This window comes from Salmo salar, chromosome ssa01 (assembly GCF_905237065.1).
Source record: "Salmo salar chromosome ssa01, Ssal_v3.1, whole genome shotgun sequence".
NCBI classification, from domain to species: domain Eukaryota; kingdom Metazoa; phylum Chordata; class Actinopteri; order Salmoniformes; family Salmonidae; genus Salmo; species Salmo salar.
Window position 1 is genome coordinate 150,292,563 of NC_059442.1, and position 143,428 is coordinate 150,435,990.

The following is a 143,428-nucleotide window of genomic DNA, read 5'->3' on the forward strand; positions in this document are numbered from 1 at the left end:
CTGCGCCCAGAAAAATATGCTTTGCTATACAGACAAACGGCCATGTTGGAGAGATCTAAAATCGAAAATACTATGTAAATAATCCATTACCTTTGATTCTCTTCATCAGATGTCACTTCCCGGAATTCCCAGGTCCATAACGAATGTAGTTTTGTTCAAAAAAGCTCATCATTTATATCCAAAAAGATCCGTGTTGTTAGCACATGATCTAAGCCAGCCGGACTTCTCGTCATGAACGAGGGGAAAAAATATATTTACGTTCGTTCAAACATGTCAAACGTTGTATAGCATAAATCATTAGTGCCTTTTTTAACCAGAACATGAATAATATTCAAGGTGGACGAATGCATTCTCTTTTATAACGTATTGGAACGAGGGTACCCAACATGAACTCGCGCGCCAGAGTCTAATCGGCCATCACCGTTCCATGGCTCTTGTTCGGTCAGATCTCACAGTAAAAGACTCAAAACACTTTGTAAAGGCTGGTGACATCTAGTGGAAGCAATAGGAAGTGCCAAAACATTAATCAACCCCTGTGTGTTTCAATGGCATAGGCTTAAAGGTAATTCAACACATCAGGTATCCACTTCCTGTCAGAAAATGTCTCAGGGTTTTGCCTGCCAAATGAGTTCTGTTATACTCACAGACACCATTCAAACAGTTTTAGAAACTTTAGGGTGTTTTCTATCCATATATAATAAGTATATGCATATTCTAGTTACTGGGTAGGATTAGTAACCAGATTAAATCGGGTACGTTTTTTTATCCAGCCGTGAAAATACTGCCCCCTAGCCCCAACAGGTTAATACATGTTTGTAAATGCCTACAAAGACTGGACTTCAGTTTGAAATTTTCACTGAGAGACTCAAGAGACTGTGCCCTCCTTGGATCTTCGATCAGTCGGCCAAGTGGGAGGTGTTGAGATTTCTAGCTCACTCAGGAAAAGAAAAAATATATATATATATAAATAGATAAAAGAAAAGCAAATGGGTCTGATGTGTTCAATTAAATGGGGAACGAGTGATTTATTTAAGTTTCTTAGATGCTCAAATATGTTACGTTATGTGCGCATGTGCAGCTTCACTAGAGACTTAAATTACAGCACCTGGTAATCACTTCCCCATAGACAATCATCAGGAGCACACAGCCCGTTGGTATGTAACTGCGAACTACTCAGTCTAGCATTGATGTTTAAGTCACTTATATGTTTGTGCACTGAACGTTTACCTCACTGTGTTGGTGTTAGTTGGCCGGGAGTAACTTGTAGCTCGCTGGGTGCGGTAGCTCAGCGACCCAGATGCTATATAGCATTAGGCTATTATTATCAGCCATTTGCATTGTGCTGATTGTTCGGAGCACTCTGCTGGTTTCTGGTGGCGGTGGTGATAGCGGTGGTTTGGTTCGGTGACCCATGGTGGAGTGCCGCATTATGTTGCGTTTGTGTGTAAATCCTTTGGACGAGGCATGTGGTGGCATGGGTTCTGTGTCCTGTGACAGCGTCCATAGCAACCTGTGACGGCAGAGTCACTGTGCGCATGCTCCTCTGGCGCTGGGCATTCTGGGTGATGTAGTCGGTGCTGTTTTAAGCCAGATTCGCCACATCTTTGATGGTGTTGCAGGCTTATTTGATTTTTTATTATTATTATTATTATTATATTACTTGAATAATATACTAAATAATATATCTGAATAATATATTGTCATTACCTGTTTGTTGTATTTCAGGTTTATGACCTGTGGTCATTTGATTTAAAATAAAATTAAGGACAAAACACGAGTCATGACATTGTGTCCTTCCTGGTGAGCCTTTTCGGAGGGCTAAATAACGAAAATCCGAACACACACTAACATACTCACACACTAACACACTAACACTTGCACACTAACACACTAACACACTCACACACTCACACTAACACTTGCACACTAACACACTCACACTAACATTTGCACACTAACACACTAACACTTACACACTAACACACTAACACTTGCACACTAACACACTAACACTTGCACACTAACACACTCACACTCACACTAACACACTCACACACTAACACACTAACACTTGCACACTAACACACTCACACTCACACACTAACAGACTAACACACTCACACTAACACACTAACACTCACACTCACACTAACACTTACACACTAACACACTAACACACTCACATTCACACACTAACACACTAACACACTAACACTTACACATTAACACTAACACACTAACACTTACCAATTAACACACTCACACACTAACACGTACATACACACCCAGCCACCACTTCTGCTGCTGCTACACCATTTCCTGTTATTATTATTATTACTATTATTATTATTATTATTACTATTATTACTATTATTATTATTATTATTATTATTACTATTATTATTATTATTACTATTATTATTATTACTATTATTATTATTATTATTATTATTACTATTACTATTATTATTATTATTATTATTACTATTATTATTATTATTACTATTATTACTATTATTATTATTATTATTATTATTACTATTATTATTATTATTACTATTATTATTATTATTATTATTACTATTATTATTATTATTATTACTATTATTATTATTATTATTACTATTACTATTATTATTATTATTATTACTATTATTATTATTATTATTACTATTATTATTACTAGTATTACTATTATTATTATCTTTATTACTATTATTATTATTATTATTACTATTATTACTATTATTATTATTACTATTATTATTACTAGTATTACTATTATTATTATCTTTATTACTATTATTATTATTATTATTACTATTATTATTATTTTTATTATTTATCCTGCCACCGGTCACTGCTCCTAATCTCTACCTACAGTACATACACATATCTAACTCATACACTCCATTATCCCTGCATATTGTACCTGTGGTACTGGCACTGACCTTGTAAATAGCTTCTTCTCTTATTCCTTATGTCTCTTTATTCTTTATTCATTACACTATATTTAGTATACTGCACTGTTGGGTAGGGCTTACAAGTTAAGTATTTCACTGTACTTGTGAGTGTGTCAAATAAAATGCAAACAGACACACAAACACGCACGCACACGCACACGTACATGCACGCGCATGCACACACACACACACGTACACACAAGCACACATGCACACACACACACAGAGAGCAGCTATAAACAGCGCTGTGTTCTAAGGTAAGACAATAAGATAACAATATGTGGAGATTTTTACCTGCTCTGTGTGTCTCTGAACCAGGTGCTGCACTCAGGTGTTGTGACCAGGCCTGTTGCACTGAGGGAAGTTATAGCCGGTGTTGTGACACCTTCCGTTCAGCTGATAATTTCAGTGTCGAGCTGGTGGTTAATTACCATCAGGTTTAAATCCAGCAGCTGTGATTACAGCCGCATGCATGCACACACAAATACACACACAAAGAGAGAGAGATAGAGAGAGGGGGGGGGGGAAGAGAGATAGAGGGAGAGAAAGAGGGGGAGACAGAAAGCTATGATTAGAGTCAGGTAAGAGTTCAGACAGGTTAAACAGCTCCACTGATTAGAGTCTTTAAACTGTCTCTTTACCTTGTCAGGGGTTAGACCTGCTGAGGTGGGTGTGAATGTGAATATGCCGTGTGTGTGTCTCTGAACTTAGCTCCAACTTGAGAAAATGTTGGCAAAAATTCAGTAAACTTAAATTGATATATTTGTCTCATATGTTCATTCAACTACAAATTAATATTTGGCATCTAACCTAAAAATGACTGTAGAACTAGTTACACACACAGTGCTGTTAACATACAATGTTTTCAACTTACATATTTGACACATACATTGCTGAAATACATTATTACAGTAATTCATATTCAACATGTCCTCACCTCAGATTTGAACTCACAACCTCTTGGTTCACAGCAGTCCAATCAGTCCAATCTTCCTGCTATACCACCTTGTTGGTGTTAAAGACTGATTTTTCATGTATTGCTACAATTTGCACTTCAAAGTAAATCTCAGCTCCGTTAAAAGTACACTCAAGAAAAAAGTTTGTATATATCATAGTGATTCAGGAGTACCATTAAAACAGAGTAACATGCCCCACCAACATTAGACTACTATAGAGAAAAAATACAATTGCTGAAATATGTCAATCAAATCAATGATTGAGAGAATAGTCAGATGAACTGATAATTGGCACAGACATGGTTGTCCTCTCCCTAGGAATTCATATCCAAGGTGAGGACATGTTGAATAATGATGAATAATGATGAATGTATTCATTAACATGCACAACGTAATCACAACACGGTAGCTGCAAAGACCACTCAAACTGGACAGTTTTATCTTCATCTTCATTCAAAGACTCAGCCATGGACACTCTTACTGACAGTTGCTGGCTGCTTCACGTGATGTATTGTTGTCTCTACCTTCTTGCCCTTTGTGCTACTGTCTGTGCCCAATAATGTTTGTACCATATTTTTAGCTGCTACCATGTTCTGCTGCTGCCATGTTGTGTTGCTACCATGTTGTTGTCATGTTGTGTTGCTACCATGCTGTGTTGTCATGTGTTGCTGCCATGCTATGTTGTTGTCTTAGGTCTCTCTTTATGTAGTGTTGTGGTGTCTCTCTTGTCGTGATGTGTGTTTTGTCCTATATTTTTATTTATTTTTAATCCCAGCCCCGTTGGTAGGCTGTCATTAATTTGTTCTTAACTGACCTGCCTAGTTAAATAAAGGTTAAATAAAAAAATAAAGAAATGTATGTCAACATGTGTCAAATATATAAATGGAAAACATTTCATGTTAAAACCACTGTGTGTGTGTGTGTGTGTGTGTGTGTGTGTGTGTGTGTGTGTGTGTGTGTGTGTGTGTGTGTGTGTGTGTGTGTGTGTGTGTGTGTGTGTGTGTGTGTGTGTGTAACTACATCGTTCCACAGCCTTTTTTACGTAAGACGCCAAAGTATGAATTTCTAGTTGAATGAACATTTGAGACATGTTGAGCAAACACATCATTTTAGGTTGACTAAATTGTTTCTCAAGTTAAACTAATTTGTTTAAAACCTGTTAGGGCTAGGGGGCAGTATTGACACGGCTGGATAAAAAACATACCCGATTTAATCTGGTTACCACTCCTACCCAGTAACTAGAATATGCATATACTTATTACATATGGATAGAAAACACCCTAAAGTTTCTAAAACTGATTGAATGGTGTCTGTGAGTATAACAGAACTCAAATGGCAGGTCAAAACCTGAGAGATTCCTTTACAGGAAGTGGCCTGTCTGACCATTTCTTGAACTTCTTTTCCATCTCTATCTTTTACTAAGGATCTCTGCTCTAACGTGACACTTCCCACGTCTTCCATAGGCTCTCAGAGCCCGGGAAAAAACAGAATGTCGTCATTCCAGCCCCAGGCTGAAACACATTATCGCCTTTCTCAAGTGGCCGATCAAGGGACTCTGGGCTTATGCGCGTGACCCGACCGCCCCCGCCTTTGTGATTTTTTTCCTCTGTTTGCCGAAAAAGAGATTCCCTGTCGGAATATTATCGCTTTTCTACGAGAAAAATGGCGTAAAAAATGATTTTAAACAGCGGTTGACATGCTTCGAAGTACGGTAATGGAATATTTAGAATTTTATTGTCACGAATTGCGCCATGCGCGCGACACTTCTTTACCATTTCGGATAGTGTCTGGAACGCACGAACAAAACGCCGCTATTCGGATATAACGATGGATTATTTTGGACCAAACCAACATTTGTTATTGAAGTAGCAGTCCTGGGAGTGCATTCTGACGAAGACAACAAAAGGTAATCAAACTTTTATAATAGTAAATATGATTATGGTGAGTGCTAAACTTGCCGGGTGTCTAAATAGCGAGCCCGTGATGCCTGGGCTATGTACTTAGAATATTGCAAAATGTGCTTTCACCAAAAAGCTATTTTAAAATCGGACATATTCGAGTGCATAGAGGAGGTCTGTATCTATAATTCTTAAAATAATTGTTATGCTTTTTGTGAACGTTTATCGTGAGTAATTTAGTAAAATGTTAGCGAATTCCCCGGAAGTTTGCGGGGGGTATGCTAGTTCTGAACGTCACATGCTAATGTAAAAAGCTGGTTTTTGATATAAATATGAACTTGATTGAACAAAACATGCATGTATTGTATAACATAATGTCCTAGGGTTGTCATCTGATGAAGATCATCAAAGGTGAGTGCTGCATTTAGCTGTCTTCTGGATTTTGGTGACATTATATGCTGGCTTGAAAAATGGGTGTCTGATTATTTCTGGCTTGGTACTCTGCTGACATAATCTAATGTTTTGCTTTCGTTGTAAAGCCTTTTTGAAATCGGACAGTGTGGTTAGATTAACGAGAGTCTTGTCTTTAAATAGCTGTAAAATAGTCATATGTTTGAGAAATTGAAGTAATAGGATTTTTAAGGTTTTGAAAATCGCGCCACAGGCTTAAAGTGGCTGTTGAGTAGGTGGGACGCAAGCGTCCCACCTAGCCCATAGAGGCTAAGTTCAGGTAACTCTTGTACTGAAAAGTTGCGTAAACAAAACAAGGTCTCTGGAACCAGTTACTTAATAATAATTAGCTGAAATATATATTTTTTACAGCATGTGATGGCCACACACAAGTGCAAACGTGACACAGGCGTGTGCACACACACACACACACACACACGCACACACACACACACACACACACACACACACACACACACACACACACACACACACACACACACACACACACACACACACACACACACACACACACACACACATGCACACCAGTCCTCCTCTGTTGTCTTTGAGAAGGTCTTCATGCAGATATAGAGAGCCAGCCTAAGGACAGATGGAAGGAAGGTCGTTCAAACAGAATCCACTCTGGAAGACAGAACTGTCAAAACCACCTAAAATAACCAGACACAGACAAGGTGACACACAGAATCTGGTCTACTGCTATGTTATGTTCCGGACAGTCAGAAAAGGCCTGCATCTCTTTCCCTCACCAAACATTGTGTATGTAAACGTGTTTTTGTGTGTGTATTTGAACTAGGACCTGCAGACTCCAGACAAGACAACACCTGAGGGAAACCTGGGTTGGGTTCAGTCGAGCACACTGTAGCAGAGCAACACAGAACAAAAACAATTCTGTTCTTATTGATCAACTTCATGTATTTGCTTCTTTTTCTAAATGTTTTATGCCGTTTTGTGCCTACTGAACATGATGACTGAGTAATCTGGCCAATCAGTAGCATTTATTAACAGTAATAAACAAGAATTGATTGGTAAATTGGCAGAGTGAGAAGAGAACACAAGCTTCAAATCAATACAAGTGTTTACATTTCTTCACCAGTTACTTTCAATCAATGTTTCTTTATTTAAAAATAAAGAATTTGAATGTGCAATTCAAATGTTTTGCAGCAATCAAATCAAATATGTTAGGCACTGTAGCAGCCAGATCGCTCAAGATCCACTGCGAAATTTGACGTCTGTCCAGGTGTCCAGGTAAGCAGGAATGTCGGGAGATGACTTCCAAACCAGCCACTAGGGGCAACAGCGAGCGTTAATACCAAGTAGGCTTGGGGTTTGCTAGGGTAAGGTGGACAGGGATGGCGGATGGGCGTAAGCTGTGTGCCCCAGCTTTGAGGGTTGCGTGTTCAAACCTAGTGCTAGAAAGTCATTTTTTTATACATATTTTAACCCATCCCAAACCTTAACCCTTACCTTAACCGGGGGGGGGGGTGTCATACCAACAATTAAGATAGTCATACCAAGGATCATTTACCTATTTGATTTAGAGTTTTAGGATCTCTTAAGGTATACAAAATATTTCTTTTTTTCTTTGATGAAACATTGAATTTGAATGTACTGCTATTAGCCTAGAGAAACACACTGAATAACAGCTTCATACATGGATAAACAGATAGTCCCCCAAAAAATCTAAAGGAAGTTTGTTCTGAAGTGTCTGTCCTATATTTGAGAGGTATAAGAAATATCAGGAAACTATATACACTGCATATATATATATATTTCTTTTACAGGTATTTAATGTCACGAGCGGGTAGAACTGTTTTAGGGTGAGTCAAGCGCAGGAGACTGAGGTCCGTTGGAACAAACTTGATTTAATAAATCCAAAGGCAAAATCCATATACTGCTGGGAGCAGAACAGTCAAAAAGACTAAAAGAAGCTCGGCTCAAAAAGGCAGACGGGGCGCAGCCCGGCAACCCTACTGCCTATACAATAAGTCGTAACCCAAACAATATAACACCACACGTAACAAAGAACAATCCCGCATGAATCCTAACTAAACACAGACAGACTAAATACTCCTCCACTAATGACAAACACGAAACAGATGCAATCAAAAAACAGACATAACTAACAGACACTGAAACATAGATCGGTGGCAGCTAGTAGGCCGGCGACGACGAACGCCGAGCACCGCCCGACCGAGGAGAGGCACCACCTTCTGTGGACGTTGTGACAGTACCCCTCCCCTGACGCGCGGGTCTCGCAGCGCGCCGACTCCGGCCTCGGGGACGACCCGGAGGGCGAGGTGCCGGGCAATCCGGGCGGAGGCTGTGGAAATTCCGCAACATGGCTGGATCCAGAATGTCCCTCGCCGGGACCCAGCACCTAACCTCCGGACTGTACCCCTCCCAGTCCACGAGGTACTGCAGGCCCCCCACCCGACGTCGGGAGTCCAAGATGGCCTGGACTGTATACGCCGAGGCCCCTCCGACGTCCAGGGGGGCCTCCCGCACCTCAGCGTCCTGCAGTGGACCAGCTACCACCGGCCTGAGGAGAGACACATGAAACGAGGGGTTAATACGGTAATATGTAGGAAGTTGTAACCTATAACACACCTCGTTTATTCTCCTCAGGACTTTGAATGGCCCCACAAATCGCGGACCCAGCTTCCGGCAGGGCAGGCAGAGGGGCAGGTTCCGGGTCGAGAGCCAGACTCTATCCCCTGGGTTAAACACAGGGGCCTCACTGCGGTGGCGGTCAGCGCTCTCCTTGTGTCGTTCTCCAGCCCTCTTTATACACTCCTGGACAGCATTCCAGGTCTCCCTAGAGCGCTGAACCCATTCCTCCACCGCAGGAGCCTCTGTCTGGCTCTGTTGCCATGGCACCAGGACCGGCTGATAACCCAACACGACCTGGAAGGGTGACAGGTTAGTAGAGGAGTGGCGCTGAGAGTTCTGGGCCATCTTGGCCCAGGGCACGAACCGCGCCCACTCCCCTGGACCGCAGAAACCTGCCTACATCCTGGTTAATGCGCTCTACCTGGCCATTACTCTCGGGGTGGAAACCCGAGCTCAGGCTGACCGAGACCCCCAGCCTCTCCATAAACGACCTCCATACCCTGGACATAAACTGGGGACCCCGATCAGATACGATGTCCTCGGGCACCCCGTAGTGCCGGAAGACGTGGGTGAATAGGGCCTCCGCGGTCCATAGGGCCGTAGGAAGACCGGGCAACAGAAGCAGACGGCAGGACTTTGAGAACCGATCCACAACAACCAGGATCGTCGTGTTCCCCTGAGATGGCGGGAGATCCATTAGGAAATCCACCGAGAGGTGAGACCAAGGCCGCCGTGGAACGGGGAGGGGCTGTAATTTCCCTCGAGGCAGGTGCCTAGGAGCCTTGCACTGGGCGCACACCGAACAGGAAGAGACATAGTGTCTTACATCCTCAACCAAGGTGGGCCACCAGTACTTCCCCTTCAGGCCTCGCACTGTCCGTTCCACCGCAGGGTGACCCGAGGAGGGTAGAGTGTGGGCCCATTGGATCAAGCGATCGTGAACACCCAGCGGAACGAACTTCAGACCCGCGGGACATTGAGGTGGAGTGGGTTCTGACCGACTCACCCGCTCGATGTCCGCATCCACCTCCCATACCACCGGTGCCACCAGACAGGAAGCAGGGAGTATGGGAGTGGGATCGATGGTCCGCTCCTCGGTGACGTAGAGACGCGACAGTGCGTCGGCCTTCCGGTTCCGAGAACCCGGAATGTACGAAAGGGTAAACTGAAACCTCATAAAGAACATGGCCCACCTGGCTTGACGAAGATTAAGTCTCCTCGCTGCCCGGATGTACTCCAGGTTACGGTGGTCGGTCCAGATGAGAAAAGGGTGACGTGCCCCCTCAAGCCAATGTCTCCACACTGTCAAAGCCTTGACCACGGCTAACAACTCCCTGTGCCCCACATCATAGTTGCGCTCCGCCGGGCTCAGCTTCTTAAAAAAGAATGCGCAGGGGCGGAGCTTCGGAGGAACGCCCGAACGCTGCGAAAGAACAGCTCCTACCCCAGCCTCGGACGCGTCCACCTCCACTATGAACGGCAAAGAGGGATCTGGATGCGCCAGCACCGGAGCGTCGGTAAACAGAACCTTCAGACGATGGAAGGCTCTGTCCGCCTCTGCCGACCACCGCAATCGCACCGGACCCCCCTTCATCAGTGAGGTAATGGGAGCTGCCACCTGACCAAAACCCCGGATAAACCTCCGGGTAATAATTTGCGAACCCCAAGAACCGCTGCACCTCCTTCACCGTGGTAGGGGTCGGCCAATTACGCACAGACGTAACGCGGTCATCTTCCATCACCACCCCTGTGGTGGAAATGCGATATCCCAGAAAAGAGACGGCTTGTTTGGAGAACTCACATTTCTCAGCCTTGACGTATAGGTTATGCTCCAGCAGCCGCCCAAGCACTTTACGCGCCAGAGCTACATGTGCGGCGCGTGTGGCGGAGTAGATCAAGATGTCATCGATGTACACCACCACACCCTGTCCGAGCATGTCTCTGAGAACCTCGTCCACAAAGGATTGGAAGACGGCGGGAGCATTTTTTAACCCATACGGCATGACGAGGTACTCATAATGGCCAGATGTGGTACTAAATGTGGTTTTCCACTCGTCTCCATCTCGGATACGCACCAGGTTATACGCTCTCCTGAGATCTAGTTTGGTGAAGAAGCGCGCCCCGTGAAATGACTCCACGGCCATAGCAATGAGAGGTAGTGGGTAACTGAACCCCACTGTGATAGAATTTAGACCTCTATAGTCAATGCACGGGCGCAGGCCTCCTCCCTTCTTCTTCACAAAAAAGAAACTCGAGGAGACGGGTGATTTAGATGGCCGAATGTATCCCTGTCTCAAGGACTCAGTGACGTATGTCTCCATAGCCACTGTCTCCTCCTGCGACAGAGGATACACGTGACTTTTAGGAAGGGCCGCGCCAGCCTGGAGGTTTATCACACAATCCCCCTGTCGATGGGGTGGTAATTGAGTCACCTTCGTTTTACTGAAGGCGATAGCCAAATCGGCATATTCAGAGGGAATGTGTACAGTAGAGACTTGGTCTGGACTCTCCACCGTGGTTGCACCGATGGAAACTCCTATACACCTACCTGAGCACTCCCTCGACCACCCCTTAAGAGCCCTCTGCCCCCATGAAATCTGAGGATTGTGAGAGGCTAGCCAGGGAAGTCCCAGCACCACCGGAAATGCCGGGGAATCAATAAGGAACAGGCTGACACGTTCCTCATGACCCCCCTGCGTCACCATGACCAGTGGCACTGTTACCTCCCTCACTTGGCCAGACCCTAGTGGTCGACTATCTAAAGCGTGCACGGAGATGGGTTGGTCCAGTTTAACCAGGGGAATCCCTAACTTATCAGCAACCCCACGGTCCATAAAACTCCCAGCTGCGCCTGAATCGACTAGTGCCTTATACTGGGAGTGAGGGGAAAACTCAGGAAAAAAAACAGAGACGTACATGTGGTCGACAGGGGGCTCTGGGTGTGTCTGGTGTTGACTCACCTGGGGGGTCGAAGTGGTGCTATGCCTGCCATCTGAATTCCCGGGAGAACCTCTCCAGCACCGGTCCGCAGTGTGTCCTCTACGGCCACAGTGGGTGCAGGAGAGCCCCCCCCCCCCCCTCCGGTCCTCCTAGCAGCAGTCCCTCCTAGCTCCATGGGCGTTGGAGCAGGAGGGATGGGAGGTGGAATGAGTAGGCCCCGATCGGAACGTCCCCGGGCAGCCAGCAGGTTGTCCAGCCTGATGGACAAATCAATCAACTGGTCCAGGGTGGTGGTATGGTCCCGGCAAGCCAGCTCCCGGCGGACGTCCTCACGTAAACTACACCTGTAGTGGTCAATCAGGGCTGTAAAATGCGTTTTTTGGCAGAAATGCCTTCTGGAACATGTGAACTTTCATGTGCCTTAATTACAAACTTGTATGCCATCTGTAAATATGAATAAAACTGTTAAATTATGAGTCTAGTTGATTTAGCCACGGAAAAAGTCAGGAACCTTCATGCTAGCCATGATTGACTGGGATAATTGGTTCAGATTGTTTTGTTTTGTTCAACTGCACACCAAAGACACATACAGTACCAGTCAAAAGTTTGAACACACCTACTAATTTCAGGATTTTGCTTTATTTTGGCTATTTTCTACATTGTAGAATAATAGTGAGGACATCAAAACTATGAAATAACACTTAATATGGAATCATGAAGTAACCAAAAAAGTGTTAAACAAATCAAAATATACACTGCTCAAAAAAATAAAGGGAACACTTAAACAACACAATGTAACTCCAAGTCAATCACACTTCTGTGAAATCAAACTGTCCACTTAGGAAGCAACACTGATTGACAACAAATTTCACATGCTGTTGTGCAAATGGTATAGACAACAGGTGGAAATTATAGGCAATTAGCAAGACACCCCCAATAAAGGAGTGGTTCTGCAGGTGGGGACCACAGACCACTTCTCAGTTCCTATGCTTCCTGGCTGATGTTTTGGTCACTTTTGAATGCTGGCGGTGCTTTCACTCTAGTGGTAGCATGAGACGGAGTCTACAACCCACACAAGTGGCTCAGGTAGTGCAGCTCATCCAGGATGGCACATCAATGCGAGCTGTGGCAAGAAGGTTTGCTGTGTCTGTCAGCGTAGCGTCCAGAGCATGGAGGCGCTACCAGGAGACAGGCCAGTACATCAGGAGACGTGGAGGAGGCTGTAGGAAGGCAACAACCCAGCAGCAGGACCGCTACCTCCGCCTTTGTGCAAGGAGGAGCAGGAGAAGCACTGCCAGAGCCCTGCAAAATGACCTCCAGCAGGCCACAAATGTGCATGTGTCTGCTCAAACGGTCAGAAACAGACTCCATGAGGGTGGTATGAGGGCCCGACGTCCACAGGTGGGGGTTGTGCTTACAGCCCAACACCGTGCAGGACGTTTGGCATTTGCCAGAGAACACCAAGATTGGCAAATTCGCCACTGGCGCCCTGTGCTCTTCACAGATGAAAGCAGGTTCACACTGAGCACGTGACAGACATGACAGAGTCTGGAGATGCCGTGGAGAACGTTCTGCTGCCTGCAACATCCTCCAGCATGACCGGTTTGGCAGTGGGTCAGTCATGGTGTGGGGTGGCATTTCTTTGGGGGGCCGCACAGCCCTCCATGTGCTCGCCAGAGGTAGCCTGACTGCCATTAGGTACCGAGATGAGATCCTCAGACCCCTTGTGAGACCATATGCTGGTGCGGTTGGCCCTGAGTTCCTCCTAATGCAAGACAATGCTAGACCTCATGTGGCTGGAGTGTGTCAGCAGTTCCTGCAAGAGGAAGGCATTGATGCTATGGACTGGCCCGCCCGTTCCCCAGACCTGAATCCAATTGAGCACATCTGGGACATCATGTCTCGCTCCATCCACCAACGCCACGTTGCACCACAGACTGTCCAGGAGTTGGCGGATGCTTTAGTCCAGGTCTGGGAGGAGATCCCTCAGGAGACCATCCGCCACCTCATCAGGAGCATGCCCAGGCGTTGTAGGGAGGTCATACAGGCATGTGGAGGCCACACACACTACTGAGCCTTATTTTGACTTGTTTTAAGGACATTACATCAAAGTTGGATCAGCCTGTAGTGTGGTTTTCCACTTTAATTTTGAGTGTGACTCCAAATCCAGACCTCCATGGGTTGATAAATTGGATTTCCATTGATTATTTTTGTGTGATTTTGTTGTCAGCACATTCAACTATGTAAAGAAAAAAGTATTTAACCTCTATGGGCTAGGTGGGACGCTAGCGTGCCACCCGTGGTGCACTCCATCAACAGCAGGTGCATTTCAAGAGCGGCAAATTTGAATCCAAATAAATGTCAAAATTCAAATTTTTCAAACATACAACTATTTTACACCCTTTGAAAGATAAACATCTCCTTAATCTAACCACGTTTTACGATTTCAAAAAGGTTTTACGGCGAAAGCATAAATTTAGAGTATGTTAGGACAGTACATTTACAAGAGTTGTGTGTAATGTTTTGTCAAGTCAAAGACAGGGTCACCAAAACCATAAAACCAGCTAAAATGATGCACTAACCTTTTACAATCTCCATCAGATGACACTCCTAGGACATTATGTTAGACAATGCATGCATTTTTAGTTCTATCAAGTTCATATTTATATCCAAAAACAGCGTTTTACTATGGCATTGATGTTGAGGAAATCGTTTCCTCCAATAACCGGCAGTCAAGTCAGCGTCACAAATTAAATAATTAAAATTAGAAAACATTGGTAAAATATTATATTGTCATTTAAAGAATTATAGATTTACATCTCTTGAACGCAATCAACTTGCCAGATTTAAAAATAACCTTACTGGGAAATCACACTTTGCAATAATCTGAGCACTGCGCCCAGAAAAATACGCGTTGCAATACAGACTAGACGTCATGTTGGGGAGATCTAAAATCGAAAATACTATGTAAATAATCCATTACCTTTGATTCTCTTCATCAGATGTCACTTCCAGTTATCACAGGTCCATAACGAATGTAGTTTTGTTCAAAAAAGCTCATCATTTATGTCCAAAAATCTCCGTCTTGTTAGCACATGATCTAAGCCAGCCGGACTTCTCGTCATGAATGAGGGGAAAAAATATATTTCCGTTCGTTCAAACATGTCAAACGTTGTATAGCATAAATCATTAGGGTCTTTTTTAACCAGAACATGAATAATATTCAAGGTGGACGAATGCATACTCTTTTATAACGTATTGGAACGAGGGTACCCAACATGAACTCGCGCGCCAGGTGTCTAATGGGACATCATCGTTCCATGGCTCTTGTTCGGTCAGATCTCCCTCCAGAAGACTCAAAACACTTTGTAAAGGCTGGTGACATCTAGTGGAAGCAATAGGAAGTGCCAAAATATTCCTCAGCCCCTGTGTTTTTCAATGGGATAGGTTTAAAGTCAATACAACACATCAGGTATCCACTTCCTGTCAGAAAATGTCTCAGGGTTTTGCCTGCCAAATGAGTTCTGTTATACTCACAGACACCATTCAAACAGTTTTAGAAACTTTAGAGTGTTTTCAATCCATATATAATAAGCATATGCATATTCTAGTTACTGGGTAGGATTAGTAACCAGATTAAATCGGGTACATTTTTTTTATCCAGACGTGCAAATGCTGCCCCCTAGCCCTAACAGGTTAATAAGATTATTTCTTTCATTCAGATCTAGGATGTGTTGTTTAAGTGTTCCCTTTATTTTTTTGAGCAGTATATTTTATATTTGAGATTATTCAAAGTAGCCACCCTTTGCCTTGATGACAGCTTTGCACACTCTTAGCATTCTCTCAACCAGCTTCATGAGGTTGTCACCTGGAATGCATTTCATTTAACAGGTGTGCCTTGTTAAAAGTTAATTTGTGGAATTTCTTTCCTTCTTAATGCGTTTGAGCCAATCAGTTGTGTTGTGACAAGGTACAGATGGTATACAGAATATATCCCTATTTGGTAAAAGATCAAGTCCATATTATGGCAAGAACAGCTCAAATAAGCAAAGAGAAATGACAATCCATCATAACTTTAAGACATGAAGGTCAGTCAATCCAGAACATTTCAAGAACGTTGAAAGTTTCTTCAAGTCCAGCGGCAAGTCCAATTGACAACTCTATAGCACTCAGGATATGCACAGGTACACAGTTCGCATTAAATAATGGCTATTCATAAAAGTTACGAGTGGTAGTGCACGCTTGAACGCTTGAAGTCGTAACTTCCTACTCCATTGAAAAACTGTGGATTGTGGGATGCATATGGAAGATATCCATATTACATTGTGCTAGACCCCTGTATGGAAGATATCCATATTACATTGTGCTAGAACCCTGTATGGAAGATATCCATATTACATTGTGCTAGAACCCTGTATGGAAGATATCCATATTATATTGTGCTAGAACCCTGCATGGAAGATATCCATATTACATTGTGCTAGAACCCTGTATGGAAGATATCCATATTACATTGTGCTAGAACCCTGTATGGAAGATATCCATATTACATTGTGCTAGAACCCTCTATGGAAGATATCCATATTACATCGTGCTAGAACCCTGTATGGAAGATATCCATATTATATCGTGCTAGAACCCTGTATAGAAGATATCCATATTACATTGTGCTAGAACACTGTATGGAAGATATCCATATTACATTGTGCTAGAACCCTGTATAGAAGATATCCATATTACATTGTGCAAGAACCCTGTATGGAAGATATCCATATTACATTGTGCTAGAACCCTCTTTGGAAGATATCCATATTACATTGTGCTAGAACCCTCTTTGGAAGATATCCATATTACATCGTGCTAGAACCCTGTATGGAAGATATCCATATTACATTGTGCTAGAACCCTCTTTGGAAGATATCCATATTACATTGTGCTAGAACCCTGTATAGAAGATATCCATATTACATTGTGCTAGAACCCTGTATGGAAGATATCCATATTACATTGTGCAAGAACCCTGTATGGAAGATATCCATATTACATTGTGCAAGAACCCTGTATGGAAGATATCCATATTACAGGGATATATTGGGGTAGTGTGGCTGTTTACGTAGCTTTGCTTTTGTGCAACAAATATATATCATAAAGGTTAATGCAAGATGATAGCCTTCTGCTCTTTCCAGCCTATAAAAAACCCCAAACTTAGATTCCTGGAGCCACAATTCCCTTCTTCCACTCCACTAATACCTGCTAGTCGCCAATGCCATCTAATACAACACTGAGGCCCTAGGTGTCTCATTCTTACAGGAAACACAAGCTTCAAAACATTATTGTTAACATTGTTTTTACCAGTCACTTTCAATCAATGTTTTGAATGTTGAATGTGTTATTTAAATTACATTTACATTTACATTTAAGTCATTTAGCAGACGCTCTTATCCAGAGCGACTTACAAAATGGTGCATTCACCTTATGATATCCAGTGGAACAACCACTTTACAATAGTGCATCTACATCTTTTAAGGGGGGGGTTAGAAGGATTACTTTATCCTATCCTAGGTATTCCTTAAAGAGGTGGGGTTTCAGGTGTCTCCGGAAGGTGGTGATTGACTCCGCTGTCCTGGCGTCGTGAGGGAGCTTGTTCCACCATTGGGGTGCCAGAGCAGCGAACAGTTTTGACTGGGCTGAGCGGGAACTGTGCTTCCTCAGAGGTAGGGGGGGCCAGCAGGCCAGTGGTGGATGAACGCAGTGCCCTTGTTTGGGTGTAGGGCCTGATCAGAGCCTGAAGGTATGGAGGTGCCGTTCCCTTCACAGCTCCGTAGGCAATCACCATGGTCTTGTAGCGGATGCGAGCTTCAACTGGAAGCCAGTGGAGAGAGCGGAGGAGCGGGGTGACGTGAGAGAACTTGGGAAGGTTGAACACCAGACGGGCTGCGGCGTTCTGGATGAGTTGTAGGGGTTTAATGGCACAGGCAGGGAGCCCAGCCAACAGCGAGTTGCAGTAATCCAGACGGGAGATGACAAGTGCCTGGATTAGGACCTGCGCCGCTTCCTGTGTGAGGCAGGGTCGTACTCTGCGAATGTTGTAGAGCATGAACCTACAGGATCGGGTCACCGCCTTGATGTTAGTGGAGAACGACAGGGTGTTGTCCAGGATCACGCCAAGGTTCTTAGCACTCTGGGAGGAGGACACAACGGAGTTGTCAACCGTGATGGCGAGATCATGGAACGGGCAGTCCTTCCCCGGGAGGAAGAGCAGCTCCGTCTTGCCGAGGTTCAGCTTGAGCTGGTGATCCGTCATCCACACTGATATGTCTGACAGACATGCAGAGATGCGATTCGCCACCTGGTTATCAGAAGGGGGAAAGGAGAAGATTAATTGTGTGTCGTCTGCATAGCAATGATAGGAGAGACCATGTGAGGATATGACAGAGCCAAGTGACTTGGTGTATAGCGAGAATAGGAGAGGGCCTAGAACAGAGCCCTGGGGGACACCAGTGGTGAGAGCGCATGGTGCGGAGACAGATTCTCGCCATGCCAATGTTTACAATGTTTCCAATAAATGTTTGCATTTCAAAGAACGTGTTACTATACAACATGCTAAATGTTTTAGTCTAGTGTGTCTGTGTGCATGTGTGCGTGTGTATGTCCGTGCTTGCGCCTATGTTATGCTGTGATTTGTGATGTCACAGCTGTATTGGTAATGTGTCAGTCATTACTGTCTCCAGTGACTCTTGCTCATCACACTAAATGGGTGTTGATTAGTTGACAGAAGAGCAGTGCTGTGTGTGTGTCAGCATGGCTTCCAGCATGCTTTGTGTCACACTGGCAGTAATGGGATGCTGTCATCTCTGCTTGCATCACTCTCTCTCTCTTTCTCTGTCTCTCTCTTTCATCCTCTTTTTATCTATCTTGGAGTGGCAGGTAGCCTAGTGGTAACCGAAAGGTTGCTGGGTCAAATCCTCGAGCTGACAAGGTAACAATCTGTCGTTCTGCACCTGAACAAGGCAGTTAACCCACTGTTCCTAGGCCGTCATTGTAAATAAGAGTTTGTTCTTAACTGACTTGCCTAGTTAAATGAAGGTTAAATAAAAATGGAAAAATAATAATATTTCGCTGTCTCTCTCTGTCTCTCACTCTCTCTCTCTCTTTGTCTCTCTCTGTCTGTCTCTCAGTGAACATAAGATAACCACTAATGGACATACAGACATTAATTGCTACTGACTCATACAAACATTTTCCATTTTCAGCAGACTACCTGAGCGTTGCTCGACTCTGTAGTTATGATGAAGCTGTAAATGTCACCCAACTTTTCCTCAATTCTGCCCCCCCCCCCACACACACACACACATACACACACGCTGATACAGCTGATTGGCTGAATATGTGAATTCCACCTCTCCTCTTGCATTTCTCGACTCTGTCCTGTCCTTTCCTCTAACTCTTGTTCTCTTTATATTACAGTGTTACATAGTTACATAGTTAAATGTGATAAAGCAGCAGCAAAACATGAGTTCTGGACTGTAAACACCGAGAAGAACACACACAAACAGCGGGGCCAAAGATCAATATTATTTCTCTAAAGCCACTTAACTGCTCTTCTCTGATTGGTTGTCCTGGGTGAAAAGGAAAGACCTGATTATCAGATGAGTCACCAGATAGAGACAGCATGAATGGAGGAAAATTGAAGAGCAATAAGTGGAAAGGTAGGTCAGAAATTATTCACCAATCATGTGCTGTGAGTGGGTGTCAGGAGAAATTAAACTCTGGTCAAGTCACAGTGGTAATAATATACCTGGATAGAGAGAGAGAATTATTATGATAGAGAGAAAATAACAAAATATTGTTAAGGTACAAACACAACATGAAGTAAGGGGCATGTTTCCAAATGGACTTTATTGTACACTTTCGCTGCCTCCATCGCTGCTTTCTCTCTCTCTCTCTCTCTCTCGCTCTCTCTCTCTCTCTCCCACTCACACTGACACACACACACACACTCACTCTCGCTCACTCTCTTTGTCCAGGGTCTACTTGTTATGCAGTGAGGGAGATGTGAGACCTCACCCTCTCTCACTTTCCTCTCCAATCTGTTCATTTCTTGTCATTTACCCTCCTAACAAGGCCTTATTCACCACTATCGTCCCCAAGGAGAAGACGACTCCTATTTACATAATTGAAGGAATCAGGACAGATAATACATTACTTAGAGTGAGAGAGAGAGAGAGAGAGAGAGAGAGAGAGAGAGAGAGAGAGAGAGAGAGTGTGTGCGCCTTTGGAGGTTTGAACCCTGCTCGTTCAGCACTTGCGGTTCAAACACAGGTCACTCAGACACTAACACACGAACACACACCATGCTAGACACAGACACCCCAGAAAAACACCATGCTAGACACAGACACCCCAGAAAAACACCATGCTAGACACAGACACCCCAGAAAAACACCATGCTAGACACAGACACCCCAGAAAAACACCATGCTAGACACAGACACCCCAGAAAAACACCATGCTAGACACAGACACCCCAGAAAAACACCATGCTAGACACAGACACCCCAGAAAAACACCAACACTCTCCTGTCCTCTCGTCTCCTTTCCTCTCGTCTCCTTTTTTGCCTCCTCTTTCATCTACTCTCCTCCGCTCTCGTCTCCTCAAATTTCCTCTCCTCTTGTCTTCTCTCATTTCCTCTCCTCCAACCTCCTCTTCGCTCCTCTATTCTTGTGCTGCACATTGTGTGTGTCCCCTTCAATACAGTGAAAAGCCCATAGAGACTGTGAAAAGGGTTAAGGTTGACTCAATTAAATATTGATTAAATAGATAATAATAATAATAATAATAGTCCTCTGACTATTACCATTCACACTCTACTGCTCTGTCACGTTTTGCCATTTTAGTGGTGTGTGTGTGTGTGTGTGTTTGTGTGTGTGTGTGTGTGTCCCTATGTTATCGTCATTACTTTAATTATGTGTGTTATCTTTTTTTCATCACATGCAGACAGCTCATGAATAATTCCATGTGTGTGGGAAAATCATAAGAGTTTATCTACCCTGAAAAACACTTATTGACACACACACACACACACACACACACACACACACACACACACACACTAACACTAACACATACGGCTGATTAATAAAAAGATACGAGTGACAGAATGGAGGAGAATCTCAGCATGTGACACCCCGCGGAGCAACACTCCTCACACACACAGTCATTTGTATGTGCGTGCGTGAGGGTGGGTATGTGTTGTGATCTATGAGATGTGACAGTGTGTGTCATCATGGCAGACACACTGAGGCTTTGAGGAATGATAAACACACATGCCCTCTAAAAAAGCCACCCCACGACAAGACTTACCCTTGTGTCTGTCTGTGTGTGTGTGAGTGTGAGTGTGTGTGTCTCTTCTTCTAAGCTGGTATGGCTGATTTACATGCAGTGATTCAGCTCCCTCTAGGACTCAACTGACCCCCTACACACATGCACCTACGTGGACACATGCACACACACACATATAAACACACACACAAACCCAGACACACCAGGGGAGGATACAGGCCATTTCCGCCCCACAGAGAGGTGTTCAGTGAAGGTGTGAGTCTGGCAGAGCAGGGAGTTAAGCGAGAGGGAGGAAAGCGAGAGGGAGACCGATAAAGAGAGAGAGAACAAACTGTCCGTGTGTATGAGGATACCGTGGAACACACATCTCTCGCTCCCCCTTCTCTCCTCGCTACCTTCCTAAATATCAACATTAACCCCTATCCTATCTGTTCTCAGTGGGATTGAAGATCAAACCAGCTTGTTTCTCAGCACGTGTTCAGTAGAGTGCAGTTGTCACGACTTGCAGACAGTCTACCTGTTAGGTGTAGATGTGCTGATTGAAGAGAGAGGAGAGGTTCATCACATCCGTTATTACACAGACCAACAGCACCACCCTGTGGCCTTATACAGCACTGCATCTTCTTTGCTGTCACAGAGGATTGTGCCTGGAACTGTGTGACGAGTATTTTCTGAGGAGTTGTATATGTAAAAGGATATAGAATGTGTGTTTTTTTGTCAGACAATCATTTCCATTGCATTGTCCATCATCCATCAACGTAAGACTTCCATTGAAAAACTATTGGCTCAATCATTTTCAGACACAAAATATCTGTATGGCATAAGGGAGGTCGAGCAGCGTTTATTCCTTTACTGTACAGACACATTCCAAAAAGCTGAGCAGTCATGTGTGCATTTAGACCGAAACTACACTAAACAACCATACTGAAATATAGACATACACCAAAATATATTTCAAAGAATATAGAGAAACAAACAGAAATATATCCATCTGCTCTGGAAGTCTTCACTGTAAATAACAAGACATTGTCATTACTAAACCACAGTGTGCGTGTTGAAGAAGCAGCTACAATATCACACACAATATAGAGAAATATATAGATGGCACATAGTTAAATAGGCAGGAATAACAATAGGCATCTGTTTAGTTGCGTGTCTGGTTTCAGTTCATATATGAAAGTAAGTTTAAGCATTTGGATTGACACTGCAAAAACAGCACTGATCTGTTCAATACATACCAGCAGCAACAACACACAGGCAACATTCTGGTCGTAACAAAAGACCATTGAAAATGTAAAAAAAAAATCACTGAGTGAAATGTGCTGTTCGGCGTAATCTCATCTGTCATACACATGCATCATCACTGATCTACAGTGCATCTACATATCGTCTTAAATACAAACCACACCATCCCTCTGACTTCTGACACACCATTCACCGACCATTAATTAATCTATCTATCTATCCATCCATCCACCAGCTAGGACCAGGAGGTTTTCCTAACCATGTGATCTGACCAGGGAAAACTCCAGGTCCTAGTACCAGACTACTTGGCTCTGCTGGTCAGAGAAAATCTCTCTGGCTTCGAAACTAACATCTCCATCATGTGCTTATCCTACTTCTCTGGTTCATACAGGCTTAATGGTTAGGGCAAGATGTTGTCTGTGTGTGTGCAGAAACATAGCATAGTGTAGTCTGCCGTAGTGACAGTATCAGTACTAGTCATTACGATATAGACAGTACAGAAATGTCAATGTTAGAACAGAAACACCCATATATAGAGAGAGAGAGAGAGACAAGAGGGAAGGGCTTGAGTGGTGTGTAAGCCACTGTGCCTCTTTATGTTGTCATCATTACTTCAAGCGAGGGTAGAACTCTGCTAGGGTGCTCTGAGGGATTCTCTTCATCATCTCTGTGAGGAAGATTCTCATCAGCTACCAGCTGATGTCCAGCGTCTCAAACACAGTCCTGTTCTCATAGGCTCCGAGAACAGAGAGAATTAAATGAGATGTTATAAAAACACACACATAGCCCCACCCCCCTCCCCTATACACCAGTGTACCCTGGGCGATGAAGTTCTTCTGAAACTTCTGTGGGAACTCCAGCTGGAGCAGATCATCATGCGTGAGAGCCTCCTCTCCCACCACAGCCTTCATCGCCTGCACGTCCTTACCTATAGCATAACACGCAAACTATATATACAAACACACGTACACGATTACAGATTTTACTAGTAGAAGTGCTGAACGTTGTTGAGCAGTGTGTGTGTGTGTGTGTGTGTGTGCGTGCGTGCATGTGCGCGTGTAAGCATGTGTGCGGGTGTGTGCGTGTGTGCGTGTGTGTGTGTGTGTGTGTGTGTGTGCCAGCTGGTTGGAGACATCCGAGTGGTCTATGCGTTTCATCCCTTCTCCGATGGCTGACTTCATCAGACAAGAGAGAGACGGCAGAACGTTGATGGGAGGATAGATCTAGAGAGAGGAAATATTTTTCGCCATCATGAACAGCAGATTACTGCACTTTCTCAGTGAACACAATGTCCTGAGCAAAAGTCAAATTGGATTCCTACCAAATTATCGAACATAAGATCACATTTATATCCTACACACCCTAATCTTCTGATTAATATCTAAAAAAGAGCCACCAAATGTTATAATAATTTAAAAACAAGTGACCCCCAATCCAACCATTACCAAGCCCTTAACTGCCAAGAGGTGACCATAGAGAAGAGTCCCCTCAGCCACTGGTCCTGTGGCTCAATTCACTAACCACTACCAACCCAACAAAGCCTAAGGACAGCACTCAGAAAATCTGGCCCAACCAAATTATCACAAAATACAAATTTAAATATATCACCTATTGGAAAGAAATCACAAAAAATCTAAGTAAACTTCAATACTATTTGCCTCTAAACAGACAGTACATGGTGGCAGACTGACCACTGTAACTGATAGAAAAATGAGGAAAGCACTATGTACAGACTCAGTGAACACAACCTAGCCATAGAGAACGGTCATCACAGGCAAACCTAGCTGACCAGAGAGGACAGGCTGTGCTCATTCTGCCCCCAGGAAGAGACATTGACAGAGCTGCATTTTCTGTCAAACTGTGACAGATATTCTGACATAAGAAATACATTCTTTCCCCAAATTATAAAACAATACAAAGAATTAGACAACCTAAATGATGAAGACAAACTTAAATAAAGATCTTTTTTTGGTTTTTTATTTCATATATAAAACATACAATCTATTTGCACTGAATCCACAAAACATCTACATCACATCAGTCATCTAACAGACTGCCATCCAGAGAGACCAACAGAAGCAACCAGGGTCAACACCCTGCTCAAGAGCACGTCGACAGATCTCATACAAAGTAAAAAATGGGGACCCGAACCTGTGACCTATCAGCCACCGGCCCAAGCTCCCAACCCCCAGGCCACCAGCCCTCCAAGATCCCCTCCACAGTTCCTCCAAGAGCTGCTTCTCAACAATCTGAACCCCCACACACACACACACACAGACACACACACACCAACAACCATAAAAATGAACAAAAAAGAAAAAAGAGAACGACAAAGGAAAACAGAAAACAACAATGCAAAAAAACTAAAGACATCAAGGACAACAAAAATCATAACAGCAAGGCCAACTGTATCTGTTTGAGTGCATGTATGACACTTTTTACATGTGAGTATGTGTGTGTGTCCGTGTATTTGCTCATGTGTGCATTTGAATGAGAGTGTGTGTATATGCATGTGTACAAACACCTGCGTGGCATCAGCCTCGGGAAAACAGGTATTAGCTGTAACAACACTGCTCCTCAGTGTCATTCAAACGTACTTTTTCTTTTGACTTAATTTGACTTTTATCTTTGACCGTCATTCTAACCCCCACCCAGCAACTCCACTCCCACTTGTCTATAATTCCACATCCCAACCCTCAGCTTCCCTCAGCCCATCCCATCTATCTTTCCTGGCCACCCTCTTCGGATTTCTATGCACCATATATCTTTCAACTATGCTGTGATTTTAAACATACAATTTGAATCTATCTAATCGAATAGATTCCACAGATTGCAAGTTGAAGATAAATACTTTTACTAAGAGTTTTAGTATATTAGTAATTGACTGACCCAGTCACTCCAGATCTCCCAACAATACTATTTCTAGGGTCAATTTCATCTTAATGTTATGCATTTTCAGCCATTCCTGAACCTGAGTCCAGAAACAGGCTACCTGAGGGCAATACCAGAACAAATGGTCTAATGGTTCTGTATCCTCACAACAAAACCTGGAGAGCTGCGATGATTGTATGCTCTAAATATTCCACATTTTGTTGATGGCAAGAATTCTGTACAATAATTTTAGCTGAAAAGCACTAAGTATTGAATCTTGAGTCGTTTTGTATATCAACGCATACACCCTATACCATGGAATCGGTACATCAAAAATCTCATCCCAACTAATAAACAATTTAGTGAAAAAACAAAATGCAGTGTTTTAGCAGCCACATTTGTGGCCTCCTGCCACAACCTGAGGAACAGCCAGTGAGAAGTATAGTGTTGTTATTCATATTTGACGATTCTTTATTCTATTCTGAACATCACTTGAGAGAATCGATTTGCCAGACACGTTCAGCTAGTATCCTGTCAATGCCCAGAGGAGCTGTTGAAGGTAACAGTCATACTGCTGTGTGTGTCTCTGTGGTGTTACCTATCTGTTATGCAGCTGTCTGTCCATGTAGATCTGTCCCTCGGTGATGTATCCTGTCAGGTTAGAGATGGGGTGAATGATGTCTGAGAAAGACAAGAGAGAGAGAGAGAGAGAGAGAGAGAGAGAGAGAGAGAGAGAGAGAGAGAGAGAGAGTGTAAAGTATTGTCCATTGTATAGGGATCTGGGTGATAAACATACCATGTTTGGGTATAGTAAATTAACCCCTCGTTCCATGTGTCTCTCCTCAGGCCGGTGGTGGCTGGTCCACTCCAGGAGTCTGAGGTGCGGGAGGTTCCTCCACCCCCTCTGGACATCGAGGGGGCCCCGGTGTATGCAGTTCGATCCATACTGGATTCGAGGCGTCGTGCAAGGGGCCTTCAGTACCTCGTGGAGTGGGAGGGGTACGGTCCGGAGGAGAGATGCTGGGTGCCGGTAGAAGATGTGTTAGACCCATCGATGCTGCGGGAGTTCCATCATCTCCATCCGGATCGCCCTGCGGGTCGTCCCCGAGGCCGGTGTCGGCGCGCTCTCAAGGGGGGGGGGGGTACTGTCACGACTTCCGCCGAAGTCAGTCCATCTCCTTGTTCGGGAGGCGTTCGGTGGTCGACGTCACCAGTCTTCTAGCCATCGCCGATCCACCATTCATTTTCCATTTGTTTGTCTTTGTTTTCTACACACCTGGTTTCATTCCCCAATTACATGTTCATGTATTTAACCCTGTTTCCCCCATGTTGTTGTGTGTGATTGTTTCTATGTTCATTCGGTCCATTATGGCTGGTTTTCAACGGGTGCTGTTTTCACCCGTGCGTAATTGATTACCATTTATTGTTGGTCAAGTGTATTGTTACCTTGTGCCTTTATTTTGAGTAAAGTACGTTGCTCACTCATTCTGCTCTCCTGTACCTGACTTCATGCACCAGCTACACCCACCTTCTGACAGCTTCCAACTCACACTCTCAAACACGTAGATCCCCTGAACACAGCTCACTTTCCAGCCCACTTTCCAGCTCACACTCTCAAACACATAGGTCGCCTAAATGCAGCTCACTCTCCAGATCCCAATCACCTGAATTCTGATCACCTGTTCACACACCTGTATGTCATCATCACACACTATTTAGTTCAGTTCTTTGCACCCCGTTATTGTGAGGCATTGTTTGTTTTGTGACACATGTCTATTCAAAGCTCTGTTTTTCCCTGTAATTGAATCCTCCCGTGTATGATAGTTTTTGCCTGCCTCACTAATGACACCTTTTGCCTATTCCCTGTCTGTACTTTAGCCTATCAGATTTCCTGTTATCAACCCATTGCCTGATCTCCCGGATGACGTAATTAGCCTTTTCCCTGCCTGTACTGTTGCCTTTTTGGACCCCCTGTGTATAACCTTCTGCCTGCCACTGGACCCAGCTACCTGCCTCCTCCTGTGTATGACCTTCTCCCTGCCCCCAGGACCAGCTACCTGCCTCCTCCTGTGGTCCTTTACAATAAACACCTGCTGCACCCTGCGCTTGAAACCAGCTCTCTGTCTCCCATCGTGTTCATTATAATCATCACTTGATTTCCCTGAATTTACAAGCTACTACAAAATCTAAAAGGTACTCGAGGATATTAGAAATTAAACAACACACTTCTTCAAGATCCTATTCTCATTGGAAACACCAAATCGTTAGCCAAATATATTTTTGCAAGAAAAGACTTGGGTCATGGAAGTAGATGGGAATTTTTCAAATATACATTTACATTTACGTCATTTAGCAGACACTCTTAACCAGAGCGACTTACAAATTGGTATAAAGTCAGAGTTATAGCCATTAAATGTGCCAAAGGGCTGATGCACTTAAAGAACCTTAGAGTAAAAGAGTTGATGAGCAAGCTTGACAGTTTTCTAAAGAAAGATTATCTCAAGAAGTCTGTATTTAATTCTTTACAACTAGAATTAGAACAGTTCTACACAGATCTGGGAAAGTGTGCCTTTGTCAGATCAAGAGCAAAATGGATTGAAGAGGGTGAAAGAAACACTAGTTACTTTTTGCACTTGAAAAGAGAAACTACAAAAGAAAATCTATAACTGCACTCAAATGTAATGTGTTATGCAAAGATCCCATTATAATATCAACATTTGTCCATTCCGTAAAGCCTTTGACACAATTGAACATCAATTTCTCTTTAGGTCACTAAAACTCACAAACAACTCACAATTTCAGGAAGATGGATATGAAAGCTACATTTACCACATTCAGAATTATGTCCCTGTAACTGAGGATGATTTCCACTCAGTTTGCCGATTCACCTGTGTCAACTGAAGAGATTAGAGAGGCTCTGAATTCAATGAAAAAAGGGAAATCACCTGGCCCTGATGGCCTGTCAGTTGAATTCTATAGACAGTTTTGGGAGTTACTATCAAGGCACAAGGCGAGACCCAGATGCAAACACAGGAGGCAGATAGTTGGAGTCTTACAATGTTTATTAATCCAAAGGGGTAGTCAAGAGAATGGTCGTGGACAGGCAAAAAAGTCAAAACCAGATCAGAGTCCAGGAGATACAGAGTGGCAGACAGGCTCATGTTCAAGGCAGGCAGAATGGTCAGGCAGGCGGGTACAAAGTCCAGAAAGAGGCAAGTGTCAAAACCGGGAGGACAACAAAAAGGAGAATGCAAAAAGCAGGAGAACGGGAAAAACAATGTTTTTTTATTTTACTAGGCAAGTCAGTTAAGAACAAATTCTTATTTTCAATGACAGCCTAGGAACAGTGGGTTACCTGCCTTGTTCAGGGGCAGAACAACCAATTTGTACCTTGTCAGCTCAGGGATTTGAACTTGCAACCTTTCAGTTACAAGTCCAATGCTCTAACAACTAGGCTACACTGCCACCCCAGTTGACTTGGAAACATACAAGTTGAACTGACACAGAGAGACAGGAAACAGGGATAAATACACTGGGGAAGATCAGCGAAACCTGGAGGGGGTGGAGACAATCACAAGGACAGGTGAAACAGATCAGGGCGTGACAGTTACTAGAATACCCTATTTTTAATATGTTTCAAGATTGCATTGAAAATGGGGAAATGGTCTCCACAATGAAACAGGGCCATATTTCAATGATTCCGAAGCCCGATAAAGACCCTTCTCTCAATGTTGATTACAAATTGATTGCTCTGGTTTATGCCAAAAGATTAAAGAAAGGAATAGATACAATTGTAAATGAGACTCAAACAGGATTTATGAAGTGCCGTCACATAAACTCTAACATTCGTTTAGTCTTGGACCTTCTAGATTATTCAGATGCAATTGACTCAGATGCGGTTGTCTTATTTTCGGACTTCTGTAAAGCCTTTGACACAATTGAACATGAATTTCTCTTTAGGCCACTTTAGGCCACTACATTTTATCAAAGTCATTTGCATGTTTTACAAAGATATAAATAGTTCTGTGTTACTAAATCTTAATACATCCAAAAGATTCAGTATAAACAGAAGTGTATGACAGGGATGCCCAATTTCGACATTTTTATTAATTTTGGTTGTGGAACTTCTATCTCTAGATATTCTGAATAATGCATACCTGCATGGCTTAACCATTTTTAACAAATAAATCAACATTTCCCAAACTGGCTTTTGATACTACTCTTTTTTAAGAGACAAAGACCAGGTCGCCCTTAATGCTATCACTGCATTCTCTATTGCATCTGGATTAAAACTGAACGTTTCTAAATGTGAAATCTTATGTTTATATGAATCTGATGATAAATAAATAGAAGATATTCCTGTAAAGGACTGTGTTAAATATTTAGGAATACATCTGTCAAACCACTTAGTTAGATAACATGAATTTCTCTCTAGAAAACCCAAACTATTTTCAATAATTGGCAACAAAGGGAACTATCTATACTTGGAAGAGTACTTCTGTCCAAGGCAGAGGGACTGTCTCGCTTTGTGTACCCCTCATTATCTTTATTTGTAAATCCCTCTACTTGTAAAAAGATCAACAAGACCTTTCTTGACCTAATCTGGAAAATAAGTCTCACAAACTAAAAAAGTCAGTCTTCTCTAATAAAAGAGCTGACGGAGGTCTGGAAGTATTGGATTTTGTTGACATAAATAACACTTTCGCAATTAACTGGTTGAAAAGATGTTTGATCAATACTGAATCAATATGGTATTTCATTCCAAATAATGTGTTTAACAAGTTGGGAGGTCTTCGTTTTTTACTGAAATGTAATTATATTCCTGAAACATTACCTGCTAAATTGGCAAGGTTTCACCAACAAGCTTTAATGGCCAGGAAAACATGTCTCCTGCACATTTTTTCCCCACTTAAAGCGATTTTGTGGAATAATTCAGACAAAACTGTAAGGAATAAGTTATTGTTCTACCTCAGCTAGCATGAGAGGAATATTGATTTTGTTTTTGATGTTTTTGACAACAGGGGTAATATTCTTACATATGAACAATTTATAACATTGAATGAGTTCCCAATACCTTTCAGAGAGTTTATTTCTGTGATCTAAGCCATTCCCAGTGGTCTAACTAAACTAATGAAAACTCATCTTAGCTTTGGTAATGATCACAAAGCTTATCCAGAACTCAGTTTGGAAGGCGTGGGCTTACTTGAGAAAGACAAATTCTCCATTCGCGGAACCAACTGATGCCTAGAGGAACATTTTTCTGGAACATGCTTATTCCTGACATTATCTGTAAAAAAAAGCTTGGTTAAGGCCTTACAAATATTGTATACCAAACAAATTTAAGGAAGTGCACTTTAAAATTCTACATAAGATATATTCATTGTCCAAATTTGTGGCTATTCATTATATCTGTGTTTTCTGTGGAAAAAGGTGAGAATCTGACTCACTTGTTCTTTGAATGTAAATTTGTGTCAGAATTTTGGAAAAACCTTGCAGAATACTTATTTACCATTATGAACACTACCCATGTTTATGACATGGAGGATATAATATGTTACTATTGCAATGATAACAAGACCATTGAAATGATTGTCAATTTTTTTATTCTTCTTGCCAAATACTTTATACACAAACAAAAATTCCAGAATTCTATAGCAAAATCACACATATTTTTGATATAATTTAATTATCTTGTTAAAACATTATCCCTAGTGAATAACAACAAGAATAACATCTTCCTGAATCATTATGAGATTTTTTCAGAGTGAATACAATTGCACTAGAATTGTTTATTATTATAATGTTTTATTATTTTATTGATATTTATTGTATGTTTTAGTATTTTTTTGTTAATACCTGTCACAACGTCGACTGAAGGTGGCGCCTCTCCTCGTTCGGGCGGCGCTCAGCGGTCGTCGGCCTACTAGCTGCCACCGATCCTCTTCATTTTCTTTTGGTTAGGTCTGGTTTATGTGTGCACCTGTATTGCGTTAGATCGTTTGTGGGGGGTAATTTAGTCTCTCTATTTAGGTTTGGGTATTGTGCGTGATTGTTTTTTGTCTGGTTTGGTTAGGTTGGGGTTAAGGCATTTTCCTCTGCCTTTTGTGTATGTAAGGCTGCGTGTTTTGGGCTCTTTCTGTGTTTGTATTTTTGCCCTGCCTTCATGTTGTTGGCAGTTTTTGGACTATTGCCTATTAAACGTGTGTTCACGGACCTTGGTCTCCTGCGCCTGACTTCACCCCTCCTGCTGCTTTGAGTCTCCTGACAAAACCTGTGTTTTGTTAGACATGTTTGATGTAGCATTGTAAGTTGTTGATTTTTGTATTATGAATAAAAAATAAGATATTTTAAATCTTGTAGGCCGAGGAACTTGTATTCAAAACTTGAATATTCCCGAGCATCCGCCATTCAACAATATTAGTTCCTACTTTTTGGTATTACTGCGCTCTCGTATTTTTATTTATTTTTTAATATAACCTTTTTAACTAGGCAAGTCAGTTAAGAACAAATTATCATTTACAATGACTACCTACTAAAAGGCCTCCTGCGGGGACGCGGGCTGGGATTAAATAGGCAGAATAACTAGCAAAATTAGCAATTGTGAGAAAATAAACACAAGGACGTCGGTCGCCAGTGCAGTGACTTCAACTTCATCAGCTGTTTAGCTTACTGTTATTGTAGCTAGTTTGCTGATACAGTTAGCAAGCTAGCTCTACCTTTACTGACATGAAATTTTTTTTGCTTTGTGTGTTTAAATTACCCTGACGTTATAGACATGCAATCAGCCCCACAATTAAGAGGGACTGTTTTCAGAAATCAGTCCGAAGTTCCTCCGCAATTACATAGGTTACTTTGGGTTAGTTACAGATTGTATGCCAGATAATGTGATATAATGCCAAATATTTTTGGTGTCCATTACAGGAAGCCCTATACAAAACGCAGCCATATTTTTTTCAACTAACCAGTTCCTTGCGATACTTTTTTTCACTGAATCAAGAATAAAGAAGTATCTTAGAAATGTCAATTTCCTGTTGCAGGTGGTTCTATAAAAATCATGGAAAATTCAGAAAGATATTAAATCCATGTTTTGTATCGAGTGAGATTCATCTGTGTAGATCTTTGTTTTGGTCGCATTGTGTAATGTGGCACAATACATTATGAAGGTAGGCAGAAACTGCTTCTCCAATAGAAATCCCTGATCACGCTTGTAGGCGATGTCATGGTGACATTGGCTAGCTAAGCTCATGCACAGAAACACATAATTGGGTCTAATGGTCATCACACACCGCACTGCACATGTGCAGGCCGTAAAATCAAAAGCACTCCTTCAATGTAAAGTTATTTTTTGACGAAAATGAAAACGTATCAGTTTGTCACTTTCCCGAGGTTGGATTAATAACATGTTCAACTACTTAAGACATTGCCTCAAATCTAGGTTGTGTCTTTATTTTTCAAGAAAATTAACAACTATAGAAGAATTTTTCACTCTTCTCATAGACTTCTCAAACACCTAACCCCGGCCTATGCTTGGTTTGCTTCACAAGTGTTCCCGGAAGTCTCACGATGTTGCGCCTCTGGGTTTAGAAAATCTGTGGATGCGGTGTCATGTACTTCACAAGAGGCCGCATCACATAGAAACAAATAGTTCCTGCAAAGATGCTGGGAAATGATATATGTGAGGTAGCTAAGATGGCGAGGAACTTCCTTGCGTGGTACAAAACATGGATTTAATACACTACATGACCAAAAGTATGTGGACACCTGCTCATTGAACATCTCATTCCAAAATCATGGGTATTAATATGGAGTTGGTCCTCCCTTTGCTGTCTCCACTCTTCTGGGAAGGCGTTCCACTAGATGTTGGAACATTTCTGCGGGGACTTGCTTCCATTTTGCCACAAGAGCATTAGTGAGGTCAGGCACTGATGTTGGGATCGATTAGGCCTGGCTCGCAGTCGGCGTTCCAATTCATCCCAAAGGTGTTCGATGGGGTTAAGGTCAGGGCTCTGTGCAAACCAGACAAGTTATTCCACACCGATCTCCAAAAAACTTTTCTGAATGTACCTCGCTTTGTGCACAGGGTTTCATTCTGAAACAGGAAAGGGTCTTTCCCAAACTGTTCCCACAAAGTTGGAAGCACAGAATTGTCTAGAATGCCATTGTGTGCTGTAGCGTTAAGATTTCCCTTCACTGGATCTAAGGGGCCTAGCCTGAACCATGAAAAACAGCCCGCCCCAGACCATTATTCCTCCTTCACCATACTTTACAGTTGGCACTATGCATTGGGGCAGGTAGCGTTCGCTGGAAACTGCCAAACCCAGATTATTCCATTGGACTGCCAGATGGTGAAGTGTGATTCATCACTCCAAATAACGCATTTCCACTGCTCCAGAGCTTTACACCACCCCAGCCGAGACTTGGTATTGCGCAGGGTGATCTTAGGCTTGTGTGAGGCTACTCGGCCATGGAAACCCATTTCATTAAGTTCTAGACAAACAGTTCTTGTACTGACATTGCTTTCAGAACCCGCGGTCCCGTTCTGTGAGCTTGTGTGGCCTACCACTTTGTGGTTGCTTCTAGATGTTTCCACTTCACAATAACAGGACTTGCAGTTGACCGGGCAGCTCTAGCAGGGCAGAAATTTGACAAACTGACTTGTTGACGGTCCTATGACGGTGCCACGTTGAAAGTCATTGTGCTCTTCAATACGACCATTCTACTGCCAATATTTGTCTATAGAGATTGCATGGCTGTGTACTCGATTTTATACACCTGTCAACAACGAGTGTGGCTGAAATAGCCAAATATACACATTTGAAGGGTTGTCCACATACTTTCGCAGGTTTTTGTAGAATCACAGGCAACTGGAAACTGACATTTCTAAGATACTTTTTTTACCGACTCGAATATAAAGAAAGTATCGCCAAGAACAGGTTAGCTGAAAAATCTATGGTAGCGGTTTGTATGGGGCTTTCCTGTAACGCCAAGTAATGGATACCAAAGATCTTTGATTATATCACATTATCTGACATACAATCTGTAGCTAACTTTGGGTCAGCTGAGCAGAGCAGCTGACTCGGGACGGGAGGCTACTGTAATGACTCGTGGCAGAACCGCTGCTCCATGAAAACTCAAAATAATGTTAGCATTAGTACTACTACAGTAGCTTGCTAGCTATCTTTTGTTGAAAGCATTCAACATTTTGTGTGCAGCACTAAGTAGATAGCTAGCTGGTTGGTTTGTAGCATTGTTTCAGTGACTGGCTCAGCTAGCAGTCTGATGTTGGACAAATTTACACTAGCTTTAGTTCCCATTGTCAAATGTGAGAAATTGTGTTTTTTGAAGAACAAAAATCCTTAGTTAGATGTAAAATGGGCCGAAGAAAATCACAATTATTGACAGATGTATTATTTTAGCTTATAGTGATTCAGACTGTTATGAGGCAGAAATGGTATTCAGCAGACGATGTCAACAAGGTAATATTTTGGAATTTTAGATAGCACATTGTAGCCAAACTACTTTTGATCTATCCTATTACTCTTTGTGAGATACGAGACAGATCAGTGTAGGCAGAATCCACGTGCTATCTGATGTAAGACAATGGGGATCTGGGTGATAGACATACCATCATTGGGCATAGTTAGTATAGGGATTTGGGTGATAAACATACCATCATTAGGCATAGTGGGTATAGGGATCTGGGTGATAGAGCCATTGCATTTTAAAAACATTCCAATAATAATCTGTCAATTTAAGCTACAGATATCTGTCTTTTTACATCGGATGCGTCTCAATACACCACCGATGTAGCACTTCCACATCTGCAGTGAAAGGATCGTCTTTAGCGACCAAAAGCTACAATTATTATGATCACTCTATGGAAAGATGAGCCTCTCACAAACACGATGGTGTTCTCAGTTATCCTCTACGACCCCCACACGCTTCTTGGGACTAGTCTGAAGTCGGTACAGCCGATCTGCCAACTTTTTTTGTTTGAACAGTTTAGTCTACACACTAATATGTGACTCTCATGAATATGTACATGTCGGTTGTTTTGCTCTAGGTCGCCCACAGGCCTCACAAGACCCATCTGAAGGTCCCCTGGTACCAGTTGAAAAAATGTATTGGAAGTATACTGTACCATTGAAAAGTTTGGACACACCTACTCATTTCAGGGTTTTCTTTATTTTTTACTATTTTCTACATTGTAGGATACTAGTGATGACATCAAAACTCTGAAATCACACATATGGAATCATGTAGTAACCAAAAAAGGGTTAAACAAATCAAAATATATTCTATCTTTGAGATTCTTCAAAGTAGCCAGTTAAATAATAAACACACATATTTCTATCCTAAGGGCTGTGGGGTGAGACAGGGATGCAGCTTGAGCCCCACCCTATTCAACATTCCACATCCACAGGTAATTTCCACAAGACTGTGAACGATCTGAGAGACAAGGCAAGAAGGGCCTTCAACGCCATCAAAAGGAACATAAATCTCAAAATTAGGATCTGGCAAAGAAATACTTCAATCAGTTACAGAACCCATTGCCTTCTATGGTTGTGAGTTCTGAGATCCACTCACCGACCAACAATTCACAAAATGGGACAAACAACCAATTGAGACCCTTTGTATGCAACATAAAACTGGAAACTTGCTAGTTATCAAAATCCAGAAAAGAGCTGTTAAATTCTACAAACGCCTAAATGGAAGTGATGTTTACACATTCCACCTACAGAGAGATTCACCTAGAGAAGCGTTCCCTCAGCCAGCTGGTTCTGGGGCTCCGTTCTCAAACACAAACAGACCACACAGAGCCCCAGGACAGCAACACAATTATACCCAACCAAATTATGAGACAGAAAAAAGATAACTATACTGAACAAAAATATAACCGCAACATGTAAAGTGTTAGTCCCATGTTTCATGAGCTGAAATAAAAGATCCCAGACATTTTCCATATACACAAAAAGTGTATTTCTCTCAAATGTTGTCCACAAATGTATTTACATCCCTGTTAGGAAGCATTTCTCCTTTGCCAAGATAATCCATCCACCTGACAGGTGTGGCATATCAAGAAGCTGATTAAACAGCATGATGATTACACAGGTGCACCTTGTGCTGGGGACAATAAAAGGAACTCTAAAATGTGCAGTTTTGTCACACAACACAATGTCACAGATGTATCGTCGTTTTGAGGGAGTGTGCAATTGGAATGCTGACTGCAGGAATGTCCACAAGAGCTGTTGCCAGAGAATTTAATGTTAATTTCTCTACTTTAAGCCGCCTCCAACGTTGTTTTAGAGAATTTGGCAGAACGTCCAACCGGCCTCACAACCGCAGACCAAGTGTAACCACGCCAGCCCAGGACCTCCACATCTGACTTCTTCGTCTGCAGGATCATCTGAGACCAGCCACCCGGACAGCTGATGAAACTGTGGGTTTGCACAACCAAAGAATTTCAGCATAAACTGTCACAAACTGTCTCAGAGAAGCTCATCTGTGTGCTCGTCGTCCTCACCAGGGTCTTGACCTGACTGCAGTTCGGAGTCGTAACTGACTTCAGTGGGCAAACGCTCACCTTCGATGGCAACTGGCACGCTGGAGATGTGTGCTCTTCACGGATGAATCCTGGTTTCAACTATACCCAGCAGATGGCAGACAGCATGTATGGTATGGGCAGGCATAAGCTACGGACAACGAACACAATTGCATCTTATCGATGGCAATTTGAATGCACAGAGAAACTGTGACGAGATCCTGAAGCTCATTGTCGTGCCATTCATCCGCCGCCATCACCTCATGTTTCAGTATGATAATGCACGGCCCCATGTCGCAAGGATCTGTACCCAGTAACTGGAAGCTGAAAATGTCCCAGTTCTTCCATGGCTTGCATTCTTACCAGACATGTCACCCATTGAGCATGTTGGGCTGCTCTGGATCGCTGTGTACGACAGCGTATTCCAGTTGCCGCCAATATCCAGCAACTTTGCACAGTTGGTGGTCACACCAGATACTGACAGGTTTTCGGATCCACGCCCCTACCTTTTTTTAAGGTATCTGTGACCAACAGCTGCATATCAGCATTATAAGTCATGTGAAATCCATAGATTAGGGCCTAATTTATTTATTTAAATTGACTGATTTCCTTATATGAACTGTAACTTATTTTTTTTCAGTGTATTTGACACACTGGAAAGAATCAACCAAAAAAACGGAGGAAATTGGAATGCTATCTGGCCCTAAACAGAGAGTACACAGTGGTAGAATACCTGACCACGGTGACTGATTAAGAAATTCCTTTACTGTTGGCCCTTAAATGTACATGGAAAGCTAACATAAAAAACATGCACTTCAATCTCTCCTGGATCAAATTAGAAGTGAGATTGACTTCATCATTACTTGTATTCGTGAGAAGTTTTGACATGTTGAAACTAAAAGCACACAGCTCAGACACTCATGCATACCCCACAAAACATGCCACCAGAGGGTCTCTTCACAGTCCCCAAGTCCAGAACATACTATGGGAGGCGCACAGTACTAGATAAAGCCATGATTACATGCAACTCTGTTCCACATCAAGTAACTCATGCAAGCATTAAAATCAGATTTTAAAAAACAGATAAAAATACACCTTATGGAACAGCGGGGACTGTGAAGAGCTACACACAGGCACAGACACACGCATACAGACACATAATAAAATACGCACTATACACACAGGTACACATGGATTCTGTGTTGTAGATATGGGGGAGTAGAGTAGTGGCCTGAGAACACACACTTAATGTGTTGTGAAATCTGTTGTGAAATGTAATTTAATGTTTTTAATTGTATATAACTGCCTTAATTTTGCTGGACCCAAAAAATAGTAGATGGCAGCAGCTAATGGGGATCCATAATAAATACAAATACAAATATGTACAGACTCAGTGAGCTTGCTATTGAGAGAGGCCGTCATAGGCAGACCTGGCTCTCGAGAGAAGACAGGCTATGTGAAAACTGCCCACAAAATGAAGTGGAAACTGAGCTGCACCTCCTAACCTCCTGTCAAATGTATGACTACCTTAGAGACAAATAGTTCCACCATATCACACGGACCCACAAATCATTTGAAAACAAATCAAACATTGATAAACTCCCATATGTGTTAGGCAAAATATTGCAGTCCGCAATCACAGCAGCATTATTTGTGGCCCGATGCCATGAGAAAAGGGCAACCAGTGCAGACAAAAACGTAACGGGCCCAAATCCCCTGTCCTTCGTAGGACAGAGAAGCTACGTCTGGTAAGATGAGGGACAGGGGTGTGTATCTTTGTCAATAACAGCTGGTGCGCGATGTCTAATATTAAAGAAGTCTTGAGGTATTGCTCGCCTGAGGTAGTGTACCTTATTATAAGCTATCGACCACACTATCTACCAAGAGAGATCTCATCTATATTATTTGTAGCTGTCTATTTACCACCACAAACCGATGCTGGCACTAAGACCAGCTGTATAAGGCCATAAGCAAAGAAGAAAATGCTCATACAGAAGTGGCGCTCCTAGTGGCCGGGGACTTCAATGCAGGCAAACTTAAATCCATTTTACCTAATTTATTCCAGCATGTCACATGTGAAATTAGATGAAAAAAAACTCAAGACCACCTTTACACCACACACAGAGATGCATACAAAGCTCTCCCCCACCCTCTATTTGGCAAATCTGACCATAATTCTATCCTCCTGATTCCTGATTACAAACAAAAACGAAATCAGGAAGTACCAGTGACTCACTCAATACGGAAGTGGTCAGATGATGCAGATGCTACGCTACAGGACTGTTTTGCTAGCACAGACTGGAATATGTTCCGGGAATCATCAAATGCCATTGAGGAGTATACCGCCTCATTCATCGGCTTCATCAATAAGTGCATCGATGATGTTGTCCCCACAGTGACCGTACGTACATATCCCAACCAGAAGCCATGGATTCCAGGCAACATCCGCATCGAGCTAAAGGCTAGAGCTGCCGCTTTCAAGGAGCAGGACACTAATCCTGCTATGCCCTCAGTTGAACCATCAAACAAGCAAAGCGTCAACACAGGATTAAGATTGAATCCTACTACACCGGCTCTGACACTCGTCGGATGTGGCAGGGCTTGAAAACTATTACGGACTACAAAGGGAAACCCAGACGCGAGCCGCCCAGTGACGCAAGCCTAACAGATGAGCGAAATACCTTTTATGATCGCTTTGAGGCAAGCAACACTGAAGCATGCATGAGAGCAACAGCTGTTCTGGACGACTGTGTGATAACGCTTTCAGTAGCCAATGTGAGCAAGACCTGTAAACAGGTCAACATTCACAAAGCCGTGGGGCCAGACGGATTACCAGGATGTGTACTCAAAGCATGCGCAAACCAACTGGCAAGTGTCTCCACTGACATTTTCAACCTCTCCCTAACCGAGTCTGTAATACCTACTTGTTTCAAGCAGACCACCATAGTCCCTGTGCCCAAGGAAGCGAAGGAAACCTGCCTAAATGATTACTGCCCTGTAGAACTCACGTTGGTAGCCATGAAGTGCTTTGAAAGGCTGGTCATGGCTCACATAAACAGCATCCTCCCGGACACCCTTCACCCAATCCAATTCGCATACCGCCATAACAGATCCACAGATGACGCAATTTCAAACGCACTCCACACCGCCCTCTTCCACCTGGACAAAAGGAAAACCTATGTGAGAATGCTGTTCATTGACTACAACTCAGTGTTCAACACCATAGTGCCCACAAAGCTCATCACTAAGCTAAGGAACCTGGGACTAAACACCTCCCTCTGCATCTGGATCCTGGACTTCCCGACAGGCCGACCCCAGGTGGTAAGGGTAGGCAACAACACGTATTTTACGCTGATCCTCAACACTGGGGCCCCGCAGGGGTGTGTGTTAGTCCCCTCCTGTACTCCCTGTTCACCCACGATTGCGTGGCCAAACACGACGCTAACACCATCATTAAATTTGCTGACGACACAACAGTGGTAGGCCTGATTACCAACAACGATAAGACAGCCTATAGGGCACCACACCTCACAGTGTGGTGCCAGGACAACAACCTCTCCCTCAATATGAGCAAGACAAAGGAGCTGATCGTGGACTAAAGGGAAAGCCAGGCCGAATTAACATCAACGGGGCTGTAGTGGAGAGGGTCAAGAGTTTCAAGTTCCTTGGTGTCCACATCACCAACAAACTATCATGGTCCAAACACACCAAGACAGTCGTGAAGAGAGCACAACAACACCTTTTCCCCCTCAGGAAACTGAAAAAATTTGGCATGGGTCTCCAGATCCTCAAAACGTTCTACAGCTGCACCATCAAGAGCATCCTGACCGGTTGAATCACCACCTGGTATAGTAACTGCTCAGCATCTGACCGTAAGACGCAACAGAGGGTAATGCGTAAGGCCCAGTACATCACTGGGGCAAAGCTTCCTGCCATCCAGGACCTATATACAGTTGAAGTCGGAAGTTTACATACACTTAGGTTGGAGTCATTAAAACTCATTTTTCAACCACTCCACAAATTTCTTGTTAACAAACTATAATTGTGGCAAGTCGGTTAGGACATCTACTTTGTGCATGACACAAGTAATTTTTCCAAGAATTGTTTACAGACAGATTATTTCACTTATAACTCACTGTATCACAATTCCAGTGGGTCAGAAGTTTACATACACTAAGTTGACTGTGCCTTTAAACAGCTTGGAACATTCCAGAAAATTATGTCATGGCTTTAGAAGCTTCAGATAGGCTAATTGACATCATTTGAGTCAATTGGAGGTGTACCTGTGGATGTATTTCAAGGCCTACCTTCAAACACAGTGCCTCTTCACTTGACATCATGGGAAAATCAAAAGAAATCAGCCAAGACCTCAGAAAAAATATTGTAGACCTCCACAGGTCTGGTTCATCCTTGGGAGCAATTTCCAAACACCTGAAGGTACCACGTTCATCTGTACAAACAATTGTACGCAAGTATAAACACCATGGCCGTCATACCGCTCAGGAAGGAGACGCGTTCTTTCTCCTAGAGATTAACGTACTTTGGTGCGAAAAGTGCAAATCAATCCCAAAACAACAGCAAAGGACCTTGTGAAGATGCTGGAGGAAACAGGTACAAAAGTATCAATTTCCACAGTAAAACAAGTCCTATATCAACATAACCTGAAAAAAAAAAAACGTATGAAATGTATGCATTCACTACTGTAAGTCGCTCTGGATAAGAGCGTCTGCTAAATGACTAAAAATGTAAAATGTCCACTCAGCAAGAAAGAAGATACTGCTCCAAAAGCGCCATTAAAAAAGCAAGACTACGGTTTTCAACTGCACAAAGGGACAAAGATCGTACTTTTTGGAGAAATGTCCTCTGGTCTGATGAAACAAAAATAGAACTGTTTGGCCATAATGACCATTGTTATGTTTGGAGGAAAAAGGGGGAGGCTTGCAAGCCAAAGAACACCATCCCAACCGTGAAGCACGGGGGTGGCATCATCATGTTGTGGGGGTGCTTTGCTGCAGGAGGGACAGGTGCACTTCACAAAATAGATGGCATCATGAGGGGGGGAAATGATGTAGATATATTGAAGCAACATCCCAAGACATCAGTCAGGAAGTTAAAGCTTGGTCGCAAATGGGTCTTCCAAATGGACAATGACCCCAAGCATACTTCCAAAGTTGTGGCAAAATGGCTTAAGGACAACAAAGTCAAGGTATTGGAATGGCAATCACATAGCCCTGACCTCAATCTCATAGAAAATTTGTGGGCAGAACTGAAAAAGCGTGTGCGAGCAAGGAGGCCTACAAACCTGACTCAGTTACACCAGCTCTGTCAGGAGGAATGGGCCAAAATTCACCCAACTTATTGTGGGAAGCTTGTGGAAGGCTCCCCGAAATGTTTGAGCCAAGTTAAACAATTTAAAGGCAATGCTACCAAATACTAATTGAGTGTATGTAAACTTCTGACCCACTTGGAATGTGATGAAAGAAATAAAAGCTGAAATAAATCATTCTCTCTAATATTATTCTGACATTTCACATTCTTCAAATAAAGTGGTGATTCTAACTGACCTAAGACTTGACATTTTTACTAGGATTAAATGTCAGGAATTGTGAAAAACTGAGTTTAAATGTATTTGGTTAAGCTGTATGTACACCTCCGACTTCAACTGTGCTAGGCGATGTCAGTGGAAAGCTAAAAAAATGGTCAAATACTCTAGTCACCCAAGTCATAGACTGTTTTCTCTGCTACTGCATGGCAAGCTGTAGCTCCTTTAAAGCTTCTACCCCCAAGCCATAAAACTGTTGAACAATTAACCAAATGGCCACCGGATTATTTACAGTGACACCCTGACCCCTCTATTTGCATTTTACACTGCTGCTACTCGCTGCTTATTATCTATGCATAGTCACTTCACCCCTACCTACATGTACAAATTACAGCGAGTAACCTGTACCCCCGCACATTGACTCAGTACCGGTACCCCCTGTATATAGCCGCGCTATAGTTATTTTATTGTGTTATTTTTTCTTGTTATTATTTTTTCTTTGAGTTTATTTGGTAAATATTTTCTTAACTCTTTCTTGAACTGCGCTGTTGGTTAAGGGCTTGTAAGTAAGCATTTCATGGTAAGGTCTGAACATGTTGTATTTGGCGCATGTGGCGTTTGATTTGATTTGATTTTAGAATAAGCCTGTAATGTAACAAAATGTGGGAAAAGTCAAGGGTTCTGAATACTTTCTGAATGCACTGTAGCTGACAATATAACACTTGTCTTTATCTTTTTCAAACCTTAGTGAGTGCAATGTTTAAGGTTCATTTCGAATCGTTTTTAGTTGATATTATTTGGTGTCTTCTTACTTTTGTTTATTGTTTATTTCACTTGCTTTGGCAATGTAAACACATTTCTCATGCCAATAAAGTCCATTTGAATTGAAAGAGAAAGAGAGAGAGAGAGAGAGATAGTAAAATATACACACAGCGAAGGATATGAAAAGCTCAAAGCTCATTTCCCATTTAATCAAACTGAAATAATTAAAAGGAAATGAATGAATCAATTTCATTAGTGGGTTTAATCAGTACTAGACCCTTTGGATATGCTACTTTAATACATTCACACAGCTCTTAATGCTAAATATGGGTGTTGAGGGAGGTACACTGTGTGTGTATATGTGTGTGTTGTGTATGTGTGTGTGTACCTCGTTTTATGGCAGTCCTGCAGCAGAGAAAATGTGTATTTCTGACCCCTAGCGATGCTGTTCATGCCGTCTATAGCAGAAATCCCTGTCTGGATCATCTCCTCCTGGTAGATACGACATTGAGGGTTGATAGGCTGGCCTGGACACACACACACATTATCATCTCATCTGGGTAGAAACAACACTGTATCTTTATATACATTTCTTTCCATCTATATCAGTTGATGTGTACCCATGATGTCCTGGTGGTCTTCTGCCATTACTGTGGGGCCTTTATCCATGGGCTTGCCTGATCCATTAAACACAGGACCTGCAAACAGAAACACACACACACACACACACACACACACACACACACACACACACACACACACACACACACACACACACACACACACACACACACACACACACACACAAATTCTTCAGGGACGTGTGTTACTGTATGTGTGTAAAAAGTATTACATTCCTACCCAGCATATCTTCAGAGACAGGTGTGTGTAGGATGTCTCCTGTAAACTCATAGCTGGTCTTAGCATCAATACCTGATGTCCCCTCAAACACACACACACACACACACACACACACACACACACACACACACACACACACACACACACACACACACACACACACACACACACACACACACACACACACACACACACACGCACCAGGAGATGAGAGTTAACAGAGGGCACAGAATTGTAAGACGTGTGTTTTTGAGACCTGATAGGAAAGTTATACACACTTAACATCAATACTAAGATGGCTTACGTGTCGAGTAGAACCTTTTGTGGAAGGTACTGTGCTGTGTAAATCAAGCTGACAATAGCAGATAATCAACATAAATGTAGGGGTATTAGATTGGATCCAAAGTGGACCACAACTGTCTTCACTGGCGCAACAAAAGAGACATGAAAATATTCGGGACATTCCGAACACCGTTTTCCCGCACTTTGGCTGTTTTTGCATGGCAAGCTATATCACAACAGCCACTTAGTTGTCATTCAGAAAAATATTTCCTGGCGTTAGGCGACTCTTTTGGTTAGAAGCATTTGATTTTGCAATCACATACATCATTTTGAATTTGTGTGCCCATGAAAATGTTTTTTTTTACGCAGCCTCGTAGGCATGGGTGGGCCTGGATGGGCCTGGGCCCACCCACTCGGGTGCGGCCCAATTAGAATGAGCCAAAAGAAATGCTCTCTACTTGTCAGTGTTCCAAATGGGATATTATTTGTATTTTTACCTAAACAGCATCAGTTAGAATTCATAGCAAGCAGAGCCCTGGAATGACATTCAAATGAACTGCAATGACCTGCACTTTTATGGGATAAGTGGCCAAAAATAACTAACTGAAAACCATACCCCCAATAAGCCACGAATATGACAGCATTGAGGCATATTTCACTGTGCAATATACACCATGCCACTGCCTACCTCATTTGTTCATTTAGCAAAAAAGACCGCTCATAATCCAGTGCCTTTATCACAGTCAACACACCTCATACTAGGCAGAAACTGGTTGAATTAACGTTGTTTCCACATAATTTCAACAACAACAAAAATTTTGGTGATGTTGAATCTATGGGGAAAACTGACTGGATTTGTAAAAAGTAATCGACATAAGGGCATTTTGTCTTTTTTTCATCCCACTTTTAACCTAAATCCAATTACATGTTGAAATGTTTTGTTAATTTCACGTTGAATTCACGTTAGTTGACAACTCATCCAAATGTAAATCAAAACTAGATGTTGAACTGACATCTGTGCAAAGTGGGCTATATTTTAGCTTTAATTAGCTTTAAAACAGCTACATTTTCTCAGCCTCATGGCAAAATGTGTAGAATAGCGTGAGATTTTCTATAAAACTGCAAATCTTTCTCTTTGCCCCATGGTAATTTTTTTGGACTCACACAATTTTCTGCAGGCCCACCCATCAACGAATTTCTGACTATGCTACTGTTTTCACGGGGCTGCCGTTAATAGCGCACCATCTCATAGACTCAGCAAGACTTTTGTAAGGGGTCGATGGGTTTCTTACAGAACACTCACACCTAGCCTACTGGTCAATAAGCTAACAGTCGTCAGGACACTTTCTTACCTGTGCAGTACAGGTCAGTCATATTTCCGTCTCCTTTTCATATCGAAAAAATGCAACTGGTAGCCTATTGATACAGACTTTACATAGGCTATTGGTTCTGATCACTATAGCCTAATACTCCTCCATTCTGAAAGATTTAGTCTGCTGCTGCCAAACAGCGGTGTAGAATCTCAAATAATTAGCATCACCTTAAAAACGAATCATAATGTGCTGAAAATTAATCCTAAAACACTCCTCATGAGCTGAAAATGAATCCTAAAACACTCCTCATGAGCTGAAAATGAATCCTAAAACACTCTTCATGTGCTGAAAATGAATCCTAAAACACTCCTCATGAGCTGAAAATGAATCCTAAAACACTCCTCATGAGCTGAAAATGAATCCTAAAACACTCCTCATGAGCTGAAAATGAATCCTAAAACACTCCTCATGAGCTGAAAATGAATCCTAAAACACTCCTCATGAGCTGAAAATGAATGAATCTGAACAGCACCTTGCTAAAGCCAAATATGACATTTGAGTAGGCTACAGGCATTTTTAAAGGAAATATCATAGGCCTAGTTTTACTATGTTGATAATTAGATTATAAAGAGCAAATTGAAAGAAAAGTTATTATTACAAGTTTGAAATAACTTTTCTTTCAATTTCTCTGTTTCTTATATGTGAATGTATTTTATTTAATCATTAATGTATTAGTAGGCTTATGGATAATATTTTTCAAGTTATTCGCCCAACCCTTTTAAACCAAGACCTCATACATTTTAAAGATTAATAAATTGTGTTATGATAAACTGTAAGGTCTCCTCTTCTAGGAGACACCTGTTTTGAGTGTTGTGCCCTTCAGACACTATCAGAAGGCAGAATCCGCCTACCTTCATACTCCTCCTGTCTGGGCCCCACCTGGCTGTCTGAGGTTCTGAGAATATGACTGGTTTTCTGAGAACACAAGGCTGCCGCAGGCCTGATGAAAACAGCCACCTGTCAGAAGACGCTTAGACTTGTTCACCTTGTTATGATTTTATACTTGTGACGAAAGGTCAAGTTTCGGTCAAACCCACTTCTGAGCTTTTAATTGCTGACAAGATGGTTGCTGCTGTCAGGGGGAGGTCAGATTTATTAAAATGTTGTTGCCAGGGAAAGTCATGCAAGGAGGACTGGGGAGGCTATATGAGTTACAGGATGTCTTAGACATTTTGCAGAACCTGGGGAGAGCTATCATATACTGTACTCTGTACCAACTTCTGCCTACAATTGTATTACTAAAGGAGAATTTTAATACTAAAACAAAGCATGTGTTTCCTTTCCATTACTAATCTATGTTTGATAATTATATAGACCTGATCATCTGTTGAAGAAATTGACCAACAATCCCCTTTATGGATCATTTGATAAGAGATAAGGTTAAAGCATTATATGACTGTCTAAATGCTTATGGGATTTTCTCTGTCCAGGTAATACATTTAGAGAAAACTGCCCTTAAGGCCTGGGAAATGTATTTTCCGCAGTAAGAGATGAGTTGCTATATTTATTGAATAGATCCTTTTCCCATACGTTTACAGCGAATTAAGATGGAATCTCGACGTAACTTATACCGTCATACAAAGCCAAATTAGGGTTTCCATCAAACTAATTATCTTTGCGGAGCTAATGTGATGTACTAAAGTAATTTAAATATGTTGCATGAGAAAAGATAATCTGCTTTTATTACAAGGCGCAAGATCTGGTTTTGAGTCATTGTATGTCGATTTAATTTGTTTGACTGCTATGATTGTCAGTAAATCCCCTTTGCACATGTGAAAATCTATGCAGAGAAACACTTGAACGAACTTTAAGGCTATTTTCGGGGAAAATTGTGTCGTTATTATGTGCCAGATGTTAAGACTACAGACCATTATAATTGGGTAATTTGCAGGACTTATTTCAATAGCATTGGGTCTATGTTACTGACTGTAATTTCAACTATTGCCATGTTTTTTCTTAGAAAGTTATAGCAGTGTTTGTTGTAAGATATAAACTGGATGATTTTACAGCTTGCTTAGTTCGATTTTGAACGACTCTTTAATCGCCTGATAGAATAGGCTACTAGGAATGATGTCGTAATTTAAATCACTGAATCAAATATTAATGATATGGATATGAACTGAATATATGCTTATATGCTTATATAAGTGTTCGTTTTATTACCTGTAGACAAATCAGAAGGGACAGTTACGAAATCTAATGAATACAAATAATAGCGGATAGGCAATTGCGATAGATCTGTGACCATGATCATAATTTATAACTATATCCTGTTGGGGATAGGGGGCAGTATTTGCATGGCCAAATAAAAATCGTACCCGATTTAATCTGGTTACTACTCCTGCCCAGTAACTAGAATATGCATGTAATTAGTATATTTGGATAGAAAACACTCTAAAGCTTCTAAAACTGTTTGAATGGTGTCTGTGAGTATAACAGAACTCATATGGCAGTCAAAACCCTGAGACAAATCCTAACAGGAAATGGAAATCTGATGTGTGGAATAACTTCAAACCTTTGCCATTGAAACACACGGGGACTTATTAATCATTTAGCACTTCCTAAGGCTTCCACTAGATGTCGACAGTCTTTACAAAGTGGTTTGAGTCTTCTATGGTAGAAACTGACCCAAAGAGAGGCTTGGGAAGTTGGTCACAGGGGGAGGGCCATTTACTACTATGACGCGGGCGCCCATGGCTACCCTCCCCTTTCGAAACATTTAGTAAGACAATGCAATCGTCCGCCTTGAATATTATTGAAGCTCTGGTTGAAAAAGGCCCTAAAGATTTATGTTATACAACGTTTGACATGTTTGAACGAACGTAAATATATATTTTTTGCACATTCGTGACGACAAGTCCTGCGCGCTTCAGTACATTATGAGTAGCCTTCGGAACGTGCTAACAAGAAGTAACTATTGGGACATAAATTATAAACTTTTTCTAACAAAACTACATTTGTTGTGGACCTGGGATTCCTGGAAGTGCCTTCTGATGAAGATAATCAAAGGTAAGGGAATATTTACAATAGTATTTTTGATGGTTGATGGTTCCAAGATGGCGCTAACATGTATCGCCTAGCCTATACCACGTCGTTTATTGCAAAGTGTGATTTCCCAGTAAAGTTGTTTTTAAATCTGGCAATGCGGTTGCATTCACGAGATGTTAATTTATAATTCTTTGAATGACAATATTACATTTTAACAATGTTTTTGAATAGTAATTTTGTAAATTGTACCGCTGATTCACCGGAAGCATTTGAGGGAAAATATTTTCTGAACGTCACGCGCCGATGTAAAATGCTGTTTTTATATATAAATATGAACTTTATCGAACAAAAAATGCATGTATTGTGTAACATGATGTCCTAGGAGTGTCATCTGATGAAGATTGTCAAAGGTTAGTGCTGAATTTAGCTGTGTTTTGGGTATTTGTGATGCATGCTAGTTGCTTTGAAAATGGCAGTGTGATTATTTTGGGCTGGATACTCTCCTAACATAATCTAATGTTTTGCTTTAGCTGTAAAGCCTTTTTGAAATCGGACAACGTGGTTCAATTCAGGAGAGGTGTATCTATAAAACGGTGTAAAATAGTCATATGTTCGAGAAATTGAAGTTATAGCATTTATGAGGTTTTGTATTTCTCGCGACGCGATTCCACTGGCTGTTGACTAGAGAGGATTGTCATGACGTTGGCCTGTGGGTAAGGTTTATGACCCCCCCCCATAAATACCTTTCTCCCTTCCCCTCTCTGACCCTACTGAAGGACTTGAATAGCCTGTGTTAAATATAGAGAGTCTGGGAACATCAAACAAATGGGGAAAAGGAACCATATTTTGGTAATAAAACCAGTTGGAAATATGCTTGGGAACGTAATGAGTATGTATGTAAAGTTCGTTGTTATCTGAGACATTATGACTGATGACAGGACGACATAAACTGTACCTGAGAAAGTATACACCCTCTAGTTATCAGAGTAACATGGAATTGTTATGCAATTGAAATGTTTGATATTGAAATTGTTTGTTAGGAGATTAAATGTAATTTTAGCTTCCAAATGAGAGATTTGGGTTTTCATAAGGAAAGTGCCCTGCTTGATCAGTGGCCCACCCCTGTGAAGAGGAGGGGTTATAAACGATGAAACACATCCTTCCCCCCTCTCCACTATATAAGCCTTTGACGAAAAGATAACCAGGTTGTTCCAGCACGTGAGGTCTGCAGCCTCTACGTTAGAAGGACACACATGTCAAGGACAGAACTAAGCCAACCTCGGCGTGAGCTATGGTATGAACTGGTATGAACTTTGAGCTTATTCACTACAGAAGTGCTACTTCCTAGCCGTTGAGTTAGCAGCGGCCGCTGTAGACGTGGGCTAGGAAAGGACGGACGACGGATCCAGTCTAACAGACAGACGAAGATACCACCACGTATCCAATTTACCACCAGAGACATTCTTCCAAGGACCGGAAGATCTGTTGGCCAACCCGGCCAGCATCTACGACCAATCTACCGAAGCGCAGCTCAGAGTAAATATTTATTGCATTTTCCTTTTCCAAATGGGCGGTAATTTAGAATGCATAAGATAATGTATTTACGATAGCATAGCTGCTGTTTCTTTATTCCTAAGTCTTCCCGCTCTTTCATTCAAGCCCAACCCCCTTTCCTTTGTGTAACCAGCCGTCATATCTGTTCCGTCTACCGGGACGTTTTCGGTATGACATCATTTGTATTCTGTGTATATGTAATTCTGTGTGATTAGGTATTTAGTAAATAAATAATTAAACCCAATTTGGTATTGCTGATTCAACTTGTTAGCCAGGGTTCGTGAAGATAGCCAAGAATTTACAACTTTCATTATGAGACTGAAAATAAGATAAGGGTTAATATTGACTGCTACCGATGTAAAGTATTACTAAGTATTTTAAGAGTTTATTCGGAAGATAACGGCTCTATAAACGTTCTTCCGTGGTGCCCCGACTTTCTAGTTAATTACATTTACATGATTAGCTTAATCAGGTAATATTAATTAGAGAAAGAATTTTATAGGTTAGCATGTCACATCACTTAATCCGGCATAGCCAAAGACATGACAGGATATATGAGTATTAATTATTGCATGGTAATACAAGGGTACAACAGAAATGGATTGATGTTGTGGACAGAAAGAGGCTCTATCAATGTGAATTATTAGCTCCCGTCGAAATAAACATTTTCCTTATGAATTGACGGATGCATTTTATTTGGTGCATTACATTTTAATTTTAAAGTCATGGACATTTAATAAGTGTGAAGCAGAGGTTGGTATTAAAAATATAGAGTAATATTGTTTGGGTAGACTGGAATGCCTTCTAATAATTTGAATGGAAATATGTTATTAGTTTTTGGTGGTTTTTGGATAGACTACTAATGCCATGTTTTAGTCTGCTGGTGAAAGCGAGCATAATTTGCAAATAAATTCATAAAAAATCCTACAATGTGATTTTCTGGATTTTCTTCTCCTCATTTTGTCTGTCATAGTTGACGTGTACCTATAATGAAAATTACAGGCCTCTCTCATCTTTTTAAGTGGGAGAACTTGCACAATTGGTGGCTGACTAAATACTTTTTTGCCCCACTGTATCAAGCGATACATGAAAGAGTGTATTGTTATTTATTTTATTTACCTAGGCAAGTCAGTTAAGAACAAATTCTCATTTTCAATGACGGCCTAGGAACAGTGGGTTAACTGCCTTGTTCAGGGGCAGAATGACAGATTGGTACCTCGTCAGCTCGGGGATTTGAACTTGCAACCTTTTGGTTACTAGTCCAATGCTCTAACCACTAGGCTACCCTGCCGCCCCCTGCCGTTATGTTGCTTGTTCTGTTCTGTTTCGATACAAATCTCAACAGATTGGGTTTGTTGGATTGTTGGGATTTCTCCCGATGGGTTAGGGGTCTGACTTCCTGATCCTGTGACTCTGCGATGAAGTTGACAGTGTGATGGGGAGTATAAGCCAATTTGAAAAAATTGTCTTCAACAGAATGTGTTGTTATTCTCTTTGACATGTGTTTAGAGATTTGTATTAAGAATAATTGGTAAAAGTAATAATTTGTCATATAGTCAATGCTTGTTTGGATTTCCTGAATCAGAAATGAACTGAACCAAAATGTTGTTCTGATCTGTCCTCTCTCTAGGTTATCGTGAGGGTGACTACGGTCGGTGACTTAATGCATGGAAGGAATCATTTGACCACTAGAACATGTGAACCTCAAAACCCCCTCTAACCGGCTGAAGAAGAGTAACAAAGGCGTTCAATACGGACGTGTCCGCACCATTTTTACTGAGAGACCTGAGTCCGAGCCAGCAACTGGTGTACAGCATCCATTCAAAGCTATCAACTGCTTTTTCTCTCAGGAGTGTGACAGGAGTCCATCTGGAGTAAGCATGAAGAGAGATCCATTTCAAAACTTCTCTCATGTTGCTGGTATGCTGGTTGGCAAATGGTCAAGATATAATGGGTGGTAAAGGTGGGGGCGGCCCAGGTGAGACGTTGAAGTTGAGACATTATAATGAGCCATCCACTTGAACAATGAAGCTATCGGAAGAAGACTATGAACAGACGCCAGAAGATTGAGTGCATGAAGGGGGGGGGTCAACTGTGCCCAGAATTGATTTAGGCTCGTCTTTAATTTGGGGTATCAAGTTGATTATAGCGGTCTACACACTGCTAAATGTATAGTAATTTGTATTAGAATGCATTGGGATACTGGTCTGTGGTTATAATCATGATAAGAAAGTGAATACTGTAGTTATGGATAATCATACTGTATGTTAATATAAATGTACATTCTGCCAGTGTCGATGTGTGCTAAACTGAGGGGTTTTAAACTTTGAGTACTAGGACTAATGGGAATCAATGAAGCATTGCCATTCAAATTTTGAATGTTGACACTATTCTCAGCATGCCCTGGTGAATGGAGAGGGTAAACTGATCCTGAGAGTGAAACTGATCCTAATCTATTTGACCTATATCCAATTACCAAATTACATTTTTGATGATATTGACCCAAACCTTGAGCACATGGCCCAAATTGATCTGATTTCCCATTTGGTTTGTCAACGTTGTCTTAATTAATCTTCTCCTTTCCCCCTTCTGATAACCAGGTGGCGAATCGCATCTCTGCATGTCTGGCAGACATATCAGTGTGGATGACGGATCACCACCTCAAGCTGAACCTCGGCAAGACGGAGCTGCTCTTCCTCCCGGGGAAGGACTGCCCTTTCCATGATCTCGCCATCACGGTGGACAACTCCATTGTGTCCTCCTCCCAGAGTGCTAAGAGCCTCGGCGTGACCCTGGACAACACCCTGTCATTCTCCACTAACATCAAGGCGGTGACCCGATCCTGTAGGTTCATGCTATACAACATTCGCAGAGTACGACCCTGCCTTACACAGGAAGCGGCGCAGGTCCTAATCCAGGCACTTGTCATCTCCCGTCTGGATTACTGCAACTCCCTGTTGGCGGGGCTCCCTGCCTGTGCCATTAAACCCCTACAACTCATCCAGAACGCCGCAGTCCGTCTGGTGTTCAACCTTCCCAAGATCTCTCACATCACCCCGCTCCTCCGCACACTCCACTGGCTTCCAGTTGAAGCTCGCATCTGCTACAAGACCATGGTGCTTGCCTATGGAGCTGTGAGGGGAACGGCACCTCCGTACCTTCAGGCTCTGATCAGTCCCTACACCCAAAGAAGGGCACTGCGTTCATCCACCTCTGGCCTGCTGGCCCCCCTACCTCTGCGGAAGCACAGTTCCCACTCAGCCCAGTCAAAACTGTTCGCTGCTCTGGCACCCCAATGGTGGAACAAGCTCCCTCACGACACCAGGACAGCGGAGTCAATCACCACCTTCTGGAGACACCTGAAACCCCACCTCTTTAAGGAATACCTGGGATAGGATAAAGTAATCCTAACTTGACCTTGTCGGGCAAAGATTCTACATCAAAACCCAACAGGACAGACAATGTCTTCTCCTCGTGAATCTTCAATTTCAACTGATCATCTTCAACACTTAATGCACCCCGTTATCACCCCTTTCAACGACGCCCTGCTCCGGAGAGCAAATCAAGTCCCATTTCTTGTCCCTAATTGCATGATCCAGAGTGCCGGCTCCCTCTGGACTGAAGAAACACAATAGATCATCACTAATCCCCTCCGAGTTACTCTCACCAACTCAACAGACCCAACCTCTTCTCCACCCAAACTGACACCACATATGGATCAGCCAAAATACAAGGATCCATTCTCCCCACAAACCTCACTCCCACTGGACCAGAAGCATCCTTTTCATCCACAGGACGAGGCCTGAACTCGGCAGTCCTCACCGCAGGTACTACATCTATGCTCTCGTCATGTTCCATCTCTCAGCTACTAGAGCAAGAATCCCCCTTTTTGCACTTGATACCAACCCTCCTCACCACACCGCTTCCCTTTACACTCAGCTCCTTCTCAGCAGTCATCACTGCACCTGTCACCACAATTAATTCACCCTCACTCTCATCACATTCCCTTTCCTCGAGCTCTTCTAATAGTTCTGTGCGATCCTCCATTCCATATTCCATTAACCTCTTACATCTAGACGTTCCGCTAGCGGAACACCGCTCCAATATCCAATGATAAGGCGTGGCGCGAAATACAAACTCCTCGAAAATCCGAAAACTTCAATTTTTCAAACATATGACTATTTTACAGCATTTTAAAGACAAGACTCTCCTTTATCTAACCACACTGTCCGATTTCAAAAAGGCTTTACAACGAAAGCAAAACATTAGATTATGTCAGGAGAGTACCCAGCCAGAAATAATCACACACCCATTTTTCAAGCTAGCATATAATGTCACAAAAACCAAAACCACAGCTAAATGCAGCACTAACCTTTGATGATCTTCATCAGATGACACTCCTAGGACATTATGTTATACAATACATGCATGTTTTGTTCAATCAAGTTCATATTTATATAAAAAAACAGCTTTTTACATTAGGATGTGACGTTCAGAACTAGCATTCCCACCGAACACTTCCGGTGAATTTACTAAATTACTCACGATAAACGTTCACAAAAACATAACAATTATTTTAAGAATTATAGATACAGAACTCCTTTATGCAATCGCGGTGTCTGATTTTAAAATAGCTCTCCGGTGAAAGCACATTTTGCAATATTCTGAGTAGATAGCTCGCCATCACAGGCTAGCTATTTTGACACCCACCAAGTTTGGTACTCACCAAACTCAGATTTACTATAAGAAAAATTGGATTACCTTTGCTGTTCTTTGTCAGAATGCACTCCCAGGACTTCTACTTCAACAACAAATGTTGGTTTGGTTCCAAATAATCCATAGTTATATCCAAATAGCGGCGTTTTGTTTGTGCGTTCAAGACACTATCCGAAGGGTAACGAAGGGTGACGCGTATCGTGACAAAACATTTCAAAATATTCCATTACCGTACTTCGAAGCATGTCAAACGCTGTTTGAAATCAATTTTTATGCGATTTTTCTCGTAAAAAAAGCGATAATATTCCGACCGGGAGATGTCCTTTCCGTTCAAAGACTCAAAATCTAAAATGGACTCTTCACGTGCATGCGCACGCCCGTCTCATTGTTCTCAGATCGACCACTTACCAAATGCGCTACTGTTTTTCAGCCATGGGCTGCAAAGTCATCATTCAACGTTCTGGCGCCTTCTGAGAGCCTATGGGAGCCTTAGAAAATGTCACGTTACAGCAGAGATCCTTTGTTTTGGATAGAGATGACAAAGAAGGCCATGAAATGGTCAGACAGGGTACTTCCTGTACAGAATCTTCTCAGGTTTTGGCCTGCCATTTGAGTTCTGTTATACTCACAGACACCATTCAAACAGTTTTAGAAACTTTGGAGTGTTTTCTATCCAAAGCTACTAATTATATGCATATTCTAGTTTCTGGGCAGGAGTAATAATCAGATTAAATCGGGTACGTTTTTTATCCGGCCGTGAAAATACTGCCCCCTAAAACATATTCCACTTTTCTCCTTTTTCCCTTATCCGCCATCTTCTCCTTCACCAGATCTTTCCAGAAGGCTGTTGTAATCCCTCACTCCATATTTATTCATAATGTGTTCTACTTTCTTCCTTTTTTCCTTGTCCGCCATCTTAACGACTTCCTTCAACCCTCCTTCCTCAAATCATGTTGCTAGGGTTCATTCGGTTTCATTCGAAAAACACTCACAAACTCTTCTAAACAGTTCTTAACATAATTCATGTTGTATTGTAACTGAAAAGAAAGTAACCCAATTTATTTAACAAAAAACTATTTTGCATGAATGAGGGGGTTCGATTAACCTCGCCTGTTTTGCGCTGGCGCTCCTCCCTCCTCACTTTCGCTCCCGATGATGTGACAGCCATTGCCCGGTTCAACCCAGGCCAGTGTAAAAGATTTCCCTTATTGGCTTTCCACGTTTCTGCTGCCGCATGTGGATGACATAAGCAGTATCTCACGGCCCGAATGTCTCTCGTTCCCCCTACTGGTTTGGATGTGTCATAGAAAGAGATGTGACAACTGAAACTTCAGTACAAGCATAGCAGATAGACCAATATCCACGCAGTCTGTGTCTCAACACCCTTGGGAGCATCGCTGGACAGCTATTTTCAGGTCTCTCCAGAGATGTTCGATCGGGTTCAAGTCCGGGCTCTGGCTGGGCCCCTCAAGGACATTCAGAAACTTCTTGCATTTACGAATGTGTTCTTGGGGACCTTCAATGCTGCAGAAAAGTTTCGGTACCATTACCGAGATCTGTGCCTCGACACAATCCTGTCTCGGAGCCTGCCTGTTGTGCCCTGTCCGGGGGTATTGTCGGACGGGTCCACAGTGTCTCCCGACCCTCCTGTCTCAGCCTCCAGTATTTATCCTGTAGTAGTTTATGTGTCGGGGGCTAGGGTCAGTCTGTTATATCTGGAGTATTTGTCCTGTCTTTCTCTCTCTCTCTTTTCCTCTCTTTTTTTCTCTCTCTCTCTCAGAGGACCTGAGCCCTATGACCATGCCTCGGGACTACCTGGCCTGATTTACATTTTACATTTAAGTCATTTAGCAGACGCTCTTATCCAGAGCGACTTACAAATTGGTGCATTCACCTTATGATATCCAGTGGAACAACCACTTTACAATAGTGCATCTAAATCTTTTAAGGGGGGGGGGGGTTAGAAGGATTACTTTATCCTATCCCAGGTATTCCTTAAAGAGGTGGGGTTTCAGGTGTCTCCGGAAAGTGGTGATTGACTCCGCTGTCCTGGCGTCGTGAGGAAGCTTGTTCCACCATTGGGGTGCCAGAGCAGCGAACAGTTTGGACTGGGCTGAGCGGGAACCGTGCTTCCTCAGAGGTAGGGGGGCCAGCAGGCCAGAGGTGGATGAACGCAGTGCCCTTGTTTGGGTGTAGGGCCTGATCAGAGCCTGAAGGTATGGAGGTGCCGTTCCCCTCACAGCTCCGTAGGCAAGCACCATGGTCTTGTAGCGGATGCGAGCTTCAACTGGAAGCCAGTGGAGAGAGCGGAGGAGCGGGGTGACGTGAGAGAACTTGGGAAGGTTGAACACCAGACGGGCTGCGGCGTTCTGGATGAGTTGTAGGGGTTTAGTGGCACAGGCAGGGAGCCCAGCCAACAGCGAGTTGCAGTAATCCAGACGGGAGATGACAAGTGCCTGGATTAGGACCTGCGCCGCTTCCTGTGTGAGGCAGGGTCGTACTCTGCGAATGTTGTATAGCATGAACCTACAGGATCGGGTCACCGCCTTGATGTTAGTGGAGAACGACAGGGTGTTGTCCAGGATCACGCCAAGGTTCTTAGCACTCTGGGAGGAGGACACAAGGGAGTTGTCAACCGTGATGGCGAGATCATGGAATGGGCAGTCCTTCCCCGGGAGGAAGAGCAGCTCCGTCTTGCCGAGGTTCAGCTTGAGGTGGTGATCCGTCATCCACACTGATATGTCTGCCAGACATGCAGAGATGCGATTCGCCGCCTGGTTATCAGAAGGGGGAAAGGAGAAGATTAATTGTGTGTCGTCTGCATAGCAATGATAGGAGAGACCATGTGAGGATATGACAGAGCCAAGTGACTTGGTGTATAGCGAGAATAGGAGAGGGCCTGGAACAGAGCCCTGGGGGACACCAGTGGTGAGAGCGCGTGGTGCGGAGACAGATTCTCGCCACGCCACCTGGTAGGAGCGACCTGTCAGGTAGGATGCAATCCAAGCGTGGGCCGCGCCGGAGATGCCCAACTCGGAGAGGGTGGAGAGGAGGATCTGATGGTTCACAGTATCAAAGGCAGCAGTTAGGTCTAGAAGGATGAGAGCAGAGGAGAGAGAGTTAGCTTTAGCAATGCGGAGAGCCTCCGTGACACAGAGAAGAGCAGTCTCAGTTGAATGCCCAGTCTTGAAACCTGACTGATTAGGATCAAGAAGGTCATTCTGAGAGAGATAGCAGGAGAGCTGGCCAAGGACGGCTGATGACTCCTTGCTGTCCCCAGTCCACCTGGTCGTGCTGCTGCTCCAGTTTCAACTGTTCTGACTGTGGCTATGGGACCCTGACCTGTTCACCGGATGTGCTACCTTGTCCCAGACCTGCTGTTTTCAACTCTCTAGAGACAGCAGGTGTGGTAGAGATACTCTGAATGATCGGCTATGAAAGCCAACTGACAGGTATTGACCTGTTGCACCCTCTACAAACACTGTGATTATTATTATCTGACCCTGCTGGTCATCTCTGAACATTTGAACCTTTTGGCCATGGTCTGTTATAATCTCCACCCGGCACAGCCAGAAGAGGACTGGCCACCCCTCATAGGTTTCTTCCTAGGTTCTGGCCCTTCTAGGGAGTTTTTCCTAGCCACCGTGCTTCTACACCTGCATTGCTTGCTGTTTGGGGTTTTAGGCTGGGTTTCTGTACAGCACTTTGTGACATCAGCTGATCTAAGAAGGGCTTTATAAATACATTTGATGGAGATACCTTTTTTAAAGTAGGGGTGTGAATCAGAAAACCAGTCAGTATCTCGTGTGACCACCATTTGCTCATGCAGCATGACACATCTCCTATGCATAGAGTTGATCAGGCTGTTGATTGTGGCCTGTGGAATGTTGTCCCACCCTTCTTCAATGGCTGTGTGAAGTTGCTGGATATTGGCGGGAACTGGAAAACGTAGATCCAGATCCAGAGCACCACAAACATGCTTAATGGGTGGCATGTCTGGTGAGTATGCAGGACATGGAAGAACTGGGAGATTTTCAGCTTCCAGGAATTGTGTGCAGATCCTTGCAACATGAGGCCGTGCATTATCATGCTGAAACATGAGGTGATGGCTGTGGATGAATGGCACGACAATGTGCCTCAAGATCTCTGTGCATTCAAATTACACGACAATGGCACGACAATGTGCATCACGGTATCTCTGTGCATTCAAATTACCATCGATAAAATACAATTCTGTTCGTTGTCCATAGCTTATGCCTGCTCATACCATAACTCCGCCGCCACCATGGGATACTCTGTTCACAACGTTGACATCAGCAAACCGCTCGCCCACACAACTCCATACACGCTGTCTGCCATCTACCCGGTACAGTTGAAACCAGGATTCATCTGCGAAGAGCACAATTCTCCAGAGTGCCAGTGGCCATTTAAGGTGAGCATTTGCCCGCTGAAGTCAGTTACGACGCAAACTGCAGTCAGGTCAAGAACATGGTGAGGACAACGAGCACGCAGATGATTTTCCCTGTAACAGTTTCTGACAGTTTGTGCAGAAATTCTTCGCTTGTGCAAACCCACAGTCTCAGACAATCCCGCAGGTGAAGAAGCCGGATGTGGAGGTCCTGGGCTGGCATGGTTATATGTGGTCTGCAGTTGTGAGGCCGTTTGGCCGTAGTGCCAAATTCTCTAAAAGGATGTTGGATGTGGATTATTTTAGAGACATTAAGATTCAATTATCTTGCAACAGTGCTGGTGGACATGCCTGCAGTCAGCATGCCAATTGCACACTCCCTCAAAACTTGGCATTGTGTTGTGTGACAAGACTGCACATTTTAGAGTGACCTTTTATTGTCACCAGCATAAGGTGCACCTGTGTAATGATCATGCTGTTTAATCAGCTTATTGATATGCCACACCTGTCAGGTGGATGGATTATCTTGGCAAATGAGAAATGCTCACTAATAGGGATGTAAAAAAATGTGTGCACAAGATTTGAGATAAATAAGCTTTCTGGGATATTTTATTTCAGCTCATGAAACAAAATGTAAGCACAACACTTTACATGTTGTGCTTACATTTTTGTTCAATGAACATTTCAAGTGCTTGCATTTGATTATTATTAATCAAATACAAACCTTGAATTGATTACTCGTGTACTCACGACCATCCCTAACAACAACTAAAAAGCAAAACATTCCAGTAGTCTGTTCTTTCTGGTTATGTAGGTGAATATAGCTGGTTACATTTTCTGAAATTGGCAATCCCTGAGTAATGTGATTACTCAGAACCACTTGAGCTGGTTATTCATTGCTATAGTATAGGTTGTGAAATAAGTCCAGAGATGAGCTAAAACGGGTTTCACTGAGATGGCTTTCCCAGCAGACAGAAAAGAACATAGTAGATGAATGGAGGAGGAAATGAGGGAAGAACAGAGTTAGGTAATACTGTGACGCAACAGGATGTGATACTGACATTCCGCTTCTGGCCTTCCAGGTGTGTTAGTGTAAAGGGCAGGGCTATTGGCGGTAGCCCATTTGTCTGCAAGTTGGAACAGTGCTCAGCTGCAGGATAAATACATACACACCTGAACCTGACTCATAAACAGACAGACCTTACACTGACATTCTGAAGAAGCTGAGACACAGCTTAGGTGGATATTTACCTGCTGGTGGTGTATTCAGGTGGCTTTTACCTGCTGGTGGTGTATTCAGGTGGCTTTTACCTGCTGGTGGTGTATTCAGGTGGATATTTACCTGCTGGTGGTGTATTCAGGTGGCTTTTACCTGCTGGTGGTGTATTCAGGTGGCTTTTACCTGCTGGTGGTGTATTCAGGTGGATATTTACCTGCTGGTGGTGTATTCAGGTGGCTTTTACCTGCTGGTGGTGTATTCAGGTGGATATTTACCTGCTGGTGGTGTATTCAGGTGGCTTTTACCTGCTGGTGGTGTATTCAGGTGGATATTTACCTGCTGGTGGTGTATTCAGGTGGATATTTACCTGCTGGTGGTGTATTCAGGTGGATATTTACCTGCTGGTGGTGTATTCAGGTGGCTTTTACCTGCTGGTGGTGTATTCAGGTGGATATTTACCTGCTGGTGGTGTATTCAGGTGGATATTTACCTGCTGGTGGTGTATTCAGGTGGCTTTTACCTGCTGGTGGTGTATTCAGGTGGATATTTACCTGCTGGTGGTGTATTCAGGTGGATATTTACCTGCTGGTGGTGTATTCAGGTGGATATTTACCTGCTGGTGGTGTATTCAGGTGGATATTTACCTGCTGGTGGTGTATTCAGGTGGATATTTACCTGCTGGTGGTGTATTCAGGTGGCTTTTACCTGCTGGTGGTGTATTCAGGTGGATATTTACCTGCTGGTGGTGTATTCAGGTGGATATGTACCTGCTGGTGGTGTATTCAGGTGGATATTTACCTGCTGGTGGTGTATTCAGGTGGGTGTTACCTGCTGGTGGTGTATTCAGGTGGGTGTTACCTGCTGGTGGTGTATTCAGGTGGGTGTTACCTGCTGGTGGTGTATTCAGGTGGGTGTTACCTGCTGGTGGTGTATTCAGGTGGGTGTTACCTGCTGGTGGTGTATTCAGGTGGGTGTTACCTGCTGGTGGTGTATTCAGGTGGCTTTTACCTGTTGAACCTTACCCCAAGAGAGAAGTCACTCCATTCGGCACTCTGATCTACACTCTTTCTATCACATTGGACTTTGTGCACAATATACTAGTACATTTGTCTGAGACAGTGAATCCGACCTAAACCCCCAGAGAGCAAGCAGAGACGACAGAAGCAAGGGATAGGTAGATACTCCAAAGGGATTGGTAGAAACCTTGAGAGGAACCAGACTGCAGCGACCAACTGGGCCAATGGTCTCTATATTTTTGGAAATGCCGCTGTGGAGACGGACAAAGGCTGGCGATGAGGAGTGTAACCGCGCTGTCCTGGTCACAATGTCGAACTTTGACCACGGTGTACCACTGTGCAGGAGGCCGGGGGCAGAGAAAGATGCCAAAAGACTCCACCGTACCCTGACCAGACTGGGATACAGAGTGGACATACACACTGACCTCACCTCTCATGAGATGTACACACTCTTCAAGACAGGTAACACACACAGACACACACATACCTTAAACGCACACACCCCTGCTCTACATCAGCTCTAAAACAATAATAAATACTTTATATCCTGGTTTTATCCATTTTATCAAACGTATCAGAGTTCTTACATAATGTTAGCAATTAGGGGACGGTCACAGAGTCCACTGCAGCCCTGAATACAAAACAATTGAAAACCTACACTGAGTGTACAAAACATTAAGGACACCTGCTCTTTCCATGACATAGACTGACCAGGTGAATCCAGGTGAAAGCTATGATCCCTTATTGATGTCCCTAGTTAAATCAACTTAAATCATTGTAGATGAACGGGAGACAGGTTAGGAAGGAATTTTAAGCCCTGAAACATGGATTGTATATATGTACCATTCAGACGGTGAATGGGCAAGACAAAAGATTTACGTGCTTTTGAACAGGGTATGGTAGTAGGTGCTTTACCCCACCTTGACAAAACTGTGGGAAGAATTGGAGTCTACATGGGCCAGCATCCCTGTGGAGTCCATTCCCCGACAAATTGATGCTCTTCTGAGGGCAAAAGGGGGAGTACACCTCAATATTAGGAAGGTGTTCTTAATGTTTGGTACACTCAGTGTATACACGCACATAAACAGAGTGTACAAAACAAAACATTAAGGACACCTTCCTAACAGATTGTATCTCTTGTCTTGCCCATTCACCCTCTGAATGGCACACACACAATCCATGTCTCAATTGTCTCAAGGCTTAAAAATCCTTCTTTAACCTGTCTCGTCCCCTTCAGGGGGGAGGCAGAGGAAAGATTCTTTGCCATTCATTGTTATTTACAGTTACTTACAGTAGAAATCATAGGAGATTTGAAATACTGTATGTATGGCGTGCAGACAGAATGAAATGATGACACACACAAACACACACACTCACGAGACAGAATGTCCTAGTAATAAAGGATGCCACAGTCCTATACACACCTGTTTAATAACTACTGTGCAAATACCTGCGGACATATGCACACACCGTGCTCTGCCCTGCAGACATGATGACAGATGGATAAGCTAATCTTTCACTAAAGCAAACTGTTCTGAGGAATCACATACCACAATCATCACATGACCCAACAGGGGAGATAATGTTCTATTAATGTTTTTTCTTCTAACCAGTACAGTCAGGGAGGGATGGGCCGACCCATAGTCTGGTTCTTCTAAAGGTTTCTTCCTTTTAGGGACTGTTTCCTTGCCACTGTGCTGCTATTAGCTCTTACTGGGTCTAGGCCAGTAAAGCACTTTCTGACAAAACATTTATAAATTAATGCAATTTCATTAATTGATTGATGCATTGATTGATTGCAGAGAGTGAGCGGCCAGTGAAGGAGTGTTTCCTGGCAGTGCTGTCGTCTCACGGGGAGGAGGGCTGTGTGTTCGGGGCGGATGGAAGACCGGTTAGACTGTCCCACATCTTCTCCTGCTTCAACAACTCACACATGGAGGGAAAGACCAAACTGTTCTTTATCCAGGTCAGTACCATTATCATCAATCACCACATCCACAACAAAAAAATCAGTCAGTGATATAACAATCATCATTAGTAATCATCTCTCCCTCTCTCCCTAGGCGTGTCGTGGGGGTGAGCTGGATGATGGGGTGACAGTGGAGACGGATTCAGCAGGAAGTGATGTCACTGAGGACACTCTGTCTCAGTACCTGTCCATCCCCATGGATACAGCGGTGATGTACGCCACCACGCCAGGTTACGGGGCCTTCATGCACCCTCTGGGGGCTGTCTTCCTCCAGACACTCTGCATCCTATTGGAGGAGGAAGGGGGCAGAGCCTTGGAGCTGACACGCCTCCTGACACGCCTCTCCCACCGTGTAGCCTTTGGCTTCCAGGCCAAAGGTCGTCTGCTGGGGGGGAAGAAGGAAATGCCTTGCTTCGTATCGCGACTGACCAGAGAGGTGTTCCCATTCGCCGAGCCCGGGAAGGAGGGCGGGGCCAATGGGCTTTCTGCAACGACATTGGTCAACCCAGAGTACAACAGACCTCGCAAACCATCTATAAGCTAAACCCGAAGCCTTTGTGAGATCTAAAGACACTTGTCGCTCACAGATTGACAGGGTAGACTTGCTCTGTCAGCTACATTAGTACGGATGACTTTCGATGTGTTGTTAGCCAGAGGGTTGTGAGTTTGTGCCAAGGTTGGGACAGAATTTCCACTCTGTTACTTGTGTGCATGTTCGTGTGCATAATAGAAACAGGACATTGTGAAGATCAGATATGCGGATAAAGGATCAGATCTGGAGGTGTTGATAGTTTCACCACAGAGTAGATGATTATGGCGTCTTCCTTTACAGACAACTGATGCATCTTAAAATATTCTAGATAATGAACGGTATACTATGTTATTTGAGTCTATTTCTTTAATCAAAATGGCAATCTATGCCTAAGCTTCTGCTTCTATGCTTTTATTTGAAACCACTAAATGTAAGTTGAACACACATGCTCAATGTTGAGTATGTTAAAAACGACTTGCGTGTGACAATATATTGTTTTCATTCATTGCTTTGATAAATATAATGTTCAAGGTGTTTTCAGTATTTTAACTGAGACAATACATGACTGTATTCCTAAGTTGTAGCATTCTGACTGATACAGTGAGATGGAGAGTAAGTTGAAGAAGACACAGCTTTACGCCAGACCAGTGCACCAGCAGGCTCAGATTTGAGTACCTCTGCTGTAGGAGGAACACCAGTCCAGGTAGACTAAAAGATTAAAGTCACGCTACAGTCTCCTTTTCACCTCATTTACTTAACAAAAGGAACATCTCAATAAGTGGCCCAGGTATCCTCATGACATGGCACAAGTGGGGTTCTCTATTTCTCAACTATTGTTCCCGCAAGCATGGGGGAGTCCATCAGACCAACTCCTTGAATGGCTGACTCCAAGAAGTTTGAACTTGTGTAATTTTTTGTTGTTGCTAAAAACGTGTTATTCTTTACCCTTAAGTGTGTGTATATTACTGTATACGTGGGATATTGTTTTTCCAACAGGAAAAGTAAAAAGATTGCTGGAATGCGTCTTTACTCTTTGAACCCACATACTGAGCTGTGAGAAGGACTATAGGCCTTTCCCCAGACAGACAAGACAGGGAAAGAAGAACACATAACATGAACGCCTGTCACCTGATACACTCTGGCACATAATTACCTACCACAAACAAAGCACACTGATAAACCACCTCATAAACGCCTTCCACACACAACATCTGATCCATTACTGATACAAATGTACTTCTCAGCACTATCACTTTTCACTCTCAAGACTCATTTACAGTAAGACGGACTCTCTGCTGAGGAACTCTGAGGTCATGAACATAAGAGTTACATGTTTAATCATTAACCTGGGAGTTCCTTCAACCAGCTGATTAAATTTAGTAGAGCAACTGATACCATACACCTATGCATTTACATTTTACCCATTGAGCCGACGCTCTTATCCAGGACTTACAGGAGCAATTAGGGTTAAGTGCCTTGCTCAAGGGCACATCAACATATTTTATACCTGGTCGGGTATTCGAACCAGCAACCATTCAGTTACTGGCTCTTAACCTCTAGAATACCTGCTCAGAGATTACCCAGGGCTGGTACAGACACACACACACGACTTCTGCGTTCCAAATACCCAAATTCAGCCTTGCTCCGATTGTAAGACGATTAGATCAGTGACTGTGCACTTTATTGTAGTAATAAAGGTTGAGTTGAGGAAACTTGTTCTTGAACAGATATCAAAATCAAATCAAATGTTACTTGTCACATGCGCCAAAAACAAATGGTGTAGACCTTACAAGCCCTTAATTTCTTGAACTGCATTGTTGGTTAAGAAAATATTTACTAAATAAAGTAAAAAAAAATATATATAAATATATAACAATAAAAAAATAACAATAACGAGGCTATATACAGGGGGGTACCGGTACCGAGTCAATGTGCGGGGGTACAGGTTAGTTGAGGTAATTTGTACATTTAGGTAGGGGTAAAGTGACTATGCATATAAAATAAACAGTGAGTAGCAGCAGTGTAAAAACAAAGGGGGTGGAGGTGTCAATGTAAATAGTCAGGGTGGCCATTTGATTAATTGTTCAGCCGTCTTATGGCTTGGTGGTAGAAGCTGTTAAGGACCCTTTTGGGACATAGACTTGGCGCTCCGGTACCGCTTGCCATGCGGTAGCAGAGAGAACAGCATTACTTGGGTGACTGGAGCCTTTGACAATGTTTTGGGCCTTCCTCTGACAACGCCTAGTATATAGGTCCTGGATGTCAGGAAGCTTGGCCCCAGTGATGTACTGGGCTGAACGCAGTACCCTCTGTAGCGCCTTACGGTCAGATTCCATTCCAGGCAGTGATGCAACCGGTCAGGATGCTCTCGATGGTACAGCTGTAGAACTTAAGGATCTGGGGACCCATGTCAAATCTTTTCAGTCTCCTGAGGGGGAAAAGGCGCGGTCGTGCCCTCTTCACGACTGTCTTGGTGTGTTTGGACCATGATTGTTTGTTGGTGATGTGTACTCCAAGGAACTTGAAACTCTACCTGCTCCACTACAGCCCCGTCAATGTTAATGAGGACATGTTCGGCCCTCCTTTTGCTGTAGTCCACGATCATCTCCTATGTCTTGCTCACGTTGAGGGAGAGATTGTTGTCTGGGCACCACACTGCCAGGTCTCTGATCTCCTCCCTATAGGGTGTCTCATCATTGTCGGTGATCAGGCCTACCACCGTTATCGCCAGCAAACTTGGTGACTTGATGTGCCAAGTCATGCTTGGCCACTCAGTCATGGGTGAACAGGAGGGGACTAAGCACGCACATTTTATTTGTGCTGGTCAAACATTGAGGTTCATAGGAAACACCTACCTTCGATGATGAGATCCATTGAAGATGCAGTGTGTTTATTTGAAAGACTATGCTACCAAAGGCAAAGACAACACAGAAACAGACACTTTTCAGAAATAAGTAGATGTTTATTATCAAGACTCAGTCATACGGGGGGTTATAAAAGAATAGGGGAGGGAGGGAAAACAGATCTACACACATTACTACAACAAAGACTGAAACGTACTTTGATCTATTTTTCTTTAAAAAATTAACCTTTACTTTTTTGTATTTTATACAAGTAGCAAATTGGACAAATGAATACAAAAAAAGGTAAGATGTTGCAATACCATTTGACAAAAGAATGTAGTTACATGAACACAAGTTAAGAGGTGTGGTCAAATATTGACCAATAATTGTTTCCTTTTCATACTAATATAAAACCAGGTCTAATATCTATAAAAGGTTAAAAAAGTTTATTTACAGACAAAAAAAGCAATAAAAAAAGTAGGAAGAAATTGGCCCTAATCCTAAGGCAACAGGGGGTGTTGCAGGCTTTTTCCCCAGCCCAACACTAACATGATTCCGCTAATCAATGAATAATGATCTTCATTTAAACCTCTATTCAAACACTATTTAAATTGTGTGTGTTGCTAGGCTGGAGCATCATGTAGCCCTCAAGGAGTTGTTCACCCCTGCCCACAGAGTAGAGTGGACTGTCCTACACACTGACAAGGGGTCAGATATTCTTTCATCCCACCCATGATTAGACAGGGTTTAGAGGTATCTGTGGTTAGGGGTAGTGTAATGCTTAAGGTTACGGCTGGCCTTAGAGGAATCTGATCATAGATCTGTGGTTAGCGTCTTTGGGTTTTAATTATTATTTCTAGTGACGAGGGAGAGTGGCTGGGACTGGAGCATGGCATGATGGGAGCTCATTGTTGATTCGTGGATAGAGGTGGGAGGAGCTAAGCCAGAGGCAAAGGGGATTGGTCGAGACAGAAGTGGTGGAGTCTGTTTGCTGGATGAGTTCATGTGGAGAGAAAATGGGGGATGAGAGGAGGGGGATGAAGATGAAGAGGTATTGGGGGTAGGGGGCGGGGGGAGGTGTGTGTGAGTTAATAAATGTGGATGTGTGTGAGACTGGATGTGGGTGTAAGCCTGACCGTGTGTGTCCCTGTGTGACTGCAGACGAGGGGGTTTGGTGGTGAGGGAGAGGGGCTGGACCTGCTCAGGATGTGTGTGCTCGGAGTGTGAGTGTGTGTGTTCGGTGTGTGTGGGTGCGGGAGCGGCAGGGGAGGCCAGAGCAGTGGTGGGCGTGGCTGGAGAGTCCAGAGAGGAGGCGGGACTAGCCTGGGACAGGTGTGTGTGTGTCAGGTGTGTGTGAGACACACTGGGTCTCTCCTGAGTTCCATACGACACACACGACTTTTTGAGCTGCGCGGAGAAGTGCTCTAGAGACAAAATAAAAACACACTGATCAGTCTTACTGTTACTTTCCAGTTATATCATTAAGTAAAACAGACTAGGTCACTTCTCACGTCTTCATATTGCTCTGATCTTGAATGTATTAGGTGGTTCTTACCCTCTGAAGCAGCTGACTGGAGATGTGTCATCTGTCCCTCTGGAGCAGTCTCTGGCCTGCCATCTCTCTTCCTTTTCTTCCTCTTCCCCTGCACACACAACCAATCACATCATGTCCTCCACCACCACACAGCAACCAATCAAATCACTACTAAATAATTCCTATAGTACTTACGTAGTTGTCTCTAGCTGACCATCCAGGGTAGAGTTGGGAGTGTAGCTGTCTCTCCTTGCGGGCCATATCATAGTACTTAGACTGCTCCTCACGAGACAGAGTGTGCCACTGTAGACAGACACACAGGGTTAACACACACACTCCCTTCTGGAGCATAGGTCATTGACAACAACGTTCACTATGAACGCACACATCGTACAAACAATGACCGTGTGTGAGCACACATACACACACTGACACTCACCCTGCGTCCCAGAATCTGGTTGATGGCAGCGCTCTCCTTCAGGGTGCACTCAGCCACCACCTTGGGTCTCTGCTCCTTCATGTACAGCATAAAGGCATTCAGAGGCTTCTTCACATGAGGCTTCTTCTCCTCCTTCTCTCTGTCCCCCATAGACACAGCACACCTCCTACACACACCACAGAGTTACGGAGTCAGCAAAAGGGGTGTAAGAAAGGTGTGTGGTTTAAAGAGCTGTGTGTGTGCGTACCCGTGCTGGTTGCTGTCTCTCGGTTCCTGTTTGATCGCCGTGGAAACAATGGCAGGGTGGGGGACTGACGTCTGGGGAGGCGGGACCATGTGGGGTGAGAAACGACTGGACACAAAGCTGTCAAACACACACCATACCACAAACATAAATAACAATTAAATGACATGTTTGCATTCTTTACAGAAGTCCAGTCTTCACAGTATGTAGTCTCCAGAGGAGTGATACATGGATGTGTATGAGTGATTCGGTGAGCTGTACCCAGAGGAGTGATACATGGATGTGTATGAGTGATTCGGTGAGCTGTACCCAGAGGAGTGATGCATGGATGTGTATGAGTGATTAGGTGAGCTGTACCCAGAGGAGTGATGCGTGGATGTGTATGAGTGATTAGGTGAGCTGTACCCAGAGGAGTGATGCGTGGATGTGTATGAGTGATTAGGTGAGCTGTACCCAGAGGAGTGATGCGTGGATGTGTATGAGTGATTAGGTGAGCTGTACCCAGAGGAGTGATACGTGGATGTGTATGAGTGATTGGGTGAGCTGTACCCAGAGGAGTGATACGTGGATGTGTGTGAATGATTAGGTGAGCTGTACCTGGACATGGAAGAGTTCAAGGCGAGAGCTGCAGGGTAGGATGGTCTAAACCCCCCCACTGGAATACCGTACATGGACTGGCCCTGCCTGGAGACAGAAAGCGAGGGAGGGGAAACAGTGTCACTTTTGTAATAGCATATGTTGTGCTAAAAATTGTTGGCAAAATAAACTAAACCATTATTGTATTTATCATGAGAGTTTGAATGGGCGCGTGTGTGACTCACAGCCAGCTCAGGGGGTGTGTCATGTGTTCCATGCCTCCAGGAGAGAGAGGGTAGTAAGGAGAGAGCTCTGCTGGGTGGGGGGTGGGGGGAAGACCTGGAGAGGGGAGCGCAACATATAAATGTGTCATCTGACAGATATCAAACGAAAAATGTGAATCACCTAGGATTTAACATTAATACTGAGTATTCCAGACAAAAGCAGAAAGAGGCATGAGAGAGGAGAAGAACTTTCATACCCGTGTCAGCTGAGAGGTGAGGAGGGGGTGTCCGTGGGGGGAAGGGGTCTGGACTGTAGGACAGGAGTGGGGAGAAGGGGGACAGGTGACTATGCTGCACCACTGGTACCTTATTGGACTAGAGAGAGAAAGAGAGGGAGATAGAGAGGGAAGAGGAAGGGATTAGATTTGGAACAGCTATACAATGCTTTCAAATCGACATGAGCCTTGGCCCTAGGGCCTTGGGTTGTTTCTGGGCTGACTGGCTGTATCAGTGACAGGGGGTCAGTCCTCAAACAGGTCTTCAGGGATATCCTCAGATACCTAACATGCACTCCGTTACATACACACACTCACGGTCCTGGTCTCTGTATCAGAACACACACAGCCATCGCTACACACACCACCCGGAGGTGCTAAAGTCCTCATTGTCTCTGGACGGATTAACACCATTCAGCTTTAACATTCCAGCGTCTGTCTGTCTGCAGCAGGTTTGAGGGAGGTCAGAGTGTGTGTGTGTGTGTGTGAGCCTGGAGAGGGTGTGGGAGGACACAATTCAGGTCACCCGAGTGCCATGTGTGGATACTCCGGGAGACATGCTAAATGGCTGATAGTAGCAGAGCAGGGTAACTAACCAGGGTAAGTTTTGTAAGAAAAACAAAGTACTTCAGTAAAGTATGTAGCTAGAAGCTTACTTGTAAAAGGACAACTGTACGTAGCATGTTATGTGTCAGGGCAAGTGATGTTACTGCACAGTCACTAGACTGTAGTGCACACACTCACCATGTGAGCAGGGGAGGGAGAGCGAGGGTCTTTTAAAGCAGAGGTTCCAGGAACATCCAGAATGGGCCACTTCATCTGCAGATACTAGAGAGAGCGAGCGAGAGTGATTTAAAACATACGACTTTGATTAATTGTTTGCATGCACTACATATTAAAAAAGATTTCATGGACAAATATGACATTTCGTGAAACGGGTATGAAGAGGGGTGTCTGTGGAGGGACGTACGAGGGAGGATGTGTGTGCAATAGGTGTGTGTGTGTTACAGTGTGAGAGGTTGAGAGAGTGAATTCCGATGACTCTCCACATGGGTCTGGGTCAGATTAATGTATGCAGACAGACACACACACCCCCTCTATCTGGTGAGTGCATCAGTCAGGCCCCAGCTGCACGTCTCTCTACATTAGGGTTTATGTGTGGGAACGCTTGCTTTTAGAAAAGCAGTGGACACAACCAGCGCTTAAACATAGTGTTTCCCTTAGGATTTCTTTCTGCAGCCGTGGCAAAGTTAGCGGGGTGGAAGGGGGGGACGTGGTAGTGGGCATGGGCAATGCTGCAGTTTTAAAGGCCCTCTTGGCCATGGACTAAAATACAATGTTTTTTTTTTAAATTTCACCTTTATTTTAAAGCCAATTTCCTGCAATTATACACATTTTGCCATGAGGAAGATAGAATATTTTATACTTTTGAAGCTTGTTTCCTGCAATTTTATACATTTGTCATGGGGGCTAAGAGACAAATTGCAGTTTCAAAGCTAATCTCCTGCAATGGTCATGGCTTATGCCTTGCTCTTATGCTATCGGAGTTACTGAAACAAATCAATGTGGGGCCCATGCTGTGACATTTTGGGAATTTCAGATTCTCCCAGACTGAAGTTTTTATTTTGGTGATAGTTAGTTCTGAAATATGATCGATTTAAAAAAAAAAAAAAATTATGTATTGCTCTCAATCTTTTCTACATACTTTATATCTGGTTTTGGACGTTTAAGCTTACACTGAAAATGTTTTACCTTCCCGAAAACCCGGCCACGATTTAGCAGCGGCAGTGCACCACTGCTAAATGCATATAAGGGAAACACTGACGTAAACCACAACAGCTCAGGGGTCAGTCTCCACTCAAAGGAAGTGAGACAGGAAGGAAGGGATAAGAGAGGGGGCTAAAAATGGACATGGCAATATGCAGGAGTAGAGAGGTCTAGTATCTGTGTAGGGACAAGAATCTTGAGGTGGAAAGTGACCTAGAGGTTGAGAGAGGAGTAGTAAGATGTGCCATAGAGGGGGAGAGAGAATGTGTGTGACGGGTATAATGCAGGGGTTCTCAAAGTGGACAGGGGTCTGCGGAGGTACTGCAGGGAGTAGATTATTTTTTAAGTTAATATTACTAACAGATCAAACTAATTTTGGCCAAGGGCTCCGTGGAATAAGTTGAGAGTGTAATACAATATTATTAATCTACAGTTTGTGTAACCCTTGGCCACCTGGGCCTGGGATGCTCACTAGTATATTGGTATCCAAAAGTTACAGGCATAAATGTACTGTAATTTAAAGTTCTCTCTCTGCCCCATGATAAAATGTGTAGAATTGCAGAACATTTGCTTCACGTTCTCTCCATTTCCAAGAGATGGGCCTTTAAATTGTTCCTTCCCAGGGCCCGAAACTTGGTTTGTCCAGCCATGCACTTCCAAAGTCATAGTAGAACTCCTTGTGTTGTATTTATGAGGGGTCACTGATGAATTCGCCATCACAAAATGGGTCCCAGTTTTGTTCACAGCAGACCAACATGCTACATTGAGTCGCTGACTACAGCTGAGGAAAAAACTAATGTAGCACACAGATCATGAATAAGGGTCCCATTGTGTAGCAGATCAAATAAAACTAAAATAATGAGGACCACAAGAACATAGGTGTTTGCCTGTGCAGGGAGTGTGTGTTCACTGCACAAGGAGAGAAAGTGTGTGAGAGAGGCTGAGCAGCTCTTCCTCCATACTCTCGATTGTTACCTCTCTCTCTCACCCACACACAAACACATCCCAAGGCCCCAGGAAGTTCTGGCTGTGAGCTCTAACTGAAACCAGCTGTTAGAAATACCATACTGATGAAGCCTACACACACACACTCTCCCTTTCTCTCATTCTTTATCCCTGAACAATAAGGAGTTAGCTGCTCTATCATGAAGTCACTGCACGGCTGGAGGCTAAACATACAGCTTCTTATAAAACACCAAGACACAAACCACACACACCAACACCCCCCAACCCTCCTTAATTTAGCATAATAGGTTTCATAAGCAGTTTTGTAAACACTATTCACCATAAATAAAAAGCTGTAAACAGCAGTAGGTAGCATCATTTAGCTTTCTTTGTATGTTTCAAAAACATTTGATTGCAGAATACAACAGAATAATTTTTGTAGTTCGGTGAGAGAAACAAAGGAATTTAAGTCCACGTCAGTTTCTCTCTGCAAACTAGGTAGGTAAAAAAATATACACTACCGTTCAAAAGTTTGAGGTCACTAAGAAATGTTCTTGTTTTTGAAAGAAAAGCATATTTTTGTCCATTAAAATAACATCAAATTGATCAGAAATACAGTGTAGACATTGTTAATGTTGTAAATGACTATTGTAGCTGGAAACAGCAGAATTTTAATGGAATATCTACAGAGACCCATTATCAGCAACCATCACTTCTGTGTTCCAATGGCACGTTGTTAGCTAAACCAAGTGAATAATTTTAAACGGCTAATTGATCATTAGAAAACCTTTTTGCAATTATGTTAGCACAGCTGAAAACTGTTGTTCTGATTAAAGCAGCAATAAAACTGACCTTCTTTAGACTAGTTGAGTATCTGGAGCATCAGCATTTGTGGGTTTGATTACAGGCTCAAAATGGCCAGAAACAAAATAACTTTCTTCTGAAACTCGTCAGTCTATTCTTGTTCTGAGAAATGAAGGCTATTCCTGGCGAGAAATTGCCAAGAAACTGAAGATCTCGTACAACGCTGTGTACTACTCCCTTCACAGAACAGCGCAAACTGTCTCTAACCAGAATAGGAGGAGGAGCGGGAGACCCCGGTGCACAACTGAGCAAGAGGACAAGTACATTAGAGTGTCTAGTTTGAGAAACGGACGCCTCACAAGTCCTCAACTGGCAGCTTCATTAAATAGTACCCGCAAAACACCAGTCTCAACGTCAACAGTGAAGAGGCGACTCCGGGATGCTGGCCTTGTAGGCAGAGTTCCTCTGTCCAGTGTCTGTTCTTTTTTGCATATCTAAATATTTTATTGGCCAGTCTGAGATATGGCTTTTTCTTTGCAACTCTGCCAAGAAGGCCAGCATCCCGGAGTCACCTCTTCACGGTTGACGTTGAGACTGGTGTTTTATGGGTACTATTTAATGAACCTGGCAGTTGAGGACTTGTGAGGCGTCCGTTTCTCAAACTAGACACAAATGTACTTGTCCTGTTGCTCAGTTGTGCACCGGGGCCTCCCACTCTTTTTCTATTCTGGTTAGAGCCAGTTTGCACTGTTTTGTGAAGGGAGTAGTACGCAGCGTGGTACAAGATCTTCAGTTTCTTTGCAATTAGACCACCTTTACTCCACCAACAGAGATGCATACAAAGCTCTCCCCCGTCCTCCATTTGGCAAATCTGAGCACAATTCTATCCTCCTGATTCCTGCTTACAAGCAAAACCTAAAGCCGGAAGTACCAGTGACTCGCTCAATACGGAAGTGGTCAGATGATGTGGATGCTTCGCTACAGGACTGTTTTGCTAGCACAGACTGGAATATGTTCCCGGGATTCATCCAATGGCATTGAGGAATACACAACCTCAGTCATCGGCTTCATCAATAAGTGCATCGATGACGTTGTCCCCACAGTGACTGTACGTACATATCCCAACCAGAAGCCAAGGAATACAGGCAACATCTGCATCAAGCTAAAGGCTAGAGCTGCCGCTTTCAAGGAGCGGCAGTTTATAAGAAATACCGCTATGCCCTCAGACAAACCATCAAACAAGCAAAGCATCAATACAGGATTAAGATTGAATCCTACTACACCGGCTCTGATGCTCGTCAGATGTGGCAGGGCTTAAACTATTACTGAATTTAAAGGGAACCCCAGACGCGAGCTGCCCAGTGACGCGAGCCTACCAGACGAGCTAAATGCCTTTATGCTCGCTTCGAGGCAAGGAACACTGAAGCATGCACGAGAGCACCAGCTGTTCTGGACAACTGTGTGATAACGCTCTCGGTAGCCGATGTGAACAAACCTTTATTAAACAGGTCAACATTCACAAAGCAACTTGGCCAGACGGATTACCAGAACGTGTACTCAGAGCATGCGCGGACCAACTGTCAAGTGTCTGCACTGACATTTCCAACCTCTCCCTGACCGAGTCTGTAATACCTACATGTTTCAAGCAGACCACCATAGTCCCTGTGCCCAAGGAAGCGAAAGTAACCTGCCTTAATGATTACCGCCCTGTGGCACTCCCGTCGGTAGCCATGAAGTGCTTTAAAAGGCTGGTCATGGCTCACATCAACAGCATCCTCCCCGACACCCTAGACCAGGGGTCGGCAACCCAAAATGTTGAAAGAGCCATATTGGACCAAAAAAACTAAAAACAAATCTGTCTGGAGCCGAAAAAATTAAAAGCCTTATATAAGCCTTATAATGAAGGCAACACATGCTGTAAGTGTCTATATTAACTATATTAGCCTACTATCAAAATGATAAGTAGGCTACAAATACATAATGAGCATTCATGATTAAACCTTTATTTTACCTGCAGCGCATCCTGGAGAGAATGACGCACCACGTGACTACTCTGCTGTACGATGGTGCTTTAAGTTTAACTTCCATTATAATATTAATGTATTATGTTTTGTTGCATTGATGAAATTATAGAAATACAATACAGAAATCAGATTTTTTTATTTTAGGATTCGAAAAAACAACAAAATGTGCAACGTGCATAATAGGCCTCCTGTAATTTCAGACCTCCCCATGGAAATAAAATGCAGTCCTTTTCAATCCTCAATAATACCATACAATCCTCTTCTCTTTTTCACCTTATCTGGGCAACAGACAGAGTGTAATAAAACAGCAGCCTTTTGAAAAGGTAAAGTATATAAAATTAAAATAATACAGTTTAAGTCCAATTTCTGTGCATTATCCTATTCTCTTTAGTTTTCTGCAAATGTGCAAGGGTAAAATGCAGCAGCACCCTCTTCTCTTTTGACACACACAATACAATGCAACCATCCTCGGACCTGAGCAAAATCAGAAATCACTTCATAAAAACAGCCACTTTGTTACTAAATATGTGCCTATGACAGGATTGTGTTCTTACCCGTTTAATGTGACTTCTGTTTTCGGACATCACTGGACAGCTTCTCAACGTCGGGCATGTAAGATGTAACTTTAATCTTCACGCAGGACCGCAAGCTCTCATCTGTGAGGCGGGTGCGGTATTTGGATTTTATGTAGTTCATGTTTGAGAATATCTGCTCGCACAGGTATGTTGATCCAAAGATGGATAATACTCCAAATGCATATTTCTTCATGTTCCTATAATTGCCAGGAAGAATGGAAATGTCTTTCCACGTTACTCTTTTTGTTATTTGACAACTTCTCATTACAAAGCAAACATGCAGGCAATCCTTCCGCATTGGCAATGAAAGCAAATGATTCGGTCCAAGAACTGTGGAATCTTCTGTTCTCCTCAGCTATCTTTCTCTTTTTCCCTTTGGGATCCATGGCCCATGACACACCTGCCGGTTTGTTTGCAACAGCCACCTGTCTGGCACTACGCCGAGCTGAAAGAAACGTGTGTCGCAGGCTATGACGTAAATCTTCGTTGACAGAAATGTTGAAATTAAATATTTATTATACACATTTTTACAGCATTGGATAATAAATTATATTAAAACAAAAAATATATTCACACCATCTTTTTCCATTTTCATATTTTTGAAAAAGCTCCAGGGAGCCACTAGGGCGGCGCTAAAGAGCCGCATGCGGCTCTAGAGCCGCGGGTTGCCGACCCCCGCCCTAGACCCACTCCAATTCGCATACCGCCCCAACAGATCCATAGATGACGCAATCTCAATCGCACTACACACCGCCCTTTCTCACCTGGACAAAGGGAACACCTATGAACAGCATTCTCACATCGACTACAGCTCAGCGTTCAACACCATAGTGTCCTCAAAGCTCATCACTAAGATAAGGACCCTGGGACTAAACACCTCCCTCTGCAACTGGATCCTGGTCTTCCTGACGGGCCGCCCCCAGGTGGTAAGAGTAGGCAACACCACATCTGCCACGCTGATCCTTAACACTGTGGCTCCTCAGGGGTGTGTACTTAGTTCCCTCCTGTATTCCCTGTTCACCCACGACTGCGAGGCCAAGCACGACTCCAACACCATCATTAAGTTTGCTGACGACACAACAGTGTTAGGCCTGATCACCGACAACGATGAGAGTTCAGAGAACTGGCAGTGTGGTGCCAGGACAACAACCTCTCCCTCAATGTCAGCAAGACAGGAAAAGACGGGCCGAACAGGCCCCCATTAACATCGACGGAGCTGTAGTGGAACGGGTCGAGAGTGTCAAGTTCCTTGGTGTCCACATCACCAACGAACTATCATGGTCCAAACACTTCAAGACAGTCTTGAAGAGGGCACGACAAAACCTTCACCTCCTCAGCAGACTGAAAAGATTTGGCATGTGCCCCTTGATCCTCAAAAGGTTCTACACCTGCACCATCGAGAGCATCCTGACCGGTTGCATCACCGCCTGGTATGGCAACTGCTCGGCATCTGACCGTAAGGCCCTACAGAAGGTAGTGCGAATGGCCCAGTACATCACTGGGGCCAAGCTTCCTGCCATCCAGGACCTTTATAATAGGCGGTGTCAGAGGAAAGCCCATAAAATTGTCAAAGAATCCAGTCACCTAAGTTATAGACTGTTTTCTCTACTACCGCACGGCATGCGGTACCGGAGTGCCAAGTCTCGGACCAAAAGGCAATTCATAAGAGAGCAATTCATAAAAATCACCACTGGACAATTTACATTTACCCCCCCTCTTGTACACTGCTGCTACTCACTGTTTGTTTGTTACCTACGCGTAGTCACTTCATCCCCACCTATGTAACCAATGTGAAATGGCTAGTTAGTTAGCGGTGGTGCGCGCTAATAGTGTTTCAATTGGGTGATGTCACTCGCTCTGAGACCTGAAGTAGTTGTTCTCCTTGCTCTGCAAGGGCTGTGGCTTTTGTGGCGCGATGGGTAACGATGCTTAGTGGGTGCCAGTTGTTGATGTGTGCAGAGGGTCCCTGGTTCAAGCCCAGGTTGGGGCGAGGAGAGGGAAGGAAGCTAAACTGTTACACCTACATGTACAGATTACCTCAACTAGCCTGTACCCCTGCACACTGACTCGGTACCGGTGCCCCCTGTATATAGCCTCTATTGTTATTATTATTGTGTTACTTTTTTATTTTAGCCTACTTGGTTAATATTTTCTTCTTCTTGAACTGCACTGTTGGTTAAAGGCTTGTAAGTAAGCATTTTACGGTAAAGTCTACACTGGATGTATTCGGCGCATGTGGCAAATAAAGTTTGATTTGATATGAGTGTTGGAGATGGAGGCAGAAGTGTGGCTCAGGTTGCTCACTCAGCAATCTTTCAACACACACAAATCGGTTCTCAGTCACCCCTGGGCATTAGTGCATTTCAGAAAGGAATGGATGGAGAGATTAGTGACTGTTCTAACATACCCCTCTCCCTCTCTTGTATGTGTACAGGTTGGTGGTGATGATAGCCTTGTCTCCTGGTATTTTAAGACCAGTGAGACAATATGGAGTCAACACAGGCAATAGGGCCTCACACTTAACATAACACACACAGACTTTTTTATATTATATCAGAATCGTGCACTCACATGGGACATTGAGGTCAGTTGCTCTTAGTCTGCAGTAGGGATGTGCATGGTTATTTGAATATTGTGTATTGTGTATTCATTTTAGCAAAATAAAATAAAAGATATGCCTATTGTAACAAAGCTTTTTTTCTAAATTAAATTATCCATGTCATATTTGCATACAAGGATATACAATGACATTTCAAATGATTAATTTAAATCAAACAAACTTTAGAATTCAGTTTTTATGATGGGTGCCCCATAAAAAGACCGATGGCGTGTTTCATGTTGCCTTGTTTATGTTGGCCAATCAAAGCGACAGGCTTAATGTGTAGGAAGTGGAGTGGGAGTTGACTAATGCAATTCAAGATGGAATAAAATTACGGAATTTAAAGTTAACAAAATGAGAAGGAGTAGGCTACAACGAGCAACCAAAAAGCAGGCTGCTGTTTTATCTGAATGGGGTTGGGGAGAAAGCGCAGCCTCAAAGCCTAGCTAGCTATAACTGGCTAGCTTAGCTAATTAGTGAGCTAGCAAGCTTCTTACAGTCAAGACAGGCACTGTTATATGGGATGATAAATAACATTGTGGCTGCTACAAGTTAGGTCGTTTTGGCTGTAGCCGAGTTGTTTCGCTCTCCCTCCGTCTGCTTGCTCCCATCTGAACTCACAGATGGAAGCTGCAGCAATAGAGTATCAGCCTCTCCTTCTCGCAGCACTGCTCAGGTTAAATACGTGTTTAAAAAGCCACATCGAATATCCGGATATCCAACAACAAAAAACATGTTATTTGAATAGTGATGTACACTGAAAAAAATATAAAACGCAACATGTAAAGTGCTGATCCCATGTTTCAGGAGCTGAAATAAAAGATCCCTAGAATGTTCCAACGGTACATCGTATTTCTCTCAAATTTAGTGCACAAATTTGTTTACGTCCTTGTTATAATAATCCATCCACCTGGCATATCAAGAAGCTGATTAAATAGCATGAACATTATTACACAGGTGCACCTTGTGCTTGGGACAAAAGGCCACAGTAAAATGTGTCGTTTTGTCACACAACGCCACAGATGTCTCATGTTTTGAGGGAGCGTGCAATTGACATGAAGGCAGGAATGTCCACCTGTGCTGTTGCCAGAGAATGTAATGTTCATTTCTCTACCATAAGTCGCCTCAATGTAATTTTAGAGATTTTGGCAGTACATCTAACCGGCCTCACGTGTATGGCATCGTGTGGGCGAGCGGTTTGCTGATTCCAACGTTGTGAACAGAGTTCCCCATGGTGGTGGTGGGGTAATGGTATGGGCAGGCATAACCTACGGACAACGAATACAATTGTATTTTATCAATAGCAATTTCAATGCGCAGATATACTGTGAGTTCCATATTTTTTAAACGGTACCTGTGATCAACGGATGCATATCTGTATTCCCAGTCGTGTTAAATCCATAGATTAAGGCCTAATGGACTGTAAAAAAAATTACATTTACATTACATTTACATTTAAGTCATTTAGCAGACGCTCTTATCCAGAGCGACTTACAAAATGGTGCATTCACCTTATGATATCCAGTGGAACAACCACTTTACAATAGTGCATCTAAATCTTTTAAGGGGGGGGGTAGAAGGATTACTTTATCCTATCCTAGGTATTCCTTAAAGAGGTGGGGTTTCAGGTGTCTCCGGAAGGTGGTGATTGACTCCGCTGTCCTGGCGTCGTGAGGGAGCTTGTTCCACCATTGGGGTGCCAGAGCAGCGAACAGTTTTGACTGGGATTATTACAATTACATTGTTGAATGTTTATTTTTGTTCAGCATATATATATATATATATATATATATATATATATATATATATATATATATATATATATATATATATATATATATATATATATATATATATATATATATATATATACACACACACACACACACACACATACATACATACACACACACACACATATATATATATACACACACTACCGTTCAAAAGTTTGGGGTCACTTAGAAATGTCCTTGTTTAGCTGTAGCCTTTAGCTCGATGCGGATGGTGCCTGTATTCCTTGGCTTCTGGTTGGGATATGTACGTACAGTCACTGTGGGGACGACGTCATCGATGCACTTATTGATGAAGTCGATGACTGAGGTTGTGTATTCCTCAATGCCATTGGATGAATCCCGGGAGCATATTCCAGTCTGTGCTAGCAAAACAGTCCTGTAGCGAAGCATCCACATCATCTGACCACTTCCGTATTGAGCGAGTCACTGGTACTTCCGGCTTTAGGTTTTGCTTGTAAGCAGGAATTAGGAGGATAGAATTGTGCTCAGATTTGCCAAATGGAGGACGGGGGAGAGCTTTGTATGCATCTGTTGGTGGAGTAAAGGTGGTCTAGGATTTTTTCTTCATGTTTGCACGTGACATGCTGGTAAACATTTGGTAAAACGGATTTAAAGTTTGCCTGCATTCAAGTCGCTTTGTGGTGGTAAATAGACGGCTACGAAAAATACAGACGAGAACTCTCTTGGTAGATAGAGTACCTTATGATAAGCTGTCAACCACACTATCTCAGGCGAGCAATACCTCGAGACTTCTTTAATAATATTACACATTGCGCACCAGCTGTTATTGACGAAAAGGACACACACACACACCCCCACCCCTTGTCTTACCAGAGGTAGGGTCTCTGTTCTGCCGGTGCATGAAAATCCGGCCAGCTCTATATTGTCCATTTCTTCGTTCAGCCACGTCTCGGTGAAACATAAGATGTTACAATTTTTTATGTCCCGTTGGTAGGATAATCTTAAATCGTAGGTCATCAATTTTATTTTCCAATGATTGTACGTTAGCAAGAAGAATGGATGGCAGTGGGAGTTTACTCGCTCGCCTCCGGATTCTCAGAAGGATCCCCGATCTGCATTTTTCCGGCATCTTTTCTTCACGCAGAAGGCGTGGATCTGGGCCTGTTCCAGTGAAAGCAGGATATACTTCTCGTCGGACTCGTTAAAGGAAAACGTTTCTTCCAGTCCGCGGTGAGTAATCACTTTTCTGATGTCCAGAAGTTATCTTCGTTCATAAGAGACGGCAGCAGCAAAATTATCTACACAATAAGTAAAAAAATAAGTTACACAAACCGCAAAAAAAAATAACCAAATTGCACAATTGGTTGAGAGAATGTAAAACGTCAGCCATGTTCTTCGGCGCATTCTTCATATCTCCTATCTAACGCTAAAGGCTTCTGCAAGTTTCCCATTCGAAACAGTTTATGCATATATTATGACGACATTTTGTGATGTTTTGGCCTCCGGCAATAATTTTTCCCTCGAGGCAAGCCAAAGTCTACGCCCCTTCGTTGGTGATTGGTCAACAGTAGGGACTCCTCAATTAAGTGTTTGTCATCATTCAACAAGACATGACTAGTTTTCATGCACATTTCTTCACTTCACAACACCAAACACCCAAGTTAAATCTAACATTGAGTGACTAAGATCTCCTCAGCAAGAACATCACAATTAATGACAGATTCCGAGTTCGTCGTTTAAGTAACTATTTTGAGGAAGTGTATACTGGCCACGGTGTCTCAAGACGGACAAACAGTACTACTGCCGCTTTTTTTATTCCAAATGTCTGCCCTGCTAGAGCTGCCCCGGTCAACTGTAAGTGCTGTTATTGTGAAGTGGAAACGTCTAAGAGCAATAACGGCTGAGTGGTAGACCACACAAGCTCATAGGAAGGGACAACCGAGTGACAAAGCGCGTAAAAATCGTCTGTCGCCTCCCGGGTGGCGCAGTGGTCTAAGGCACTGCATCGCAGTGCTAGCTGTGCCACCAGAGATTCTGGGTTCGAGCCCAAGCTCTGTCGCAGCCGGACGCGACCGGGATGTCCATGGGGCGACGCACAATTGGCCCTGCGTCGTCTGGGTTAGGGAGGATTTGGCCGGCAGGGATATCCTTGTCTCATCGCGCACTAGCGACTCCTGTGGCGGGCTGGGCGCAGTGCACGCTGACCAGGTCGCCAGGTGTACGGTGTTTCCTCCGACACATTGGTGCGGCTGGCTTCCGGGTTGGATGTGCATTGTGTCAAGAAGCAGTGCGGCTAAGTTGGGTTGTGTTTCGGAGGACGCATGGCTCTCGACCTTCGCCTCTCCCGAGTCCGTACTGGAGTTGCAGCAATGAGACAAGACTAACTACTACCAATTGGATACCACGAAATTGGGGAGAAAAAAGGGTTTAAAAAAATAATAATCATCTGTCCTTGGTTGCAGCACTGACTGCCAAGTTTCAAACTGCCTCTGGAAGCAACATCAGCACAATAACTGTTTGTAAGGAGCTTCATGAAATGTGTTTCCGTGGCCGAGCAGCCGCACACAAGTCTAATAAGACCATGCTCAGTGCCAAGCGTCAGCTGGAGTGGTGTAAAGCACACCGCCATTGGACTCTGGAGCAGTGGAAACACATTCACTGGAGTGATGAATCACTAATGCTCTCGTGGCTGAATGGAAGCAAGTCCCCGCAGCAATGTTCCAACATCTAGTGGGAACCCTTCCCAGAAGAGTGGACACTGTTATAGCAGCAAAGGGGGACCAACTGCATATTAATGCCCATTATTTTGGAATGAGATGTTCGACGAGCAGGTGTCCACATACTTGTTCGGTGCCTGCCGAACCAAAGCACGTGGAAGCCTTAAACTCAAAAGTGTGTGTGTGTGCCTCCCGAGTGGCGCAGTGGTCTAAGGTACTGCACCGCAGTGCTAGCTGTGCCACTAGAGATCCTGGTTCGAGTCCAGGCTCTGTCGCAGCTGGCCGCACCCGGAAGGCCCATAGGGCGTCTTACACCCATTGGCCCAGCGTCGTCCAGGTTAGGGGAGGGTTTGGCCAGCAGGGATGTTCTTGTCCCATCGCGCTCTAGCGACTCCTGTGGCGGGCCGGGCACAATGCATGCCGACACATTGGTGCAGCTGGCTTCCGGGTTAAGTGGGCATTGTGTCAAGAAGCAGTGTGGCATGGCGGGGTTGTGTTTAGGAGGACGCACGGCTCTCGACCTTCGCCTCTCCCGAGTCCGTACGGGAGTTGCAGCGATGGGACAAGACTAACTACCAATTGGATACCACAAAATTGGGGAGAAAAAGGGGAAGAAAAAATAAGGGAAAAAGGGTGCGTGTTAAAACGGGAAAGGGTTCCTGAACAACTCTCCCTGGGGTTACAGTATCCGTGGGAAACAGCTTTTCGGGGTTTCCCTGGTCCTGGAGAGCTAGACAAAGATGCAGCCCGGGATCTTAAGCAAAACAAATTTGCAACATTTTGTACACTATAAAAAAAAATTGTCAGTATGATATGTTATTATAAATAATAATCATTGCAGGACTAACATCATAGGAAACAGATGTAGTACTTAAAAATTAAATGGAACCCATTTTGGCTCATGTGCATCATTTTCAAAATTACTGGCTGAAATCATATAAAAGTTTGAGTGCGCATCTTTAACTTCCAGTCCTGGAGAGGAGATATCTCCTTTTGTGACTGAATCTGATTTCAGCCCTAGAGTTTTTGGTCCATATTTCGGTGAGGATAGATGGTGTGCTATGGTTCAGCTCAATCAAATAAAATGTTATTGGTCACACACGTGTTTAGCCGATGTTATTGCGGGTGTAGCGAAATGCTTGCGTTTCTTGCTCCAACAGTACAGTAATATACAACAAGTAATATCTAACAACTTCACAACAATACACTCAAACCCAAAGTAATTAAGAATAAATAAATATTTGGACGAGTAATGTCGGAGCGGCATAGACTAAGATACATTAGAATAGAATACAGTATACACAGTTGAAGTCGGAAGTTTACATACACTTAGGTTGGAGTCAAAGACTTGTTTTTCAACCACTCCACAAATTTCTTGCAAACAAACTATACTTTGTGCACAACACAAGTCATTTTTCCAACAATTGTTTACAGACAGATTATTTCACTTGTAATATATTCACTGTATCACAATTCCAGTGGGTCAGAAGTTTACATGCACAGTCGACTTAAGTGTCTTTAAACAGCTTGGAAAATTCCAGAAAATTGTGTCACGGCTTTAGAGGCTTCTGATAAATGATGTAAATTAGCCTGAGTCAATTGGAGGCGTACCTGTGGATGTACTTCCAGGCCTACCTTCAAACTCAGTGCCTCTTTGCTTGACATCATGGGAAAATCAAAAGAAATCAGCCAAGATCTCCCCCCCAAAAAAATGTAGACCACAAGTCTGGTTCATCCTTGGGAGCAATTTCCAAACGCCTGAAGGTACCACGTTCATCTGTACAAACAATAGTACGCAAGTATAAATACCATGGGACCACAGAGCCGGCATACCGATCAGGAAGGAGACGTGTTCTGTCTCCTAGAGATGAACGTATTTTGGTGAGAAAAGTGCAAATCAATCCCAGAACAACAGCAAAGGACATTGTGAACATGCTGGAGGAAACAGGTACAAAAGTATCTATATCCACAGTAAAACGAGTCATATATCGACATAACCTGAAAGGTCGCTCAGCAAGGAAGAAGCCACTGCACCAAAACCGCCATAAAAAAGCCAGACCACGGTTTGCAACTGCACATGTGGACAAAGATTGTACTTTTTGGAGAAATGTCCTCTGGTCTGATGAAACAAAAATAGAACTGTTTGGCCATAATGACCATCGTTATATTTGGAGGAAAAAGGGGGATGCTTGCAAGCCGAAGAACACCATCCCAACCGTGAAGCACGGGGGTGGCAGCATCATGTTGTGGGGGTGCTTTGCTGCAGGAGGGACTGGTGCACTTCACAAAATAGATGGCCACATGAGGGAGGAAAATTATGTGGATATACTGAAGCAACATCTCAAGACATCAGTCAGGAAGTTAACCTCTCTAGGGTAGGGGGTAGTATTTTCACGGATTAAAAACTTACCCAAATTAAACGGCCTACAACTTCGGGCCCAGGAACTAGAATATGCATATTATTAGTAGATTTGGATAGAAAACACTCTGACGTTTCTAAAACTGTTTGAATGATGTCTGTGAGTATAACAGAACTCATATGGCAGGCAAAAACCTGAGAAACATCTCACCAGGAAGTGGGAAATCTGGTGCTTGTAGTCTTTTCAAGTCATTGCCTATCCAACACACAGTGACTTAGGGTTCATTTTGTACTTCCTAAGGCTTCCACTAGATGTCAACAGTCTTTAGAACCTAGTTTCAGGCTTTTGCAGTGAACAGAGAGCGAAGAAGAAGGCCGGGAAGTTGGTGACTCAGGAAAGGACATGAGTTCATTGGCGCGCTTCACGTGAGAGGTAGCTGTGTTCCAAATCTTTTTTCAGGACATTGGAATCATCCGTCTGGAATATTATTGAAGTTTTATGTTAACCTGTTATGGCTAGGGGGCAGTATTGACACAGCCGGATAAAAAACGTACCCGATTTAATCTGATTATTACTCCTGCCCAGAAACTAGAATATGCATATAATTATTAGCTTTGGATAGAAAACACTCCAACGTTTCTAAAACTGTTTGAATGGTGTCTGTGAGTATAACAGAACTCATTTGGCAGGCCAAAACCTGAGAAGACTCCATGCAGGAAGTGCCCTGTCTGACAATTTCTTGCCCTTCTTGATTATCTCTATCCATTACAGGGGATCTCTGCTGTTACGTGACACTTCCTACGGCTCCCATGGGCTCTCAGAAGGTGGCAAAAAGCTGAATCGTGGCTTTGCAGGCTCTGGCTGAAAAAAAGTAGCGCGTTTGGGTAGTGGCTGGTCACAGTACTGTCAGACTCAGGCTCGTGCCCGAGTCGACCCCATGCTTTATTTTCTTTCGTCTGTTTACCTAAACGCAGATTCCCGGTCGGAACATTATCGCTTTTTTACGAGAAAAATGGCATAAAAATTTATTTTAAACAGCGGTTGACATGCTTCGAAGTACGGTAATGGAATATTTAGAAATCTTTTGTCACGAAATGCGCCATGCTCGTGACCCTTATTTACACTTCGGATAGTGTCTTGAACGCACGAACAAAACACCGCTATTTGGATATAACAATGGATTATTTTGAACCAAACCAACATTTGTTATTGAAGTAGCAGTCCTGGGAGTGCATTCTGACGAAGAACACCAAAGGTAATCAAACTTTTGTAATAGTAAATCGGAGTTTGGTCAGGGCTAAACTTGGTGGGTGTCTAAATAGCTAGCCGTGATGGCTGGGCTATCTACTCAGAATATTGCAAAATGTGCTTTCACCGAAAAGCGATTTTAAAATCGGACACCTCGATTGCACAAAGGAGTTCTGTATCTATAATTCTTAAAATAATTGTTATGCTTTTTGTGAACGTTTATCGTGAGTAATTTAGTAAATTCACCGGAGGTTTGCGGGGGTTATGCTAGTTCTGAACGTCACATGCTAATGTAAAAAGCTGTTTTTTGATATAAATATTAACTTGATTGAACAAAACATGCATGTATTGTATAACAATGTCCTAGGTGTGTCATCTGATGAAGATCATCAAAGGTTAGTGCTGCATTTAGCTGTGTTTTTTTTTTTGTGACATTATATGCTAGCTTGAAAAATGGGTGTCTGATTATTTCTAGCTGGGTACTTTGCTGACATAATCTAATGTTTTGCTTTCGCTGTAAAGCCTTTTTATAAATCGGACAGTGTGGTTAGATAAAGGAGAGTCTTGTCTTTAAAATGCTGTGAAATAGTCATATGTTTGAAAAATTTAAGTTTTTGTATTTTTGAGGAATTTGTAATTCGCCGCCACGCCTATCATTGGATATTGGAGCAGGTGTTCCGCTAGCGGAACGTCTAGATGTAAGAGGTTAAAAAGGCCCTAAAGATTGATGCTATACAACGTTTGACATGTTTCAACGAACGTAAATATATATTGTTTTGACTGTTCGTCATGAGATTTTGGGCGCGCTTCCTACATTTGGAGTAGCTTACTGAACGCGCAAACAACAAGGATGTATTTGGACATACATTATGGACTTTATCGAACAAAACAACATTTATTGTGGACCTGGGATTCCTGGAAGTGCCTTCTGATGAAGGCAAGTGAATATTTAATGATTTTAGATGACTCCAAAATGGCGGGTATCTGTATTGCCTAGTGTATGTTTCTGTGCGCCGTACTCAGATTATTGCAAAATGTGCTTTCCCCGTGAAGATTTTTATTTTTATTTTTAAATCTGTCACAGCGGTTGCATAAAGGAGATGGTTATCTATAATTCTTTGAATAACAGTTTAATATTTTATCAATGTTTATGATGAGTATTTTTGTAAATTGTTGTGCTGATTCACCAGAATTATTGGAGGCAAAATATTTTCTGAACATAACGCGCCAATGTAAATTGCTGTTTTTGGATATAAATATGAACTTTATCGAACAAAACATACATGTATTGTCTAACATTGAGTCCTAGGAGTGTCATCTGATGAAGATCGTCAAAGGTTAGTGCTGAATTTTAGCTGAATTTCTGGTATTTGTGACCCCTCTCCTGCCTGGAAAATGGCTGTGTGGTTTTTCTTGTGTTGTACCTGTCCTAACATAATCTAACTTTATGCTTTCGCCGTAAAGCCTTTTTGAAATCGGACAATGTGGTTACATTAAGGAGAAGTCTACCTTTAAAATGGTGTAAAATAGTCGTATGTTTGAGAACTTTGAATTATGACATTTTGAATTTGGCGCTCTGATTTTTCACTGGCTGTTGAATAGTGTGTCCCGTGGGTGGGACCTGCCCAAGAGAGGTTAAAGCTTGGTCGCAAATGGGTCTTCCAAATGGACAATGACCCCAAGCATACTTCCAAAGTTGTGGCGAAATGGCTTAAGGTATTGGAGTGGCCATCACAAAGCCCTGACCATAATCCTATAGAACATTTGTGGGCAGAACTGAAAAAGCGTGTGCGAGCAAGGAGGCCTACAAACCTGACTCAGTTATACCAGCTAGATCCAGTTTGCATAAAGAGCAGTGAAGGTCTTTGAGGGCCGTCGTGGTATCGGCTTGAGGGGGAATATACACGGCTGTGACTATAACCAAAGATAATTATCTTCGGAGGTAACACGGTCAGTATTTGATTGTGAGATATTGTAGGTCGGGTGAACAAAAGGTCTTGAGTTCCTGTATGTGATCACAATCACACCATGAGTAGTTCATCATGAAACATACACCCCCGCCCTCCTCCTTCCCAGAGAGATATTTATTCCTGTCTGCACGATGAACTGAGAACCCAAATGGCTCTACGGACTCAGAGAGTACATCCCGAGAGAGCAATGTTTCCTTGAAACAGAGTTAGTTACAATTCCTGATGTCTCATTGGAAGGAAATCCTTCCAGAGAAGTCCACTCCGAATACCTCTTCTCCTCTGGCGATGTTTTGGATCAGCCTCTGGAATCAGTGAGGCGAAGACTTTTGGAGGATGGTCTGGTGTCAAGAAGGGCAGCAAAGAAGCCACTTCTCTCCAGGAAAAACATCAGGGACACTGATATTCTGCAAAATCTGCAAAAGGTACAGGGATTGGACTGCTGAGGACAGGGGTAGTCATTTTCTCTGATAAATCCCCTTTCAGATTGTTTTGGGCATCTGGAAAAAAGCTTGTCCGGAGAAGACAAGGTGAGCGCTACCATCAGTCCTGTGTCATTCCAACAGTAAAGCATCCTGAGACCATTCATGTGTGGGGTTGCTTATCAGCCAAGGGAGTGGGCTCACTCACAACTTTGCCTAAGAACACAGCCATGAATAAAGAATGGTACCAATGCATCCTCCGAGAGCAACTTCTCCCAACCATCCAGGAACAGTTTGGTGACGAACAATGCCTTTTCCAGCATGATGGCACACCTTGCCATAAGGCAAAATGTTTTGCCTCCAAAACTCCGGCGAATTTGCAGAGTCACATCAATTTACAGAAATACTTATCATAAACTTTGATAAAATATACAAGTGTTATGCACAAAATTAAAGATAAACTTCTCCTTAATGCAACCGCTGTGTCAGATTTCAAAAAAGCTTCACGGCAAAAGCACACCATGCAATAATCTGAGTACAGCGCTCAGACACCAAAACAAGCCATACCGATACCAGCCATGTTGTGGAGTCAACAAAAGTCAGAAATAGCATTATAAATATTCACTTACCATTGATGATCTTCATCGGAATGCACTCCCAGGAATCCCAGTTCCACAATAAATGTTAGTTTTGTTTCGATAAAGTCCATATTTAAGTCCAAATACCTCAATTTTGTTTTGTTCACGACGAAAAGTCAAAAAAGTTAAATTACAGTTTGTAGAAACATGTCAAACGATATAGAATCAATATTTAGGATGTTTTTATCATAAATCTTCAATAATATTCCAACCGGATAATTCCTGTCTTCAGAAAGGAAAGACAACAGAGCTCGTGCTCACTGCTGCGCGCGACTGAGCTCATGGCCTACTGCCAGACACCTGATACAAACAACTGTTATTCTCTCCCCATTCACAGTAGAAGCCTGAAACAACGTCCTAAAGACTGTTGACATCTAGTGGAAGCCTTAGGAAGTGCAATATGACCCCATATACACTGTATATTGGATAGGCAATCACTTGAAAAACTACAAACCTCAGATTTCCCACTTCCTGGTTGGATTTTTCTCAGGTTTTCGCCTGCTAATGAGTTCCGTTATACTCACAGACATCATTCAAACAGTTTTAGAAACTTCAGAGCGCACCCGCCCGCCCGCCTAGCATCACTACTCTGGACGGTTCTGACCTAGAATACGTGGACAACTACAAATACCTAGGTGTCTGGCTAGACTGTAAACTCATATCAAACATCTCCAATCCAAAATCAAATCTAGAATCGGCTTTCTATTTCGCAACAAAGCCTCCTTCACTCACGCCGCCAAACTTACCCTAGTAAAACTGACTATCCTACCGATCCTCGACTTCGGTGATGTCATCTACAAAACAGCTTCCAATACCCTGCTCAGCAAATTGGATGCAGTCTATCACAGTGCCATCCGTTTTGTTACCAAAGCGCATTATACCACCCACCACTGCGACCTGTATGCTCTAGTCGGCTGGCCCTCGCTACATATTCGTCGCCAGACCCACTGGCTCCAGGTTATCTACAAGTCTATGCTAGGTATAGCTCCGCCTTATCTCAGTTCACTGGTCACGATAACAACACCCATGCGTAGCACGTGCTCCAGCAGGTATATCTCACTGGTCACCCCCAAAGCCAACACCTACTTTGGCCACCTTTCCTTCCGGTTCTCTGCTGCCAGTGACTGGAACGAATTGCAAAAATCCCTGAAGCTGGAGACTTACATTTCCCCTCACTAACTTTAAACATCAGCTATCTGAGCAGCTGTACATAGTCCATCTGTAAATAGCCCACACAATCTACCTACCTCATCCCCATATTGTTTTTAATTTACTTTGCTGCTCTTTTGCACACCAGTACCACTACTTACACACCAACAGCTCATCCATCACTCCAGTGTTAATCTGCTAAATTGTAATTACTTTGCTACTATGGCCTATTTATTGCCATACCTCCTCATGTCATTTGCACACACTGTATAGACGTTCTTTTTTTCTATTGTGTTGATTGTACGCTTGTTTACTCCATGTAACTCTGTGTTGTTGTTTCTGTCATACTGCTTTGCTTTATCTTGGCCAGGTCGCAGTTGTAAATGAGAACTTGCTCTCAACTAGCTTACCTGGTTAATTAAAGGTGAAATAAAAAAATTATTCTACCGCTTCCTGGTCTTGTGGAGGACCTGGTAGTAGCCTATCAGAGCATCAGATAGGTCGACACCCCCCATGACAGCATTGTAGTCCTTCATAGAAACAGTAATTTTTTCACCCTCCTTGAGACATGGTTGTATTGAATGCCTTATGCTGTGTGGTGAGTATGGTTACTTCCCTAGTGATCTTCCATTTCACAAAAAGCAGCTTGTTAGTCCTGATCGACCGTATGGTCCTCCTCTCTGCTTTCTTTGTCATGTCGTTTACCTAGGTCTTGGGGAAACCGATTCTGTTAGGATGAATGGTGCCACAAGACCCCGTTTTCTTTTTCAAGGGGTCTATTAAAAGTGGATGTGGAACCATCAGATGGGGTGATTGACATAGCAGTGTGGGTGAAGAAGTTGACCAGCGGGGGCGCTTGCTGGGGAGGGATGGCTCCCAAATGTCATTATCCAAATCCAGATTCCTCCACTCTGTTGTGAATTAAATAAAGGGATATTGTTGAAGACACAGAATTACAGGTCACTAAATTTACAACATTTTACTGTAAACACACCAAGCCTAAATTGTATCTATACAGTGACTCATAGGTGTTAAGGACACAATGCAAACAGTGAGAACCACAAATAAACAATGGCTAGGAGAGTTTAGTGGCCTCTCCAAAGTTACAAGGATGAAACTTCGAACAGTGAACTAATATGAAACATAGACAATAACTACTTTGGAAATATATAACATTTAAATTACTTGTTACATAGGCCTATGTAAACTAAATCCAAAGCACAAATAACAGACAACTTATAAAAAATGAAATGCATTTAGAAAATTAATGATATAAAGTCATGAAAATAATTTACTTACAGAGCTAAAAGTGGATCCAATCCTTCTAGAAAGCAATCTTCCTCGGCTGAGTCAAAATAATAATTTATTGCCCAAATCGCTCCCCTGTTCCGAGATCGGTATACATAGCTGCCTTTTTTCTAGCTTCCTGTTCGATATTCTTAGCCCCCCCCCTTTGTTTTCTTCCTTGAGAAGTGATATTTTATGCTAAAGCGATGAAATTATAGAGGAAATCTGTTTACAATGTAATGTAGCGTGCTCGGTGCGTCTCGTCTCTGAGCCAGGTAGCAATAGTTCGCATTACGCATAAAAGGTTCTAGGCCTTGCTTTGTCCCACCCAGGCCAACTGCATATCCCTGAAAAGCTTATCCCATTGGCTACAAGACTGTCAAGGTGCCATAGCAGCCAATACCCTGTGTAATGGATGCCTACGGCGTGTAAGCAGGCGACGGCATATTTATGATGAGCAAAAGTCACTTGGTGGACATTCAATGTTGCCATTAAGTCATAGATCATCAGATAACATTGGCAATAGGGTAGATTTGTTCCTACCAACCTAAGGATTCATTTCATACCCCCATGTAGCTCAAACACAGACCAAATGGAAGCTTACCTTGTAAGATGTTTGCTGTTTGATAAAAACATTGTGTAAAATAAACATTTTCAATCTCAGGGCTGGTGATCAATAACAGTTGGTCACAGGCAGACAAATAAGACATCATCATGATCTGCAGAGTCCCGGCTCTCGGTGTGAATCGACGTATTCTGTGTTTATTTTGTTTACGCTCCACAGCGCTAACAGGAATGTAGGTAGCAACTATCTTGAAATGAGGTCATTGGCTTGGCCTGCCCTTATACATTTGTATGCCCATATATTGTAGTTAGTCAAATCCAAGTTTATTTGTCACGTGCGCCGAATACAACAGGTGTAGACTTTACAGTGAAATGCTTACTTACAGGCTCTAACCAATAGTGCAAAAAAGTATTAGGTGAACAATAGGTAAGTAAAGAAATAAAACAACAGCAAAAAGACAGGCTATATACAGTAGCGAGGCTATAAAAGTAGCGAGGCTACATACAGACACCGGTTAGTCAGGCTGAGGTCACACCAAAGATTTTAAGGCAGAGATCAATAATCAAGATACTCAGCTTTCTGCAGACACCCTGCTTTTGCAGCTAGGGGCTACCGTTCTCATACCAGACTGAATTTAATAAAAAAATCTAATAGGCTCCCCAAATATGGGGACTTTACATTTAAGTAGGGATGCATGATATATCGGTATGCATATCAGAATCGGACGATATCAGCCAAAAATGCCAACATCGGACCAATGTCTAGTTTAACACCGATGTCAAAGCTCACATGCATACCTATATAACGTAGGTAGATGACGTAATGACGCCACAAAAAAATACAACGCTACACGCGCAACACAGTATTCCTAACCTAGCCCACAATGTCTGCTGTGTGGATCTACTTTGAAGTTTCAAAGGAAGATATCAAAAAGGCCAAATGCAACGTTTGTGCTGCTATTATTTCCTGAGGGGAGAAAGTGAAATCTTTCAATACCACAAACCTAATTACTCATTTGAAAGTGTATCACCCCCAGACGTTCAGCGACTACGTAGAACAAAAGCAGAAAAAAAAACTAGGTGCACACTTCCAACAACTAAACAAGTTTAAGTTGAGCAGTCATTTGAAAGAGTAAGAACATTTCAGCGAGACAACTCAAAGGTAAAATCCATTAACGCCAAGATAATGGAATTCATTGCCCTTGACAATCAACCGTTGTCTGTCGTGGATGATGTTGGCTTTTGCCGACTGGTTGGGCACCTCAAGCCCCAGTACACACTACCAAGCTGGCACTATTTTTAAGATGTTGCCCTACCGGAGTTACACAGTATCGTTGAAACGCACATTCATGAGCTACTTGCTATGGGCATCACTGCTATTAGCTTCACAACTGACATTTGGACCAGCGATATCAGCCCCATGAGTATGCTGAGTCTAACAGCAGTGTGTCGACAAGGATTTCGTACTGAGGAAAGCCTTATTGCATGCTCAAGAATGTGCTGATTCTCATACCGCTGCTGCCATTTCAATGGCATTTGAGAACATGTTAGAAACATGAACACACTCCTAGCTCCATTTGAACAGACTGGAGAAATAAGCTCATCAACTGCGCCTGCAGCAGACGTGATACCCTCTGTCATGGCATTGATGCCTGCTCAACAAAACTTGCAAAAGTACTCTGCTAGAGGCTGTGAACAAGCGACTTGTGTCATTCTCTCTGAGCCTCTTTACTCTGTCGTCAGCATGCTCAATGCTAGGTACAAGGACCGCTACTTCGATGCAGACAAGAAACAGGGTTTACATGACACAGCTGGACAAGATGGAAACACAGTGACAGTGCGCGCTGAAGAGGCCCCCCGACAGAAGAGGCACGGACAGACAGAGCTGAAACTTCACTGCTTGAAATGTATGATGAAATCCTGGTTGAGAATGAAACGATTAAACAAATGAACAACGAAACAGCAAGTAAGTGAAAGAAAGAGGATTTTATTATGCTTTACTGGTAATGGGGACATGCGTAAATGGCAACAAAATAACGTTTGGTGTGTGTGTGTGTGTGTGTTTCAACTATAACTGTACTAGAATGCTAAAAAGGCCGCAAAAAAAATGTATTATCGAGTATCGGTCAAAAAATGTAATATTGGTGCATCCCTACATTTAAGAGGTTAACATTAGTATGTTTATCTTCTCTCAGACAGAGAAGTGGGCATCTCTATCACCATCTAATAGGGGAGGAAGTCTGGGGAGGAGGAAGGAGTATCAACCACTGTGTGTGGGGATGATCTCCTGTTGAGAACAGTATTAGGTCCATTCAGCTTCTCCCCCTCCTCCTAATGACAACAATATCCCATTAATACCTGGGGAGGGGAATGCAAAGGCAGGCAGACAGGGTGTGTGTGGAGTTAATGTATACGGAAAAAGAGCCACTACTACCAGTTGTGTCGAGGGGAAACATTTCCACATCAGACTTATAAAACCTTAGATCGGAATGTTAGCTTTTTGTCTCCTTTCACATACACGATTCAGAGTGAAGACACCCAAAGAGGGCATCAATTAGAGGTTGACCGATTAATCGGCATGGCTGATTAATTAGGGCCGATTTCAAGTTTAGAACAATCGGTAATCTGCCTTTTGGATGTCAATTATGGCCAATTACATTGCAATCCATGAGGAAACTGCTTGGCAGGCCGACCACCTGTTAAGCCAGTGTAGCGTCAAAATGACCTTGTGGCTGCAAAGAGCCATTATAAGTTGCTAGCTAGCATTAAACTTATCATATAAAAAAAACAATCTTCACATAATCACTAGTTAACTACACATGGTTGATGATAATACTAGGTTAACTACCTTGTCCTGTGTTGCATATAATCAATGCAGTGCCTGTTAATTTATTACATTACATTACATTTAAGTCATTTAGCAGACGCTCTTATCCAGAGCGACTTACAAAATGGTGCATTCACCTTATGATATCCAGTGGAACAACCACTTTACAATAGTGCATCTAAATCTTTTAAGGGGGGGAGGGCGTTAGAAGGATTACTTTATCCTATCCTAGGTATTCCTTAGAGGTGGGGTTTCAGGTGTCTCCGGAAGGTGGTGATTGACTCCGCTGTCCTTATTTTATTTATCATTGAATCACAGCCTACTTCAACTTCGCCAAACGGGTGCCGATTTAACAAAAGCACCTTCGCGAAAAAACAAGGGAAATTGTGTCACATCTCTTGCGTTCAGTGCACGCAGAGTCAGGGTATATGCAACTGTGTTTCTTCCTAACGAAGACCAGAATTAATTTGCCAGAATTGTTCATAATTATGACATAACATTGAAGGTTGTGCAATGTAACAGCAATATTTAGACTTGGGGTTGCCACCCATACGACAAAATACGGAATGGTTCCGTATTTCACTGAAAGAATAAACGTTTTGTTTTTGAAATGATAGTTTCCGGATTTGATATTATTTTATAATTAAGTCTATGATTTGATATTTGATAGAGCAGTCTGACTGAGCGGTGGTAGGCAGTGGCAGACTCGTAAACATTCATTCAAACAGCACTTCACTGCGTTTTTCAGCAGCTCTTAGCAATGCATGAAGCACAGTGCTCTTAATGACTTCAAGCCCATCAACTCCTGAGATTAGGCTGGCAATAGTAAAGTGCCTATAAGAACATCCAATAGTCAAAGGTGTATGAAATACAAATGGTATAGAGAGAAATAGTCGAGGCATCATAATTCCAATAATAACTACAACCTAAAACTTCTTAACTGGGAATATTGAACCACCAGCTTTCATATGTTCTCATGTTCTTCTGAGCAAGGAATTTAAACCTTAGCTTTTTTACATGGCACATATTGCACTTTTACTTTCTTCTCCAACAGTGTTTTTGCATTATTTAAACCAAATTGAACGTTTCATTATTTATTTGAGACTAAATAGATTTTATGTATTATATTAAGTTAAAATAAAAGGGTTCATTGAGTATTGTTGTAATTGTCATTATTACAAATATATATAAAAAACAGCTGATTATTCGGTATCAGCTTTTTTTGGTCCTCCAATAATCGGTATCGGGGTTAAAATCATAATCGGTCGACCTCTAGCCTCAATCCCAAAACACAGAAAGCAAAAAAAAACAACGTTAGCTACAACTGTAGCATAGTTACACATGGATGGTGATGAAATACTGTAGCCTCTCTCTCCCCCCTCGCACACTCAGTCACACACATTCCAGCAGCAGTGTTTTATATCAGGGCTGTGTTGAGGCCTGTCTGCTGCGGTAGTGCCAGTGTGTTAACACACCATTAATCGCTATGAGATAGATCACACTGCTCAGAGTCAGAGCGCACACACACAACTCATCATTCACTGTCCCTTATAACACACACCAGACATCCCACACAGTCGATACACACACCGCCAGCCACCACACACAGACCATACACCACACAGACAGCTATGGTGGTACAGCAGCCTTACTTGCAAAAATAAGAACAATTACAGAGTGGCAGTTTGTGATGCATGTTCCTGCGTGCATGTGACTGACTCACCGTCCTGGCGCCGGGTGAGAGGACTCCAGGAGAAAGGTAGGGGTTGCCAAGGTTCCCCAAGTGGCCCAGGTTGGCTAGGTTACCCAGGTCAGGGATCATCAGTAAGGGATAGCCAGCGTACAGAGATGCCTTGAACAATCCACTGTCGTGTTGCTGTCTCCTCAGAGCTGGGAGAGAGAGGGAGAGAGAGACACTGTATAAAGACATAATGACATTTGAAATGTCTTTATTCTTTTGGAACTTCTGAGAGTGTAATGTTTAGTGTTAATTTTCATTTATTTCACTTTTGTTTATTATCTACTTCACTTGCTTTGGCAACGTTAGCATATGTTTCCCATGCCAATAGAGCCCCTAAATTGAATAAAAAATTGAGACTGAGTTAACTTCAACAACCATGCCTCCTCAGAGCTGGAGGATAGACTAGAGATGGGTTGTTGTCAATCAATTATAATCTGTTTAGTTGCTTTGTTAGCATGTAAGACAGTGACTTCTCTTGTCAACAGGGCTCATTGAATTGAGAGAAAGGGAGGGTGTGGGAGATAGGGGGGGAAAGGAGGCTGGAGAGAGGAGGATTCTGGAGGAAGAACTGAGCGGTTTCCACTAGATGTTCTAGCTGCAAAGTCAAAATCGGCTATATCGCAAAAATTCATATAAACAAAAAGTAGCTTTTTGGTCTTAATTTAAGTTTAGGCATTCGGGTTTGCAGTGTGTTTAAGGTTATGTTTCAAATCAGATTGTATGACTGTGCCAGCTAGTGACCACCCTGCAGAGCTGCAGCCAAGGCAAGATTGCTTGTGGTTGTTCATTTATTGCTATATGTACTGTATTTCTTGTAAGGGGTGTAAGATGACCTAACTCTTTCAACACAGCTTTTTTAAATGAATTGAGAAATAAAGGAATGGACTGGGAGGGAGAGAAAGGAGGAGAGGATGAAGAGGGGAATATAGAGAACAGTGGGGGAGAGCAGGGGGCACTCATATGAAGGATCAAAGTGAGAGTTACAGGTAAACAGTGTTATAGTTTTACTATGAGTTTGTGGTGTTTTACCTTCTGCAACGAACTCTCTCTGTCTGACATAACTCTCCCAATCCGGTATGTGATGCTGGGGACGTCTATGACTGACTGCCTGCTGACAAACACACACAAACGTTGTTTGCCAAAAAACACTGGAGATTGGTAGCTAGAAGAAAGGGATTAGTACTGTAGTTGTTTATATAGTGATTCAATCTTCTGTCCCTAACTGGCTAGCTAGTAAAGTTAGCTACCTCGGAGTCAGACGAACTGCTGTTGTTCTCCGTCTCGTTGACCAGTGAAGACTTAACATCGTCCAGGTCCCGCTCAGATGACACATTCTCGGCAGTCTTTTCCTCCTGCTCCCCCTCGTCTTTAAACGAGATCAACTCGTCGTTGGCTCCCAAATCATCTCCTCCTCCTCCGTCCAGCTGCGGCATCTTGAATTTCTAAAAACACACTCACTGTTGTCTTGCCGTGGAAGTGATGTCGTACCCACCGAGTTTCAAAACACCCTGCTAACGTTAGCTAGCTAGTTCCCTGTATTATTTGGAATACCACGATTTCCAGTGGTAGTAACGAGATTAGCCATGAACAAGACGAGTTGTTGCAAACTCTGCAAAAATAAGCATCCAACGACTGTTCAGTGTGTTAGCTAGCTAACGTTAGTTAGCCATGCTAAGCTAACTAGTTAACTAGCTAGTTGATTCCTGGAGTTGTTCCACTCGTTTCTTGTCGCGTATTTTATTTTGGGCTAGAAAAACTAGCTAACGCTACAACCCACATCGACGATTCCAAACAGTTTAATTCACGAATAATCGTATACTGGTGTAAAAACAACTAGCAACCTCTTAAAACTGAAAACGAAAACAATGGAAAGTTGTACGTCGCAGAAGTTTAAAACACGCACGCACATAAGTTTGTCCTCCTGCACATACGTTCTCCTCCTACTTACCCTCCCGAGTAAAATCAGCCCGAAGAAAAGTCAGCTCACAAGCCTACTTTCTTAATTATTTTGTCGTCCATTATCCCTCAAAAATAGAAAATGCAATCCTTGCGAGTTTGAGAAAAAGTTAGTCGCTGGTTGTGTAGCGTGTATATGGTCGCGTGGGAAATAATACAAGTCGCTTGGTGTTTCTGAGGTGGAGTGGAAGGAAAAGCTAGGCCGCCGCCGGGAGACTGGGGGTGGGGGAGAAGGGAGAGTGGAGGAAGAAAGTGGGGTGGGCGAGGAGGGAAGACTGGGGGAGGAGGGAAAACGTTTGGGCAGAGTAATTCCAGTCCAGCTATCAACGATGTATGTCAATGGCGCCAGGAGTTTTTCCCCATCTGATTTCTTGAGCTGAAAAAAAATATTGGTCAGGGGGAAAGTACATCTTTGCAATGTCTGGATTCCCAGCCAGATCACCCGTGATACAGTGGTCTAAGGCACTGCATCTCAGTGCAAGAGGCGTCATTACAGTCCCTGGTTCGAATCCAGGCTGTATCACATCAGGCTGTGATTGGGAGTCCCATAGGGTGGCACACAATTAAAAATACAAATCAGGTTGCATCCCCACTGAATATCGCTCAGTTTTACTGTTGTTTCACCACACTGAATTATATTGGATTCCAGCTGGCTTCATGTGCATATTCATAGGAGAGAACTGAAGGATGTAATGGTAGGCTAATGATTATAATGAAGATTATGGTGTTGATAATGCCGCTCTCCTTCTTTCTTTATTCTTTGTGTGTGTACTTTTTTCTGTGGGACTGTAACCCGAGCCTCCCTTGGTCTGTTATCAGCTCTAACACCCCCCCCTATATATATTTGACACTCAACCCTCTAGCAAACCACAGGCATTTCCAAGCTAACATAATACTACTGCACAATAGTGTGTTTGTGCATGTGTGTGTAGTGCAAACATGTGTGTGTGATGGGGGTGTTGGGAATGATGAGTGTCATGCCCCCCTCCCTCATAATAAAACCACCCACCAACGAGCAAAGGAGACAAGGGATTAGACTGCATCTGAAATAGTGTGTGTGTGTATTTGTGTCTACACCTCTATGTCTGTCTGTGTACATTGGTGAAAAGGAATTTCCTCTTTTGTTCCTGAGAAAGCTAGTGTATGTTCAGTATGTGTGTGTGTGTGTGGGTGTGTGGGTGCGTGTGCATGTGTAAAAGAGGAAGCTGGAGGGTGCTCATCTACACACAGAGAGAGAGAGAGCGTGCACAAGAGAGAGAGCGAGAGAGGGATGGCAGGGATAGAAAAGGAGGGAGAGAGAACTGCTCACCAACAGCAAAGAGATAATGAGATAGAAAGAGAGTATGTGATAGGATAGAGAAAGAGTGAAGATCTACTTATCAACAAGGCTGATGTTTGTGAACCTTCTGTAGTCTAACCAGCAATCACCTTCAGTCACTTTACAGTAGACTCTTCCACCACTTGAATAGTTAGCAGGAAGCATTTAGTCTGCCAACCTGCTTGTACTGAAGAACTTGCGGTTCTGCAGCACCAATCTAAAAAATTTGACTTTTCCGGTTCTGCCCTGACCGGTTTCTTTCACTCGCTCTCTCTCTCTCTCTCTCTCTCTCTCTCTCTCACACACACACACACACACACACACACACACACACTGCCCTGACAAGTTTCAGAGGGGTGTGTGTGTAGTAGTTCCTTCATACTGAATCAGCTCGGACAGCCTGTGTGTGTTGTGGTCCTCTTTCCTTGATTTCTCTAGGTAGAATATTTGAGTCTTACTTTGACACAGAGAAAAGACTATTCTTTTGCCGATTTGGTCCTGATCCATCCCAGTTTTGACAAAGCTGAAAGAATCCCCTTGGTACAAGACTTGCTTGTCATTGGAAGTTCTGCCTTTACCCACTAGAGTGCTCTTTCATCATTCAGTGTATCTCAGATACTCCAACTGAAGAGACCATTTCTTATTTCCTGGATAAAGTTTTGGTGCTGCGTTTTCTTTGACGCAGTGGATGCCACGGCACAGGTAGACAAACAGGAGAATGTCGGTGAATCTAAGTAAAAACGGAGCAGCGCTCACGGCCGCGTATAAAGAAGTGGTGGATGTGAAGTCTGATACCAACTGGTGAGCAAGAACTGAGAGAAGGATTGGATCAGTTGATTTGGTATCACAGTTGTATCTGTATGTGTGTGTTTGTGATTCAGCAATGACAAGAGAGAGAGAATCTTCCAGTTGTTTTTCTGTCTGTCTACAGGGCTCTGTTCACCTATGAGGGGAACACCAATGACATCCGCCTGGCAGAGAAGGGAGGTGAGTGTGGGTCTGCAATATGAGTTGTTTGTGCATGTGTGTAATGGGGGGAGGGGTTCAGGGAACTTGTTGTATGATAACTGAAAACTGAAGATACACCATACCACGTAGGCTTTAGTCTAGCTGGCTGACATGGTCATCAGTAACGTTGACGGCCCACGTTCGATTTGTGTGTTTGTGTATGTTTAAAATATATATATATATATATATATATATATATATATATATATATATATATATATATATATATATATATTTCACCTTTATTTAACCAGGTAGGCAAGTTGAGAACAAGTTCTCATTTACAATTGCGACCTGGCCAAGATAAAGCAAAGCAGTTTGACACATACTACAACACAGAGTTACACATGGAGTAAAACAAACATACAGTCAATAATACAGTAGAAAAATAAGTCTATATATAATGTGAGCAAATGAGGTGAGATAAGGGAGGTAAAGGCAAAAAAATGCCATGGTGGCGAAGTACATACAATATAGCAAGTAAAACACGAATGGTAGATTTGCAGTGGAAGAAAGTGCAAAGTAGAAATAGAAATAACGGGGTGCAAAGGAGCAAAATAAATAAATACAGTAGGGGAAGCGGTAGTTGTATGGGCTAAATTATAGATGGGCTATGTACAGGTGCAGTAATCTGTGAACTGCTCTGAAAGCTGGTGCTTAAAGCTAGTGAGGGAGATAAGTGTTTCTAGTTTCAGAGATTTTTGTAGTTCGTTCCAGTCATTGGCAGCAGAGAACTGGAAGGAGAGGCGGCCGAAGGAGGAATTGGCTTTGGGGGTGACCAGTGAGATATACCTGCTGGAGTGCGTGCTACAGGTGGGTGCTGCTATGGTGACCAGCGAGCTGAGATAAGGGGGGACTTTACCTAGCAGGGTCTTGTAGATGACCTGGAGCCAGTGGGTTTAGCGACGATTATGAAGCGAGGGCCAGCCAACGAGAGAGTACAGGTCGCAGTGGTGGGTAGTATATGGGGCTTTGGTGACAAAACAGATGGCACTGTGATAGACTGCATCCAGTTTATTGAGTAGGGTATTGGAGGCTATTTTGTAAATGACATCGCCGAAGTCGAGGATCGGTAGGATGGTCAGTTTAACGAGGGTATGTTTGGCAGCAAGAGTGAAGGATGCTTTGTTGCGTAACAGGAAGCCAATTCTAGATTTAACTTTGGATTGGAGATGTTTTATGTGAGTCTGGAAGGAGAGTTTACAGTCTAACCAGACACCTAGGTATTTGTAGTTGTCCACATATTCTAAGTCAGAACCGTCCAGAGTAGTGATGCTGGACGGGCGGGCAGGTGCAGGCAGCGATCGGTTGAAGAGCATGCATTTAGTTTTTCTTCTATTTAAGAGCAGTTGGAGGCCACGGAAGGAGAGTTGTATGGCATTGAAGCTCGTCTGGAGGGTTGTTACACAGTGTTCAAAGAAGGGCCAGAAGTATACAGAATGGTGTCGTCTGCGTAGAGGTGGATCAGAGACTCACCAGCAGCAAGAGCGACATCATTGATGTATACAGAGAAGAGAGTCGGCCCAAGAATTGAACCCTGTGGCAGCCCCATAGAGACTGCCAGAGGTCCGGACAACAGGCCCTCCCATTTGACACACTGAACTCTATCAGAGAAGTAGTTGGTGAACCAGGCGAGGCAATCATTTGAGAAACCAAGACTATTGAGTCTGTTGATGAGGATGTAGTGATTGACTGAGTCGAAAGCCTTGGCCTGGTCAATGAATACGGCTGCACAGTATTGTTTCTTATCGATGGCGGTTACGATATCGTTTAGGACCTTGAGCGTGGCTGAGGTGCACCCATGACCAGCTCTGAAACCAGTTTGCATAGCCGGAGAAGGTGCGGTGGGATTCAAAATGGTCGGTAATCTGTTTGTTAACTTGGCTTTCGAAGACCTTAGAAAGGCAGGGTAGGATAGATATAGGTCTGTGGCAGTTTGGGTCAAGAGTGTCCCCCCCTTTGAAGTGGGGGATGACCGCAGCTGCTTTCCAATCTTTGGGAATCTCAGACGACACGAAAGAGAGGTTGAACAGGCTAGTAATCGGGGTTGCAACAATTTCGGCAGATCATTTTAGAAAGAAAGGGTCCAGATTGTCTAGCCCGGCTGATTTGTAGAGGTCCAGATTTTGCAGCTCTTTCAGAACATCAGCTGATTGGATTTGGGAGAAGGAGAAATGGGAAAGGCTTGGGCGAGTTGCTGTGGGGGGTGCAGTACTGTTGACCGGGGTAGGGGTAGTCAGGTGGAAAGCATGGCCAGACGTAGAAAAATGCTTATTGAAATTCTCAATTATAGTGGATTTATCGGTAGTGACAGAGTTTCCTATCCTCAGTGCAGTGGGCAGCTGGGAGGAGGTGCTCTTATTCTCCAAGGATTTTACAGTGTCCCAGAACTTTTTTGAGTTTGTGTTGCAGGAAGAATATTTATGCTTGAAAAAGCTAGCCTTGGCTTTTCTAACTGCCTGTGTATATTGGTTTCTAACTTCCCTGAAAAGTTGCATATCACGGGGGCTGTTCGATGCTAATGCAGAACGCCACAGGATGTTTTTGTGTTGGTTAAGGGCAGTCAGGTCTGGAGAGAACCAAGGGCTATATCTGTTCCTGGTTCTACATTTCTTGAATGGGGCATGCTTATTTAAGATGGCGAGGAAGACATTTTTTTTAAATAACCAGGCATCCTCTACTGACGGGATGAGGTCAATATCCTTCCACGATAACCGGGTCAGGTCGATTAGAAAGGCCTGCTCGCTGAAGTGTTTCAGGGAGCGTTTGACAGTGATGAGTGGAGGTCGTTTGACCGCTGACCCATTACGGATGCAGGCAATGAGGCAGTGATCCCTGAAATCTTGGTTGAAAAAGGCAGAGGTGTATTTAGAGGGCAAGTTGGTTAGGATGATATCAATGAGGATGCCCGTGTTTACGGCTTTGGGGTGGTACCTGGTAGGTTCATTGATCATTTGTGTGAGATTGAGGGCATCAAGCTTAGATTGTAGGATGGCTGGGGTGTTAAGCATGTCCCAGTTTAGGTCACCTAGCAGCACGAGCTCTGAAGATAGATGGGGGGCAATCAGTTCACATATGGTGTCCAGAGCACAGCTGGGGGCATAGGGTGGTCTATAGCAGGCGGCAACGGTGAGAGACTTGTTTTTAGAGAGGTGGATTTTTAAAAGTAGAAGTTGAAATTGTTTCGGTACAGACCTGGATAGTAGGACAGAACTCTGCAGGCTATCTTTGCAGTAGATTGCAACACCGCCCCCTTTGGTCGTTCTATCGTGTCTGAAAATGTTGTAGCTAGGGATGGAGATTTCAGAGTTTTTGGTGGTCTTCCTAAGCCAGGATTCAGACATGGTTAGGACATCCGGGTTGGCAGAGTGTGCTAAAGCAGTGAATAAAACAAACATAGGGAGGAGGCTTCTAATGTTAACATGCATGAAACCAAGGCTATTACGGTTACAGAAGTCATCAAAAGAGAGCGCCTGGGGAATAGGAGTGGAGCTAGGCACTGCAGGGCCTGGATTCACCTCTACATCGCCAGAGGAACAGAGGAGGAGTAGGATAAGGGTACGGCTAAAAGCTATGAGAATTGGTTGTCTAGGACGTCTGGAACAGAGAGTAAAAGGAGCAGGTTTCTGGGGGCGATAAAATAGCTTTAATGTACAGACAAAGGTATGGTAGGATGTGAATACAGTGGAGGTAAACCTAGGCATTGAGTGATGATGAGAGAGATATTGTCTCTAGAAACATTATTGAAACCAGGTGATGTCATCGCATGTGTGGGTGGTGGAACTGAAAGGTTGGATAAGGTATAAGGTATAATGAGCAGGGCTAGAGGCTCTACAGTGAAATAAGCCAATAAACACTAACCAGAACAACAAGGCATATTGACATTAAGGAGAGGCATGCTTAGCCGAGTGATCATAAGGGTCCAGTGAGTAGTGAGGTTGGTTGGGGTCACGGAGATTCAGACAGCTAGCTGGGCCATGGGTAGCAAGCTGGCAGAAGATGGTCTGTTTTTAGCCACCTCGTGAGTTTCCGTCGGTAGATTAGTGGGGTTCCGTGTGGTAGAGGGGACCAATCCAATTGGCAAAATAGTTATAGTTATAGTGGCCCAAGAAAATTGTCCGATAGACCTATTCAGATAGTAGCCGATAAGACAGGTAACGATTAGCGGGCCGCAGATGGGCGTTCAGGTTACGTCGCGACGGAGGGGCCAGTTGGATAACTCCCTCGGGCAAATAACGTCAGTAGTCCAGTCGTGAAGGCCCGGTGGGGCTCTGCATCGGCAGTAAAACGGGTCTGGATAGGTGATTGTAGCATGTGTATCTGTATGTTTGTGTATATGTATCTGTATGTAGACGGCGGTCTGGAGGAGATGGTGGAGGAGTTGAGCAGTGGGAAGGTGATGTATGCCTTCTGTTGCGTCAAGGACCCCAACTCTTGCCTGTGTAAATATGTCCTCATCAACTGGGTAAGTAGCACACACACACACCACCCTCGAAGCATAACGATCACTAGAGACCTTTGTCAAATCAGCTATTCACCTTTGTGTGTGTGTTTTAGACAGGTGAAGGGGTAAAGGACTCTCGGAAAGGACAGTGCGCCAACCATGTCATTTCCATGGGTAACTTCCTAAGGGTGAGTTTTACCTGCTTTAAAGAGAGAGATGCTCCAAAATGTTAATTCTCTAAAATCGAGCTGTGTAGACTCTCTCTCTGACCAATCTCTTTCCTGCAGGGTGCCCATGTGACCATCAATGCACGGGGAGAGGATGACGTGGAGCCAGAAAGCATCATGGGTAAAGTGGCCAAGGCGTCGGGGGCCAACTTTAACTTTCGCAAAGAGACACAGAAATACAGTGATGTACCCAGTGGACCTGTGGTGAGAACACACACACACTCACGCACACACACAAGAATACACACACACACACGCAGAGTAATGTGTTGTTGTGTTTCAGGGGTCGGTGTACCAGAAGACTAATGCTGTGGATGAGATTCTGCAAACCCAAGAGACACAGAAATATGACATACCCAGAGGACCTGTGGTGAGAACACACTCTCTCACACACACACACACACACACACACACACACACACACACACACACACACACACACACACACACACACACACACACACACACACACAAAACAGTGTAGTTATTCCCTCCTCAAGGCAATCAAACAGGCAAAACGTCAGTGTAGAGACAAAGTGGAGTTGCAATTCAACATCTCAGACACGAGACATATGTGACAGGGTCTACAGACAATCACGGACTACAAAAGGAAAACCAGCCACATCACGGACACCAACCTCGTGCTTACAGACAAGCTAATCACCTTCTTCGCCCACTTTGCGGATAACACAGTGCCACCGACGCGGCCTGCTACCAAGGACTGTGGGCTCTCCTTCTCCGTGGCCGACGCGAGTAAGACATTTAAGCATGTTATCCCTCACAAGGCTGCTGGCCCAGACGGCATCCCTAGCTGCGTCATCAGAGCATGCGCAGACCAGCTGGCCTGTGTGTTTACGGACATGTTCAATCTCTCCACATCCCAGTCTGCTGTCCCCACATGCTTCAAGATGGCCACCATTGTTCCTGTACCCAAGATAGCAAAGGTAACTGGACTAAATGACTATTGCCCCTTAGCTGTCACTTCTGTCATCATGAAGTGCTTTGAGAGGCTAGTTAAGGATCATATCACTTCTACATTACCTGTCACCTTAGACCCACTTCAGTTTACATACTGCCCCAATAGATCCACAGATGATGCAATCGCCATCACACTGCACACTGCCCTATCCCATCTGGACAAGAGGAATACCTATGTAAGAATGCTGTTCATTGATTATAGCTCAGCATTCAACACCATAGTACCCTCCAAGCTCATCATTAAGCTTGAGGCCCTGGGTCTGAACCCCACCCTGTGCAACTGGGTCCTGGACTTCCTGACGGGCCACCCCCAGGTGGTGAAGGTCGGAAACAACACATCCACTTCGTTGATCCTCATAACTGGAGCCCCACAAGGGTGCGTGCTCAGCCCCCTCCTGTACGCCCTGTTCACCCATGACTGTGTGGCCAAGCATGCCTCCAACTCAATCATAATTTGCAGATGACACAACAGTAGCAGGCTTGATTACCAACAATGACGAGACAGCCTACAGGGAGGATGTGAGGGCTCTGGGAGTGTGGTGCCAGGAAAATAACCTCTCACTCAATGTCAACAAAACAACGGAGATGATCGTGGACTTCAGGAAACAGCAGAGGGAGCATCCCCCATCGACATCGACGGGAATGCAGTGGAGACGGCGGAAAGCTTCAAGTTCCTTGGCGTACACAACACTGACAAACTGAAATGGTCCACCCACACGTACAGTGTGGCGAAGAAGGCGCAACAGCGCCTCTTTAACCTCAGGAGGCTGAATAAATTTGGTTTGGCACCTAAAAACCTCACAACCGTTTACAGATGCACAATTGACAGCATCCTGTCGGGCTGTATCACCGCCTGGTACGGCACCTGCACAAGGCACAATCTCAGGCCTCTCCAGAGGGTGGAGCGGTCTGCCCAATGCATCACCGGAGGCAAACTACCTGCCCTCCAGGACACCTACAGCACCTGATGTCACAGGAAGGCCAAAAAGCTCATCAAGGACAACAACCACCCAAGCCACTGCCTGTTCACCCCGCTATCATCCAGAATGTGAGGTCAGTACAGGTGCATCAAAGCTGGGACTGAAAGACTGACAAACAGCTTTTATCGCAAGGCCATCAGACTGTTAAATAGCCATCACTAGCACATTAGAGGCTGCTGCCTATATACAGTTGAAGTCGGAAGTTTACATACACTAAGGTTGGAGTCATTAAAACTCGTTTTACAACCACTCCACAAAATTCTTGTTAACAAACTATAGTTTTGGCAAGTCGGTTAGGACATGTACTTTGTGCATGACACAAGTCATTTTCCCAACAATTGTTTACATACAGATTATTTCACTTATAATTCACTGTATCACAATTCCAGTGGGTAAGACGTTTACACACACTAAGTTGACTGTGCCTTTAAACAGCTTGGAACATTCCACAAAATTATGTCATGGCTTTAAAAGCTTCTAGTAGGCTAATTGACACCATTTGAGTCAATTGGAGGTGTACATGTGGATGTATTTCAAGGCCTAGCTTCAAACTCAGTGCCTCTTTGCTTGACATCATGGGAAAATCAAAAGAAATCAGCCAAGACCTCAGAAAAAAATTGTAGACCTCCACAAGTCTGGTTCCTCCTTGGGAGCAATTTCCAAATGCCTGAAGATACTATGTTCATCTGTACAAAAAATAGTATGCAAGTATAAACACCATGGGACCACGCAGCCGTCATACCGCTCAGGAAGGAGACGTGTTCTGTCTCCTAGAGATGAACGTACTTTGGTGCGAAAAGTGCAAATCAATCCCAGAACAACAGCAAAGGACCTTGTGAAGATGCTGGAGGAAACAGGTATAAAATGATCTATATCCACAGTAAAACGAGTTCTATATCAACATAACCTGAAAGGCCGCTCAGCAAGGAAGAAGCCACTGCTCCAAAACCGCCATTAAAAAAGCAAGACTACGGTTTGCAATTGCACATGGGGACAAAGATCGTACTTTTTGGAGAAATGTCCTCTGGACTGATAAAACAAAAATAGAACTGTTTGGCCATAATGACCATCGTTATATTTGGAGGAAAAAGGGGGAGGCTTGCAAGCCGAAGAACACCATCCCAACCGTGAAGCAAAGGGGTGGCAGCATCATTTTGTGGGGTGCTTTGCTGAAGGAGGGACTGGTGCGCTTCACAAAATAGATGGCATCATGAGGGAGGAAAATTATGTGGATATATTGAAGCAACATCTCAAGACATCAGTCAGGAAGTTAAAGCTTGGTCGCAAATGGGTCTTCCAAATGGACAATGACCCCAAGCATACTTCCAAAGTTGTTGCAAAATGGCTTAAGGACAACAAAGTCAAGGTATTGGAGTGGCCATCACAAAGCCCTGACCTTAATCCTATAGAACATTTGTGGGCAGAACTGAAAAAGCGTGTGCGAGCAAGGAGGCCTACAAACTTGACTCACTTACACCAGCTCTGTCAGGAGGAATGGGCCAAAATTCACCCAACTTATTGTGGGAAGCTTGTGGAAGGCTACCCAAAACGTTTGACCCAAGTTAAACAATTTAAAGGCAATGCTACCAAATACTAATTGAGTGTATGTAAACTTCTGACCCACTGGGAATGTGATGAAAGAAATAAAAGCTGAAATAAATCATTCTGTCTACTATTATTCTGACATTTCACATTCTTCAAATAAAGTGGTGATCCTAACTGACCTAAAACAGGGAATTTTTACTAGGATTAAATGTCAGGAATTGTGAAATACTGAGTTGAAATGTACTTTTCTAAGGTGTATGTAAACTTCCGACTTCAACTGTACATAGACTTGAAATCACTGGCCACTTAAAGAAATTGAACAATAGTCACTTTAATGATGTTTACATATTATGCATTACTCATCTCATATGTATATTCTGTGTTCTATTTTATTCTACTGTATCTTAGTCTATGCCGCTCTGACATTGCTTGTCCATATATTTATATATTCTTAATTCCATTCCTTCACTTAGATTTATGTGTATTGGGCATATATTGTGAAATTGTTATGTATTACTTGTTAGATATTACTGCACGGGCGGGTCTAGAAACACAAGCATTTCGCTACACCCGCAATGACGTCTGCTAAACATGTGTATGTGACCAATAAAATTTGATTTGATTTGACACACACACACACACACACAAACAGCTGTAATATTTTTTTAGTTTTTATTTCACCTTTATTTAACCAGGTAGACCAGTTGAGAACAAGTTCTCATTTACATCTGCGACCTGGCCAAGATAAAGCAAAGCAGTGTGACACAAACAACAACACAGAGTTACACATGAAATAAACAAACGTACAGTCAATAACACAATAGGAAATAAAATCTATATACAGTGTGTGCAAATGAGGTAAGATTAGGGAGGTAAGGCAATAAATAGGCCGTAGTGGCAAAGTAATTACAATTTAGCAATTAAACACTGGAGTGATAGATGTGCAGAAGATGAATGTGCAAGTAGAGATACTGGGGTACAAAGGAGCAAAATAATTAAATAAATAACAATATGGGATGAGGTAGCTGGATGGGCGATGTACAGGTGCAATGATCTGTGAGCTGCTCTGACAGCTGATGCTTAAAGTTAGTGAGGGAGATATGAGTCTCCAGCTTCAGTGATTTTTGCAATTCGTTCCAGTCATTGGCAACAGAGAATGTATTGTTGTGTTTCAGGGGTCGGTGTACCAGAAGACTAACGCTGTGGATGAGATTCTGCAAACCAACAAGGACAACTTCTGGGCCCAATCTCAGGTAGACCTTCTCAGATAGCCAAGCCTACATTTTATTTGTCGTATGTAACTAGTAAGCTACATTGAAGTGCTTGCTCTTAAGACATAACAAAATTCCAGACAAAAGTAATACTATATTGTTATCTCCCTATTCCTAATGTGGTATGCAATCCTGTTTTGAGTTACTCTGCTGCTGGTTCTTTGGGAGTTTGGTTCCAACAGAATGTTACATTTCTCACTCTTTTTTTCTCAATCTTTCAGAGAGATGAGGAGGTGCGTCAGAAGGAGGAGAGCAAGAGAGTGGAGGAGGAGAGGCAAAGGGTGAAAAGAGAGCGAAAAGAGAGGGATGAAAAGGAGGCTGCAGAGAGAGAAACGAGGGCAAAGGAGAGAGCCTCTCAAATCGACCAGGCAAAGTCAGTCACACACATGCGCGCACACACACACAAACACATGCTCAATAATATAATATTGTCTGTGTGTGTGTCCGTTTGTGTGTGTGTGTTTGTGTGTGACAGGACTTACCAGAAGCAGCAGGAGTCAGGGTATAGAGACCAGGAACAACATCAGCCGGTGAGCCTTCTATGTGGTACTATGTGTGATTTCTATGCGTTGCACAAAATGCTTTTGTGAGTTGCAGTATTCCAAACGTATTTGTGTGTGTGTTTTTGTGTGTGTGTCTGCTTTTTAGGAGCAGCAGGACAGTGAGCGTCAGAACTCTCAGAGGATAAGACCTGCATCTGTACAAAAAGCAAACGTGAGTCCGCACTCACTGTGTGTGTGTGTGTGTGTGTGTGTTCAATATGTCATAATTTACTGAACTTTGTGTGAGTGTGTGTGTGTGTGTGTGTGTGTGTGTGTGTGTGTGTGTGTGTGTGTGTGTGTGTGTGTGTGTGTGTGTGTGTCAGGAGGCAGCACGTCTGATCTCCCAGAGGTCCTTGAACCCCAGAGAGCTGTTTAAAAAGAGAGAGCAGAGTGCTTCACTGGACAACACGCCCAGCTCCAGACCTGGTAAAATCACCTAGAATGTTGTAATAGTGTTGTATAGATAAGCAACAAGGTGGGTATCGATATAGAAAACTGGTCAAAGCTAAACACAATTAATAACTTAAATAAAGTTATCAATAAATCATTATGACATATCAATAACACATCCTGCTCCCCCCCATAACACATATTCTACACATATTCCCCTAGCCCCAATAACATATAACACATATTATTCCCCTCTCCCCCTCCCTCAGGGAAGCTGCAGAGCCCCTTCCTGACTCAGAAGTCCACTGAGAGAGAAACACCCATCGAACCACGTTCCCCACAATACCCAGCTTTTCTTCACCCAGAAGCCCCAGCTCCACTGCTACCAAAAATACCTGCTCTGCTCTCAGAGCCCAGGGCACAGGCAGCCCCACTGTCACCTGTCCAACCCGCAGGTAATACATGCACCCACCCACCCACCCACCCACACACACCTGTATCATAGATAACCCTTTAACCCCTGCTCCACTGGTCCCAGAATACCCTGCTCCACTGCTCCCAGAAGCAGCTGCCCCACTCTCACCTGTCCAACCCACAAGTCAGACTGTATCATAGCTAAGCCTTTAACTCCTTACTTCTCTGCTCCCAGAACCCCCTGCTCCTCTACTCCCAGAAACCCCTGCTACTGTGTTCCTACAGCCTGAGGCACCTGCTGCCCTACACTCACATGTCCAACCCACAAGCCAAACACGCATGCATACAGCCATGCAGCTAACTCTTTCCACCACAGGCTGATTTATGTCATAGTGATAAGGCTGTCTAAATAATATGTGGGTGTATGTGTGTCACAGAGTCTTCCTTCACTGAAGAGGAGTACTGGTCGGATGATTTTGATGATGATACACAGGACACAGCACCAGAGGATGGTAGGCCTCCGCCTCACATACACACACACACACACACACACACACACACACACACACACACACACACACACACACACACACACACACACACACACACACACACACACACACACACAAACTATTTTCCACTCTCGCATTGTTACCACTTAAAAACTACAGCTGGTGAGGGTCTTTAAATATTGAATCTCTCAGAGCCAACAGTTGCCGGTCTGGTTCAGGGTAGAGAGGAGCACATTGGCCCAGATGAGGTATACGAGCTCCTGCCATTGGCAGAAACAAATGAGGAGGATAACATTTATGATGATATCTACCAGGACACACCCAAAGTAAGTCTACAGGAAGTATAATGACTTTGCTCTTAGCCATGTTATCAAATATTATTCCAAATAGGTTGGAAAACTCTGTGGTGTTATGACCACTGTTTTATTCCTCTTCAAATCTTATTTAACTCCCTATCACTTGAACAATCTCTCTCAGGTGCTGCAGCAGAGAGAGGAGGCCAGTGGACAGGATGTGCGTGCCAGGGCTCTGTATGACTACCAAGCCAGTGAGTGTTGCCCAGCTCTGGGTTCAAATCAAGTCCCTCTCTTTTTCTCATTTTATCTTCTTTCATCTGATCCTTCTTTGCTTTTCTCATCTTTTCTCTGATGTCCCACGTCATATTCCTTCCCTTCTTTCATCTCTTCTGGCACCACTCATCCCTATCTCATCTCTATCCATAAAGTTGTATTGAATTTAATCTTCTTTCATCCTTCTCTCCTCTCCTCCTCAGCTGACGACTCTGAGATTACCATTGATCCTGATGACATCATCACAGGGATAGACATGGTGGATGAGGGTTGGTGGAGAGGCTACGGACCGGATGGACACTACGGAATGTTCCCGGCCAATTACGTTGAGCTCCTGTAGTTCCAAAGCCCTCCCACATGCCTGTACAACCAATTAGAGCATCAGTTGGATCATTCTGACTGCGACCCATGCGAACAATACAGGGGTAGGAAGGGGGATGTTTTCCTCTCTGCACAGATATTAGGTTTGTAAGTAGAAAGTGAAGAGAATGGGGGTGCAGGACTTATCGGGGATGTCAGGGAAAGTGACTGTCACTTGATTACTGTATTTTAATGTACAACAGAGCTAATGTCAGTGTATTCTAGTCTTTATGATTGTCTGGTTTTAGTCAGGTCTCAGACTAGCAGTCTTCTATGGGATTATGGGGATGTTTGGGGTTTTATATGTGTCTTGAAGTTGACTTCTGCTTTTGATCCACTTTTCAATAAATAAAGATGCATGTCCAACTGTTTCCATGTGCTTAATCTTTTCTACCATTTGAAGCCTCATGAGTTCTAAATTATTTATGCTCATCCCTCTTCTATGAAATGGGGATGGTGTATTAATTTGGACTAATCTTGCCTAGTTTAATAAAGGTTAAATAAAAAATAGATTATTGACAGATGATGTCATGTAGGCCTACTGAATGCACTGCAATGTTTCCTTAGTTGTTTTTGGGAACGAAAGGTTGAATCAGTTTGCATGATAAAGTAAATGCATAGCCTACCTTTTCAGGTAACGTTAGTCAACCACCAGAGCCGTGAACGCGTCTATTTTTTAAATACAAGAGCACAGACGTAAGAATAATGCGACTGTCACGTAAATATTAAACGTCATCAGTGTGCTGCCAGTTGTTTTTCGACCAGAAAGAGAAATGGCTGCAAGGTTATTGCTTCGCTCGGCCGTCAGGGCCGCTACAACTTGCCGGGCCGCCCCGGTCCCTGCTCTCACCCGCGGCATGGCGGTTGGAGGTGAGTCGGTAATGTGGAGGTTTTGGGCAGAAGCCATGGAAGCATCGTATTTGACATATTGATGTCTTGCCAAGGACAGGCGATGCATTGCCAGGCAATGGCGCAAGGCATCCTAGCCAAGTTATCACAATATTCGTTGTATCAAAATACAATTTTCAATCTGTCCACATTTTGTTCCCACTAAGTAGCTAGCTGAGCAGATGTTTTCATGTCCAATATTGAGCTATTTTGCCTTTTATAGCGACCTTTGTCAAAGTCAAAGATGGTACCTTAGTTTAGGGTTCTAGCTAGCGCGGTAGCGAGCTATCCGTGTCGACTTTATCATTCAATGTGCTTAGCGCGGAAGTAGCCCACTGCTCATTTTGCTAGCTAATAAACTAGCTAATGCCAACTAAGTGATTAGCCAACTAACTAGTTAACCTTGCTAGCTAACACTGATGACATGTTTTCAGGCATCCCCACCGACGAGGAGCAGGCCACTGGTCTGGAGAAGATCGTTATGAAGGCTGCGCAACAGGGCGCGGTAAGTCGAGATTACATTTGTATGAAATTAATATTATTTGCGTCTGCTGTGTTGCCATAGCCAACATTTACGTAACACCGATAGTTTAACATGTCAAGTATTAGTTTGGCAGTAATCACATTATTTTCTCTCAGCATTGGCCCGACATGCCTCTAACTTTATCTAGCCACATTTAGGATCCTTACAAGGTTTCTGTGTGCTTTGTTCTCCATGTCACCAAGTCATACCTAGGTCTAATACTGAACCTGTCTTGTGTGATTTCTTTCCAGGACCCCTACAGCATGTTGAAGCCCAAAGAGTATGCTGGCTCAAAGGCCGACCCCCATCTGGTGCCCTCCATCACCACCAAGAGGATTGTGGGCTGTGTCTGTATGTGACTAGCTTTATATTAGTCTTTACACTAGTTGTCTGCTAGTTCTGTGGCCAGAAGCTGTACCACTCTGATTTGTCATGGCTGTCTGAGGGTTGTCCTTCCTGCTCATATCTAATGTCTCCTTCAACTGATCTCTCCCTCCTATCTTTCTCCCCCTTCTCTCTCACTTTCTCCATCCTCTCTCTCTAGGTGAGGAGGATAACACTGCAGTGGTGTGGTTCTGGCTCCATCAGGGTGATGCTCAGCGCTGTCCCTCATGTGGCTCCCACTACAAACTGGTGCCCCACGAGCTGCCCCACTAAAATGCACACCAACACACACCCTCTTATATACATACACAGATCTCCTAGTACCTTTACATGACATTACATTCACTGAAAGATTTCTGCTTCTTTAGGATGAAGGGGGTTAGATGGTGATGTCAAATCTGTTCTTTCAGGAAGTGTATTTGCACTGGGAGTTAGGTGTTCTAAATTAGAATGTTGGGCCTCTGTGTGTACCCTTTGGTTCCTTTTAATCATGTGTTTGCTGTCCAATTTCTTTCTCATCCTAGCATCTACTTGAAAATCTATCTAACCTGCTATCCTCAATGTCAGTCTGTGATCAAAGGACCAGTTATTGTTTAAAACTTACCGAAGGCCTAGGCCTAACGGTGTGGGACGCAATGTTATTTTTTTCAAGCAATTCCATTCAAACAGCAGTTTACGTTGATGTATGTACTGTACACTTGGTCTTATCAAATCAATAAAGTCTACTCCCTTAACTCCTCTTGCTGTTTCGGTGGTGATGTAGAATAGCGTGATGGTTTAGGTCAGGGGTGGGCAAAATACAGCCTGTGTTAAAATTAAAAATATATATACTAAATCCCTAAAACCGGATGGAAAGTATGTAGAAATGATAGACCTATATAATTAGAAATGAGTGCCAGTTTTCTAGGACTTAAATTGGTTTTGACCAGCAAATCTGTCCACACAATCAGTGGCACTCTGTTGAATTTCGAAATCCCAATGTGGCCCTCGAGCAAAAATTAAGATTATTTAGGTCATCTGGATCTGAGAAGCCGGTGCATATAATGGTGTATTCATTCAAGGACTATGGTTGTCACACTTATTTTGACAGTTTTCATTGTGGTGCCATGTGTAATGTATAGTACCCTGCTTTTTGTAAGAGCAAGCTAATGGCACGGAGGGGATAAATTACGTTTTACGGGCTCCTAACGAATTGTGTTTTTTTTTCTTCACATTAACTTATTTTGTACATAATGTTGTTGCTTCTGTCTCTTATGACAGAAAAGAGCTTCTGGATATCAGAACAGCGATTACTCACTTGTAACTGGACGAAGATTGTTTTCTTTAATGAGTCTGACGCGAAGGATATATTGTTTCTCCCAGACCAGGCCCAAATCCCTGTCATTCACATGAAAAAAAGACAGGTCCAGGGGGGACAGTTCTGGGTGCCATGTGATAATTTGTGGGTGAGTGGGTAACCCTCCTCTACCATCTATTCTATTGGCCAACGTACAACAATTGGAGAATAAACTGGGTGAGCTCCGTCCAAGACTATCTACCAACAGGACATTAAAAACGGTAACATCTTTTGGGTCACCAAGTTGTGGCTGAACGACGACACGGATAATATGCAATTGGCTGGGTTTTCCGTGCATCGGCAGGACAACAGCTACGTCCGGGAAGAAAAGGGGTGGGGGTGTGTCTATTTGTCAATAGCAGCTGGTGCGCGATGTCTAATATTAAGAAAGTCTCGAGGTATTGCTTGCCTGAGGTAGAGTACCTCATGATAAGCCGTAGACCACTATCTACAAAGAGAGTTTTCATCAATATTTTTCGTAGCTGTACATTGACCATCACAAAACCGATGCTGGCACCAAGACTGTATAAGGCCATAAGCAAACAAGAAAAATGCTCATCCAGAAGCGGCGCTACTAGTGGATGGGGATTTTAATGCAGGCAGACAAATCTGTTTTACCTCATCTCTACCAGCATGTCACATGCAACCAGAGGGGGAAAAAAACTCTAGACCACCAATACTCCACACACAGAGACGCATACAAAGTTCTCCCTCAGCCTCCTTTTGGCAAATCTGACCATAATTCTATCCTGATTCCTGCTTACAAGCAAAAACTAAAGCAGGAAGTACCAGTGACTCGCTCAATACGGAAGTGGTCAGATGACGCGGATGCTACGCTACATGACTGTTTTGCTAGCACAGACTGGAATATGTTCTGGGATTCATCCAATGTCATTGAGGAGTATACCACCTCAGTCACCGGCTTCATCAATAAGTGCATCGACGACGTCGTCCCCACAGTGACCGTACGTATATATCCCAACCAGAAGCCATGGATTACAGGCAACATCCGTACTGAGCTAAAGGCTAGAGCTGCCACTTTCAAGGAGTGGGACACTGAGTGAGACACTAACCCGGACGCTTATAAGAAATCCCGCTATGCCCTCAGATGAACCTTCAAACAAGCAAAGTGTCAATACAGGACTAAGATTGAATCCTACTACGCCGGCACTGACGTTCGTCGGATGTGATGGGGCTTGTAAACTATTACGGACTACAAAGGGAAACCCAGCCGTGAGCTGCCCAGTGACGCGAGCCTACCTGACAGTCTAAATGCCTTTTTTATTATTGCTTCAAGGCAAGCAACACTGAAGCATGCATGAGAGCACCAACTTTTCCGGACGACTGTGTGATCACGCTCTCCGTAGCCGATTTGAGCAAGACCTTTAAACAGGTCAAAATTCACAAGATCATGGGGCCAGACGGATTACCAGGACGTGTACTCAGAGCATACGCGGACCAACTGGAAAGTGTCTTCACTGGCATTTTCAACCTCTCCCTGACCGAGTCTGTAATATCTACACTTGAAGTCGGAAGTTTACATACACCATAGCCGAATACATTTAAACTCAGTATTTCACAATTCCTGACATTTAATCCTAGTAAGAATTTGCTGTCTTAGGTCAGTTAGGATCACCACTTTATTTTAAGAATGTGAAATGTCAGAATAGTAGTAGAGATAATTATTTATATCAGCTTTTATTTCTTTCATGACATAGATGTTGCTTCAATATATCCACATCATTTTCCTCCCTCATGATGCCATCTATTTTGTGAAGTGCACCAGTCCCTCCTGCAGCAAAGCACCCCCACAACATGATGCTACCACCCCCGTGCTTCACAGTTGGGATGGTGTTCTTCGACTTGCAAGCATCCCCCTTTTTCCTCCAAACATAACAATGGTCATTATGGCCAAACAATTCTATTTTTGTTTCATCAGACCAGAGGAAATTTCTCCAAAAAGTATGATCTTTGTCCCCATGTGCAGTTGCAAACCGTAGTCTGGCTTTTTTATGGTGGTTTTGGAGCAGTGGCTTCTTCCTTGCTGAGCGGCCTTTCAGGTTATGTCGATATAGGACTCGTTTTACTGTGGATATAGATACCCTTGTACCTGTTTCCTCCAGCATCTTCACAAGGTCCTTTGCTGTTGTTCTGGGATTGATTTGCACGTTTCTCACCAAAGTACATTAATCTCTAGGAGACAGAATGTGTCTCCTTCCTGAGCGGTATGACAGCTGCGTGGTCCCATGGTGTTTATATTTGCATACTATTGTTTGTACAGATGAATGTGGTACCTTTATGCGTTTGGAAATTGCTCCCAAGGAAGAACCAGACTTGTGGAGGTCTACAATTTTTTTTTCTGAGATCTTGGCTGATTTTTTCGGATTTTCACATGATGTCAAGCAAAGAGGCACTGAGTTTGAAGGTAGACCTTGAAAAACATCCACAGGTACACCTCCAATTGACTAAATGATGTCAATTAGCCTATCAGAATCAGAATGACATTTTCTGGAATTTTCCAAGCTGTTTAAAAGCACCGTCAACTTAGTGTATGTAAACTTCTGACCCACTGGAATTATGATACAGTGAATTATAAGTGAAATAATCTCTCTGTAAACAATTGTTGTAAACATTACGTGTGTCACGCACGAAGTAGATGTCCTAACCAACTTGCCAAAACTATAGCTTGTTAACAAGAAATTTGTGGAGTGGTCCAACCTAAGTGTATGTAAACTTCCAACTTCAACTGTATGTTTCAAGCAGACCACCATAGTCCCTGTGCCCAAGAAAGCAAAGGTAACCTGTCTAAATGACTACCACCCCGTAGCACTTACGTCGGTAGCCATAAAGTGCTTTAAAAGGCTGGTCATGGCTCACATCAACACCATCATCCCAGAAACCCTAGACCCACTCCAATTCGCATACCAGACCAACAAATCCACAGATGATGCAATCTCAATTGCACTCCACACTGCCCTTTCTCACCTGGATAAAAGGAACACCTATGTGAGAATGCTGTTCATTGACTACAGCTCAGCATTAAACACTGTAGTGCCCACAAGGGTTCATCACTAAGCTAAGGACCCTGGGACTAAACACCTCCCTCTGCAACTGAATCCTAGACTTCCTGACGCGTTGCACCCAGGTCGTAATGGTAGGCAACAACACATCTGCCACGCTGATCCTCAACACAGGGGCACCTCAGGGGTGAGTGCTTAGTCCCCTTCTGTACTCGCTGTTCACCCACGACTGTGGCCAAGCACAACTCCTACACCATCATTAAGTTAGCTGACGGCACAACAGTGAGTGATAAACCTGATCACCGACAACAATGAGACAGCCTATAGGGAGGTCAGAGACCTGGCAGTGTGGTCCGAACACACCCCTATTCACATCGACGGGGCTGTAGTGGAGCGGGTCGAGAGTTTCAAGTTACTTAGTGTCCACATCACCAACAAACTATCATTGTCCAAACACACCAAGACAGTTGTAAAGAGGGCACGACAATGCCTTTTCCCCCTCAGGAGACTGAAAAGATTTGGCATGGGTCCCCAGATCCTCAAAAAGTTCTAAATCTGCATCATCGAGAGCATCCTGACCAGTTGCATCAACCCTGGTATGGCAACTACTCTGCATCCGGCCATAAGGCGCAACAGAGGGTAGTGAGTATGGCCAACCTTCCTGCCATCCAGTGCCTATATATACTGCTAAAAAAAATAAAGGGAACACTTAAACAACACATCCTAGATCTGAATGAAATAAATAATCGTATTAAAAACTTTTTTCTTTACATAGTTGAATGTGCTGACAACAAAATCACACAAAAATAATCAATGGAAATCCAATTTATCAACCCATGGAGGTCTGGATTTGGAGTCACACTCAAAATTAAAGTGGAAAACCACACTACAGGCTGATCCACCTTTGATGTAATGTCCTTAAAACAAGTCAAAATGAGGCTCAGTAGTGTGTGTGGCCTCCACGTGCCTGTATGACCTCCCTACAACGCCTGGGCATGCTCCTGATGAGGTGGCGGATGGTCTCCTGAGGGATCTCCTCCCAGACCTGGACTAAAGCATCCGCCAACTCCTGGACAGTCTGTGGTGCAACGTGGCGTTGGTGGATGGAGCGAGACATGATGTCCCAGATGTGCTCAATTGGATTCAGGTCTGGGGAACGGGCGGGCCAGTCCATAGCATCAATGCCTTCCTCTTGCAGGAACTGCTGACACACTCCAGCCACATGAGGTCTAGCATTGTCTTGCATTAGGAGGAACCCAGGGCCAACCACACCAGCATATGGTCTCACAAGGGGTCTGAGGATCTCATCTCGGTACCTAATGGCAGTCAGGCTACCTCTGGCAAGCACATGGAGGGCTGTGCGGCCCCTCAAAGAAATGCCACCCCACACCATGACTGACCCACCGCCAAACCGGTCATGCTGGAGGATGTTGCAGGCAGCAAAACGTTCTCCATGGCGTCTCCAGACTCTGTCACGTCTGTCACGTGCTCAGTGTGAACCTGCTTTCATCTGTGAAGAGCACAGGGCGCCAGTGGCGAATTTGCCAATCTTGGTGTTCTCTGGCAAATGCCAAACGTCCTGCACGGTGTTGGGCTGTAAGCACAACCCCCACCTGTGGACGTCGGGCCCTCATACCACCCTCATGGAGTCTGTTTCTGACCGTTTGAGCAGACACATGCACATTTGTGGCCTGCTGGAGGTCATTTTACAGGGCTCTGGCAGTGCTTCTCCTGCTCCTCCTTGCACAAAGGCGGAGGTAGCGGTCCTGCTGCTGGGTTGTTGCCCTCCAACGGCCTCCTCCACGTCTCCTGATGTACTGGCCTGTCTCCTGGTAGCGCCTCCATGCTCTGGACACTACGCTGACAGACACAGCAAACCTTCTTGCCACAGCTCGCATTGATGTGCCATCCTGGATGAGCTGCACTACCTGAGCCACTTGTGTGGGTTGTAGACTCCGTCTCATGCTACCACTAGAGTGAAAGCACCACCAGCATTCAAAAGTGACCAAAACATCAGCCAGGAAGCATAGGAACTGAGAAGTGGTCTGTGGTCCCCACCTGCAGAACCACTCCTTTATTGGGGGTGTCTTGCTAATTGCCTATAATTTCCACCTGTTGTCTATACCATTTGCACAACAGCATGTGAAATTTGTTGTCAATCAGTGTTGCTTCCTAAGTGGACAGTTTGATTTCACAGAAGTGTGATTGACTTGGAGTTACATTGTGTTGTTTAAGTGTTCCCTTTATTTTTTTGAGCAGTGTAGTAGGAGATATCAGAGGAAGGCCCAAAAAATTGTCATAGACTGCAAGGCAATTGGTGCCAGAGAGCCAAGTCTACTTTCAAAAGGCTCCTGAACAGCCTCTATACCCAAGCCATAAAACTGCTGAGCAGCTAATCAAATGGCCACCCGGAGGATTTGCATTTACCCCCACCCCACCCCTTTGTTTTTACACTGCTGCTACTCACTGTTTATTATCTATGCATAGTCACTTTACCCCTACCTGTACAAATTACCTCAACTAACCTGTATCCTCGCACATTGACTCGGTACTGGTACCCACTGTATAAAGCCTCATTATTGTTACTTTTTTATTTTTTACTTTAGGTGATTTAGTAAATATTTTCTTCACTGCATTGATGGTTAAGGGCTTCTAAGTAAGCATTTCACGATGTTGTATTCGGTGCATGCGACATCATATTTGATTTGATTCGATATGACTTACTTCTGTAACTTGTGGAGTCACCAGCAGAGGGTAATATTTACCACCAGATTATCCCAGTTTTGTGTTTTTCTTCAGATGTTCCATAGACATCCTATAAAATGACATCGGATGTTATTCAGGCACTGACCGATTGGTGTCATTATAAAACCACATCTCATCTGGCTAGTTCTTCAGACTTTGTAAGGGAGTCATTGAGCTGGTTAGTTTGGAGAGAGGAACAGCTGTTTGTTTCAAGCTCATCTACATCTCTGTCATGCTCTCGCCACAATTCATCCTGTATCAGACAGAACATCAACAAATGTCTCAGTTTTTTAGTCTTGAATCATAGTCTCATTAGTGTTATTCCATTCTCTTTCATAGTATGTTGATGATGACCCAAGTCTTACCACAGTGCTGATGATGCTATTGTGGCCAGAAATATGTGGATTCTTTCAAAGGCACCAACTGTGTCTCAAATGACACATTCTGTATAGTGCACTCCTTTTAAATGACACCATATCCCCCATAGAGTGCACTACATTTAAATGGCACCCTGATCCCCATATAGGGCAACTAAATGGAGAGGGAATAGCCTAGGTTTAGGTTGTCATTGGAGATTTGCCCAGGGCTATAATCCCCTGTGGCCTATGAAGTTGAGTTTCCATGGTTACCGAAAGGAAAGGACAGTGATGCCCAATTAATCATTGTGTGTGTATGTATGCTTTTTTCTGCGTATTTAGGAATCATTCCTGGTCCTTCATTACTGCCCTCTCCTCTACACATTACTACTAATTTACTCTCACTTAGAGGGGAGAGTTTGAGAGGAGTAAGAGTGGATAGGATGAAGGGGGAGGGAGGGGTTGGAAAAGAGAAGGACAGTCACGTCCTACAGGTCTGAGAAATGCCAGACTTGAGCAGGGCAACCTGGGAAATGATTTATACTGAAGGAAAGGAGGGTGTAGAGAGAAAAAGAGGGGGGATATGATGAGTGATAAGGGAGAGGGTGAATGCATAGAGAGGTGAAGAGGTATATAGAAAGGAGGGAGAAAGGCTATGGGTTTAGGGAGGAGAACCCAGGAGGATTACGTAAGCTGTGCTGACTTTAAGATGCAGAGAGGATGCTACTTGTTTACTGCTCTTCTTTCCTTCTCATTCCTTTTTCTCTCTCTCGCTCACTCTCACTCTCCCTTTATTGCAATGCAACTCCTGTCTCTCTCTTCTCTCCTTCGTTCCGAGACACAGAGGTCTGATGTGGAGGAAACTGTCCTGCCTTCAGGCTGCTGCTGGCCTGGTCTCCCCTCCTTGAGGTCCAGGGTGTCTGACCCTGTCATCCTCCCATGGAGGGCTTAATGTCTATGGGAATGTCTGCTGCAAGAGCCTCCTGTCAGCTCCAGCCCCGGGCTACTAGGGTCAGATCAGCCCGATGCATCCGAGTCAGTCAGACCTTCCTTTCCCTGACCCGGCTGTATTTCTGTTTGTGTGTGTGTGTGTTCTCACTACAGGTTCTCTGGGTACATCGCTGTATTTCGGTGTCTCTTTTGTGAAAGTTAAAGTTGGCCCCCGACGCCTTGGCCACTTCAATGACATCTGGCTGTAACTGATTGTGAAGGATAGCTGATGGTCTGTTTAACTTATTCCCAGACACATACACAATGAGGTTGTATCAAGCTGTTGCTCATTAGCCTATTGACACGCCAACATGCACACATGCCACCCATCACGTCCGGCTCATTAACACGTGTATTTTTCTATTTGATACGCAGCTGAGAGATGGGAACAAAAGCACTGGCCTGCAGGCTGCCTGAATATGGAAAGATTACACACACAGAGAGAGAGATAAATAGTCAACACTTTCAATTATTAACCTCTATCAACAATGTCAATATTAGCATGGTGGTTATTACGGTGAAGGCAGACAGCATAGTCTGCATACAGATAGAGCAGATCGGTGTAATCTCTAGCCTGTCAGTCTCCCACCCACACACCCCACCTCTCTTTTTTTCCTCTGTCTCTCTTTCATCCAAACCTCACCTGCCATGTTGCAGTACACGAGTGTTGCAAAAAAAATCGAATAATTTCACCCACACCGCTCGTGCGTGCGAACAACCGTCTGCCTAGCCAAGCACTAGAATATAACTTGATGGTAGCACATGGGGATGTGTGAAACACTCCTCAGCTTGAAGTGTCCCAATAGTTAGCTCTTCATGTGGCGCGACAGGTAGACAGACGCTTCAGGAGGGCATTCATGTGCTAGCAGGGCAGAGGTTATGGGTTTGAGTACCGCTTCTGCAGGAAGCAAGCAGCGTGGTGTCCGTTACACAAAAACACACAGCCTGTCATCACGAGCCAGTGCCACCACTTACTTCATTAAGCACATTTACTGTTGAGGCCACCCCCTGATTGGAGGATCAAAGTGATAATTGTTGTCATGGAAACAGTCCTGTAATTGCAGTGGAGAGGGTGTGTCTGCTAACAAGCAAATGTTGAGGCGGGGGAGTGTGTGTTGTGTTTAACAGCGTGTTATTACACCATTCTCCTTTTTGAGTTTGTATATCTGTAGATGCTCATGTTCAAACTAAAACAAACTATTTATCCTCAGAACTAACTCCCAGGTCTGGAAAAAGTGGTACCCCCAGGTCCCATGATCGCTTGGTCCAACACTGATAACTTCAGACTCAATCTACTTTCACTATGCGCTAAGTCGGCACCCTAAACACCATAACACTGTGCACTTTATTCACCAACTCGCCACCCTAATTCTCCAACCTACTAACTTTCCACTCTAACTGCACCCTTGAAAAAAATGACTGAATCTTGATTTTCATCTCCCTCCTTAATGCACTTTCTGACATGGCTGGCGGCTCCACCCAAATCAAACTGAGTTGGAAATGAAATCCTGCACTATGGCGGAGTGCTTGGACTCCTCCATGTGTGCCAGGGATCAGTTCTACTAGATCAACTGGATACCACTGTTATATACAGCGCATTTGGAAAGTATTCAGATCCCATGACTTTTACCACATTTTGATGCGTTACAGCCTTATTCTAAAATGGATTAAAATATTTTTTTTAATCTGCACACACTACCCCATCATGATGAAGTGAAAACAGGTTTTTAGAAATCTTTGCAAATAAAAAATAAATAATAAACATCAATCAATCAAATGTATTTATAAAGCCCTTCTTACATCAGCTGATGTCACAAAGTGCTGTACAAAAACCCAGCCTAAAACCCCAAACAGTAAGCAATGCAGGTGTAGAAGCACGGTGGCTAGGGAAAAAAACTCCTTAGAAAGGTCAAAACCTAGGAAGAAACCTAGAGAGGAACCAGGCTATGATGGGTGGCCAGTCCTCTTCTGGCTGTGCCGGTTGGAGATTATAACAGGACATGGCCAAGATGTTCAAAGATGACCAGCAGGGTCAGATAATAATAATCACAGTGGTTGTAGAGGGTGCAACAGGTCAGCACCTCAGGAGTAAATGTCAATTGGCTTTTCATAGCCGATCATTCAGAGTATCTCTACCGCAACTGCTGTCTCTAGAGAGTTGAAAACAGCAGGTCTGGGACAAGGCAGCACGTCCAGTGAACACGTTAAGGTTCCATAGCCGCAGTCAGAACAGTTGAAACTGGAGCAAGAGCACGGTCAGGTGGACTGGGGACAGCAAGAAGTCATCAGGCCAGGTAGTCCTGAGGCATGGTCCTAGGGCCTAGGTCCTCTGAGAGAAAGAGAGAGAATTAGAGAGAGCATACTTAAATTCACACAGGACACCGGATAAGACAGGAGAAATACTCCAGATATAACAGACTGACCCTAGCCCCCCGACACAAACAATTGCAGCATAAATACTGGAGGATGAGACAGGAGGGGTCGGGAGACACTGTGGCCCCGTCCAACGATACCCCCAGACAGGGCCAAACAGGCAGGATATAACCCTACCCACTTTTCCAAAGCCCAGGCCCCACACCACTAGAGGGATATCTTCAACCACCAACTTACTATCCTGAGACAAGGCCGAGTATAGCACACGAAGATCTCCCCCACGGCAAGAATCCAAGGGAGGGCGCCAACCCCAATAGGAATACCACGTCAGTTACTCAACCCACTCAAGTGACGCACCCCCCTAGGGACGGCATGGAAGAGCACCAGTAAGCCAGTGACTCAGCCCCCGTAATAGGGTTTGAGGCAGAGAATCCCAGTGGAGAGAGGGGAACCGGCCAGGTAAAGACAGCAAGGCAGGTTTGTTTCTCCAGTGCCTTTCCGTTCACCTTCACACTCCTGGGCCAGACTACACTCAATTATAGCACCTACTGAAGAGATGAGTCTTCAATAAAGACTTAAAGGTTGAGACCGAGCCTGCGTCTCTCACTTGCATAGGCAGACCATTCCATAAAAATGGAGCTCTATAGGAGAAAGTCCTGCCTCCAGCTGTTTGCTTAGAAATTCTAGGGACAGTAAGGAGGCCTGTGTCTTGTGACCATAGCGTACGTGTAGGTATGTACGGCAGGACCAAATCGGAAAGATAGGTAGGAGCAAGCCCATGTAATGCTTTGTAGGTTAGCAGTAAAACCTTGAAATCATCCCTAGCCTTAACAGGAAGCCAGTGTAGAGAGGCTAGCACTGGAGTAATATGATCAAATTTTTTGGTTCTAGTCAAGATTCTAGCAGCCGTGTTAAGCACTAACTGAAGTTCATTTTGTGCTTTATCCGGGTAGCCGGAAAGTAGAGCATTGCAGTAGTCTAATCTAGAAGTGACAAAAGCATGGATACATTTTTCTGTATAATTTTTGTACAGAAAGTTCCTGATTTTTGAGATGTTACATAGATGGAAAAAAGCTGTCCTTGACACAGTCTTGATATGTTCGTCAAAAGAGAGATCAGGGTCCAAAGTAACGCCGAGGTCCTTCACAGTTTTATTTGAGAGACGACTGTACAACCATCAAGATTAATTGTCAGATTCAACAGAAGATCTCTTTGTTTCTTAGGACCTAGAACTAGCATCTCTGTTTTGTCCAAGTTTAAAAGTAGAACATTTGCCACCATCCACTTCCTTATGTCTGAAACACAGGCTTCCAGGGAGAGCAATTTTGGGGCTTCACCATAGCAGTGATAGTTGACATTGTGTTTCCGAATGACATCACCAAGAAGTAAAATATATAGTGAAAACAATAGTGGACCTAAAATGGAACCTTGAGGAACACCGAAATGTACAGTTGATTTGTCAGAAGACAAACCATAAACAGAGAAAAACTGATAAATTTCCGACAGATAAGATCTAAACCAGGCCAGAACTTGTCCGTGTTGACCAATTTGGGTTTCCAATCTCTCCCAAAGAACGTGGTGATCGATGGTATCAAAAGCAGCACTAAGGTCTAGGAGCACAAGGACAGATGCAGAGCCTCGGTCTGATGCCATTAAAAGGTAATTTACCACCTTCACAAGTGCAGTCTCAGTGCAATGATGGGATAAATACTTATTTATTTACATAAGTACTCAGACCCTTAGCAATGAGACTCGAAATTGAGCTCAGGTGCATCCTGTTTCTATTGATCATCCTTGAGATGTATCTACAACTTGATTGGAGTCCACCTGTGCTAAATTCAATTGATTGCATATGACGTGGAAAGCCACATAGATCTAGGGAAGGGTACCAAAACATTTCTGCAGCATTGAAGGATCCAAGAACACAGTGGCCTTCATCATTCTTAAATGGAAGAAGTTTGGAACCACCAAGACTCTTCCTAGAGCTGGCCTCCCGGCCAAACTGAGCAATCGGGACAAGAGCCTTGGTCAGGGAGATGACCAAGAACCCGATGGTCAATCTGACCGAACTTTCCAGAAGGACAACCATCTCTTTACTGAAGCCACTCCTCAGTAAAAGGCACATGACAGCCCGCTTGGAGTTTGTCAAATGATCAAACCAAGATTGAACTCTTTGGCCTGAATGCCAAGTGTGACTACTGGAGGAAACGTGGCACTCTCCCTAGGGTGAAGAATGGTATTAGCGGCAGGGACTGGGAGACTAGTCAGGATCGAGGGAAAGCAAAGTACTGAGAGATCCTTGATGAAAACCTGCTCCAGAGCACTCAAGACCTCAGACTGCGGCAAAGGTTCACCTTTCAACAGGACAACAACCGTAAGCACACAGCCAAGACAACGCAGGAGTGGCTTCGAGACTCTGAAAGTCTCTGAATGTCCTTGAGACCGTACTTGAACCCGAAAGAACATCTCTGGAGATGCCTGAAAATAGCTGTACATACCTTGAGAGGATATGCCGAGAAGAATATGAGAAACTCCCCAAATACAGGTGTGCCAAGCTTGTAGCGTCATATCCAAAAATAATCATGGCTGTAATCGCTGCCAAAGGTGCTTCAACAAAGTATTGAGTAAAGGGTCTGAAAACGTATGTAAATATATTATTTAATTTCTATTTGTTTGTAAATTTGCAAAAATGAACCTGTTTTTGCTTTGTCATTATGGGGTATTGTGTGCAGATTGATGAGGGGAAATAAACAATCATTTTTAGAATAAGCCTGTAACGTAACAAAATGTGGAAAAAGTGGTCTGAATACTTGTGTACATACTGTTGAAGTCGGAAGTTTACATACACCTTAGCCAAATACACCTAAACTCAGTTTCACAATTCCTGACATTTAATCCTAGTAAAAAATCCCTGTCTTAGGTCAGTTAGGATCACCACTTTATTTGAAGAATGTGAAATGTCAGATAGTAGCAAGAATGATTCATTTCAGCTTTTATTTCTTTCATCACGTTCCCAGTGGGTGTATTTCAAAGCCTACCTTCAAACTCAGTGTCTCTTTGCTTGACATCATGGGAAAATCAAAAGAAATCAGCCAAGACCTCAGAAAAATAATTGTAGACCTCCACAAGTCTGGTTCTTCCTTGGGAGCAATTTCCAAACTCCTGAAGGTTCCACGTTCATCTGTACAAACAATAGTATGCAAGTAAAAACACCATGGAACCAAGCAGCCGTCAAACCGCTCATGAAGGAGATGTGTTCTGTCTCCTAGAGATTAACGTACTTTGATGCGAAAAGTGCAAATCAATCCCAGAACAACAGCAAAGGACCTTGTGAAGATGCTGGAGGAAACAGGTACAAAAGTATCTATATCCACAGTAAAACGAGTCCTATATCGACATAACCTGAAAGGCCGCTCAGCAAGGAAGAAGCCACTGCTCAAAAACCGCCATAAAAAAGCCAGACTACGGTTTGCAACTGCACATGGGGACAAAGATCGTACTTTTTGGAGAAATGTCCTCTGGTCTGATGAAACAAAAATAGAACTGTTTGGCCATAATGACCATCGTTATGTTTGGAGGAAAAAGGGGGATGCTTGCAAGCCGAAGAACACCATCCCAACCGTGAAGCACGGGGTGGCAGCATCATGTTGTGGGGGTGCTTTGCTGCAGGAGGGACTGGTGCACTTCACAAAATAGATGGCATCATGAGGGAGGAAAATGATGTGGATATATTGAAGCAACATCTCAAGACATCAGTCAGGAAGTTAAAGCTTGGTCGCAAATGGGTCTTCCAAATGGACAATGACCTTAAGCATACTTCCAAAGTTGTTGCAAAATGGCTTAAGGACAACAAAGTCAAGGTATTGGAGTGGCCATCACAAAGCCCTGACCTCAATCCCATAGAAAATGTGTGGGCAGAACTGAAAAAGCGTGTGCGAGCAAGGAGGCCTACAAACTTGACTCAGTTACACCAGCACTGTCAGGAGGAATGGGCCAAAATTCACCCAGCTTTTTTGTGGGAAGCTTGTGGAAGGCTACCTGAAACGTTTGACCCAAGTTAATCAATTTAAAGGCAATGCTACCAAATACTAACTGAGTGTATGTAAACTTCTGACCCACTGGGAATGTGATGAAAGAAATAAAAGCATTCTCTCTATTATTATTCTGACATTTCATATTCTTAAAATAAAGTGGTGATCCTAACTGACCTAAGACAGGGAATTTTTACTAGGATTAAATGTCAGGAATTGTGAAAAACTGAGTTTAAATGTATTTGGCTAAGGTGTATGTAAACTTCAGACTTCAACTGTACATCATAACAACCTAAAGTATAGGTAATTGGTAGGACATATGTGTTAGATGGAGGTAAAGAGAGGGGTAGTACAGAGAGAGTGAGGATGATGGAGGGAGAGAGAGTGATTCAAATAGAGAGAACAGATAGAGGGATAGCAGGGTGTGATAAGATTTGATCCTCCTATTCCCCCTCTTCCACTTTCCTCACCCCTACTTGAGCTCATCTCTCCTTTCCTCTCCTCTTATACGCCCAGTAATATTGTGTTAGAATGTCGCTCCCAGGGGAAAGGGCTAAGATGATTTCCCATCCTAGAGGTCTCCAACTGGGGCTCAGATACCCATCAACCAGCTTGTGTGGAGCTCCACTCTGGTACTCTGATTAATGAGACAGAGACGGAGAGAAATAGAGATAAGTAGAGAGAGGGAAAGGGAGAGAGAGGAGAAGGTAGAGACTTCTGATCAGTGAAGATGCAGCTAATAAAAACAGTGAATCACTTTTTGAAGTATTTTCTATTGTAAGTGATAGATAAGATAGTTCGAGTGGAGATGGTGTGTGTGTTTTCTGTGAGTGCAGGGTTGATGAGCATAGATCAGGATGTGTTTGTGCTTGTGTGGGTCTGTGTGATTGTGTGTGCTTGAGGGGGTTTGTGTGTGTGCTTGTGTGTGTGTGTGTGCTTGTGTGGGTCTGTGTGATTGTGTGTGTGCTTGAGTGGGTTTCTGTGTGTGCTTGTGTGTGTTTGTGCTTGTGTCGGTCTGTGTGGTTGTGTAAGTGCTTGTGTCGGTTTGTGGTTGTGTGTGTGCGAGTCTGTGTGATTGTGTGTGTGCTTGTGTGGGTCTGTGTGTTGGTGTGTGTGCCTGTGTGGGTCTGTGTGGGTCTGTGTTGTTGTGTGTGTGCTGAGTGATTAGTGCTTTTTTAGGTCTGTTCGGTTTAGTTCAAGATATGTAGTCTTTTTTTAAACATTAAATGCGAGAGAGACAGTAGTGAATTAAAAAATATATATTTCACCTTTATTTAACCAGGTAGGCTAGTTGAGAACAAGTTCTCATTTGCAACTGCGACCTGGCCAAGATAAAACGTAGCAATTTGACACATACAACAACACAGAGTTACACATGGAATAAACAAAACATACAGTCAATAATACAGTAGAACAAAAGAAAACAAAAAGCCTATATACAGTGAGTGCAAATGAGGTAAGTTAAGGCAATAAATAGGCCATGTTGGCGAAGTAATTACAATATAGTAATTACAATATAGCAATTAAACACTGGAACGGTAGATGTGCAGAAGATGAATGTGCAAGTAGAGATACTGGGGTGCAAAGGAGCAAGATAAATAAATAAATACAGTATGGGGATGAGGTAGGTAGATAGATGGGCTAAGTACAGGTGCAGTGATCTGTGAGCTGCTCTGACAGCTGGTGCTTAAAGCTAGTGAGGGAGATACGAGTCTCCAGCTTCAGAGATTTTTGCAGTTCGTTCCAGTCATTGAAAGCAGAGAACTGGAAGGAAAGGCAGCCAAAGGAGGAATTAGCTTTGGGGGTGACCAGTGAGATATACCTGCTGGAGCGCATGCAACGAGTGGGTGCTGCTATGGTGACCAGTGAGCTGAGATAAGGCGGGGCTTTACCTAGCAGAGACTTGTAGATAACCTGTAGCCAGTGGGTTTGGCGACGTATGAAGCGAGGGCCAACCAACGAGAGCGTACAGGTCGCAATGGTGGGTAGTGTATGGGGCTTTGGTGACAAAACGGAAGGCACTGTGATAGACTGCATCCAGTTTGTTGAGTAGAGTGTTGGAGGATATTTTATAGATGACATCACCGAAGTCGAGGATCGGTAGGATGGTCCGTTTTACGAGGGTGTGTTTGGCAGCATGAGTGAAGTATGCTTTGTTGCGATATACGAAGCCAATTCTAGATTTAATTTTGGATTGGAGATGCTTAATGTGAGACTGGAAGGAGAGTTTACAGTCTAACCAGACACCTAGGTATTTGTAGTTGTCCACGTATTCTAAGTCAGAACTGTCCAGAGTAGTGATGCTGGACGGGCGAGCAGGAGCGGGCAGTGATCGATTGAATAGCATGCATTTAGTTTTACCTGCGTTTAAGAGCAGTTGGAGGCCACGGAAGGAGAGTTGTATGGCATTGAAGCTCATCTGGAGGTTAGTTAACACAGTGTCCAAAGAGGGGCCAGAAGTATACAGAATTGTGTCGTCTGCATAGAGGTGGATCAGAGAATCACCAGCAGCAAGAGCAACATCATTGATGTATACAGAGAAGAGAGTCAGCCTGAGAATTGAACCCTGTGGCACACCCATAGAGACTGCCAGAGGTCCGGACAGCAGGCCCTCCGATTTGACACACTGAACTCTATCAGAGAGGTAGTTGGTAAACCAGGCGAGGCAATCATTTGGGAAACCAAGGCTGTCGAGTCTGCCAATAAGAATGTGGTGATTGACAGAGTCGAAAGCCTTGGCCAGGCCGATGAATACGGCTGCACAGTAATGTCTCTTATCGATGGCGGTTATGATGTCGTTTAGGACCTTGAGCGTGGCTGAGGTGCACCCATGACCAGCTCTGAAACCAGATTGCATAGCGGAGAAGGTACGGTGGGATTCGAAATAGTCGGTAATCTGTTTGTTAACTTGGCTTTCGAAGACCTTAGAAAGACAGAGTAGGATAGATATAGGTCTGTAGCAGTTTGGGTCTAGAGTGTCACCCCCTTTGAAGAGGGGGATGACCGCGGCAGCTTTCCAATCTTTGGGAATCTCAGACGATACGAAAGAGAGGTTGCACAGGCTAGTAATAGGGGTTGCAACAATTTCTGCAGATCATTTTAGAAAGAGAGGGTCCAGATTGTCTAGCCCGGCTGATTTGTATGGGTCCAGATTTTGCAACTCTTTCAGAATATCAGCTATCTGGATTTGGGTGAAGGAGAAATGGTGGGGGCTTTGGCGGGTTGCTGTGGAGGGTGCCGGGCAGTTGACCGGGGTAGGGGTAGTCAGGTGAAAAGCATGGCCAGCCGTAGAGAAATGCTTATTGAAATTCTCAATTAGAGTGGATTTATCGGTGGTAACAGTGTTTCCTAGCCTCAGAGCAGTTGGCAGCTGGGAGGAGGTGCTCTTTTTCTCCATGGACTTTACAGTGTCCCAGAACTTTTTGAGTTAGTACTACAGGATGCAAATTTCTGTTTGAAAAAGCTTTTCTAACTGCCTGTGTATATTTGTTCCTAACTTCCCTGAAAAGTTGCATATCACGGGGGCTATTCGATGCTAATGCAGAACGCCACAGGATGTTTTTGTGCTGGTCAAGGGCAGACAGGTCTGGAGTGAACCAAGGACTATATCTATTCCTAGTTCAACATTTTTTGAGTGGGGCATGCTTATTTAAGATGGTGAGGAAGGCACTTTTAAAGAATAGCCAGGCATCATCTACTGACGAGATGAGGTCAATGTCATTCCAGGATACCCCGGCCAGGTCGATTAGAAAGGCCTGCTCGCAGAAGTGTTTTAGGAAGCGTTTGACAGTGATGAGGGGTGGTCGTTTGGTCGCAGACCCATTACGGATGCAGGCAATAAGGCAGTGGTCGTGAGATCTTGATTGAAAACAGCAGAGGTGTATTTGGAGGATGAGTTAGTTATGATGACATCTATGAGGGTGCCCGTGTTTATGGATTTGGGGTTGTACCTGGTAGGTTCATTGATAAAAAAAAACAATTCTGAGCATGCTTAGGGGGCAACAGCGAAAGTGCCTCCCCCTGCGGCAGGCACCCCCCAATAGTCGCCTTCCGGGCCTACGGTTGGCTCTCTTCGCTCTCACCATCCGAGTCCACTATCTCCCCCCCGTTCTGTAGAAATCCCTGAGGACATCCAGGGAGTACAGAAGAGCCCTCCTGCTGAACAGCTTGGCCAGCTGCTTCCCCCTGCTACAACTCACCCCCAAGGCCCGTAGCAGCCCGCTATTGCCGGCTGGCCACTTGCCTCGAGCTCCCAGCGGAAAGCCAAAGACCTTTACTTTCCTCACTTTCAGGGCAGTTCCAATATACGGAGCAATTGGGGTGTACCGGGCGACTTTCTCAGCAGCCGCGACCATGCATTTCAAAATAGTGTAGTGGACATTAATATTTGATATGTATGTATCACATGCGATTCGTAATAAGACTAAGCAATTTGCCTATTAAAATGTTTAACTGGCTCCATAAAGATACTTAAAATATACAAGCAAGCATTAGGCAATGAGTTAACGTTGACTAGCAAGAATTGGTCTGAGAATTGTCTACATCAAAGGCAGATATTTAATTAACATTGTACAATGAATGGATTCACATACAAGGCATGAAGCTTAAGTTACAAACATTAACAATCATTACCAATCATACTTCTAGCCATGTAGAACCTAAGGTTAATTTAGAAGACAACGCACAAAGAGATGCCTAGTAGGCCAGAGGGCTAGTAGCCTAGGAAATTAGAATTGATCATACAACATTCCTCCATGGACTGGATACAGGATAATAGAGAAAACAAAGGCATTTAGTTCCATTTATAACATCTGAAGGTGTAACCTTTCAACCTAAAACCAACCACCATTGACCAATCAACTGATACCAAGTTTACAGTAACTTAAACCTACCCAATCTCCACAGGGTGTCACAGCATTTAGAGGCTTGTGTGGGGGATGAGACCAATGTAAACGAGACAGAATTAACGAGAAGACACCCCTTTACGTAATAGAGTCATTCAGAGTTTACTCTGTGCAGATACAAGTAACTACGGAGATCATACATCCATATAGAGAGCATCAGAGTTATCCTCAGTGAACAAGTTTCACATAGATACTATAGCATTATTTTATCACAGTAGTCAGTCCTTTGGATACTGTAACAGAGAGATACATTTTGGCCCCTCAGAGGGGGAATGGTTTATTTAACTAGGCAAGTCAGTTAAGAACAAATTCTTATTTACAATGACGGCCTACCCCAGCCAAACCCAGACGACGCTGGGGCAATTGTGCGCTGTCCTATGGGATTCTCAATCACAGCCAGATGTGATACGGCCTGGATTTAAACCAGGGACTGGTCCTTGGGCGTTGTCCTTTGTGCTTTCCTTGTTTTCCTGGACCATTTGCCATGCAGCTCCAGGTGACAGAGAGCATATACATTAAGGTCGAGCCTACAACAGTATTTTAAATAAGTATTGGAAAATACTTTCAAATACAATTAGGAAGACTATTTGGTTTTTACAAATAACCATTCAAATACTCAAATAAAAGTTATTGTTTTGGGCTGTGTATTTGAAAATACAAAAATAAACAAACAAAATGTATCTTCTACCTCCAAGCCATAAGACTCCTGAACAGCTAATCAAAGGGCTACCCAGACCCCTCTTTTATGCTGCTGCTACTCTCTGTTTATAATAGTCACTTTAACTCTACCTACATGTACATATTACCTCAACTAACCGGTGCCCCCACACATTGAATCTGTACCGGTACCCCCTGCATATTGCCTCGCTTGTATTTTACTGCTGCTGTTTAATTATTTGTTAATTTATTTTAAAAATTTTACTTAACACTTTTTTTTCTTTTTTTTCTTAACTTCTTAAAGCTTTGTTGGTTAAGGGCTTGTAAGTAACCATTTCACTGTAAGGTCTATGTAAGTGTTGTTACATAGATGCTGTGTTCACTATGCATGATTAATACATAATTCAAGGTTTATTTGATGTAGTAAATAAATAAATGATTTATTGATGTATAGATAAGAATTTAAATGTGATGTAACAGGTAAATTAACGTTAGGCCATTGTTTGTGTTTTTATGTTCCATCCCGGAACTAACGTAACTGCTACGGAATTTGTTAATTGACTGTGTGCAATCTTACTTAAGCAGATCTTAGTCGGAGTCATAATTGTTGCTGGCAGAGGCTAAGAAAGACAGTAAAGGGACTTTCAAGGGACTTTAAGGATTCAAGAACCTCTTTTCAGGACAAGCAGCCAACGAGGTATTTTGTTCAACCTATAGAACTTTGTTTATAGAAGCGCCAAGTTCTATTTGTATTGTCGCGCCGAGCGCCATTTGTATTGTTGCGCCGAGCGCCATTTGTATTTCTTTGTTTCAGTACTGTATAATTTATCAACGTTGCTGTGTTCATTCAAACATATAGTTCTCACGGCGTGACGTGGATGCATCGGAGAAAAAGACGTGCAATGCAATAAACGCCCGTTTCAAGGAACCAACCTGTGTCTGTTGTCGTGAATAGAGCTACAGTCTACACCTGTTGTAATCGGCGCATGTGACAATTTGATTTGATTTTAAATAACAAATGCACATTTGATCCCAGCTCTGACACGCACACATTCACACGGATGTACACCCACACTTGTAAACCTCATTCTAAGAAGCCTAGCTACCCCCTAAGCAGGTGTAATAGAACCAAGCCATCCCATATACTAGGGCACTGTGTTACTGTTAATCATGTCACATGACCTGGATTTTAACCTTTATTTTAAGCCTTTTCCAGAAATGAGAATTAGAACAAAAATGCTGAGCATTGAACTCTATGGTTCAGGATATTTACACAGTGATGACACCATGGCAATTAATGAACAATGGACAATATACATACTGGGACTGCTCTCGTGTGGCTACAGAGCACTGAATCTATCTGGGCTAAATATGGCAATATAAGTTGGTCGCTATCCCCCTACTATTTATTTATTTATTTTGTATTCATTTTTTGCTATTGGTAAAGAGAGATGGGCTACTACTACACAATAGCTTTTTTGGTTTTCCTTGTTTTTCTTCCTGTTGATTCCTATCTGTCTCTGTTTAGGCTACAGAATTTCTCAGAGGGAGGACTTGCCCCTGAATTATTATATAATATCTAGAGCCTTATAACTCAACTCTGGATGTCGAAGCCAGTTCCACTGCTTTTTTTCATTGTTCCCCTCTAATCAGGGACTGATTTAGACCTGGGACACTAGGTGTGTGTAATTCATTATCAGGTGAAACAGAAAACCAGCAGGCTCCAGACCTCGTATGGTAAGAGTTGAATACTCCTGATCTAGAGTCCAGACTTTTGAACATACATTTTTTTTTTACATAGTATAGAGCATTTAAAGGTGGGCAAATGTACGTTTAAGGTAATTTAAAGCATATTGCTAATAACAAATGAAGATAATGGATTAAGGGCTATTGGTCCTACATCTATCCTATTTTTGACTGCTTAGGCACTTGGCTGACATTTCTGTCATATCTTTATGTTCTTTATTTTTTCTTCATTACCCACTAAGGGTAAAATCATAATGTTACATAAGAAACTCAAAATCACCATCCTTGTTAAAGGTGAAGAACAAGATGGCAGAATCACTTTCATTAATTATATGTATCCATAATGGAAAGAAAATTGCCTTTATTAAACCAGTTAAATGTAACTAAATGTAATCAAATGTAATCTGCTTAATCCCCATAAACAATAGCCAGTAATGCTGCATACTCCACGAGAGGTTAAAATCTCACCTTTCTGGGAAAAATAGTTAGAAATTGCTGAGGTGTGGTCACTTTTCAGGACACAAGCTGAAGTTCACAGTACAAATATGATACAAACATGAGAATATGAAATATTTTATATGATGTATTTCCTATTCAACAAAACTGGATGAATAAGGCTTGAAATGACTTACATGCTTTCTACATTTTCGCATGTAAATCTTGGTGGGGCAAGTTAAATTATATTTTTTTCATGCATGCCAGCAAAGCCACTACACAACACTAAACAATACATTAAATTGCACTATAACAGTGACAAACGGTGCCACAAAACTGTTAGGGCCTACATAAAACTGTCCCAACAGAAGTCCCAACACCTTAGCACAGCTATACCTGGCTATCAGCGGAGCCTTGTCTGGCAGCGAAACAGTTCATTCAGGCTCATTTAATGCCTTAAAAAAAACATAGCTGATATGGCTGACTTGCTTAAACAAATGTGGTTTCTACTGGCAATTGAGATGTACAAACTACGGCTTAAGGGGACAATGAGCGGATAAAATGCAATCTGTAATTTCGATTAAGACAATGAGTGAGCTAGGACGGACGTAGTCAATATTACCAATCAACTGATCAGTTGGTAGTGCATGGCACTTGCAGCGACAGGGTTGTGGGTTCGATTCCCACAGGGGACCAGTATGAAAATAAATTTAAAAATGTATATACTAACTACTTTGGATAAGAGTGCTTGCTAAAGAATGAAATATATAACTATTTGTTCAGCACTTTTGAAATGCAAAGTGACAGAATTCAGAACATAGGCCGTTCTTACAGTATTCTCCCTGTACACCAAGTCAGAACCGTAGGATAAATAAAGGGGGCATATAAGCAGACAATAAAAGCTCTTACAATATTCGATGATAACGTTTCTCTAAAACAGGCTATAGACTACATGTGCACCACCAAGTCAGAACAGTAGGCTAAGGGCTCCCGAGTGGTGCAGCGGTCTAAACCACTGCATCTCAGTGCTAGAGGTGTCACAACAGACCCTGGTTTGATTCCAGGCTGTGTCACAACCGGACGTGATTGGAAGTCCAATAGTGCGGCACACAATTATTGTACATTAATATAAATTGATCTCTGAATGTGCTACAGTGTGCTACAGTTATGAAACCATTATGCCTGCAATCTCTGTAAGGATTGCATGCATGTGCTTTGTCCGTTGCTGTGACATAGGGTTCAGCCAGGAGTTGATGGACAGTCGGAAGAGCAAATTAAATGGTAGGAGGGATATCCCAGCTTGAAATGGTTTCAGATTTCAGATCCTACATCACACAAACTCAGAAAACATACTATCGTGTCCATGGGAACCAGGGCTATCAATGCAAGCCATTTTGATCTATGGTGTCCACAGATCAATTAATAAGCTACAATGTCTGTCGGAACTGCTACCAGAACCCCACAGTTTCCCTAAACAGGGGACTTTACATCTAAGAGGTTTTGATGTGTATGCCTCAAATTCATATGATCCAAAGTTGTTTTGATTCTCTGAACAGCATGTTGTTAGAATTAATTGAATTCCAATTGGTTATTGGGACTGACATGAATGCAATTCTGGATATCCGGCACAAATCTAATAAGCCCAACTACAATCCACAGGCAACCAAGGCTCCGCAACATATACTCACTCTCTGATTACAACCTCATTGATGCCTGGCGAGCTCATAACCCTAAAGCAAAATAGTACACTTTCTATTCAAACAGAAACAAAACATTCTCCCGAATCGATCTCATACTATTATGTACTCCTCTATTTTCTTTATTCAAGAAAATGGAAATTCTGATCATCATGCTTACGACCAAAAAGCAAACATCAGAATCTCGTAAAATAGCCACAAGATGGCGCTTTATTGCTTCCTTACTACAAAATCCTATTTTATATCAACATTTTGAAACTGAATTGAATGAATTCAAAATTATTAACAAAAATTCAGTCGATGATCCTCTGGTTTTATGGGACCCCATCAAAGCTTTTATTAAAAACAATGGAACTATCTCAGCTAAGGCTGGAAATAGCTAATAAGAACCTTGATAGTGCTGTTGCAAGTTATAATATATATCTTTATTTTTGTAATAATTGTTGGTTATTATCAGGGGTTTTTTCTTCGTTTTTTTTCACATTTTTATTATTATTGTTAGTTTTTTTTTTTTAAAGTCTGTCACATCTGTGAATGTGGAATGTGTTTTGTTGCTTGATTGAAAAACAAGAAAACTTAATAAAACTTTAAATTGAAAAAAAAAATGGAACTGCACTTGAATTTGGGTTGACTAAATCACAATTAAAGAAGAAATCAGAATTGGAAAAGTTGTTAATGACGTTAGAGTGTTCTCAACATACACTTTTTTTAGACCAGGTAGCGACTTCTTTCTCCAAAGTCAAGATAGAACTACATTTATTGGTAAGACAGAGAGCAGAATTTGCCACCAATCGAGTTAGATTCTACCATTACTTCCATGGCAATCGACCCAGTCGTCTACTGGCTAACAAGCTTCACAGTAATATAGCGGATATTACAGCTATTGAATCTGAATCTGGTTAATAACTATCAGAACCTAAATTAATCAACCAAAGATTATCCCGTTTCTATAAATAATTGTACACCTCTGATTGTAAACCCACACCAAGCCAGACTGAGTCCTTTTTAAATTATAAAATAATTCCTCTTCTCTCAACTGTGGAAGCCAGCTTGCTGGGAGCCCAAATCTCTCTCCATTAACTCAAACAGGCATAACATAAATAAAGGCAAATCACCTGGTTGGAACCAATTAGGTCCACTGTTACTTGAAATGATTAAAACAGCCGTTCACAAAGGTTCATTTGGAAGGGATGTCAATACAGCACTAATTTATTAAAAAAAATAAGGATGCCACCGAGTGTTCTCTCTATCGCCCCCTATCTTTGATAAACAGATAAAACTATTTTCAAAAATGATGTCGTCTTATTTGGTACATCCGGACCAAAGCTGGGTTTGTTAAAAAACATTTTTTTATCCTCATATAACCTCTGTTGTCTATTACATATCTTACATGCTTCATCAGAATCCAAAGCTTCTTGGGCAGCTCTCGATGCTATCAGACCCATATGGAGACAGTTCAAATCACAGAAGTTTATTTACAAAACAGGGGGCAGGCAAACAACAGGTCAAGGGCAGACAGAGGTCAGTAATCCAAGACAGAGTACGTAACGTACATATCGGAAGACAGGCTCAGGGTCAGGGCAGGCAGAGGTCGGTAATCCAAGACAGAGTCCGTAATGTACAGATCGGAAGACAGGCTCAGGGTCAGGGCAGGCAGAGGTCGGTAATCCAAGACAGAGTCCGTAATGTACAGATCGGAAGACAGGCTCAGGGTCAGGGCAGACAGAGGTCAGTAATCCAGGGCAGTGTCAAAAGGTACAAAACGGCAGGCAGGCAGGCTCAGGGTCAGGGCAGGCAGAAATTGTCAAAACAGGAAGCACTAGAAAACAGGGACTAAAGAGAACAGGAGTACGGAAAAACATGCTGGTAGGCTTGACTAGACAAGATGAACTGGCAACAGACAAACAGAAAACACAGGTATAAATGCACAGGGGATAAAGGGGAAAATGGGCGACACCTGGAGCGGGGTAGAGACAAGCACAAGACAGGTGGAACAGATCAAGGTGTGACAGACATAGAAAAAGGTTTTGATAGATTAGAATGGCCATGTCTTTGGTCTGTTTTGGAAGATATGGGACTTGACTCCAATTTCATTAATATGATTAAAATATGATATTCCATCCCTAGTAGCCATAGTAATAACAGGCAATACCTGCTCTGTTCAGTTCAGAATAACTAGAAGTAGCAGGAAAGGTGAGCCGATCTCATCTCTACTATTCTTATTGTCTATGGAGCCTCTGGCCCAGGCAATTCGACAATCGAAAGAAATGACACCAATATCTCTTAATTCTACAGATCACGTCATTTCATTATAAGCCAATGATATCTTACTTCATCTGTATTCTAGACAATGTATCTCAATCCCTCCCAAACGCTTTGGAGATCATAGAAAAATTCAGTTCCATCTCCAGTTATAAAATAAATATAACCAAATCTGCCCTACTGCCTCTCAAACCCCCAATGGAGGACTCCATCTCTACTTACGTAATCCCAATTGTTTCCAATTCTAAATATTTGGGAAAAGATAGATTTCTTTCCTTAGATAAAATCATAGCCAGAAATTTTAACAGAATGCTCAAATCAATTCAATCTGACTTCAGTAGATGGACTAATATCTCAGCTGCTTTAACCGGCAGAATATCTATTGTCAACATGAATATATTGCAAAATATATGAATTGAAATTGTACCTGTAAACCCCCCAACAAAAAATGACAAAACAAATAAAAACTTGGTCAAAAAAAGGAAAAGGCGAGTTTGATTATTAACAAAATATATATGAAGGGTAAAATCCTAAAATCCAGGTCATGTGACATAATTAACCAAAGGACCCTACGTCAGGCTAGCCCAGAAACATTGTAGTATTATTACTCTGTAATCCAAAGTCTTACAGCAGCTGTTACTGTAACGGCCCCTCGCTCTGCTCCAATATGGACACAGCACATTAAAAACAAATGAATCTCCAATTCCTCATTCACTATTCATTCAGCTCTCTCTCACACACACACACAGAGAGAGAGAGACAGAGACACAGAGACACAGAGAGAGAGAGAGAGAGAGAGAGAGAGAGGGAGAGTCAAGATAAATCTGGAAATAACAGGGTATAAGGGTGCGCTGTGTGTGTGTTCTCTCTCTGTTCCCCCTCTCTGTATTTTCTCCCTCTCTGATTCTCGTTGTATAACTTTCTCCCCTCTTTTTGATCTTCTCGTCCTCCCTTCCTCATTGTATCTTCTCTCCCTC

General features: G+C 43.2%; 4 protein-coding genes and 1 pseudogene across 6 annotated transcripts; 3 read left to right on the forward strand and 2 right to left on the reverse strand.

The window, feature by feature from the left end:
* Nucleotides 1-23,037: 23,037 nt before the first annotated feature.
* LOC106567907 (V-type proton ATPase subunit B-like) lies at nt 23,038-35,031 on the reverse strand (annotated as a pseudogene).
* Nucleotides 35,032-60,477: 25,446 nt separating this feature from the next.
* LOC106568012 (caspase-3) lies at nt 60,478-65,083 on the forward strand. The gene is given in 4 exon segments (XM_045692162.1): nt 60,478-62,025; nt 63,366-63,529; nt 63,627-63,986; nt 63,988-65,083. Coding segments are annotated over 4 exon segments (846 nt in total). The 5' UTR covers nt 60,478-61,787; the 3' UTR covers nt 64,072-65,083.
* Nucleotides 65,084-67,005: 1,922 nt separating this feature from the next.
* On the reverse strand, nt 67,006-99,845 carry LOC106567996 (transcription factor 7-like 1-B). 3 transcript variants are annotated; one of them, XM_014137975.2, is made up of 13 exons: nt 99,539-99,835; nt 98,838-99,032; nt 98,620-98,698; nt 97,573-97,739; nt 70,944-71,027; nt 70,182-70,299; nt 69,946-70,039; nt 69,722-69,808; nt 69,128-69,244; nt 68,881-69,046; nt 68,637-68,744; nt 68,463-68,550; nt 67,006-68,331 (listed from the first exon to the last, which is right to left on the reverse strand). In XM_014137975.2, the coding sequence occupies exons 2-13, from the start codon at nt 99,021-99,023 to the stop codon at nt 67,751-67,753; spliced, it is 1,875 nt and encodes a 624-aa protein (XP_013993450.1). In that variant the 5' UTR covers nt 99,024-99,032; nt 99,539-99,835; the 3' UTR covers nt 67,006-67,750. The 3 variants fall into 3 exon arrangements, with proteins under 3 accessions (XP_013993450.1, XP_013993441.1, XP_045548119.1); XM_014137966.2 differs by having other exon boundaries at nt 98,620-98,701; nt 99,539-99,830; XM_045692163.1 differs by lacking the exon at nt 70,944-71,027 and having other exon boundaries at nt 98,620-98,701; nt 98,838-99,845.
* A 1,363-nt stretch (nt 99,846-101,208) lies between these two features.
* Nucleotides 101,209-114,475, forward strand: LOC106567986 (drebrin-like protein B). The gene is made up of 16 exons (XM_014137939.2): nt 101,209-101,665; nt 101,796-101,851; nt 106,225-106,337; nt 106,430-106,504; nt 106,604-106,747; nt 106,827-106,913; nt 111,222-111,299; nt 111,539-111,690; nt 111,793-111,847; nt 111,966-112,031; nt 112,183-112,285; nt 112,519-112,704; nt 113,101-113,175; nt 113,368-113,501; nt 113,653-113,722; nt 113,948-114,475. Exons 1-16 carry the CDS (start codon nt 101,583-101,585, stop codon nt 114,082-114,084), a joined length of 1,614 nt encoding a protein of 537 aa, XP_013993414.1. The 5' UTR covers nt 101,209-101,582; the 3' UTR covers nt 114,085-114,475.
* A 304-nt stretch (nt 114,476-114,779) lies between these two features.
* On the forward strand, nt 114,780-116,633 carry LOC106567989 (cytochrome c oxidase subunit 5B, mitochondrial). Its single transcript, XM_014137953.2, has 4 exons — nt 114,780-114,974; nt 115,427-115,497; nt 115,767-115,866; nt 116,060-116,633. The coding sequence occupies exons 1-4, from the start codon at nt 114,878-114,880 to the stop codon at nt 116,170-116,172; spliced, it is 381 nt and encodes a 126-aa protein (XP_013993428.1). The 5' UTR covers nt 114,780-114,877; the 3' UTR covers nt 116,173-116,633.
* Nucleotides 116,634-143,428: the final 26,795 nt, after the last annotated feature.

Excerpts from the sequence above, each read along its gene's own strand:
- LOC106567986 (XM_014137939.2), top strand. The coding sequence starts at position 101,583 with ATGTCGGTGAATCTAAGTAAAAACGGAGCAGCGCTCACGGCCGCGTAT. Across the intron at positions 106,748-106,826 it reads ATGTACCCAGTGGACCTGTG|GGGTCGGTGTACCAGAAGAC; the intron begins GTGAGAACACAC and ends GTTGTGTTTCAG. Across the intron at positions 112,705-113,100 it reads GTCACCTGTCCAACCCGCAG|AGTCTTCCTTCACTGAAGAG; the intron begins GTAATACATGCA and ends TGTGTGTCACAG.
- LOC106567989 (XM_014137953.2), top strand. The coding sequence starts at position 114,878 with ATGGCTGCAAGGTTATTGCTTCGCTCGGCCGTCAGGGCCGCTACAACT. Across the intron at positions 114,975-115,426 it reads CCGCGGCATGGCGGTTGGAG|GCATCCCCACCGACGAGGAG; the intron begins GTGAGTCGGTAA and ends ACATGTTTTCAG. Across the intron at positions 115,498-115,766 it reads AGGCTGCGCAACAGGGCGCG|GACCCCTACAGCATGTTGAA; the intron begins GTAAGTCGAGAT and ends ATTTCTTTCCAG.
- LOC106567996 (XM_014137966.2), bottom strand. The coding sequence starts at position 99,023 with ATGCCGCAGCTGGACGGAGGAGGAGGAGATGATTTGGGAGCCAACGAC. Across the intron at positions 70,300-70,943 it reads CTCCCTCCCCTGCTCACATG|TCCAATAAGGTACCAGTGGT; the intron begins GTGAGTGTGTGC and ends TTCTCTCTCTAG. Across the intron at positions 69,245-69,721 it reads TTGAACTCTTCCATGTCCAG|CTTTGTGTCCAGTCGTTTCT; the intron begins GTACAGCTCACC and ends TGTGTTTGACAG.